Raw genomic sequence first — 141,779 nt, forward strand, 5'->3', positions numbered from 1 at the left:
GGCGTAGAATCGATCTTTCTGAGAAAGGTCCATGTGTATTTTTTATTTTTGGATTACAACTTTCTTTTCTTTTAATTGAAGTATAGTTGATTTACAGTGTTGTGTTAGCTTCAGGTGTACAGCAAAGTGATTCTCTCTCTCTCACACACACACGTTTTTTTTCAGATTCTTCTCCCTTATAGGCTTTTATAAAATACTGAATCATGGTGTGCACCTTTTAAAATTCTTTTTTTACCTTGCTCTTGCATTTCCCAAGTTATTCTTCATAGCACTATTTGATAGCTGTGTATTCTAGTGTATGATAAGAGAAATTTTGTACAAAATTAAAGGTTATTTATTTATAAAACAAGGGAAGAGTTTATGTAGTCTGCCCGCTGATGTCTTGACATGAAATGCCTTACAGTAACTGAACGTAAAGTAAAGGGAATTCTAGTTTTAGAACTCATTCAGAGTGGCTGTAACTTTAAGTGCAAGAAAGTCCTTGCTGTGTTAGTCACTCAGGTGTGTCCGATTCTTTGCAACCCCATGGACTATAACCCACCAGGCTCCTCTATCCACAGAATTCTCCAGGCAAGAATACTGGAGTGGGTAGCCATTCCTTTCTGCAGGGGATCTTCCCGACCCAGGGATTGAACCCAGGTCTCCTGCATTGCAGGCAGATTCTTTACCATCTGAGCCACCAGGAAGCCCTTAGTCTAGTTCAATTTCATTCAAGAGCAACAGAATTTCTGTTCCACTCATCTCCAGATGCTATCCCCAAGAATTCCACTAGGTGGTATGACGGGCCAGATGATAGGTAACAGCCATGGTTCTCAACCTTTCTAGGTATGGGAACCACCTGCCCAACTCCAGCCTCAGAGTTTCTGATTCATTAGGTCTGCAGTGTGGCCCCCAAATTTGCATTTTTACCAAGTTCCCAGGTAATATGAATGTGCTGGAAGGATATCACACGTTGGGAACACGGGATTATAGGAATCAATGTAGACCAATCCTGGGCCCGTTCACCCACAAGTCCATCCAGCTCCTCCTCCTGAGTTTGTGCCAGTTCTAGACCATATGGCAGAGAAGGCAATGGCACCCCACTCCAGTGCTCTTGCCTGGAAAACCCCATGGACGGAGGAGCCTGGAAGGCTGCAGTCCATGGGGTCGCTGAGGGTCGGACACAACTGAGTGACTTCACTTTCACTTTTCACTTTCCTGCATTGGAGAAGGAAATGGCACCGCACTCCAGTGTTCTTGCCTGGAGAATCCCAGGGACGGGGGAGTCTGGTGGGCTGCCATCTCTGGGGTCGTACAGAGTTGGACACGACTGAAGTGACTTAGCAGCAGCAGGCCATATGGGCGCAGAGAAGAGTTAGACACTTCCTGTTGGCAAGACACAGTCTTATGGTGGAGAAAAAAGAAATTGAGAAAACAACGCCTTGTTTTTTCAGCTTAGGTTGGCACAATATTCTTCGTAAGTGTTCTTTGTTTTTCTAATTCCGTCTCAGAGTTCAAGCGGGAATTCCCCGGCAGTCCAGTGGTTAGGACTTGGAGTTTTCACTGCAGTGGCCCATGTTCAATCCCTGGTTGGGGAACTAAGATCCCACAAGCTGAGCAGCGCAGCCAGAAGAAGAGAGCGAGTTCAAGCTTTGTGCCCTTAAGGCTTGAATGATCAACCAGCTCGAGTCACCTCACATGGCTAAATCTGCTGAACTAGCAAAACTCAGGACTGGTTGCTCTCCTGCAAAACCTCATAGACGGAAAATTTCCTCTGTGAACTCAGAGGTCTGAAGTGAAAAAGCACGCCCGACAACCCGTCCCTGACTCCGCATCACCGAGTAACACACAAGGACAGCTGCGTCCTTAGAGTCTGGACTTGGTGCACCTGGTTGCCTTCTGAATTAGTTCCTCATTGTAAATTTCAACACATTCATTTGGGGAAACATTTTTTTGATTTATGATTGCCCACATTTTCCTATAAATACTATTAATCACCTGTTATACATCTTCAATAGGAAAAGTTTAAATTAAAGTCAGTGCTAGGCCTCCCCTGGTGGTCCGGGGGTTAAGACAGCACACTTGCAACGCAGAGGGCCCAGGTTCAATCCCGAGTCGGGGAACTAAGTTCCCATGTGCCATATGGCATGTTCAAAAAAAAAAAAAGACATTCCTATGTATCCTGTACTGATGACAGGTTGATGGCTGGCCCTCTTCTGAAGTACTGGGACTAGACCTACTTTGACAGGCAGTGCACAGTTTGTGACATAGCATGTAAAAAAAAACCCACTCCAGGACTCTTGCTTGGAAAATTCCATGGACGGAGGAGCCTGGTAGGCTATAGTCCAAGGGATCACAAAGAGTCAGACATGACTGGGCAACTTCATCGGATCACTGGATGTTAATTACTGGGATATAAACAGTGATTGTTGAAAGGTTCACTTGACATCAATCCTTTTTATGGACAGAAAATTTCAATGCATGTCTTGGGTTGAATTCTTACTTCTAAATTAGTGATGCCTAGATCACTGAAATTTTATTTGTGACTATAACGCATCTCAATGTTTCCCAAGTTTTTGAAAATGTAAAAAAAAAATAGATGGGTAAAAGAGGAAAATAGAATTCAGAAGAAATACAAATAAGCGCACATAAAAATATCTGGGGGCTTTCCTGACAGCCCAGTGGTTAAGACTTTGCCTCTCAATGCAGCAGGTGTGGGTTTGGGCCCTGGTCGATGAGCTAAGACCCCACATGCCTCGTGGTCAAAAAAAACAGAACATAAACAACAGAAGCAGTATTGTACAAAATTCAATAAAGACTTAAAAAAAATATATATATCTCTCTCCACATGTTAAAGAAATGACGAAATTAAAGCAACCTTGAGATACCTTCTCTGTACCTCCTGAATTGGCCAAAGTTTAAAGTAACTACTCAGCACTGACAATGCTGTGTTGAAACAGGTACACTCAATCTGGCGAGGTGACAACGCCTTTAACCCATGTGGAAAGCATATGACAAACGCGAAGCAAAAACCATAGAACTGTTACTTCCTGGAAACAGAAGAGGGTTCTGGGGAGCCAGAAATACTCTTCTTGACGTGGAGAGTGGTTATACAGCTGTTCCCTCTATAATGATTCAATAAATGGTGTGTTTTATGCCCTCTTCCATGTCTGTAACAACAATAACAAAAAAAGACAAGTTTCCTTTGCTTTTACCAATAAGTCATGTATTAGGAACCTGTTCTAAGGAAATCATGCACAAAGGGATTCTCTGTAGAATTATCTAAAAAGCAAAATTGGAAACGACCCAGTTATCCACCCAAACAGGAATGGTTTAGCAAATTACATGTAAGAAAGGAATATTACAAAGTATTATGATAATTGCAAAGACTCAGAGCACAATTCCGACAGCACAATACAAAATAATGTTTCGTGATTACGTAAATCTACACATATATGCGTAAGATTAAAAGAGTAAAGATCATTATGATAAATGAGTCTGAGCAATTTTCTCCAAAAGTTTCTGTTGGTGGATGAGCTTTGCCACAGAGAAAAGAACACGTCGTTAAAATGCAAAGGAGAGGAACATCACACTGGCAAGGACTCCCCATGTCTAACCACAGAGTGGTCATCAAACGTCCTGCTCTGCTGTACTCAGAGCACTTTGGATGTTTATAGAAGATGGCAGAACCACATACCCTACGTTCACAGCAGTACTGCTCACAACAGCCAAGACATGCGAACAACCCAAATGTCCACTGATGGACGAAAGGATAAAGATGTGGCAGACGCCCACAATGGAATACGACACAGCCATACAAAAGAATGCAGCCATCATTTTAGCCACCACATGGATGGGCCTAGAGATTATCATAGTAAGTGAAGAAGTCAGAGAGAGAAAGACAAGTACCCTCTGATATCACTTATCTGGCAAATGTAAAATACAACACAAAAGAACTTATGTACGAGACAGAAGCACACTCATAAGGAGAACAGACTCATGGCTGCCAGGGGCAGTGGGATGGGAGAAGGATGAATTGGGGGTTTGGGATGAGTAGATGCCAAAACATTATACACAGAGGAGACACAAAACAAGGTCTTGTTGTTGAGCACAGGAAACACTCAACATCCTGTGATAAACTGTAATGGAAGAGAATATGGAAAAATGTACGTATAACTGAATTACTTTTCTGTGCAGCAGAAATTAATACAACACTGTAAACCAACTGCACGTTAATAATAAACGAAAAAGAACACGGCAGAGCAGGAAGCCTGAAGAGGGAGGGCTGTGTGTACCTGCTCTTCCACTTAACCTCAGTGCTCTGACATCTTCAAGTTATCTCCCCTTCATAACACATAGCCCCTGAGATAATGCATGAAATTTATTAAAATATTAACCGTATTGAGCATCACATAAGAACTCAATCTTAAATTGTTGCTGGAGAGCCAAAGCATTCACCTAAATTTTAAAAAATGTACAGATCAAGGGTAAAAGCTAATGGTTTGCCAACTGCAAAAGGTACCACGTGATGAACTGCCAAATGAACTGCACAGCGAAGTACTCAGGAACAAAACACTGAGTCAGGCCCAGTGGGGGGATGCTGGTCAGCAGACTAACCATAGTGGGAGGCCAATGGGACCCTACAGGCTGGCCTGAGGACGGGTGGGAACGGCACAGAGGGCTTCCCCACGAGGACGCGGGAAGATCCAAGCTGCACAGACAGGCAAAGAAAGAGCAAGGACTGTGTGAAGAGATGAGCTGGACTCACACTACACTGACAGACCTGGACACCTCTGGCTGATAACAGGGAGTCACAAGGTTGTTGGACGGAGCTACCCAGGAGGCTCAGTGGTAAAGAATTTGTCTGCCAACATGGAAGACCCAGGTTCGATCCCTGGACTGGGAAGATCCCCTGGGGAAGGAAATGGCAACCCACTCCAGTATTCTTGCCTGGAGAATCCCACGGACAGAGGAGCCTGGTGGTGAAAGGTTGTTGTTCAATCATGCAACGACACCAGGATTCTTGGCCCCTGGAGAAGAATTCAATCCGGGGCCAGAGACGAGGCTTGATCGCTCAGAGCTTTTGTGTAATAAAGTTTTATTAAAGTATAACAGAGATAGAAAAAGCTTCTGACATAGGCATCAGAAGGGGGTAGAAAGAGTACCCGCTTGCTAGTGTTAACAATGAAGTTACATAATCCAAAGACTATCTGGAGGTTGTAAAGACCTCATCAGACCTACTCCCATAATTTACGTTTTAAGATAACACTGTCCTCAGGCAAGATACATCCTTGTAAAGACCAGGTCTACTCCCATAATCAACATTTTAAGATAACAGAAGGTTGAATCCAAAGACTGTCCTCAGGCAGGATACATTATTGTTATATAATCCTAAGGAATGTGGAGAAAGAAAAAAAGTTTGTCCTTTCTTCCTCCTTGAGAATTCCAGACCCCTCTCTCCTTGGGGACCCCTAGACTCCTTATCAACCAGCCTAGGAACCGACTCTCTCAGCGGTGGCGGTGGACGGTGGGGGTGGGGGAGTCCTGCAAGAGCAGTCGGACATGACTTAGCGACTGTACAAGGCTGCTGGACAGAGGAGACACGGGCTCCAAGGAGTGGTGGGGGAAATGCCCCAGCAGCAGAGTCCATGGTGGCTCGGGAGGGGCACACGAGCGGTGAGGGGGCTGGGCAGGGGCCCAGGTCTGGACTGAAGAAACTGAAGTAGGGAGAGAATGGGAAGAGAAGCAAGAAAAGGTAGGAGAAACCCGTCTGTGAATGCTGAGCACCAGGCCTCATTCCCCCCACTTACTACTCCTGGAAGCAACCAGCCACCCTTTCAAGCCTCAACCTCCCACCTGTGAAACACAAGGGCTCCACATGGCCCTGCTGGGGGCTAGGCACGGGGCCATGTATGGTGACGGGCCCAAGCCTCAACCTCCCACCTGTGAAACACAAGGGCCCCGCATGGCCCTGCTGGGGGCTAGGCACGGGGCCATGTATGGTGACGGGCCCAAGCCTCAACCTCCCACCTGTGAAACACAAGGGCCCCGCATGGCCCTGCTGGGGGCTAGGCATAGGGCCATGTACGGGGACGGGCCCTAGGCAGTTACATCAAGTAGAAAGGACAAGCCAACCTGGGGACGCACTGATCCTCAGGTGGGCTCAGAGAGGCCAGAGAGGATTCCCAGGTCCGGACCTGCATCAAGACACCGTCCTCCCCATTTCCATCTATTCACGAAGGTCGCCAAAATCCTTCCCTGCACTTTGCTTTTAAATTTATTTCCACTCTTGGGCCTCGTTCAGAGATCATCACGTTGTTAGACTGACATTCTAGAACGTACAGAAACCGTAGCAGAACAGAGTCGCTTTAGATCATTCGAGGAACAGTTCATTTCAAACACACTTGCTTTTGAAAAGCTTCCTTGGAATTGGCCGGGGCGGGGTGTGGGACAAGCAAGCAGTCTTCATGGCAGAACGCAATTTTTAAGGAAACGCAGCTTTATTTCTTTCAAGTACAAACAGTAACTCAGGCTTGGCGAACCAAATGTTGCCTGGTCAAGGGAACCTACTTTCATGTATGGAGACAAATGATTGCTAGTTAGCACAATCACTCACGGGTGAAGAATGCTTCTGTGACGCACGAAAGTAACTTCTCATCTTACAGAGACATGTTGCTCCGCAGTCATTCTACTATTTGCTTAAGCAATCCCTTCTGCCCCGCCCACCCACCCCAGACAGCGCCAAAACAAACTTCACCTCACTCCGCCGAGATCACAACACACATCAAATAAGTGAAACAAAAGTTCCACGCTGCCATAGGTGCTGGGTTGGTGAGAACAGCCTGTTTCAACCTGAGCATTCTCATCAAGAGAACTAAGTCTAAATGAATGAAATGTGTCTGTTCACAATGTCAGTATATGGACACCAACAGCGGTGAGCTTTTTTCATCTGAATTAATAAATTTCCAGGTTTAAATATGCAAAAACACATTTTTATTTGAGTACATTCATGAAGAGTAGAAGTTAGCTGGGTTTCTTAAGCTGCAATCATTAAGTATGTTCACACTAGTCAAGACTGTAATACAAGTTGTACGCAACAGGGGAGACTGGAAACACATTCAAACAACTTGAGAGCAAAACCCCTTTTTGCACCGAGCGTGGTCATTCAGCCCGATCAGGCTGAAGGAATGGTGCAAAGATAACTGGTAATCCATTTGATGATTTATCCTGAAATCAATTTCCTAGAGTAAGCATAAGGAGCTGCAGATCAGGACACAAAGGTGCCTGGCAGGCATTTCTGTCAAGAGTGCTAACCTGTCCCCTCCGTCAGACACTCTATCTAGGGACTGCAGAATTCTCAAGAGGGTCTTGGTCATCGTAAACATCTTGGCAAGCACCAGCATAAGCAGGCAGGAAGGCTGTGTCCAGGGGATGGACCTGGGGCCTCTCCCCTGTGCCAACAACCCTATGGGTGGAAGGCAAAGGGGAGAGTGCGCCCTGGCCCAGGCTGCCTCCCGGGACAGCAGTCTGACTACACACTTCCCTACAAACACTGGCAAGCGGTTGGGACACCAGGGCCCGGCAGAGGCCCAGACGAGGAGGCGCGGAGAGCTAGGAGCGGAACGGTGGGGAGACCCGTCTCTAGGCACCCCGGAAGCCGGGGCTATGACCACGGCTTCAGGCCGCTGGCTGGGTTTGGCCAAAGTAATGTGTCAAGCCGGGCTCCACTCTCCTCAGCCACTTCTGCTCAGTTGAAACGCCTCACCTGACAGAAACAATTTCTTCATGACTAACGTAATACTGTTTGCAGAAGTTATTTCTTTTCTCCCTAAGATGTTTTACAAATGCAGAGCAGTAAACATTCTCCTGAGAGCAAATACTGGCATGATCATGTAATCCTCACTCATGTTTTCCTGAGCATTTCCAATGGCCAGAACAGAGCAACTTTGAACTATGAAAAAGGAGGTGCACACCTTAAAACCCAACAGCAGTATTCCACTTCTCCCACTTAAAAGCCATTCAAACATGGGCACTTCCTGTGGGACTTGTTCAAAGTCGAGCCCCTCCCCTGGAGGAAGTCTTTCTTCCCACTTCTCCGATGGGTCTAAGAGGTCAGGTGAAACCCAGCCGTGACATCACTTACAGTTTTCAAATAATGGGGCCTGCTGGGGGAACCAGTTTCCTTTGGAATGGGAACCAAGCCTGCTGAGACCTCACACCCCCTCAGCTCTCTCGGGCCCCATCCTCCCCCCAGAGCCCCAGGTTCTTATGTGTCCCTCCACAGACCCGAGCAGAGAGCCACCCCACCTTCCACCACACTAGGGTCACTGGAGAAATCCAAAGCTCGTGAAGAAAGACGGAGTCTATCTGCTCATGACCTGAGAATGTTTCAGAAAAGAGAATACTCCAGAGAAGAGGTAAAGGCAAAGCCCTAGCGTCCGCGCTACGGAAGCAGACGTCGGTGCGCGGGAAAGAGCGCCCAACTCTGTGAGAGGAGCCTGAGTCCCCCGTCCACTGCGCTCACCAACTCCCCACCTCGCTTTACTTTTTTCCAAAGGATGAGTCAGTTTTCCATTTTTATAGAAGCTGCTGTTGTTCAGTAGCTAAGTCGTGTCCACCTCTTTGCCACGCCACGGACTGCAGTACACCAGGTTCCTCTGTCCTCCACTATCTCCCAGAGTTTGCTCAAATTCATGTCCACTGAGTTAGTGAGGCTATCAAACTATCTCTTCAGCCCCCTTTTCCTTTTGCCTTCAATCTTTCTCAACATCAGGGTCTTCTCTTAACGAGTTGCCTCTTTGCATTGGGTGGCCAAAGTATTGGAGCCTCAGCTTCAGCATCAGTCTTTGCAATGAATATTCAGGGTTGATTTCCTTTAGGACTGACGGATCTCCTTGCTATCCAAGGGACTTCAAGAGTCTTCTCCCTCACCACAATTCAAAAGCATCGGTTCTCCGGTGCTCAGCCTTATTTCTGGCCCGACTCTCACATCTGTACGTGACTACTGGAAAACCACAGCTTTGACTCTGGTCCGCAATACTATGTGAAGAGGGGTGAAGGCAGGACTCCAAGCACTGCGCTGCCTTGATGGTAACTTTGGTATTCACCACTGAAGAGTGGAAGGAGACGTGCCATACAAGCTTCAGGGCTGTCATTTCCAAGTTTTCCCCACAGATGACTATGTAACCGCGTGCTCTTTAAAGCAAGTGTATGGATGTTGGAAGGTGAGGTGGGGCTACGGGTGATCATCAGATCTGTCATCTCTGTTCCAAGCTCCAGGTGGATGAAATGAGAAAAGTCATTTCCCCTCACCGTGGCCCAAAGCCTCCTGAGGTTCCTGAGCAATAGAGTCCAGCTTTGAACCTAGTCCCATTTCTTAAAAGCACCAAGCAGCGCTCACCCACAGAAATCAACATGAGATGGATGTGGGGCGTGAAGATCGTGTTCTTTCACCCGATTTCCTCAGAGTCTCGGCATGGATATTACCTAAATGCACCCTTGGAACCAACTCAATTCTCTAAAACCCTGACTTTGCAGCATTCGGAGGTCCGTTGTCAGGCTCTAGGGTGATAGGATTTGGGAGAGCAGCGTCCCCCCTGTACTTTGAATCATTCTCAGCTCTGCCAGCAACCTTTTTCCTACCTGAAAAATGGGTTAATATCAAAATTAACAAGAAGAAGGAATCCCTCATATTCCCAGGCAGAGCCTCCCACTCAGGTTCCAGCTCTTAAATTCATCTTCTAACTATTAATACTTTCCTGTGGGTCTGTGAATGAAACAACCCCCCCCACCCCCGAATCCTCTGTCACACAATGGGGAACTCCTGAATTCTTCCCAACACTTGTTCCCTCGACTTCCTCCCTAACGTTTGTGACAATTACATTAAAACACTGCCCCTGCTGAATCACAGCCATCGTCTAGTCTGCAGGAACGAGAAGGTGGGGAATGGAGCTGGCAGCCTGAAGACTCGCTGCATTACTGGCCCACTGTATTTTACTCCAAACCACTGTCCACATCTTTAAAATTAGGGAATTACAAATACAGTTCTGGATGCCTACCTCCGGCTGAAAAGTCAGAAGACCTGCGCCAATACCGGGCTTATTCCTGCCTGACGCTCAGGGCTCTGAAACTGCCCTGCAGACGCGCGTCCCTCGGTACAGAGCCTTCCTGCCCAGAGCGCTGCGCTCACTCACGCTATCTGCATGGCTCCCCAGGCCTGCACGTCTGCAAACCCTCATCTAGCGCAATTCCTTCCTTTTCAACAGAAAGTTAGCCTGCCTGAGGCTACATGTCAAGATAGAGACAGAGGAGGAAGGAGAGTCAGGGTCAGGGGTCTTTCTCTCTGATCTGGCACCCTGCTTCTTCAGAGAACCCCGACTCCTCTCAGCACTTCTTCCACCAACTGCTTACATTTTTTAAAGTGGACTGTGTTAACATTTTCCACATTCCCTTTTATCCATTCTTTTTTTGCATGTTTGATTTCCTTAGAGATGACAACTTTGTATCAGTGATTTCATTTGCAGATGATCTCCAAATGCCAAGAAACAACGAATTAGCAATCAGACAAAACTGAAGCACCAACTTCTGCACAGCTTGGCAGACACAGGACCAGAGAGAATCCCAGAAATAAAACGACAGCCTAACAACTAGCTATACAGACAGGAAACGGGGCCAAGAACGACACTCCTGGGCTGAGGGTTCCTGGGTAGCACGGCCAGGGTTCGGTCTGCCAGCCTGGCGCCTTCCACTGCACCATGGCACCGCTACGCAGTCATGGCGGTGGCAGGTGACCCGGCGCCAGCCTGTTCCACAGAAACAAAGACTACGGAACTTTGTGCAGCTCAGACATGGCCAATCCTGGCTCTGACAAGAACTAGGGTTTAAAGTGTGTCACAAACCATCAATCTATAGAACTGCATTTGCACTGCAGACACATTCTCTTTAGAACTGGTGTTGGCGGAGAGCATGAACGTCACAGGACTTGGTGGTCTCTACAACACGGGCTATTGTAAACGCTGAGCCCGCGTGAGAAAAGTTGCTGTAACAACATCATAGCACCTTTGCTTCAATTTCAAAAGAGAAAAAGGCAATGGTAAAAAGCTTTAATCACAGACTGTGTTTTTATAGGCAACCAATTAGCAGATTAATGAGCCACTTATATTTCTTTACTCAAAATCAATATTCAAGAAAGATGAACCCCAGATGCAGCCTCTCACACTGACCCACAAACTAAGGACAAATGGACCAGCGGTGCACCCCGCCAGCCTGCTGTGCTGTGTGTCAACAGAACGAGCCCCCGCCCCGAGCCCTGGCCCCCGCAAACAGATACATGATTGTGCACTGCGCGATGATACCATGAGGTGAGAACTTTGGTTCATGCAGTCGGCTACCACAGAGGCTGCACCCCAAACCCGCAGCCCCGGCACCCGAAGTCAGCGGGCGGAGCGGCTCACGGTGTCAGCCGTGCTCCTTCCACAACACCAGGTGGATGCTGTGGTCGGGCATGCTGGTGGCGAAGACCAAGCCCGTGTCGTTGTGCCCATCCAGTCCGTTCAGCCAGGATGCTTCGCCTGCCAGGAAGCTGGAGCCCCTCTTGGATTTCCTGTACTCGGGGAGAGGCCAGCGGCTAATCAGGCTCTCTGTCCGCAAGTCCAGGATATACAGGTAGCGGTTGTCAAACAGCAGGGCAAAGATGTCTCCAAAGCCAAGCAAGGCCAGGTTTGCTATCTCAGGAGTCTTGATGACCCTGCAAGGATGAGAGTTAAGAGACGTGAACCAGGCATGAAGGCCACTGTGCATCTGTTATGCTGCTGTAATCTTTTCTGGAGACATTTAAGACCAATACAGGGAATCTCCTGGTGGTCCAGTGGTGAGGGCTCCGCGATGCCACTGCAGGGGGCGCAGGTTCGATACTCAGTCGGGGAAGTGAGATCCTCCATCCTGTGAGCAGTGCAGTCAAAGAAAAAAACAATACAAAATTCAAGCAAATTTAAAACTAAATGAACTTTCTTATAAAAAGGAAAATATGAAGACATAAAACTCACCCTACTTTGGAAAAAAGGTGTGGGAAAAAACCCTTTGGAAAAAAGGTGTGGGAAAAAAACCCTTCATAATAACATAACACAGGCATATAAGGAAACAAACATTTATAAAAGCATAAAATGCCCATCTAAGCTGGAAAGGATCTTTCAGATTATCTCATTTAATATTTTCATTTCTAAGATGTGAAAACTGAAGTACAGCCAGGGTAAATACTCTGGCTAAGGCTTTACAACTAGCTAGTTACTAGTCAGAAGGAGAGTCTAACATTCCATTCTTACCATTGGGTAAAAACTGCTATACATCATCCCCATCCCTTGCTTCCTGAACCCCTCAGATATCAGAATCTGAGGATGCTCGCGTCCCTTGGATAGAACGGCACAGTACGGCTAGCCCTCCACGGCCGTGGATGCAGAGCACACAGATGTGGAGGGCAGACTGCACTGGCCGAGGGGAACCCCCCAAGCCCAGAAAGAAGGCGGAAAATCAAGTGATTTGGTGCTGCTCTGCTCTGCAGGCAGCAAACACAGGTTCCGCTCAAAACAGTCATAGGCTGAAAATATAAAGTTTCCCAAATAATTCAGAAACGTTTAATAATAATAGATTCGTAGTAAGTTAGAGAAAACTGGGAGAGCAGGGAGGACAGCTTTAACCTTCTCAGGCTGGCAGTTCATAAAACACTGATGACAAAGGCACAAGCGGGGAGAGACCGTGCTGAAGAGGCACACGAATGAGAACAGCAGCTCTCAGTCTCTGCACGCTCAGTAAGGTGACACGCCAGCGTTCTCTTCAGAAGCGCTGGGAAAAGAGCGACAAGACAGAGCTGTGCAAACTGCTGCGCCCGTCCGCCTGAGGCCAGGTGACATCCCGTCTGCTCTACATCTAAACAAGGACACCCGCAACGAGTGTGCGCGCAGACGTTAACCAGAGGAAACGGAGAGAATCACCACAGTCATCACCTTTCGACAGTGAAGGATCCATGAGAGGCCCCGCACGACGGGCTCCAGCAGGGAGGTCGAAGGGAAAGAGCGTACACAGAATCGGACTCCAGTCTGGGACCAGGGAGGGAGGGGACTCAGCATGAAGACAAAGCCCTGTTCCTCACACTCCTCAGGCCCAAACCGGCTTCTCTCTGTGTCCTTGCTTGCTCCTTCACCCAGACACTCAAGACAGGAAACGCGGCAGTCATCCAACTCTAAACCCACAGATCCAACCACCAAGGTCTACTGGTTTTACCTCCTAAATTTTCCTCTGAGTTATTCACTGCGACCTCAACTGCCACAGCTCTGATCTAGGACATCACCGGTTCCTGCACTACCGCCCAGGGTTTTCAGCTGGTCTCCCCACTCTGCTTTTGGACACTGTCAATCATTTAACCTCACACTTAAATTTACACCTATTACCACCTGATTCGAACTTTCAACCCCTTTCCTGGCTCCCACTGTCCTCCCATCTGCCACGCTGGCCTTTCAGTCACGCAGGTGCACCGGGCTCCGGTGGGTCCTGGGCCTTTCAGCAGGCTGCACGCTTGGTCTACCGTGATCCTCACGGCACACTCACACCCCTAGCACTTAGCTAGATGCATCTCCTCACCCTTAACGGCTTGGCCTGACCCTCCTCCTCAAAGAAGCTTTCCTTTACTTCTCAAACTAGGCAGAGTCTCAGAGTACCCCATTCCATGTTGCTCTTCTCCCAACCATTAAAACATCTGCATGTAGTCAGCTGTTTATTGCTTTTTGGAACTTTCTGAAAATTAAAAAAAATTTTCCATCCTCGGTTGAATCTGTGGGTGCAAAACCCATGGCCAACTGTACTTGAATTTCTTACTTTGCAAAGAATCAAGTTCTTTTAAAAGTTCCTGTTTGTATATCCAAACAGCAAAAACTAACAGAACTTTCGTCTGGAATCTGGACTCCACCTGCCATTCTTACAGGAGAAAAGCAGCTGCAGGATTCAATGAAACCTTTATAGACTCCAAGCATGAGAAAGATTACAACACCTATCTTCCACCCTGCCTCAGCACCCCTCTCTTCCAAACTTTAATTCAAACAAAAATATTAGTAAACTACCAAAGACCTGACTTCCCCATGGTGACTAGTCGTCTCTGGGGGGACCTGGCTGTGGAGCCCTCTCAGATACCAAATGCATGGGGGCTCAAGTCCTTTGTGCAGAAAGGTGCAGTATCTGCATATAACCTACACATCCGCCCATGTATTTCAATTCACCTCGAGATTGCTTGTACCTAATACAATGTAAATACTATGAAAATAGTTGCTGATGCGTGGCAAATTCAAAACTTTGCTCTTTGGAACTTTTTGAAAATTAAAAAAATTTTCCATCCTCAGTTGGTTGAATCTGTGGGTGCAAAACCCATGGCCAACTGCACTTGAATTTCTTACTTTGCAAAGAATCAAGTTCTTTCAAAAGTTCCTTCTCTCTGGCTTGCTGCTACCTTGGGCATATGTCTACTGGATGATCCAGCCATGGACGGATGCACGGATGGAGGTGGGGTGGGTGCTGGGCTAGGGGGAGTTGTGGGATGTTCGGCCAGGCCCCTAACCTCTCTCAGCTTCAGTTCCCCAACCTGTAAAATGAAGAGCTTGGACCAATGTTTTCTAGGATCTGTTCCGTCAGGGTGCAATTATCAATTATTTCTAGAAATTATTCTGATAGCTTAGAAATCTAACTGGTTAGGAAAAAAAAAAAAAAGTAGCAGTGTATGTCTGACTCCAGGAAGACAGTGATGAGGCTGTAACTTTACGACCAAAGATGGGCGGTCAGCTGCTGGCCGGCAGGATCAGATCCCATTCGAGTTGACCTCTAAACAGTCACACGTAAAAACAACGAAGATAAAGTGTTCAATTTTTGTCTCCAGGCAGTCCTTTCTGAAGCACACTGAGTGAGTGAGTGAGTGAAGTCGCTCAGTCGTGTCCGACTCTTTGCAACCCCATGTACTACAGCCTATCAGGCTCCTCCGTCCATGGGATTTTCCAGGCAAGAGTGCTGGAGTGGATTGCCATTTCCTTTTCCAGGGGATCTTCCAGACTCAGGAATCAAACTCGGGTCTCCCGCATTGCAGGCAGACGCTTTACCATCTGAGCCACCAGGGAAGCACGATATGGAACACTAATTCTGTGAGCTGTCAATAGGCACGCCTCCAAGCAAGGGCACCATGCCAATGTGTGGGAGTTACAGTAGGTTAAACAAATTAAAACAGGTTTCTTTACGTAGGACTTCTCAGAAGTATTAATAACACAGACTGTCAGGTCCTGAGCTAGATCCCCATTCAGTTCAGTTGCTCAGTTGTGTCCAACTCTTTGGGACCCCATGAACTGCAGCACGCCAGGCCTCCCTGTCCATCATCAACTCCTGGAGCTTGCTCAAACTCATGTCCATTGAGTCAGTGATGCCATCCAACCATCTCATCCTCTGTCATCCCCTTCTCCTCCTGCCTTCAATCTTTCCCAGCAGCAGGGTCTTTTCAAATGAGTCAGCTCTTTCTATCATGTTGCCAAAGTACTGGAGCTTGAGCTTCAGCATCAGTCCTTCCAATGAATATTCAGGACTGATTTCATTTAGGACTGATCCTCATTAGAGGCAATTAATTTAATCTCTACAGGTGAGACAACTGAGGCACAGAGAGGTTAAGAAACTTACAGAACTAGGTCTTAAAGCAAGGTTTATTTATCACCAAAGTCAGTTCTCTTCATCACCACACAGCACTGGCTTCCCCCAGCCTCCAATACGCTACCATACACTGCCGTCTCCAGAGGGGTCTATGCAGTGAATCACAAAACTGTCCACAGGCCTCTACTTCGGTGAAGAGAAAGCCCACAGGCTGTAACATTCTCTAAGTACCTCTGTCTTTCTACTAGTCAAAAGAAGGTCACTTGATTCCTTAATGCACAGTTTCAAATGACCAGGAAGTAGAACTTAAAATATTACAACTAGAGGAAATCTGAAAGATCTTTTCATCCAAACTCTTCCATTTTCCAGAAAAACTGGCAGGAGAATCCAGACATTGTGAAAGGGGAAGTTAACTCAGAGTTAAGAAGTGGGATTGGGCTTGTCTGGTGGTGCAGTGGCAAAGAATCCACCTGCCAATGCAGAAGACTCAAGAGACACGGGTTTGATCCTTGGGTGGGGAAGATCCCTTGGAGGAGGAAATGACAACCCACTTCAGTATTCCTGCCTGGAGAATTCCATGGACAGAGGAGCCTGGTGGGCTACGTACGGTCCATGGGTCTCAAAGAGTCAGATGTGACTGAGCACACAGCACATAAAGGAATTAGAAGCTAGAGTCTCTACGTTCTAACATATACCTCTTTCTAATTTAATTACTGCCTGTAAAATATTTTTGTTTGAGATTTTCAGCACAGATGATGTGAGTAAACATTTCCCCAAAGCAAGTTATTAACTAGTTTATCCAAATACTGTTTTGTCTTTATTAATAAACTGCAACAGACTATTAACAGTAAGGGCCCAAGGAAATATTACCTGAGAATATCATAACTGGCAAAGTCCCACTGGTAGAGGCCCAGTGCCGAACTACAGACAATGTATTTGCCATCAAAATGAAGTCTTGGCTGCAGGCAGATACTTCTATCCTCAGAGACAGACAGCGTCTTTAAGCACTTACAGTTAATTTCTCTCCCAATTGGCCAAATCTACAGATAAAAGAAAGTTAGGAAAGATGATAGATCGCATCACCAGAGAAAAACCCGTTTTTAAACAATGTGGCTTGTGTCTGCTTAAGTCAGAAACAAAGTGAAGTGAACTGGAGACACCACAGGCTTCACAGCTGAGGCAGGGGCTCAAATTCTTATTTGGCACCTATGTGTTGTGTAATCTTGTGTAAAATATCCAACCTCTTCTGAACCCAAGTTCCTGCAATGAAGACAGTGCCTACCATATGGAACATTTTAGAAGATGAAATAAAAATATATGCCAGAGTGCTCTGCAAACTTTTTGCAAATTGCTTTTATTATTATACAAATAGATGTTTATGTTTTCATACTTCATATCTAAGAATGGAGGAGGGCAGGAGATACATGTCTTAAGAAAATGGTAAGAATGCACTGAAGATATATTTCTGTGGATTTTTCCCCCTTCATTTATAAATCAGAGTTAGAAACTGCCTAGAGCACAAAGAAAATGAATTAATTCTCTTTCCAATGGGTTTAAGAGGGCTTAGACTAAAGACATTCCTGCCTCCCTTGAAATATTTCCCTGTACCACACTCTTTCATGAAGCAAATTAATCGAGGGAAAAAAACCTCACCTTGATCTCGTATTTGTCTGCACTTAAGAGGATGTAGTCTCCAGGGCTGTGCAAGAGAGACTTGACTTTGCACTTCTGCAAGACCACCTAGAAATAATACATATCCATGTTATAGAAAGACGCTTTTAGTACTATATACATCCCTTTTAAGTGAAATATGAAAAAGAGCTTCAAATGATATGGTATGTGGGTAATCTATAACTCTATGTTAACTATAACTCAAGTTAACCTTTACTAAGAGTTTTATTATAACTAGATTCTCTAGGCTACCAGCAGGATCCAAAAGTGTCTAATATTGGCAGCATTTACTCTTAGCTTTGGTCTGGAAGCAGACATTAGGACTGATTTTTAAAATCAGAAAATGTGACGTCATAAAATGATAAGGAATAGGAAATTAAAAAATCCATACACATAATAGGTACAAATGACCTGTTTTCGTAAGTACGTGCGTCATAAAGAGAAAAGACATTCTACTTGCGACCAGAATCTGTCTTATGCTGACTCTGCAACCTTGGGCAGGACCATCTAAATTCTTCATCTCTGTTTCCTCATCTTTAAAAACAGAGGTTGGGGGCACCTATTATCTCAGATAATCGCACTGAAAATGAAATAGAACAATGAAAATGAATGTAATAGAAGCTAAAATCCCATGAGCACTTGGGATAATCTGTAAACACCAGGTTCTGGTTATTTTAGCATTAAATCAGCATAAAGTGAGAAGGGAGGCCAGGCTCACTCACTCAGAAGCCTGGGCTGCAGATACAAATGAAATTTGCGGGGAGCTGTCCCATCACCTCATTTAATGTTCACAAGAACACTCAGCAGAGGATGAAACTCAGGCCCTGAAGGGAACAGTCACTTGTCTAGACATTACAGTCAGGTCCTAGCTCCAAATCCACTGTTTTTTAACTAACACTAAATTGTCTTATGTGACTTTTCTATTTAAAACTGAATGTGCCCAGTACAGATGTGTCTTTCCAGTTTTTGTCTTAACTGTGGTAAAACACACAGAACATAAAATGCAGAATCGTAACCATTTTCCAGTGTGCAGTTCAGCGGTGTTACTGGTCTTCTCACACAGTCGCCCGCCCCACCCAATCTAAAAGCCACTGGTCACCTTTCTCCTTTGTCCCCGTAAGCTCAGCTGGCTTTGCCTCAAAGACACAGCCTCCGCATGTGTCCTTCTCTGTCCGTGGTGCCATCCAAGTCCAAGCCAGGGGTCTCTTTTGCTTTTGCTGCAAAAGCCTAACTGGCCACCGAGCACCCGCTTGTGCCCCATTTGTGCCCCACTCGAATTCGTTCTTTCACCCAGCAGTTATTTTCTTAAAACATGAATCACACCAGACTCTTGCTCAGAACTCCTCGATGGCTTGCTACTACACTTAGAATCATACAGAATCCTTAATAAGGTCTGGTAAAGCACACCGGACGGCTCCCGCTCCCACACCTCCCCCAACTGCAGCTCGGCTCCGCTGGTCTTCCAGGGCATCAGGTTATCAAAAGTTCTGGGTTCTTTCCCACCGCAGGGCCTGTGCACACACCGCGCCCTCTGAAACACTCCTCTACTCTGTACACAGCTACCTCCAATTTATTCTTCATATTTGGCCCCTTTTCTAAAAGCTTTCCCTCAATCAAACTGAATCAGACAACCTCTTAGACTTTCTCAGAGACCACCACACTCCTCCATAAGCACGTAATGCAATTTGAGATTATGTATTTATTTGTGAAATTACTGATTAATAACTATTTCCCCTACTAGACTAACACTCGTGTTAGGCCTGGGTCTACTTTGCTCACTCATATATACTCAGCCCCTCACAGAACAGCACGGTAGGCTCAAGAAGTGTTTCTCCATGGCATTTCCATTAACATGGCTTTTGATATTCACAGCAATTCTTTTCTCTAAAACTAGAAAATATCACAATATTCTTTGAAAGATGCTGTAAATTTTTGTTTCACTTCTTGCAAGATTTTCTCTTAGCATAATGTCCTTGAGGTCCATCCATGTTATCATAAATCGTAAGATTTCATTTTTTTATGGCTGAATAATATTTCAATATACATATACATCCATCCATCAATGAACAACTCTGGTTGTTTCTGTATCTTGACTATTACAGATAATACTGCAATGAACATGCGGATGCATGCATCTTTCTGAGTTTTCCAATTTCTTTGGATAGATACCCAGAAGGGGAATTGCTGGATCATGTGGAAGTTCTATTTCTCATTTTTTGAGGAACCTCCAAACTGTTTTTCACAGTAGCCGCACCAATCTACATTCCCCAAAAGTGAATAAAGTTCCTTTTTTCTCCACAACCTCACCAACAATGTGCTATTTCTTGTCTTTTTGGTAATAGCCATTCCAACTGGTATGAGGTGATGTCTCATTTTGGTTCCGATTCACATTTGCATTATCCTGATGATTATGTTGAACATCTTTTCATTTACTTGTTAGTCGCTGTTTTCATTTATCTATACCTCTTCTTTGGGAAAATGTCTGTTCAGATCTTCTGCCCATTTTTTAATTAGACTGTTTGGTTTTTTGCTCTTAAGTTGTATGATTTATCTATTCTGGATATTAGCCCACGACCTATGATTTGTAAATATTTTCTCCCATTCAGTAGACTGCCTCTTAATTTTGTTGATGGCTTCCTTTGCTGTGCAGCTTTTTAGTATAATGCAATCCCACTTTATTCTTGCTTTTGTTGCCAGATTCAAAAAATCACTGCCAAAACCTATGTCAAGATGTTCACTATGTTTTCTAGTTTTATGATTTCAGGTGTGTTAAGTCTTTAATCAATTTTGAGTTAATTTTTATGTACGGTTTAAGACAGTGGTTCAGTTTCATTCTTTTGATGTGGCTGTTCAGTTTTCCCAGCAAAATTCATGGAAGAGACTGTCCATTCTCCATCATATATTCTTGGCTCCTGTGTCGTAAATGAATTGACCATGGACACAAGGGTTTACTTCTGGGCCCTCAATTCGGTCCCACTGACCTAAGCGTCTGTGCTGCTAACATCACGTTGCTTTAATTACTGTGTCTTTGTCACAGAGTTTGAGAGCATGATGCCTGCAGCTTTGTGCCCTTTCAAGGGTTTTTTTTTTTTCATGGTTCCATATGAATTTTAGGATTATTTGTCTTATTTCCTTGAAACATACCATTGGAATTTTGATGCAGACTGCACTGAATCTATAGGTTGCTTTGGAAAGTATGGACATTTGACTGTTCAAATCTGTGAGCATGAAACAACTCTCCATTTATTTGTCTACTTCAATTTCCTTCATTAATGTCTCACAGTTTTCAATACACAGGTCTTTCTGTTATACACTGACTAAATTTATTCCCAGGGCATTTCATTCTTTTTGACGCAACTGTACATGGGACTGTTTTTTCTTTACTTCTTTTTCTGATAGTTCTTTATCAGTGTACAGAAATGCAACAGATCTTGTATATAGATTTTATATCTTGCAATTTTACATGTTTTAGTTCTAACAGATTTCTGATGCTGTCACCAAAATATTATCATCCATTCGCAAATCCTGAGAGTTTTACCTCTTCCTTTCCAACATGGATGCCTTTTTTTCTTCTGCTTTGGCTACAACTTCCAATTATACGTTGAATAAAAGTGGCTAGAGACCAGCACAATGGTGTTTTAAAGAGACTGCACATTTCCCTCTGTTCCACTTCCAGCAAGAGCTTTCTTTTTCAAAATGAAAACTGCTTTTCTGATTTAAAAAGAAACGTGCTTATCCTAAAGGGAAAAAAGTACTCACAACTTCACAAGAAATAATCACCTTCAACACTTCGGTGCAAAAGCACATTCAGAAACTATCATCATACTCTAGGTAGCTTTTGCTATAACCTGTTTTACTCACTCCCTCTATCCACCTAGTATGTTGTGAGCATCCTCCCATGTCCATAGCCATTCATTCACTAATTTACTGAGCGTCTTTCACATGCTGGTCACTGCTGTACACCATCATGCCTTGGGGCTGCATCTATTCCATCTTATGACTCATCTACACTTATGAGTCACTGTCTACCGTCCTCCAACCCGCCCCCAGCTTCCCCACCCTCGGCAAGAGTGATGTCAGCATCAGAAGTCTTCTCACCTTGGTGACCCACTCTGTGTGCCCGGTGAGTGTGTTCAGGCACGTCCCAGCAGATAAAGCCCACACTTTGACAGTGAAGTCTGCAGAGCCACTCACCAAGATGTCCAGTTCGTCGTTGTAGTCGACACTGAACACTAGTGCACACAACACACACAGTTAAACACGCCTCTGCCTGAGGGTCTTGTATGACAGAGTTCAATTACACTTATTCTTCCCAGTGCCCAAGTGTGTGGTTTCTTAACCAGAACTACTGTAAGAAGGGTGCTTTCTCAACTAGCAATTTTTTGCTAAAAAAAATACCCATCGCAAAATTCTTAGTATTATAGCTTATTATCCTAAGGATGGAAAGTCCCTGGAATATACAATCTCTCATATTTGTACTAGCTTCAGAGTCAGAGACAAACAAGTGTAGGAGATACAGGCATTTCTTCTCAGGACTGAGAAGAAAAACAGGTGGACCTACTGAGATTTGTACTATTTACTGTAAGATAAAATGTCAAGCGTACTCATACTCAAGAAAAGCCAGGGTAATGAGAAACACAAAGCGAAGATCTTAAGTTCAGACTGAGCCATTCTCTCAACTGTCTGACTTCTTCAGACCTATATCCCTGGCACCTAAACAGTGCCTGAGTATAACAAGTACTTGTGTTCAAATGCCCGTCAAGCTCTGAAGGGACACCAGGGGCACAGAGATGAAGACACTGCTCTTTTCTTTAAGGAACTCTGACTAAGTGAGGGATAGAGAAGGAAGTCCAAAAAAAAAGTAAATGTTTACCTCTTGCTAGGGAAACACCAAGGAGAATGACTAACTCTGCCCAGGGGGATCAGGGAGGACTTCAGGGAAGAGGCGATATTGGAGGTGGGCCCTGAAGGATGAGCAGAGTTTATCAAGAAAAGAAAGAGAATACTGCAGGTAGAGGGAGCAGCAAAGGCGCGGAGTTAGGAAAAGCCACAGCAATGTCTTGGGAACAGTAAGGAGGAAATTTTTTAGAACAGGGCTCTCTAAGCTAACCAGGTGTAAACTCACCTGGAACAGGTGCAATCCTTGACAATGTGGAATACTGCACTCAGTTTGCTACGTAAGCTCCATATTAAATCATGTATCTTCAAATATTAATTACCACAAACAAGTGGTAGCAGACTGAAGAAAAATGTACAGGATGACAAACAAAATGGGGGGGGGGGGGGGCAGATTCGGTGGGGTTTATTGTTGTTGTTTTTTTGCCATAAAACAGCTAAATTTAAAGAATTACCATGCAAGGAATTCAGGACCTAAGGGTGAATAAGACAGGTGGGATCCCTGCCCTTCCAGCGCTGACAGGCTGGTGGGGAACCAGTTACCAGACTCACTTGGATGACAGGTGTTACACAGGTTACTGGAAGCCTACAGCAGAGAGACTCAACCTGTTCAGGGTGTCCAGGAAGGCGCTCATAAATGATGCTCAAGAGCACAGACTGTGACTCTCAGAGGCTAATGCAGTGGGTAATGGGGGCGGGGGAGGAGAAGGGAACTAGACCACGTGATTGCTGCACAAAGCTCCAGGATACGACTCGGCAGAGGAGATGCTCTGGTCACAAGGTTTCATTCAGGTGGCCAGTTTACAGACTAAGGCTGCTGCAACCTCATCAGGAAACACGCGGGGACCTCCTTTTCATCTGGTCTCTCAGCAGTCAGATTATCATCAACCAAGCTCCAACTGGATGTAATCTGTGTAGTCACTACTAAGGATTTCCAGTCCTAACTCTACAAATAAAGTGGACTGAATTTACATTTACTCAATTTGGAGGTATGGAATTTGATCAAAACAAAGGGGGCCGACTGTGCAAACAGGAAATAAATGAAACAGGAGAAAAGAACTGCCTCTCCTCGCCTAAGGGTACAAAGGCATTGCGAGTTAAAAAACGGGCCAAGGAAAAGCAAAGCTCGAGGTAAAATTGTAAGAATAACCTGAGTAAGGGATTAACTGTACTGACTGAAGAAGAAGTAGGGGGAATGACAGATTACATTAAAAAACAAAAACAAAAGAGGGACCACATTCTTGGCCCCTGGCCTTAAGCAACGAAGTTAGAGTAACTGGAAAGCCTTGAAGAAAGGCGACCCACCCGCCCCCGTGTGCCCCCGGAAGTGCTGGGTCCTGGCTCCGGAGCTCCACTCCCAGCAGGCCACAGTGTTGTCAAAGGAGCCTGTCACAAGCTTCTGCTCATCAAACTTCACCGCAGCACAAGTGTGGGTCTGGATGCCATAAACACACTGCCCTGTGCTCACATCCCACAGCTTTGCAGACAAGTCGTCTGACCCTTCAAGAGAAAAACAGGGAGGTTAATAAGAAGACAAACACTAAAGAAGTAACATCAGTCCCCAGAATCGCATCCTTAAAGGAGAACTTTAACCTCCTCCAGCACTCCCACGTTATAGCTAGGGAAAACCAAAGCAGAGAGAGAGGAACACAGCCTGTTCTGCATCTCCAAAACAGTGCTAGCAGCCCTGGGACGGACTCCAAGCCTTAGTCCTTTTCCCCAAACGCTCGAGGTTATAGAGCTGTGTTAAGACTGGCGCACCCCTCGGTGCGTCCCTTGTAAATTTCCCTACATCTCTGGCTATCATGAGCTCTCTGACTTAAGCTTAAAATGATGGGTATTACCTGTCACTGCATGTACACACTTGCCTGCCTGTCCATTATCCAACAACTCTGAACAAACAAACAACGCTGAAATAGTAAAGCTGTAGGCTGGAACATGTCCATTCTAAGGCAAGTCAAAGACAAGGCCCGATCACGGGTTAACTTCTATAAAGGCTAACTGCTAATTTCTTGAGCCATCCTGAAATGTGTGAAGGAGCTTCAAAGAAAACAAGACATAAACTATTCCCAGACGCTCATAACAATTCAGCAAAGAGCCTGTAAAGTCTCTTAAGATTATGCAAGATAAAACACAGGTTTCACTTCTGCCTCTGATGAAAACTGTGTAACAATTCACAACATTACTGCTTAGTAACCAAGTCATGCCTGACTCTTTGTGGCCCAATGGACTGTAGCCCACCAGGCTCCTCTGTCCATGGCATTTCCCAGGCAAGAATACTGGAGTGGGTTGCCATTTCCTCCTCCGGGGGACGTTCCAGACCCAGGGATTGAACCCATGTCTCCTGCGCTGCAGACAGATTCTTTACCACTGAGCCACTGGGGAAATCACATTTAAAATCGTAATGATTACTTCATGTTTCACAATTTACCTTTATAAAAATATTAAGAATTGACAAAGAGAAAGTCATTTTGAAGATACATAAATGTAATTGATGTAATAAGGACATGGTATCTTGGAAAAGCACCAACTGATCAGTTTTCAAAAAACTTAAATGACTAAATAAAGCCATGTACAATTCCACCTTTAAGGACTGATCAAGAGCCACTGTTTCAGCCAATGGAAAAATATCTATCAGTTATGAAAGAGCAGAAATTTCACCCTGGGAAATCCCTATGAGAGCATACTGAAATGAAGCCTCTATTTGTTGTCATTTTACTAATTAGGGATTCAGTTTCCTTTCTATAAAATGAAAGGTGAGACTTGGCTGGTGGCTCTCAATGGCATATGAGGCATCAGAATCCACTGGAGAGCTTTTATCAAGACATACAGGCTAGGCCTTATCTTCAGAGATTCTAACTCAGAACATCTGAGGCAGGAGCCAATAATCATGGAACTTGCCAGGCGAACTTATTAGCAACCACTGAGGACCAATGATCTAAGAAGACTATCCGACAGAAAGATAAGACAAGCCACATACACAATGTAAATTGTTCTAATATTTACTTTAAAGAGTACAAAAAAGGGGAAATAATTTAATTTTTAACTCAGTATGCCAAAAAAACACATTATCAACTAATGTAATAAATATAGAAATTTATTAATGAAATAGTTTATATTCTAAATCTTCAAAATCCAGCAAGTACTTCCTGTTTCACATCTCAGTTGAGCTAGCCGTATCTCAGGTGCTCGTGATGGACAGCACAGGTCCAGATAACCTTTAAGGTCCTCTCAGATTTTTGGCAGAGTCAACATTCTGTGATTGTATTTCTAGGAAGCTAAAGCAGGAAAAGAAAACATGTTTGGTCCTAACTGAGCTTGGTTCTGATTTACCGCCAGTGTTTCACAGGGTCGCCTTCATTCATTCAACCCATATTTAGAGAACTTTTATGTCAGGCAGGGATCCTGCTCTTATGGTGCTTGGTCTTCCAAGGAAGACAGAAAGGCTAAACAAGCAGTAACAACTCTAAAGTGGTGGGCAGTACAAAAGCCCACAGCAGATACGAGGAGCGGATGAAAGGAGAAAGCGCCCCAGGTGAAGTTCTGCTGGGCTTACGGCTGTGCTCCTCAACATCAAGGTGCTCCACAGACACGCCCTAGGAGAAGGCACGCCTGGCTCCACACTGTATCGACCCTAATGGGTGTTCACATATATTTGTTCACTCTGATTTGCTGTGAAGCCAGGCCTTGGTATAGGACTGTGTGAAGAAGGAGTTTCATGGGTTAAAAAATACCCAAACTTGGGACTTCCCTGGTCCAGTGGTTAAGACTCCGAGCTGCCAATGCCAGCGGCACGGGTTCAATCACTGGTCAGGGAACCAAGACCTCGCACGCCACATGGCTCCACCAAAAATAAATCAATAAGAATAAATACAAAATTAAAAAAAAAGTTTCAATATTAACAAGTTGAAATCTAAAGGATGAATACAGTGATCAGCACTCTCTCCCCAATCAAAAAAATAAAACATCAACAGTCTATGCCAGAGCTCAGCCAAACTTTTTCTATAAAAGACTGGACAGTAAATAGATTAGTCTTCTTGAGCCACAGTCTCTGGGGCAATTGCTCCACTCGGCTGGGTCTGGCCCCTGTGGTTTGTGGTTTACCAATCCCTGGAATGTAACTATTTAAGTACCTATTAAATACCTCTATTTATTATATAAATATATGTGAACACGCATTAGGATCGATTCATAAAGAACTCCTTGAACCCATTCTACTAAAAACTATCCAGGAATTACTGACAATGCTTGTCAGAATGCGCTGCCTCAAACAGGGGCGCTGACTGCAGCTCAGTGTGACTGGGAAGCAGTGGGAAAGTAATGTTTTTCATTGCATGAAAGGGGAAAAAAAGCCCTCTCAATTCAGAAAACAGGGTGAAAACAATCTTTGACGTAAAAATTACAGACATGGGTAACGTAACAAAGGTAAGCAGAAAAATGAGCTGCAACGCAAATAGAGTAAGGTATCTTATCAAGCGAAGTTTAAATATTTACTGGCAGAATCAGATCTCAGCTCTCCAACCACCCGTCATTTGACTCTGTTAACCAACTGAATAAACATTTACTAGTGCCTCTTTAAGACAGGCACCTTTCATTCTCCTTTTTAAAACCCTATTAGCCTTCTGTCTCTTTGCCTCTCCCCTTTCTCTGGGTACACACTTAAAGGATCCACCCTACACTCTGTGCATTCTTTTTCCTCTCTCCTTTTAAAATTTTACTTGCAGCCACAGCTATGATGTGACTAACTCCTAAATCATTCTCTCTAGCCCTGAGCACTCTCGAAAGCTCTCACCCTGCATTTCCAAGTATTACGGGAATCTCCACTTACACATCCAATTAGATTCAGTTCATCCCACATGGAACTCCATCTATCCTCTTGAATTTATCCTCAGTTTCTAGTCTTTTACTAGTACTATCTTCGCATTTATACATGCAGCTAGAAGACTTCAGTCATTTTTGAAATATCCCTATTCCTTGCCACATACCCAATTCACTGCCAAATCCTGTCATTTCTATTTCAATAGCTGCTCTTCCATTCAACTGCTACTTTCAAAAATCTCTACCCTTAGTATCCTGTATTTAAACTCATCGGAACTGCAATGGACTAGTAATTTAATTCGGAAGCTCGAGATCTGTCTGTTAAAAGTTATCAGAAGAATTAATATCTTCTGGGGGAACACTTTAGCAACGGCAGGGTGGCTTCACTGTCGCATCGAGGACATTACTGGCCTCCACTCGGCAGAGCCCAGGGACGCTGGACACACTGCAGCGTCTGCAGCGCACAAAGAGAGTCAGCCTGTGCTCTGCAGGGCATCCCGAAGGTCCTGCCGGACATTCCTAAGTGTAAGGCTTACTCTTAGTTACCTGAGCCCAATTTTTGCTGTTGTACAAAGCCCACAAGCAGGTTAACCGTGTGCTTAATTTTCTATGAGTGTAACCATCAGATAAACTGAGGAAAGATGTTCTTTCCTGGGGACTCTGCTAAGGGCTGTTCAGCATGTGAAAAGATCAAGTCATGGATGGTATCTGTGACACAAATACAACCTTCTCCATTCACAGCTGCCATGCTCACGACGACAGCACACAGAGGTGCAGACACCTGGTTACCACCTTCCAGAACAGCCACGGTGGGGCCTGTGTTCAACGCTACTGTAAATTACAGTTCTCTTACTTCTCCTCTGGGTCAGACTTTGGCTATTATATTGATTTCCAAAATGTGTATGTATAGATAAGTTGCTTCCATGACTTTTAATTCATGATAGGGGGATATTGTAAAATCTTGTAAAAAGAGGACCCAAGTCTGACAGAAACAAGAAACACTAGTTTCTTTGAAGTGAAGGCTCTGAACCAGACTTTCTGCTCACAAATCATTCAGAGTTCACAGGAAACTGTCCAAATACATGTTCACAGCATTCCAGCCCAAACCTAGTTCTTCAGATCATATTCTAAGAGTCTTAAGAGTCCCCGTTTATGTTCTAAGACTTCGGTATTTCCTCCTCCATGCTTGGACCTCTCCAGGCCTTTAGAATGCTTCTCTTCCTGTTGGGAAACCCTGACTGCATCTCACATCTCCAAAATGTGTACATTCTTCAAGACCCAACATAAACACTACTCTACTTTCTCAAATGAAGAAACCATTCCTTCTTTTGAAAAACTACATAACTTTATTTTCCTCATACAATTCAACTACATCATTTTTGGGGTTGGTCTCTCTTTTAATTAAGATATAACTGACAGACAACAATGTACTAATTCTAGGTGTATAATGTAACAATTTGACATCTGTATATAATCTGAAATATTCACCACAACAAAACTAGTTAAATACAGCATCTGATCACACCTCCTTTATAGCTCTTGTTTTTCTCGTTTGCCTGCAAGTCAGAGGTCACAATATAGCCATTTATAGGTTGAATATGATCTAACCACAATATTTTTAAAATTAGAATAATACTTAGAAAATTAATACTTTTTAAAAAATGAGGCTATTTCACAAAAACCTAGGCTTGGGGCTTCTCCTGAAAAGTCAGACCTGACAATTCTGAGTCTGAATTCCACACAGGAATTATCTACTGCAGCAGAGCAGCAACTCCCCGTGGCAGCGTTTTCTATTAGCCACAGTTCACACACAGACTTTTGCTCAATCAGGTTACCTTCCTGACCACAGCGTGTACATTCTTTGAGGAAAGAACAATTCTAATTCTGCTCGCATGCTTACGCTGCCTGTCACACAGTAGGCATTTTAGAAATAAATATCTACGAACAGCACAAAGCACAATACATTCCTTTCTTCCCATTTCAGAGATGAGCAGAATTTCTGAAAGTCTGAACAGACATACAATCTCATACAATCACACAATCTGTACTGTGCTAATGTTAGCATTATTAACCCTTTTGGTAATCCTGTTCCACTGCTTGCTTAAGGGCTGATCTGAGTCACTAAGTTTACTGCCAAATTCAGAATTTCCCAATTCAACAACGGTGAAAAGACAAGCTCTTAAGTGACAAGGTGATACAAACACATTTAATTCTATTAACAAATATTTCTTGCTAGTAACAGTCTCAGGAATGCTGCTTCAAACAAATGCTTTGAATCATTTTCAACAGCACACTTTTCCATAAGCAAAGCCCGTGAATTTAATCATACTAAAAATAAGACAGCATATAGACTCACCCGGAGAATAATCTTAAAATGTGGGGTTGTGTCCACAGTCATTTGTAGATATTAACTGCCCAGGTAATTAGGGAGTTCAGTGAACGTATTCCATTCACTTCTGGGCCAAGTAACTAAGGTTTTATTGCATTTCAAAAGTGAACTTTAACAAGACATTAAAAAAAAAAAAGCTGGAGCTAGTTCTGAAAATGAGTCAACTGCCAGTATTGATCCAAGTGTGAGTAAGTGCCAAATTGAAAGGCAATATGGCATCTTAAAAAAAAAAAAACCTGCCAGTGATTATGAGGCAAAAAGAATATTGAAAAGTCATCACCACAGGTGGCAAAGTATACCAAGGTATAGAAGAACAGATGATATTGTTCCAATAATCAGGCTTTTAATAGGACAGGGAAAATAACATGAGCATGAAGTAATCTCAGGATGACAAAACCATGAAATATCTTAAATGTTTATTTTATAAAACTGACAAAGTGTTGAGCATTTCAGAGAATGTCACCACATAAGAAAATGGACATCCTCAATGAATAAAGAAATTCAATTTTAAAACAGTCTTCAGAAATCGTTTCTCTCTTAACTACTGAAAATATTAAACTGAGTATGGTAGGCCTCTTAGGGAGAGGCAGGTTTACCCTAGACTTTGCTGCGGGCATAGCATCAATTCAGTACGTCTGCAAAGGGCACTAAGAGGACCTATGAAATCACTCACACTTCTGGATCTGGTGATTCTGCTCTGAGGCTTCTGCCTCAAATGAATAATCCAAAGGGAAAAAATAACGCAGACAAAACTATCCATAAGAACAGAAACAACCTGAGTACGCACGAGTATGGAAATGGCTAAGTGATGACACATTTACACAAAGAAACAGCACATGACAGCCGTGTGGTGTGGCTAACACTCCAGTGTCTGTCAGAAATCACTCTGGAGGAAGCACACGAACATCCCTGTGCTGTGGTGCTGCGCTCAGCTGCTGAGTTGGTTCTGATTCTTTGTGATCCCACAGACAGCAGCCCGTCAGGCTCCTCTGTCCATGGGATTTTCCAGGCCGGAATACTGGAGTGGGTTGCCACTTCCCACTGCGGGGAATCTTCCTGACCCAGGGATCAATTTGTGTCTCCTGCACTGGCAGGCGGCTTCTTTACCACTGCACCACTGGGAAGCCCAGTACTGTATATCATATATGATGGGAGTGAATAGCACTGTGATCACTGACAAGGTGATCTGGAACCTCGAGCCATTCTAAACTCTGCTTAGTCACTGCATACGACAGCTATCAACATGTACTGCCTGACGCACGGGCACTAACTATATCATCATATGCAGAAACACACGCCCATTATAATTGGAAGATGCACATAATTCTAACTTTAATCATTACATTTATAATAAAAAGTTACTTAACTACTTGTTGTTCTTGTTGTTTAGTCGCTAAGTCGTGTCTGACTCTTTCACGACCCAACGGACCATAGTCCGCCAGGCTCCTCTGTTCATGGGATTTCCCAGGCAAGAATACTGAAGTGGGTGCCATTTCCTTATCCAGGGGATCTTCTCGACTCAGATATCAAACCCACATCTCCTGCACTGGCAGGCGAACTCTACCACTGAGCAACCAGGGAAGCCCTGCTTGCTGAGTTTTAAAATATCCAACTATTTTCATTCCCATGCCCAAACTCTTCTAAATTCTTCTCAGAACCACAGGATCTTAGAGCAAGAGAAATAGTTTCTTTTGTATATTTTAAATACAAGGAAACAAACACAGAGAGGTTTCATAATTCTTTCAAAATGAATTATTTGCTAGGACCACACAGCAATTTTTATACAGCTTTTTTTCCCCCAAAATTACTGTTAATAAGAAAAAAAAAAATAAATTTTTAACCAACATGAAGGACCGTATATGGAAAAAAAGCATAGAAAAACGTAGTCAGAGCTTTCAGACTCATATCACATTTATAAGAATGTCTGGAGCTTTCTTCTCATAAAATTTTATAAAAATAATTGTCTTCTCAGAGTGCAAAAGGATAAAGGGGTGGTGGTGGGGCGAGGAGGAACCAGTCAGGGATGGAGCATCTATCTATGCCATCATAGATATCTCAGATAATTAACGACTGCCGTTCTCAAGCCTGAGGAGTATTTTGTTCTGTCTGTAAGATTACACTCCACGAAACACCAAAAATTAAAAAGAAAAAAAAAATAGTCAGGCTCTCTTACCTGTACACAGAAGTCCATCTTTGTAGTAAAGTGCATACACTCTGGCACTGTGTCCAATTAAAGATGAGGTCTCAAAGGCTTCATGGTCCTCCAGTTGCTTCATTCTCAGAATAGCCTTCAAATAAACCTTCTTCCAGTGCAAAGCGTCCTGAACAGAATCATCTATCTGCCAGCCCAGACTTTTACAGGCGGTCTGCCACACCTCCGTGCAGGCACTTATCACCTTATTCCACTGTTTAGAGACGAGGCAGCATGTGAGTAGCGTCTGAGGGTCGAGCCATTTTAACAAATAAAAACTGAGCTCCAGGGGAAGGAGTTTGAGGAAGTCCCGCTTGAGCAGAGTCTCCAGGTTATTGGAGAGGTGTCTGAGCTGGACTGCCCCACTCAGACTAATCAGGTGATCCAGAGTTTCATTTTTCTGCAAGTCCGTCAGAGAAAGAAATGTAACAGAAATGTTATCAAGCCATGTCTCAAAGTCCTTTCTCTCCATAAGGTTATGGAAAAATTTACCTGTGGCACATCAAAATATTGTATTAGTTCTGCTCAAAAAGACGGTTCAAGCAAGACTGCTAACAAATGAAGTATTAAAAATTAGTGCAAAAAACTGTTACAACTTTAGAGCTTAGTTACATTACAACTTTACAGTTAATACATTGTATTTATCGGAAATAATTTCCATGGCACAGAAGAAAACATTTGAGAAAACATACTTTAACAAATCATGACCTCCAAGACATAACTCAGTGAAAGTACTTCTGGTGTGTGCCTCAATCCTCCTGAAGTCTAGCACGAGCTACGCATCTTCACAGTAGAAGATTTACAAAGTATCCATTCTTTGTGAAACAGTGTATTCTGTATAATAGAACCCCATCAAAATCAGCATGACACCATTTTCTTAAATACACTCTATTTGGGCACGAAAATCACAAAAATAAGCACAAGGATGTGACCCCCAGAAAGTCAGTCTCTAGGCCAGTAACTTGAGACATCAGTTACCAGGCTAGGTATAACCTGACCTGTTATAGGAATCACAGAACTGACTACTAGCTTTTGCAATAGATGCTTAGGCAAAAAGGTTTGGGGAAGAAAAATAAGCAGATGCAATAAGTTATATGGCTCAGGTGTTCTGGTTCTTCCACTTCCTTTATGGCATTGCCTGTTAGAACATGAATTACCAAAAGCCTTATCTGGCCTTACATGGTCTGTTTTAATAAGGTTAATATGAGCTGGTGACATCTCTTAACCTCATGTGTCCCCAAGAGCCATGAGGGTCCTGGAGGTGTGCACAAATAAGACAAATTAGTCATCTTGATGCTTACAAGACACACAAAGAAAGGTACCATTTCCTTCACTTAGCACATGAGGAAGCTGCAGGTCAGAGAAGGTAAGTGATTTGCCTACAGCCAACAGTGCTATTAAAATAGCAACAGAACAGACCGAAAGCCAGTGCTCTCAAGATCAGGACTCTTCCAGACACACCAAGTTGTCTCTTATGAAGCCAGCTACCATCAGGAGAATCACAACCTGGTGATAAGATCTGGGAACACTGAGTCCATCAGATTATACCATCTCCCCCTTTAAAGCTAACTGGAACCCCCCCTCCCCCCCAAAAATAAAAGTATCCATCAATCCACATTATGTCAAGTGTCTACCCACTCTTAACAATGGGGACTAAACTAATGGGAAGAGAAGAAAAAGTAAAGCAAATCTGTGAAAACCATCTTTCCCAAGATCAGCCATGTTGATAGATACTAGTGCTGGGCAGTAAGTACATGGGGTTTTTTTAAAATTAGATTTTCATGTGTTGGAACATTTCAATGATTAAAAAAAAAACAAACTTTCCTTGTAATCTGACCAGTTTCCCATCATACTGTCATACTAATTTAAAAACCTAATGTCCAAATTAACATGAAAGAGGAAAATAAATTCATTTATCAGTTCAGTGACTTAGTTGTGTCGGACTCTTTGCAACCCCATGGACAGAAGCACACCAGGCTTCCCTGTCCATCACCAACTCCCGGAGCTTGCTCGATCTCATGTCCATTGAGTTGATGAAGCCATCCAACCATCTCATCCTCTGTCGTCCCCTTCTCCTCCTGCTTTCAATCTTTCCCAGCATCAGGGTCTTTTCCAGTGAGTCAGTTCTTCACTTCAGGTGGCCAAAGGACTGGAGCTTCAGCTTCAGCATCAGTCCTTCCAATGAATATTCAGTACTGATGTCCTTTAGGATTGACTGGCTGGAACTCCCTGCAGTCCAAGAGACTCTTAAGAGCCTTTTCCAACACCACAGTTCAAAAGTATGAATTCTTCAGCGCTCAGTTTTCTTTATGGTCCAACTCTCACATCCATACATGACTACTGGAAAAACCAAAGCTTTGACTAGATGGACCTTTGTCAGCAAAGTAACGTCTCTGCTTTTTAACATGCTGTTTAGGTTTGTCGTAGCTTTTCTTCCAAGGAGCAAGTGTCTTTTAATTTCATGGCTGCAGTCACTATCTCCAGTGATTTTGGAGCCCGAGAAAATAACATCACTGTTTCCATTGCTTCCCCATCCATTTGCCATGAAGTGATGGGACGAGATGCCATGATCATTTACCAGGTTTACACAAATAGTCAGATCTCACTGTCCAACTTCATTAATATTAAGGTATGTAAAGATCATTTTCATTAATTTCCCAACATCAAATGTGGCAGGAACATTTGTTATCAGACAAAAAGCAGTTAAAGCAAACAAACCACTTCTAATCACATCATCTGGTGTCTAATGTTATCAAATAGTGAATGGACTTATTTTAATAAGTCTCAGGGTCCACGGACAGGGGAGCCCGGTGGGCTGCCGTCTATGGGGTCGCACAGAGTCGGACACGACTGAAGCGACTTAGCAGCAGCAGCAGCAGGGTTTGGGCTAGGAAGGATTCATTAATTTAAGGATTTACTTGGCTGCCAAAAACTATTGAGTTCATGGCAAGTTATATGAACTTAACACAAGATAACAGTGTCCTGGGAATTTCTTGGTTGCCCAATGGTTAGGACTCTGCATGTTCACTGCCAGAGGGCCTGGGTTTGATCCCTGGTCAGGGAACTAAGGTCCCACAAGTTGCTTGGCACAGCAAAAAAAAAGCCACCAACAAGATTAACAAGCTTCCTTTTTCTGAATCCTAACCACCTTTTATCTGTAATATTTCTGTTAAAGTTTTACTTTAAAAAAATCATTCACAGCAAGACAAGAAAAAAGTTTCTGTGGACAGTCACAAAATGTTGCCAACAGCTAATTAATCCTGGCCAATTAAAAATATAACCAAAACACGTGCCCAGGAATCATGTTTTACCGTGAAGAAGTGGGGGGAGGGGCTTCTTCTATCACATCTGCCCGGCCGCACACATCAAGTGTGCCACATACACATCTTAGGAATACTGACATTTGTGTACAATGAACTGTTACTTAAATGGACACAAGGCAAATTTATAATACCCATGAAAACAGTATCATTACCAATAACTAAGAGACATTGTAGAGCACACCCAATCAATGAACCCATGACACCACAGAGATTATGGGATGAGTTTGCCATTGAGCACCTTTAAAAACCCAAGCATTTCTGAGATTTACACATTCTCCTAACAAGAATTTTTCTTCCAACTCTTAAAGACTGCCCTTTAAGCTACTGAACCCTTTATGGGAAGGTCTTATCCAGTTCTTCATCTCTCACTCTCATGAAAAAGGCATCTTTTAAAAATAAAGTAGGACCCATTAGCTTTGCAGAATGCACTATTTTTTTTCTTTTTAAATCAGCTTTTGTTTCTCTAAAAAATGAACTGACTCTGGAGAGAACTTTCTTAAGGTCATAGGTCTAAACTGAACTCTTAGAGAGCCTCTAGGAATATCACGTACTGGCAGCACAAGGCCCCACAGGGAATACTTCAGGAAGTGAGATTTCAATTCAACTGAAGGAGGAGTTTTTAAAACATCAGAGTTTTCCAATAATGGAACAGCTGCCTCCAGGGTGGTGAGCTTCCCATTACTGGGAATAGTCAAGGACAGCTAACTATAGAGGCGGATTGAGGTAAAGGAAAATGCTTTGAAGTCAATCAAATCTTCCGCAGATTCAGCCACTTCCTATGTGATTATGGACATACTCAACTAACTTCTGAGCTTCAGTTCTGTCATCTGTAAAATGGAAGCCAGCTCATCTTGGGCACTGCATGAATCACAAACAGTAGGGACAAGCTTAGAACACAGCCCAGTAGGGTAACTCAAATGGCACTTTTTGTTAGTTTTATCACTATGAGTACCTGGCAGGAAAGCTCCAGTAACATCCCCTTCAACCCCAGCACATTACCAGTTTCTCTTTTTGGTCTGTTCCCCCATCCCCCACCCCCATTTTTCTTAAAATGGATTAAAATATACAGGAAAAAAAGAAAAACCTTAAGTGCTCAAACTTACTGGGAATTTAATTTTATAATTAAGGGCAGTTACTGACATGAGGCTGATTTCCCAGGAGAGGCATTCTCTTTCCACCCTCTCCACACTCCATGGTGTCCCATCCTTCCCCCACAAACCCCAACTTCAGACTAAACATAAAACGTGCCCTTTGGCCCTCAGTATTAACAATCACAAAGCGCCGAAACAGATGGATGTGAAAAGATTCCTAAACTGGGAGACAGGAGACGTGGGTTTAGTCTCTGGTTCTGCTATTAAGTCCCTACGTTCCCTCAGGTAACTCTCATCTTCGCACTGGTTTGAAACACCAGAGTACTACTCATAGATGTTACCTCATGTGATTTTCATGACCTCGTGGAAGGTATGAGAACTGCCCTTAATAAATGAAGAAATTTACGGCCCCCAAAGTGGAGTGACTTTCCCTGGGTCTCACAGGAAGGAGCAGGCATATCTTGCCCAGCCCCAACCCTTCTCAAAGTAGCAAAACAAAACTTATACTTCCAGGTCTTACTAAAGATAGAACACTCCTGACTGAACATGATGAATGCAGTTTACCTCTCCTCTCTCAGGACCTGGCCTAATCAAGAGAGAAAACAAGACATTTGCTATCTTTGGGAGGGAGGCTTCATCCTCCCTCTCTTTTCTTATCAAGCACAACCAGGGTTAAAGAGAACAGAGGCTCTGAGCTTATCTAAATAAACTTACATATACATAAAATATCTTTTGAATACTCAAGAAGCTGGTTAATACTGGTTGTTTCCAGAGAATACTGGAGGGTTGAGGAATAGGAGTGAAGGTCTCTTTATGAATTTAAGACCATATGAATATCTGATCTGTTTATATACACCTTCAGTTTTAAGATGAATTTTTTAAAGCTTTGAAGGAATACAAATAGGGTTTCTAAAACAGGGCTTTGCAACCCCACTTGTTGCTGGGTGACCCTGGGCGAATCACTTCACCTATCTCAACCCAACTTCCTCACTGGTAAAAGGTAACCACTAACAGCATTATCTCCAAGTGTTTTTACAAGGAATAAACGGGCTAATGCACATAAAACGTTTAGCATAGTATCCGCACAGTGGAAGCCTACAAGAATGCTGGTTACCACCATTATTTAACATTAACCTTGCTATCTTTATTGCAAGCAGCTCTCCACATACACACCTGTTTCCATGGCATACCCACAATTATGGCGCAGTCCCGCACATTAGTACAGCGTTTTGTACTTCATAAACCGCCTCTCCACACTGCTTCATCCTTCAAACTCATTGACAGCCCTGGGACATCATGGTTAACTCATTTCGCAGCTAAGGAAACTGAGGCTCCAGGAGGCAATCACTCAATTCTCCCATCTCTAAATCAACTCCAGATCCCTTCAACCCGTTCGCCGCTCCCAGGTCCCCTACTCCCGGAGCCGTGTTCCGCGCGGCACTGACCTGAGCGAGCGCCCCGGGGCCCGGGACCTCGCGCCGGGCTCACACCAACTAGGCGCGCTCGGGCCGCCAGAGCCTCGCAGCGGCCGGGTCCGCTCCGCAGCCATGGCGCCTGCAGCGAGAGAAAGGCAAACAGCCCGAGGCGCGGCGGGTCAGCAGAGGCGCGGGCGCCAAACAACCCCCTCCGCGACCCGGCCCCGCCTAGTACACAGACCTGGACCTGCGGCCGCCGCTCCGGGTCCGCAGCCTCACAGGGGAGCGGCTTCCGGTGCTGCCTGCGTCATCTCCGCGCGTCCCTCCACCCGCGGCGCCCAGCGGACGCGGCTGCACTTCCGGCCCCGCCTTGAAGCGGAAGTGTGAGGGCAGAGGATCGTAGAGGGAAACGGAGCACGCGCCGGACGCCTTAGACCTGTGGCACCGGGCCCGAAGTTTACTTCCAGGCGTTATAAACAAATTGTCCAGTGAAGTTATGTCCGTCACCCAATCTGATCTTGCACCGACTGTGCGACACTTTTTCTCATGCTCGCTTTACGAGGAGAGGGGGAACGTAAGAGACGCGTCCAAAGAACAACTACTCATATGACAGACAGTCGTACGTGCAGTTAGTGGTAGAGCAGAGCGAAGGCTCCATGCGTCCGGAGTACATCTAGGGCACTGAACACGTGGGAAATAAAAAGTTGATTCTTTGTGGTGGTGGAAACTAAGTATGGAATTCAGAAAGTCAGGTCTTAAGAGAGTTGGTTTGGTTTGGTAGACAACAGGAACACAGAACTTCTAAGGCAGCGGGTGACTGATGATAATATTACAGGAAAATTTAGGAAGACATGAGTTGACATGTCAGCTTGGATGAGCTTTATGAAAGAGAAGGCAGTGCTAAGGTAATCAAGAAAACCAGGCACTTCTATTTGCAGCAAATGATCTCAACCCTAATACCCTAAGAGTTTGCTGAATCAAACTGAAAATTCTAGACGGAGCTGGCCCAGAGATAATATTGTATGAACCTCTCATGGACAATGTAACCAAACTGTCTCAGTTTAAGTCCAGAGGATATCCTGGAGCAAAATTTACGGCTCATTAAAAAATGAAAATTGCAAAATGGAATTTGTATTTAATGAAATCCAAGACCCATGTAATCATTCAATTTTGTATAAGTAAAAAAAATTCTCATTTGAATTTTTTTAGGATATATATTCCCCACTTTGTAAAAAATCTCCAAGAATCCACGATTGTTGAGAAAACAGCCAGCTTTAAAATGGCAATGAATTTTTTAAAAAATGCAATGAATTATTCCTAGGCAAATAACTACAAAAACTGCTATGAATGGCAGGCAGGAAGATCAACATGCAAAAAGAGAAACATGAAACATAGCCTGGCATAGGAACAGAAGGTTCAGTGCAACTGTTTGTGACAGGAACATAAAAATATGCTGGATGTTGTTTCTTTCTTTAATACACTTGCTGATCAAATGGTATTTGGAGTAATTTCTACACATAGTGACAATAGAAATATTGCAAACATCAAATGCTTAGTTTTTCCAGTTTAGGCTAAAATGGATTACAGGTTGTTTTCTATTTTGAGATAAAGTTGCCTGAGAGAGGTAGATGGATGACATAACTGATTTAAGAACAATCTTACATGGCCTACACTAGGAATTCAAAATCCTTCCTGATGAGACATGTATCAAACTACACCATAAGTTTCTTTGGGTAGAAGAAATGCACCCACCAGGGATGACAAGGACCCACTGATGAAGAAAGGTACCCACCAGGGATGACAAGGATCCACTGATGAAGAAATACACCCCCAGGGGTGACAAGGATCCACTGATGAAGAAATGCACCCTCAGTGGTGACAAGGATCCACTGATGAAGAAATGCATCCCCAGGGGTGACAAGGATCCACTGATGAAGAAATGCACCCTCAGGGGTGACAAGGATCCACTGATGAAGAAATGCATCCCCCAGGGGTGATGAGGACCCACTGATGAAGAAAGGTACCCCCAGGGATGACAAGGACCCACTGATGAAGAAATGCATCCCCCAGGGGTGACGAGGACCCACTGATGAAGAAAGGCACCCCCAGGGATGACAAGGACCCACTGATGAAGAAAGGTACCCACCAGGGATGACAAGGATCCACTGATGAAGAAATACACCCCCAGGGGTGACAAGGATCCACTGATGAAGAAATGCACCCTCAGGGGTGACAAGGATCCACTGATGAAGAAATGCATCCCCAGGGGTGACAAGGATCCACTGATGAAGAAATGCACCCTCAGGGGTGACAAGGATCCACTGATGAAGAAATGCATCCCCCAGGGGTGATGAGGACCCACTGATGAAGAAAGGTACCCCCAGGGATGACAAGGACCCACTGATGAAGAAATGCATCCCCCAGGGGTGACGAGGACCCACCGATGAAGAAAGGCACCCCCAGGGATGACAAGGACCCACCGATGAAGAAAGGCATCCCCAGGGATGACAGGGATCCACTGATGAAGAAAGGTACCCCCAGGGGTGACAGGGACCCACCGATGAAGAAATGCACCCCCAGGGGTGACAAGGACCCACCGATGAAGAAATGCACCCCCAGGGGTGACAAGGACCCACCGATGAAGAAATGCACCCCCAGGGGTGACAAGGACCCACCGATGAAGAAATGCACCCCCAGGGGTGACAAGGACCCACCGATGAAGAAATGCACCCCCAGGGGTGACAAGGACCCACTGATGAAGAAATGCACCCCCAGGGGTGACAAGGACCCACTGATGAAGAAATGCACCCCCAGGGGTGACAAGGACCCACTGATGTTTAACACATCTCCTGCACGCGCATGTACCAGGGAGCAGAAACTACTCTGTTTAGTGTCTTGAGATACATTCCCTGTGTGATGATGCTATGGAGATGTATGTGTGAACTGTTCTTTCAACTCCCACACATACTTCACCAGGAACTCCATATAAAAACAAGGGGTCAGCTTCAAGAGGCACACAAGGTTGGAGGCATTTGAAGAGGTTTGCTTTCTATTCTTTGTTCTGGATTCACTGTAGCTGTAACATGATCAGCGCTTGCTCTCCTATAGAGCTAGATAGAAGGTATTCTGGGACAAAAGCTCAGGTTGATTGATAAGAAACCTTATCCTGAAAGTCTCAGGCACGAGGTACTGTACTTCAACTGCCGTTAGACTGAGTGATCCTGAGATACATTTGGACACACTTTGGCATCTGGGCTCAATAATTTCCGAAGCCCCCAAATTGTTCACAGACAACATGCAGGTAAGTTTCTTATAATCTCTGTAGCATTTTATATCTACTAGAATAAGCTTTTGAGTAGGCTGAAGTTTCTTCTTTGTGTAAATCATCAGATGAACTGAAAAAAAATGGAAAGGAGTTCAGATTATAATTGTGGCAATTTGTTTTGCTTCGTTGTTTTTTTCTTATTAAAAAGACATAGGGAAGTAAAAGATGGACTTCGGGAGTTTCTAGTGGTTAAGAGTGAGCTTTGAAACTGACAGGTCTGAGTTCATATCATGGCCCTATCTCACCCTCTTCTTACTCGCTGAATGATCTTGAGCAAATGCCTTAACCACATGGATGCTCAGTTTAAGTCTGAAGATAACCTATCTGAAAGGGATATTAGCAAGACTGAAAGAGTTAAGGCATGTAAAGTGTGTAGCACAGGGCCTGGCTCACAGCCAGTGCTCAGTAAGATGTTAAGTGTCACTATGGGAGTCTTTATTGATTGAAGCTCTGATGAACAGAGACTAAATTCTTCTAATGTCTCTGGCTCTGTTATATTGCAATACTATATTGTATATGTTCTTCCAGATGGAAAGTTTCCATCTCCTTTAATGAGATGGAATAAGCTTGGCATCAGGTATGTCCTAGATCTCGGAAAAGGTTCTGCGCAGATAGCAGGAATCTGCCCATATTGAAAAAGACATTAGGGGACACTGTCAAAACAGATAATGTCAGAATTCAGTATTCAATTGAAAACTCTTACTAGAAGAATGTAAATGGCTGAACATAGCCATTGGCAGTGGTCAACAAAAGCCGCTACTCCACTGTCAAATAGCCTGGACCTTTGGAATCAGAGAAGAAACTGACCCAAGCACACTGGTTCTGGAATACACTGGTCGTGTATTTCCCGAAAGTTTTTAGCCTAATGACACCAACTGTTACTTGATATTCACGTGTCTACGTCTGATTCCTGTTTCCCCAGTGTCTAACACAGGTGCCTTGAGTATAGTGAGTAGGGTTTCATCCAAGCAAGAAAACAGCCAGCATTTTGTTCCGTTTCCACTTTGTGCTAAATACGGGTATGAGTAGTACTGGAGAAGACAGAGGCATGATGTCCAGGGGACCAAGATCTAGTGAGAGAGGTAACAGAAACGCTAGTAATAAACACTTAAAATAGTGTACTGTTACGTACTTTCAGGTGTACACACAGTGTTCCGGGAGTGTACACACAGAAATGGGGATGGAGCTTGAACGAATGAATGTGTTCTTCCATTTAGGTGACTTTCTGCAGACTTCGGACTCACCAGTGGTGTTTCATCCTGTTTAATGTTATTCTGTTTCATGCCTTGCTTTTTGGGGCTGATTTTGTGGAAGAATATTTTCTGCATGCTTTGCCTTATGTAGATATGAAAATTCTTGAAATTAAGTATAAGGCAAGAAAATTGAACATGGAGCCCTTGAGAAGCAATCTTCCCAAATACTATATCCTGAGCCAGTCAGAGGTGTGTAAAGGAAAGAGTGTATTTTTGCTCTCTCTTATATTCAGTAGCCCAGAAAATGGAACAAGGCGGGATCTCATCAGGAAAACCTGGGGTAACGTGACCAGTGTCGGAGGGCACCCCATTCTCACACTATTTGCTTTGGGAATGCCTGTTTTGGTAACCACTCAGCAAGAGATAGACAAAGAGCCCCAAAAGAATAATGACATAATTGGAGGCATCCTCTTGGACAGTGCTGAGAACCAGACTCTGAAGATTATTGCCATGACGCAGTGGGCTGTGGCTTTCTGCCCAAATGCCCTGTTTGTCCTGAAGGTTGATGAAGAGATGTTTGTCAATATACCAAGCTTGGTGGACTATCTTCTCAATCTGAAAGAACACGTTGAAGATATCTATGTTGGAAGAGTTATCCATCAGGATACGCCCAACAGAGACCCTAATAGCCAAGAATTTGTCCCTTTCAGTCAGTACCCAGAAAAATACTACCCAGATTACTGCAGCAGGGAGGCCTTTGTTATGTCCCAAGATGCGGCTCGGATGATGTATGTAGTTTTCAAAGAAGTACCCATTATAGCACCTGCTGATGTGTTCATAGGAATTTGTGCTAAGTCCATTGGCCTTATACCCATCCACAGTTCAAGGTTTTCTGGGAAAAGGCACATCAGATACAACAGATGTTGCTATAAGTTCATTTTCACATCCTCAGAAACCACAGATGCTGAAATGCCCCGGGCATGGAAGGAAATTAACAGTGGAAAAGAATGTACGCTGCTTGAAACCTATTATGGGCTTGTTTCCCGCAAACTTCTGACGTATCTTGACAGCTTTAAACGCTTTCACATGGGTACCATAAAAAATAATGCCATGTCTTATGAAGATTAGGATTTCTTTTTCTTCAAAGTGTGTTTTTTTAAAACTACCTCCAACTGTGTTACAGAAAATGTCCCTCCTTCCTTGTGTTTTTATGTAGTTTCTCTGGATCTTTAATTGTACTCAGCAAGGTGCAAAGTGTTTTATTGATCTGATGTACTACACTGAATTGAGATCTCATTTTAAGAAATTTAAATTGGTGTAACGTGATTCTCTTCAAAATAAAACCTTCTGTCTAGAAAAGAGAGGACATAAAATTGAATTGTAACTCAGAAGTCTTGTTTCATTTTTATAATTAATGGGTTTCTAAAAATCACATTCTATGGAACTGTCATGACTCCAGTGATCACAGCAGTGACTGACCTTTTAGAATGCTCAGTATTAAAGAGAAATAATAAATAAGGAATTTAACAAAATGTTCATCTTGTCTGCAAGCAGGAAACATTTTTCGTAATCTGGATGGTGGGATCACATTTAAAAGTTTTAGCTACCTAGTATTTATTAACTTGGAGAAGGAAATGGCAACCCACTCCAGTATTCTTGCCTGGAGAACCCTGTGGACAGAGGAGCCTGGGGTCACACACAGGTGGACACGACTGAAGCGACTTAGCACGCATGCATGCATTGGAGAAGGAAATGGCAACCCACTCCAGTGTTCTTGTCTGGAGAATCCCAGGGACGGGGGAGCCTGGTGGGCTGCCGTCTCTGGGATCACAGAGAGTCAGACACAACTGAAGTGACTTAGCAGCAGCAGCAGCATATACTAACTATTTCACTACCATAAAGACTTGGCTGTCTTGGTTAAACAATTTCCATCAAGTCCTAATTAGGCAGTGTTCTACAAATGGGATGCAACAAATACACATCTCATGTTATGTAGACACTCTATTGGGCTTCCCTGTGTGGTTCAGTGGTACAGGACCTGCCTGCCAATGCAGGAGACGGGGGTTTGATCCTGGGTTGGGAAGAATCCCTGAAGAAGGAAATAGCAACCCACTCCAGTATTGCTGCCTTGGAAATCCCATGGACAGAGGAGCCTGGCAGTCCACAGGGCTGCCAAGAGTTGGACATGACTTAGCGACTAAACAACAACCATGTACTCTGTTAGTTTCCTAGAGGTGCTAACAGAATGCAACAAACTAGGTGGCTTAAAACAGCAGGAATTTCGTGGTATTAGCAGCAGGAAAATGGCCAGTATGGGAGCGTGGACAAACGGAACTAAGGGACACCAGAGATGGTGGAAGACAGATAACTAATCTGGGACAAGAAAATTCCAGTCACTTGAGAATCATTTTGTAACAGAGCAGGGCTGGTTTATCTATGTCACCATGGCTTGAAAGAAACCTATTTCTACATTCTGAACCATCACACTCCGATAACATATTCACATAAAAACCTCTGGACTGGTGACTGCTTTGCCATTTAGAGAGCAGAACACTATAAAACAGGTGGGAACATTTTTTGTCAATGAAAAACAAGTGCATCCTTTGTTAATCAGCGAGACAGTATCCTGGTTTAGGCAAAGGGAGCCTTCCACTCTGACCCTGGTTATTAGGAGTCAGTTTCCCTCTCTTTGATCAATTCAATATTGACCTGAACCTCATAAATTAAAGGTCTCAACAACGAGGACCACCAATAACTAAGATGATAGTTTGGGGACCTTTCCAGTTTAGCATGTTATCACTCCCTCCCGCCCAAAACCACAACGGAGTAAAATGCATTGATAAACAGCAAAAAGGGCATCAAGGAACACTAGAAACATCTTCAAAAGATGTATTTTTTATTTTTCAAAGGAATAATAGTAACAAAAAATCAAGAGATCTTATTAAAAGAATTTATTCTTAGTATAGGGAACATAATTTTAAGATTGCATATTACTTGTTTTTCAAAGAACATTAAATATCCAAGACTTTGAAAGTAGAATCAGTAGGGAGAAAAGGAACCCTCTCTCCCCCAAAAAAAAACCCGAAAAAAGGTGAGGGGGCAGGGATGAAAAGAATTCAGAAGCAATTTGGTTCCATTTTAGTTAAAGTGAATTTTAAAATAAGACAGAGAGTAAGTCCATGAAATTTCTTTGGGAGGAGAACAAAACTTCCATCTTCTTGCAGAGACTAAGGCAGTAAAAGGAATCTGAGAAACATCTGGTTCAATTATGACTAAGTCTGCCTGCTTTCCTGGTTTTACATTGAGTTTCAACGCGGAAAGACAACAAATGTGGGTGATAAAGTTACATTAGACACTCCATGATAGTTCTGGGGGGCGGGAGCAGCTCTGTTTTGAAGAATACAGATGGAGTCAAATGCCTTAGGAGAAATTTTGGTCAATAAAGGGTCTAGGCTCTGGAAGAAGTCATTCTGCTCCTTCCACTGCTGTTGTGGAAATAGGTTTCACGTAGTACGGACCTTCACTCAGGTAAGTTCTGAGCCTCAAGTAATTTGGGTTCCCAAAGATTTCTGCAATTGTCTTGGAATTGGCAAGTGCTTTCACCAGTTCATACTTAGCATCCTTTGAAGCTTTGTCATGCTCCACGGACCGATCCATCACATACTCTACAAAACCTGGACTGTTAAACATAAGCTTCTGAGCCCAGGGTTGGTTTGCAATGGCCTGAAATGGAAGGGGGAAAAGAACACAATTCCTCTGAGCCTTAAGAAGTTAGGTGTGTTAATGGAATGGCACAAACCTTAGAAAAAAATCTGGTAACACAAACATTAAAAATGTTACTTTTTACCTAAGTAAATTCCTCCTAAAACTCTAACTTAAGAAAATACTCAAAATATTTTTTAAAGTTTTGTATACAAACATGCTCATTACAGTGTGAAAGGTACACTATAAATCCCTTATAGTGGGAAGATGGGTTAGTAAATTATGGTATCTAGCAATAAAAAATTAAAAATTAAGTATATATTAAGAATAATGTTTATAAAGATAGGTAAATCTGTTATATGAAAAAAATAGATCCAAATTACACACATGGCATAATTACAACGATGGAAAAATTAAAGACTAGAGAAGAAAAGACTACCCTAAAGAAACTCATTCACGTGCATAAGAGTGTATTTTTGAGAATGTTCATTGTAGCATCATTTGTGATAGATGCTATCTAAATCTTCATTTACTGGAGAATGACACATTGCGGTTACACAATGAAATGCTGATGACTTTCCAACTGCCTCTTTTAGTACAGACAAATCTTAAAAACAATGCTAAAGAGAAAAAGCAAGTTGCAGAATGATATGAAGAGCATGATAGCATTTGTAAAGTTCAAGAATATTTGAAATACTGTATTTTAAGGATATATGCATAAGCAGTAAAAGTATGAAATCACACACACACTTGTAAACCCTGAACTCATGACAGTGCAAACACTGAGAACGAGAGGCAGCGGAAGTGAGTCAGGCCGCGGCAGCAAGGTGTGACCGTGCGTCTCAACGTATCCCCAATACACAGACAGACTCTAACACCAACGCTGACACCAGCACTGAGACAAAGCACACCAAACAGGTGTGCTGTGTGCTTTAAAAACCTGCTACTTCTCAATCTTTTCCAAATTTAAAAGTAAAGAATAAGCAATTTTTATAATTAAAAATGTTTTTTAAAACCTCACTACTATATTTTAACAAGGAGCAATCAAGTTTACAGCCTGTCTCTTCCCTTCAAAAGGTGCTCCGCAGCCCATCAGCATCAGCATCAGCTGGGAACTTGTTAGAAACTGAGGATCTCAGGCTGTGTCCCAGAGCCGCTGGCTGAGACTCTGCATCACAACAAACCTTTCAGTGTGAGAATCATCAGCCTCTTCAACAATATTTGAGGATAGGGGGGTTTGAAATAAAAACAGCTGCCCCAACCAGTAAATCAAAAATTATTTCTACAACTATGGCTGAATAAGTGAAGCATAAGGTAGAAGACTAGGGGAAAATAAAGCAATAAAGAGACTGGGCTTCCCAGGTGGCTCCATCAATGAAGGAGATGTGGGTTAGATCCCTGGGTGGGGAAGATCCCCTAGAAAAAGAAGTGGCAACCCGCTTCAGTTTTCTGGCCTGGAGAATCCCATGGACAGAGGGGCCTGGCGAGTTACAATCCACGGGGTCACAAAAGAGCCAAACGCGACTTAGGGACTAAAACAAGAATACCAGTGCAAGAGCCAAAGTGCCCATCACAGTGGCTACTAACAAGAGTGAAACAGTCTAAAAACGGCATTCTTGAAGCTGGCAGGTATTCTGTGTTCTTCAAGACGCAGACTGTCTCACATCCTAGAGGACGCCTTCCCTGTCTGGCCGCCACCTCTCCTATTCCTTCCCTCTCCAGGCCAAGCATGCTACCTGAGATGCCATTGATAAGATTACTAAAGGGCGTATTACCACATTTCCACCAGCCCAGGGAACCACAGTAAGTGCTGAAGCTACAAAGTTAAATCAGATATGGTTCCTATTTTTCAATAAACTCTGTTAACAGGTCAACAAATAAACATTTTCAACAAGTGTAATAAATAAAACACAGAGGCATAACCCTCACCACAACTATTACAATTAACTATGTATTTACTGCCCAGGTCCCTCCACAGACAGGGAGCTACACGAAAGGAAGGCCTTGTCTATTTTGTTCACTGTTACATTCCCAGAACCTAACACAGAAGCTCAATAAATATTTGCTGAATAAATTAGGAAATGCAAAGTAGGAAAGTCAGCACTGCTGAAGTCAACCTTATGAGTTTGGGCAAAGCTTGCTGAAAAGATATCTGAGCTAGCCCTTGGAAGAATAAATAGAAGTTAACAAGCAGAGTCAGGGAAGAGTGCTGCCTGCAGAGAATGTGGAGAAGGCGATGGCGCCCACCCCAGCACTCCTGCCTGGAAAACCCGTGGACGGAGGAGCCTGCTGGGCTGCAGTCCATGGGGTCGCTAAGGGTCGGACACGACTGAGTGACTTCACTTTCACTTTTTACTTCATGCATTGGAGAAGGAAATGGCAACCCACTCCAGTGTTCTTGCCTGGAGAATCCCAGGGACGGGGGAGCCTGGTGGGCTGCCGTCTCTGGGGTCGCACAGAGTCGGACACGACTGAAGCGACTTAGCAGCAGCAGCAGCAGAGAACACATGAAGGTCCAGAGATATGATGGGAGCAGTCTCTTTGTCACCAGAGCATCCAGGACCAAAAGGGAATGGCAGGAAATTAGGCTGTGGGAAGACCAGGGCTAGGACAGTAAGGGCTTGCTTGATGGCAGGTAAGGAATCTGGAGTTAATTCTGTGATCCCTGAGCACCCCCAAACATTTGCCACAGCACCTAATAGCTTTCACCGAAACCATCTGTTCACACATTTGTCTCCCTCATTAGTCTGCGCTAACAGCAGGGGGCAGAAACTTATGGGCTTACTGTAAGTACTCAAGTGTTGAAGGAGCAGAGTCCCAGAAGGGCCTCTGGAAAAGAAGAGGCTGCCTACCGTAAACACTTTTAAGGCAGCACAGTGTAGTTCAGGAAAGGGTTGATTACTGATGCCACGGAAGAGCTCCAGTGGGTCCCGAGATAAAGAAGAAAACCAGGACTCTGTCATCCTCAGGAGGTCGTCAGTCTGCTGCTCAGGCTACATGAAACAAAAGGAAAATCTCAAGACATTAGGAAGTGAGGAAACCTGGGTTCAGATCACACCCTGCCATTAACCAGCTGTGTGGTCTCCGCCAAGTCTGGAGCACTCTTCCCCAAACACAGCCCTGACTTCCCCAGATTTGTTTTGGCTTGCTTTTTAATTTTGTTTTGATGGGGTTGATTAAGCAATCTCTAGGGTCCTCTCCAGCTCTAATACTCTATGATTCCACTTTAACTTAAAAAATGTCACTAGTCATATAATGAAGGATATCTTCTTTCAGTAAGAGTGAGAAAGATGGCATTTATTTGGTCGAAATTTAGAGTAAGTTAACTAGTATTATACAGATTCATTCTCCCCCAAATATTCCACTGTCCTTTGTTAATTTCCCAAACCACTTACTGGTAAGTAAAAAAGAGATGACAACGCATCCAAACATCTAATCTTGAGCTCTGTTGAGGCATTCTTTGCTTGATATCCTATTTTCATGAGCAAGCGTTCAAAGCGAGTTCCTGTGAAGAAAAACAAGATACTTTTTATTGTGGTAAAATACATGTAACGTAAAATTTATCACTTTATCCATTTTTAAAAGGATACATTCACATTGTTGTGCAACCATTATCCCACCCACCTCTAGAGCTTTATTATCACCTCAAACTGCACTCATTAAATAACAACTTCCCTTTCCCCGCTGCCCCATGTCCCCTGGTAACCACTATTCCACTTTCTGTCTCTGTGATCTGACTATTCCAGGTACGCTGTGTAAGTGGAATCACACAGAATTTGTCTTTTGTGCTGGCTTATTTCACTCAGCACTGTATCTTCAAGGTTCCCCGTGCTGCAGTAGGTGTCAGAACTGCATTCCTCTTAAAGACTGAATGACTCTCCTTTGGATGTGTATGCACCACGTCTGTTTATTTGCTCATTCATCAGTGCCTTGTTTCTACCCTTTGTGGTTACTGTGAGCAATGCTATTAATGAGCACAGGTGTATCTATTTAAGTCCCTGCTCTCAATTCTTTTGGGTGTATATACCTAGAAGTGGCATCGCTGGGTCATATGGTAATTCCAGGTTTAGTTTTCTGAGGAACCACCATAGTTTCCACAGCAGCTGCACCATTCTATATTCCCACCAGATGTGCACACGCTTCCCATTTTTCACATCCTTGGTATTTTGTCAATACTCATTTTGTTTAAAAAAACAACAATACAATAGCCATCCTAATGGGTGTTAAGTGAACAATGAGATCTCATAATGCAATAAAAGTACAGAGATCTGGGATCAATGGACCTGGATTTGAGTAGCAGCTGCCCCACAATCTGAATGATCTGAAAAACTTTTCTCAACTTCTCTGAGTTTCAGCTACTTTATCTGTAAAATGAGAGTGACAGCAGTGTGTTCTCTGCACTATTGTAGCAGGATTGTATGTTACAGGTACAAGCACCTAGAAAAGGACATATAACATGGATACTAGCTATGAAACACAACAGCACATGTACTAATAATTTTTAACATCTATTTCACAAGGGCTTTAACAGTGTTGTGCATCTTTTGTGTGTGTGGAATTCACAGTACCTGCAAGACACCCAGGGATGTGCCAAGAAAGTATCACTCTTGGCATAAAATCTTGTAACATATTTTTGTTTACCTTCCTTGACATATAAATATTAAACAAACGTGTCTTTTCATTAAATATGAACAACCCTGAGAAATATTAACAGCTGTTATGCTGTTTTTATATATGAGGAAAATGAAGCCGCGAACAGTGAAGTGAGTACGAGAAGCTGAAAAAGCTACGTCAATGTTAGAACTGGGACATAAAGCCAAGTCTTTCTGACTCCAGACTACAGTCTCTGTACCATGAATACTACTTAAGAAGATGTAGAAGGGAAACAGTATTTGATCCAGCCAAGCTAAAAAAAAAATTCAGTAATAATTATGAGACTTTTTAGGGGTTAGTCGCAGGTCATGGTAAGAAGACTGTCCTATAAAAGCAGCTTCTACAACGAACTTAAGCATAGCAGCAAATAATTCTTATTTTTAAAAAAAGAGCGCCTTAAAGAAAACCAAAACAAGTCATACCAACCTGTTTTCTGTAAAACTTGTTTTCCTTCAACATTGGATCCCAGAATTCCAATCGTGTCCACTGCTACACCAATCATGGTGGGGTCTTGACTTTCTGTCATTTCAAAGACCTTTTCCATAAAGATAGGATAACGCTCACAGATCTGTTGAGGACTATCCATTATGGCCAGGTTTCCAAAGAACTTCACAAACCCTGAAGATATTTAGAAGAATGTATTTTAATAGAGAAAGAAGACAACACAGATTGTGGGCCCCACATTTTCTCAGGACAGTAACAACCTTCAGGCCAGAAAGCGGAGAAAGGTTATGGTGCTGTGCTGCCCAGAAATCAGACAGGCCACGAGAAGATACTGAAGGATCTGTGGGGTCCTGACGGAACAGAGACCCAGGGTGTCAGCTGATCTGAGTCTGAACACTGAAGCACTGTCATCGGAAAAAAAGGAGAAGAGAGAACGAGGACCCGTGGAATCAGAGGAAGGCAAGTCTGGAGTCATTTTCAGGAAGAAAATTTTAAACAGAGATGTTCATCAATGAAATAAGCAAGGCTCTCTAAAATAAACCTTCAATTTCTGAACGTGCTCAAGAAAAAGTAACCAACCATGTCCTACAATAGAATGACTAGAACAATTCTATATTAAAGACTTCAACTCAAGCTTTGACAAATCTGTGAAACATACTCTAAATGTCAATCTGGTAGTTTTATTTATGACTCTTTTGGCTGAGGGTCAAGGGAAACATCCTAATGCTCTAAATAGCAACATTTCTAGAAAATCAGAATCAGCAGCATGTGGCTCCCAGAGCAATAAATTCCACTTCATTAAGGGCCCGTGGGCATCATTTAGAGGAAACTGGCTCTAAAGAAAACAATTCTTGGCTTCCCCTGTCAAAGATTAATTCTGAATCAAAACACAGGCTGTCATTTCCACAAGTATTTCTTACCTGGCAAATAGAAGCTAGAGAAAGGGTCTGCATCTGCCCCAACAATTATGTTAGAAATCTGATCAATGACTCCTTCTTGAGCAAGGTACTGTCGTCCATGATGAGTACAGGCCAGCGATGTCACCATTTCTATACAGGTGGCTCTGAAATGCCAAGGTTTTGCATGTGACTGACAGTTTATAAACTGTTTTCATACAGGTTATTTAATTCTTCCCACCAAACGTGAAAGGTCAATGATCCTGGATCTCCTTTTCAGATGAGGACAGAAGGATGAGAAAATTGTAACTTGTCCAGAATCACAATCGTACTGTTTTGCCAAGACAGTTATGACTCAAACCGAGCTCTTCTGATTCAAGGCCCACAGCTGCTGCTTGTTTCCATTATGACACAACCCTCCTCAAAGAGTTTCTAAACCTGTATTTTACTTTGAAATGTCAAACATGACTTTTTTTTAACACAATTACCTCTACCACATATTTAAAAAATAATTCTTTGGTATCATTTAAAGCCTAACCATGAACGAATTTCCTCAATTAACTAAAACAAGTATTTTTATAGCTGATCCTAAGGTATATTAACTGACTACTTGCAAGTTTTTTTCCTATGTCACTAACTCTGATACTAAGTTAAAGAAACTTAACAAAATAATTTCCTTATTGTGAAAGCTCTGAAACAATGTAACTCCAATGCTTTGAGACAGGGTTAACTGAGGACTGGCTTATACATGTGAGTTTAACAAATTCAGTCACGTTTAAAGAACAGAGGACAATCAGAAAATCATTTAAGAAAAGGAAAACAAAGTCTTGTGTACACAAAGGTAACTATAGTACTCTTATAATAGCAAAATATTTGAAACAAACCAAGTGTTTAAGAGTGAGGAGGTACTGGTAAACTGTGGACTATCCAAGGCAACACTTGGCAGATATCAAAGGGGACTCAGGGAGGAGTAGGGAGCTGGGAATAGAGACTGGAATTAACATTTCTCAATATAGAGCCTGTATCAGCCATTGTACTGGTCTCTATGGTTAATTCACTTAATCCTCATTTTCAGAGTTGTCATTGACATTTAATGTTGTAAATGACAACATTTACAGAGTTGTCATCAAGTTCAGTTCAGTTCACTCAGTCGTGTCCGACTCTTTGCGACCCCATGGACTGCAGCACGCCAGGCCTTCCTGTCCATCACCAACTCCTGGAGTCTACCCAAACTCATGTCCATTGAGTCAGTGATGCCATCCAACCATCTCATCCTCTGTCGTCCCCTTCTCCTCCTGCCCTCAATCTTTCCCAGCATCAGTCTTTTCAAATGGGTCAGCTCTTCGCATGAGGCAGCCAAGGTATTGAGTTTCAGCTTCAACATCAGTCCTTCCAATGAACACTCAGGACTGATCTCCTTTAGGATGGACTGGTTGGATCTCCTTGCAGTCCAAGGGACTCTCAAGAGTCTTCTCCAACACCACAGTTCAAAAGCATCAATTCTTCGGTAATCAGCTTTCTTTATAGTCCAACTCTCACATCCATACATGACCACTGGAAAAACCATAGCCTTGACTACTAGACAAACCTTTGTTGACAAAGTAATATCTCTGCTTTTTAATATGCTGTCTAGGTTGTTTATAACTTTTCTTCCAAGGAGTAAGCGTCTTTTAATTTCATGGCTGCAGTCACCATCTGCAGTGATTCTGGAACCCAAACAAAGATTCAGCCACTGTTTCCACTGTTTCCCCATTTATTTGCCATGAAGTGATGGGACCAGATGCCATGATCTTCGTTTTCTGAATGTTGAGCTTTAAGCCAGCTTTTTCACTCTCCTCTTTCACTTTCATCAAGAGGCTCTTTAGTTCTTCTTCACTTTCTGCCATGAGGGTAGTGTCATCTGCATATCTGAGGTTATTGATATTTCTCCCGGCAATCTCGATTCCAGCTTGTGCTTCCTCCAGCCCAGCATTTCTCATGATGCAGTCTGAATATAAGTTAAATAAGCAGGGTGACAATATACAGCCTTGACGTACTCCTTTTCCTATTTGGAACCAATCTGTTGTTCCATGTCCAGTTTTAACTGTTGCTTCCTGACCTGCATACAGGTTTCTCAAGAGTCAGGTCAGGTGGTCTGGTATTCCCATCTCTTTCAGAATTTTTCACAGTTTATTGTGATCCACACAGTCAAAGGCTTTGGCATAGTCAATAAGGCAGAAATAGATATTTTTCTGCAACTCTCTTGCTTTTTCGATGATCCATCAGATGTTGGCAATTTGATCTCTGGTTCCTCTTCCTTTTTTGAAACCAGCTTGTTCTTTGCAAGGAATGATGCTAAGGCTGAAGCTCCAGTACTTTGGCCACCTCATGCAAAGAGTTGACTCAATGGAAAAGACTCTGATGCTGGGAGGGATTGGGGGCAGGAGGAGAAGGGGACAAAAGAGGATGAGATGGCTGGATGGCATCACCGACTTGATGGATGTTGAGTTTGAGTGAACTCCGGGAGTTGGTGGTGGACAGGGAGGCCTGGCGTGCTGCAATTCATGGGGTCGCAAAGAGTCGGACATGACTGAGCGACTGAACTGAACATCTGGAAGTTCATAGTTCACGTATTGCTGAAGCCTGGCTTGGAGAATTTTTGGGCATTACTTTGCTAGCGTGTGAGATGAGTGCAATTGTGCGGTAGTTTGAGCATTCTTTGGCATTGCCTTTCTTTGGGATTGGAATGAAAACTGACCTTTTCCAGTCCTGTGGCCACTGCTGAGTTTTCCAAATTTGCTGGCATACATGTTGTTGTCATCAAGGAGATGAGGAAAACTCAGGTCCAGAAAGGTTACAATAATCTAAGGTCGAACAGCTACTAAGTAGTAGAGATGCATGCAAACCAAGTCTCTCCCTCATTTTTAAGAGTCCCAAGTTTTATTCTGTCATGCTGTAGTGCTATTACTTAACAATATCAAAACATATGCGTGTCGGGAATTCTCTGTTAGTCCAGTAGTTACGAGTCAGCACTTTCACAGCCTAGGGCCTGGGTTCAATCCCTGGTCAGGTAACTGAGATTCCACGAGCTGCACAGCATGGCCAAAAGAGGCAAACAAACAAAGAAAATATATAGACATGCACATGGAGTCCCTGGTGGCCCAGACAGTAAAGAATCTACCTGCAATGCAAAAAATCTGGGTTCGATCCCTGGGTCGGGAAGATCCCTGGAGAAAGATGTGGCTACCCACTCCAATATTCTTGTCTGGAGAATTCAATGGACAGAGAAGCCTAGTGGACTATAGTCCATGGGGTTACCAAGAATCAGACACAACTGAGTGACTTTCACTTTACTTTCCCTGGTGGTACGGTGGTTAAGAATTCACCCATCAATGCAGGAGACTCAGGTTCAGTCCCTGGATCGGGAAGATCCCATGGAGAAGGAAATGGCAACCCACGCCAGTGTTCTTGCCTGGGAAATTCCATGGACAGAGGAGCCTGGAAGGCTATAGTCCATGGGGTCACAAAAGAGTGGGACACAACTTAGTGACTGAACCACCATATATGCGTGCATGCTCGTGCACACACACACACACACACACACCCATGTGCATGCTAACATGTTAAGCAATACAAAATGACAGTTGCCATGTGGTTGGCACCTTCTAAAGCGCACACAGGCCTAAGGACAGGGAACAGTCATTCAAAAGGAGCTAAACTGTCATGAACGGCTTTGCTAAGTTCCAGTATGTTGTGATTGCGTAAGGTCAGCCGTGTTCTAAACGCCCCTCCTTCAGGACATACATCAGTCAGGAGACTGCAACCTGAGCATAGGATCCAGGCAGGGGAGGTCATGCTAAGTCCTGAGGTTGTCTCCTGGCCCTCCAGAAGAGGACATTCTGCTTTAAGAACTTCCTCCATCAACATACCTGACCAGCACATCCTCACCAGTCAGTTCTCGGAGGAGCTGGGTTACCAACCCACTGGTGGTACAGCAGTTCAGAGACTCTGGTGACACAGAAGAGATCTCCACAATCAGCTGAGAGAAAGAACAGAAAAGGCAGAAAGGTGAAAAGAGCACCAAACTTGTTTGTTAGATGGCATTTAAGTTAAATGCAGGGCTAGGAAGTATATTATACACTGGCACAAATTACATCTATACTTAATACAACTGAATTTTTAAAAATCCGTAATTTGTCTCCACAAGTAGGACAACTTTGTTGAACTCATAAGAAATTACTCTGGCACAGAAACACTCCATATACCTGGGCATATCTTGACTTTTTCAAAAAGAAACCATTAATTGGGACAAAAGCCCCTGTCGGCAACAACAAACAGATTGTAAAAATCATTCATTCGTTCATGTATTCTATCCGTCAGTAATTCCCTTACTCATTCAATAAGCATGTTCTGAGCGCTCAGCGAGAGATCTAGGACACCAAGGGTTTTAAGCAGAGGAACGACAGAATCGGATTTCGACTTTTAAAAGGTCATTCTGACTATACGTGGCAACAGACTAGCAGTGACAAAACAAACCGGCAGACCTGTTTGGGTGAAAATCCAGTGCTCCAGGTGACAGACACTGAGAGCTTAAGACCGGGGCTGTGGCAGCTACACCAACGAAGAGAAGTGCATGGGTTTGACTAAAACTGACGCAGTGTGATGACTGAATGGATATGTGGTATGGAGGAGATGGCCTCAGAGAATGAGCTGGAGGTCCAACATCCAGCTGTGTGGACTGTGAGACAGGGTCGATTTGTTGCTGCTGTGTCTCTGAGGTGAATGGACAGAATCAGGGCTTTGTTTTGAACATGGGCACAGCCTAGCTTGCCTTCACAAACCCCAACAATTAAAAGTTCAATAGAGGTTAAGGACTCAGGACACCAAGAAGAAATGGCTATATAAAAAGAAGGAAAACTAAGATTCTTACCTGTTAAGACATGCAAAGACTGTTCTGAAGAGGGAGTTAGACTATAGAAGGTTCATTTTGAATACACAGTCTACTAACTGAATGGTCTTGGGTAAATGACTCCATTAATAGCGAGATTAATGATAATGAAGTATAGAGTTTACTGTGAGAATTGAAGACAATATAGATGAGAGGATTTAGCACACTGCTCAGTGCAAAGCTTCTTCTTATTACCACTAGTACACTAATTTTTTCAAAGTGTAATTTCAAAGGTATCTCCTCTATCACATCAATAGTACTTAGTGAAAGTGAAAGATGCTCAGTCGTGTTCGACTCTTTGTGACCCATGGACTATACAGTCCATGGAATTCTCCAGGCCAGAATACTGGAGTGGGTAGCCTTTCCCTTCTCCAGGGGATCTTCCCAACCCAGGGATAGAACCCAGGTCTCCAACATTGCAGGCGATGTAAATATTTTTTATGTGACTGTCTCACACACTAGGCTGGGAGTTCACCTCTACATTGCTAGCGCCCAGTATAGGACCTAACACAGACTATAGACTCAATAAATACATATCAAATGAGCCACCTTGCCTTTTTATGTCAGCCCTACCACATTCTGAACTACAGGCACCAGAGAGTGTGCTTTTAGTCTTACCTCATACACTCTATACCGAACAATGTCATTTGTTTTCATGACACTTTTCAAATCATCCAGCAGATTACTTTCAAATAAAGCCTCCAATCCAGCTTGGGTCAGTGATATTCTTGACAGGGATTTAATGGCCTTATAAGGAAAGAAAATATCTCTTAAGTAGTCAAAATGCCAAACTGTATTTTCTACTTCCTAAGATTGAAGTGAAAATTAGTGTATGGAATGCACCTTATCCAAGGAGCATTCACTACATTTTACGTATAATTACTTATCATTGGAAAAGATACACTGTATTTTCAATAGAAAATAGAAACAGTTTCTTGTCAAGCAACCCAAATAACTTATGTAAGCTCTCTGATGGATAATTTAGACATGTGTATTCTAGAAATAAAAGGGGTTTACTAGCTTTTTTTTTTTTTTGACAACCATTTATTTATTTGATCCCATCGATACGAGGTTGCAAATTCAGTTACACAAATCATTAATTCTAAACCTTCACCTCTCAATCCAGAAGGCCTTTCTGTTTTTTAGGACATCGTCACTGCATGTAGCTGACTCACCGTTTTAGCTACTGACAGATTCTCTCCACCAATACAATAAACAATTTGTTTCAGTAATTCAGCATTATTTAGAATCTCAGTAACAGCATCAGAATTTTCAACAATCCTTCCAACCTGAAAGGAAAAAAACAATCAGAAATACTCTTCCAAGGCTGGGCAACATGGAAACACATGACAGTCAAATTTCCTTAGTGTACAGTTATTTTAGGAGTTACTGACTATAGCCATGAGTCATTAAAAATTCCAAATGACTCAGATTCATTAAAGTCAAACACACAGATGGCACAGTCACATCTTTGAAAGAAAAAAGCAAAACAGGCGAGTTGAGGTTTGAGACGCCTCAGTGAGTGAACACAGTACAAATCCGAGTTCTGTCGGCTTTCAGTGGTTAATCGAGAGAGCAGATTAAATAACTTCTTTGAGCCTAACTTTTTGTCTGTCAAATAGGAATGCAACACTTAGCTGCAGGATCATAATAAGGATTAAATGAAACTTAAATAGGTAAAGCCAGAGTGTCTGCAAGGAAATGGTTAATGGGTAACTTGATACCTTCCCCTTTTCCTGAATAAATACTTTAGAGGAAAAAAGAACAAACAGTAACTGAACATCTCTTGGATAACTAACTGCTCAGCTTCTGTCCCTTCACGATAATCCTCAGCAGCAGCTCTTCACCCAAACGGCAGCAAGTTTGGTTACTAGGCTGGTAAGAGTTACTGTCAGTTTGTTGGAATAGTGACCTTTATAATAGTACTTCATTCATGCCACTGTAGTAAGACTTACCATGGCAATCTTTTTTTTAAGACTTGGGGCTCCTTGGAGGAGAGAAACAGGCTTTATTTAATAGCTTTTGTATCAGGCATTTTACCATATACTAACATCTTATGGTAAAACGTCTGACAAAAGCAACTCCATATTTGACGAAAAACTGATTCAGATGGTGCTTACTGGAACCTCTTCAGCTTGCATTCCCCATTTATAATCAGCTACACACACTAGACTAGACAATTCTTACAGACAGAGAGAGCATGCATTTTCTTCACCTCTCTGCCTCTGGCACCCAGCACAGAGCCTGGCCCAGGGCAGATGGTCACTAAATGTTGATTCCATTACGTGCTAGTGAAATATTCATACCTGGGACAGAGTGAGGATTTTTACAGAATCATTAGGGTGAGTCAGTCCTCTCTGCAGGTCAACCCTGAGGTTCCGGGCCACATGAACGGGCTCCAAAGCTTGCAGCAATCTCTCCAGAATGGATACACACAAAGTAGTCTGTTCCCTAAAGGAGACACCATAGATCTCATCAGTTCCTGTCCTACCAGGTAGGAAGTAACAACCTCATGCTAAAGGAAATCAGTCCTGAATATTCATTGGAAGGACTGATGCTGAAGCTCCAATCCTTTGGCCACCTGATGTGAAGACCTGACTCACTGGAAAACACCCTGATGCTGGGAAAGATTGCAGGTAGGAGAAGGGGATGACAGAGGATGAGATAGTTGGATGGAATTACCGACTCAATAGACATGAGTTTGAGCAAGCTGCGGGAGTTGGTGATGGACAGGGAAGCCTGGTGTGCTGCAGTCCATGGGGTCGCAAAGAGTCGGACACGACTGAGCGACTGAACTGAACAACCTTAATATCTGACACCACGCTTAATAAGGCTCTCCTCCGCACAGAGACAAGACCACTTCTACTAATTTATTCAACATTTACTAAGTATCTATTATGTACTATGTTTGTGCTAGGGATATATCAGATCAGATCAGATCAGTCGCTCAGTCGTGTCCGACTCTTTGCGACCCCATGAATCACAGCACGCCAGGCCTCCCTGTCCCTCACCAGTGAACTCCCGGAGTTCACTGAGACTCACATCCATCAAGTCAGTGATGCCATCCAGCCATCTCATCCTCTATCGTCCCCTTCTCCTCTTGCCCCCAATCCCTCCCAGCATCAGAGTCTTTTCCAATGAGTCAACCCTTTGCATGAGGTGGCCAAAGTACTGGAGTTTCAGCTTTAGCATCATTCCCTCCAAAGAAATCCCAGGGCTGATCTCCTTCAGAATGGACTGGTTGGATCTCCTTGCAGTCCAAGGGACTCTCAAGAGTCTTCTCCAACACCACAGTTCAAAAGCATCAATTCTTTGGCGCTCAGCCTTCTTCACAGTCCAACTCTCACATCCATACATGACCACAGGAAAAACCATAGCCTTGACTAGACGGACCTTTGTTGGCAAAGTAATGTCTCTGCTTTTGAATATGCTATCTAAGTTGGTCATAACTTTCCTTCCAAGGAGGAAGCGTCTTTTAATTTCATGGCTGCAGTCACCATCTGCAGTGATTTTGGAGCCCAGAAAAATAAAGTCTGATACTGTTTCCACTGTTTCCCCATCTATTTCCCATGAAGTGATGGGACCGGATGCCATTATCTTCGTTTTCTGAATGTTGAGCTTTAAGCCAACTTTTTCACTCTCTACTTTCACTTTCATCAAGAGGCTTTTTAGTTCCTCTTCACTTTCTGCCATAAGGGATATATATATACTCTCTAAGGCTAAGATATATTCTCTGATCTCAAGGAGATCATTTAATGGAAGACACAGAAAAATAGGCAACTATAATCCAGGTAGATAAAGGCTAAAGGTTAGGGCTGGAAGCTGAGGGAGCTCAGCAAAGAAGATGGGGTTCAGGGAAGACCTCCCAGAGGGTAACACCTAAATGAAACTTAAGAAAACATGGGAGTTATCTAAGAGAAGTGTTCCAGGCAAAGGGGGTGTGAGCACAAAGGAACACACAAAGGAATGAGACAGTGTTATGCATTCAAGGAACCACAGGTCACTTGGTATGATGGGGTGGGAGAGAAGTGGGGAGAAGGATGAATGACAAAAAGTGAAACAGGAAAGATGCACAGAAGCTGGGCTCTGATAGGTCTTTCACGTGCTGCTATGGAATTTAGCCTTTTCCTAGAAAGCAACGGAAAGCCATTAAGTGGTTTTAAGGCAGAGAAGGAACACAATGAGATCTGACTTGTAGAAATCACTGCATCAGTTTTAGAGAAAAACTTTCAGTTAGAAGTTATTTGATGGTGAGAGGTGATAAAGGAGCAAAAACGAGGAAGTAACAGTGAGAAAGGAGAAGAGGGAAAAGATTCAAGAGCTATTAAGGAGGCAAATTAAGCAGAACTTGATGACCACCAGATGCAGATAGAGGTGTTTCACGAGTAATTTCCTTGTCTCTTAATAGGCCGTACAAATAAATGGGCACTCATATACTATTAACAGGAGTATACAGTTAAACTGTGCCTGTGTAAAAGGGAATTAAGCAATATAGTAATACACGGCTCCACAGATGGCACAGAATCTGCCTGCCAATGCATGGGACACAAGAGACACGGGTTCAGTCCCCGGGTTGGGAAGATCCCCTGGAGAAGGAAAAGGCGACCTGCTCCAATTTTTTTGCCTGGAAAATTCCACGGACAGGGGAGCCTAGAGGGCTAGAGTCCTTGGGGTCGCAAAGAGTCAGACATGACTGAGCACAGCAACACACAGCAATTCAAAGCAAATGAACATATCCTTTCAACTTGGTGACTGCACTTTGCACAATCAAGCCCAAGAGAGTAGGTAATTTTTTTATTCTCAAGATAAGTCAAAACGTATGTCCACACAAAAACCGTACACCAATGTTCATAGACCCTGCTTGCCAGGGGCTGGAGGAGGGATATGAGGGGGAAATAGAGTGATTGCCAATGGCTACAGGTTTCTATGATTAAGCCTCTGACTGTGTGGATCACATAAGAATGGAAAATTCTTAGAGAGATGGGACTACCAGAGCACCTTACCTGTGGTCAGTTAGAACCGGACATGGAACAACCGACTCGTTCAAAACTGGGAAAGGAGTATGACAAGGCTGTATACTGTCACTCTGCTTATTTAACTTATATGCAGAGTTCAGTTCAGTTGCTCAGTTGTGTCTGACTCTTTGGGACCCCATGGACTGCAGCACACTAGGCTTCCCTGTCCATCACCAACTCCCGGAGCTTTCTCAAACTCATGTCCATTGAGTCCGTGATGTCATCCAACCACCTCATCCTCTGTTGTCCCCTTTTCCTCATGCCTTCAATCTTTCCCAGCATCAGGATCTTTTTCGATGAGTCAGTTCTTTGCATAAGGTGGCCAAAGTATTAGAGTTTCAGCTTCAGCATCAGTTCTTCCAATGAATATTCAGGACTGATTTCCTTTAGGACAGACTGGTTGGATCTGCTTGCAGTCCAAGGGACTCTCAAGAGTCTTCTCCAACACCACAGTTCAAAAGCATCAATTCTTCGGTGCTCAGGTTTCTTTGTAGTCCAACTCTCACATCCATACATGACCACTGGAAAAACCATGGCCTTGACTAGATGGACCTTTGTTGGCAAAGTAATGTCTCTGCTTTTGAATATGCTATCTAGGTTGGTCATAACTTTCCTTCCAAGGAGTAAGCATCTTTTAATTTCATGGCTACAGTCACCATCTGCAGTGATTTTGGAGCCCCCAAAAATAGTCTGTCACTATTTGCATTGTTTCCCCATTATTTGCCATGAAGTGATGGGACCGGATGCCATGATCTTAGTTTTCTGAATGCTGAGCTTTAAGTCAGCTTTTTCACTCTCCTCTCTCACTTTCATCAATAGGCTCTTTAGTTCCTCTTTGCTTTCTGCCATAAGGGTGGTGTCATCTGCATATTAAGGTTATTGATATTTCTCCCAGCAATCTTGATTCCAGCTTATGCTTCTTCCAGCCCAGCGTTTCTCATGATGTACTCTGCATATAAGTTAAAAAAGCAGGGTGACAATATACAGCCTTGACGTACTCCTTTTCCTATTTGGAACCAGTCTGTTGTTCCATGTCCAGTTTTAACTGTTGCTTCCTGACCTGCATATAGATTTCTCAGGAGGCAGGTCAGGTGGTCTGGTATTCCCATCTCTTGAAGAATTTTCCACAGTTTGTTTTGATCCACACAGTCAAAGGCTTTGGCATAGTCAATAAGGCAGAAGTAGATGTTTTTCTGGAACTCTCTTGCTTTTTCAATGATCCAGCAGATGTTTGCAATTTGATCTCTGGTTCCTCTGTCTTTTCTAAATGCAGCTTGAACATCTGGAAGTTCATGGTTCATGTACTGTTGAAGCCTGGCTTAGAGAATTTTGAGCATTACTTTGATAGAGTATGAGATGAGTACATGCAGAGTATATCATGAGGAATGCCTGGCTGGATGAAGCACCAGCTGGAATCAAGATTGATGGGAGAAATATCAATAATCTCAGATATACAGATGACACTACCCTTATGGCAGAAAGTGAAAAGGAACTAAAAAACCTGTTGATGAAAATGAAAGAGGAGAGTGAAAAGGTTGGCTTAAAACTCAACATTAAAAAAACTAAGATCATGGCATCCGGTCCCATCACTTCCTGGCAAATAGAGGGGGAACAATGGAAACAGTGACAGACTTTATTTTCTTGGGCTCCAAAATCACTGCAGATGGTGACTGCAGCCATGAAATTAAAAGACGCTTGCTCCTTGGAAGAAAAGCTATGACAAACCTAGACAGCATATTAAAAATCAGAGACATTAGTTTGCCGACAAAAGTCGATCTGATCAAAGCTATGGTTTTTCTAGCAGTCATGTATGAATGTGAGAGTTGGACTATAAAAAAAGCTGAACACGGAAGAACTGATGCTTTTGATGTGTGGTGTTGGAGAATACTCTTGAGAGTTCCGTGGACTGCAAGGAGATCCAACCAGTCCATCCTAAAGGAAATGAGTCCTAAATATTCATTGGAAGGACTGATGCTGAAGCTGCACTCTTTTGGCTATCTGATATGAAGAACTGACTCACTGGAAAAGACCCTGTTAATGGGAAAGATTGAAAGTGGGAGAAGGGGACAACAGAGGATGAGATGGTTGGATGGCATCACCAACTCAATGGACATGAGTCTGAGCAAGCCCCGGGAGTTGGTGATGGACAGGGAAGCCTAGTGTGCTGCAGTCCATGGGTCAGACATGACTGAGCAACTGAACTGAACTGAGAAAAGATCCTGAAGCAATATATAGCCCAGAGAAACAGAAAAATATCTAGAGATTGCCAAGTCAATATACAGAGAATTATTCCCACCAGTTGCACTTGGTATCTACTACCCAATTTCCAGTGACACTGTTTTCTACAGTACTGTTCCTTCCAGCAAACTACCTTCCCCGAAGACCTTATTCTTCAAACTCCACTTCATTTCAGTCCCATTTGCATTCCTGGTGTTAACTTACAGTGTGACCAGTGAAAGTCTCTTCATCTATGATATAAAGTGGCTGGACTAGTTGGGCTGTCTAAAATTTATGCATCTTTTATTTGGCACATATCATATTATGTGCTGCACCCTAGGAGGGATGCAGAGATGAACAAAATATGGGCCCTGTCGTCAAAGAATTTACAAACTAGAATGAAACACATATGGAATTACAACATAAGGCAAAAATATCAAGTATCCTTAAGAGAAATAATCATAATGTCCTTAAGGAGATCTGAGGTCTGTCACTATAACTGGAGTGACCAAGAAAGACTTTTTGGAGGGGAAGGCACTTCATCTGGGCCCTAAAAGATGGACAGATTTGGAGAGAAGGAAAGAAGGTATTTCCGTTAGTACGACTGGCATAAACAAAGTTAGAAAAGTGCCAAGTCATGCTTAAGGAAACGTAATTAGCGCCACACGGTAGCTGCAGCAGGTGAAATATGTGTAGAGTGGAGAAAAGTGATGAGGCTGGAAAAGCAGGGTGAAAATAAACTGTAGGGGTCCAGATGCAAGACTGACAAGTCCTACTTTTACACCAAAGGCACTGGGAAACCATGGAAAAGCTGGGAGTCAAACAACCTGAGAAGTTCACCGTGGTTGCAACATTGGAAGAACACACCAGAGAAGTAAACTCAGGGATACTGAGAAACCAAACTAAGGCAACAGGTCTAGCAAGAGGGAGAACACGAGGGCCTGAAATAAAACGGACATATAAGAGGGATTTAATAAGCAGGTCTAAATAATGTTGACTAACAGAATTAATGGAAGCATAACACAAATGAAAAAGAGAGACCTCTTAGAAGGTCAGAGCCAAAAAAGTCCTCTGAAATCATCCAGTCTTGACTCAGTGATTCATTCTTTTTTCAAGAAAGAAGGTCACTTTTAAATTTCTGGATCACAAACATTTTAAGTCTTTTAGGTTATCAGATGATCAAATACAAAGCATTTAAAAATCAAATACTACAGATGTACATAAAATTAAAAGTAAAATGCCTTCCTACCACGCTAAGTTCCATTTCCATATTAATAGCTTCTGATGTACCTTTCAGATATTTCTAATGTTACACTGGCCAGTGTTCATGTGGGTGTGAGAGGGTTGTAATTCTTTTTTAAAAATTACATATAATGGATTTATAAACTCCAACAATTTTTTCATTCAGCAATATATATTAGGGATCTATGTCCATGTATATAGAGAGATAGATGTATCTACTCAATTTTTCTAACAGCTGCATACTGTTCCATGTCATATGTCATAATTTAAGAATCTCCTTTTAATAAATATTCAGGTTGTTCCTAGTTGTTTGCTTTTTGCTGTCAACTTCTGTTGTGAATAAACCTGTAGATACAGTACATTTTGTGTGTGAGTATACCTGCACGTTAATTTCTGTAACAAGAATTACTGGATCAAGGGTACGTGAATTTAAAATATCGACAGAGCCTACCAAGCCGCCAGGATAGGACCTCTGCTAAAGAGGAGAGAAAAAGTCAAGGACTTGGATACGCGTTGGAGGAGCCCTCCCTATAGATAGGCACCCTGCCTTTCGCCTCCTATTTCAAGGATGAAGGCAGCGAGTCCAAACGACGGTCAGGGGCACACCTCAGAGCCTGGACTTGAACCCCGTCTCTTGCCTCTCAGCGCTGGATCCTTCCTCTCTGAAATTTCATCTATTTTCAGCCTTCACTGAGACTGGGAAAAGCCTCCCCCGTCACCACCCCCCATCCCCGGCTCCATACTTAGGGGTGTCATTCTCCCCCGCTCAAGCTGCAGGGTCCTCTCACCGATGGTTCTCGTTGAGGAGGGAGAAGAGCGGACCAAGGCGCAGTTCCGCCGCTTGTTCGCGGAGCTCGCTGAGCGGCACCGACTGCAGCAGCGACTGTAGAGCGCGCAGCTCCTCCAGCGGCGCCTCCAGCCGCGAAACCTCCCTCAGCAGCGCCAGCGCCTGGGCCGCCATGATGCCCCCTCCCGCCAGGGTTCTCCAGTCAGCCCGCCCCGCTCCTGGTTCGCGGGGCGCTTCTTCGAGCCTCGCGAGATCTGCCGGGCGCAGCCTCCCTTCCCTTGAGTTTTGGCTGAGCCCAAATCGCCCCGGCCGCACCAATAGCATTGCTCAGCTGCCGGGCCGCGCGCGTTCGGGAGCTGCCAAGCCTCGCGATACCGGGGCTCACTGGGGTCGCTGCTAGTTACGGGGTGGCAGCTGTGCGTCATCATGCGTGCCACTCAGTGGGCCCGAGTGTCTGGTCTGGTTGCTTCTGTCGCACTGAGAGCGAAGGCTGGGTCAGTGTGCGGCAAGCGGAGTGGTGAGAATGAGAACGAACCAAAGGTTAAACGGCCTTGTCATCGGCCCCCTGGCTCTAAAACCAGGCTGTGGTGGAGGCTTAGGCCGCCAGGGCGGAGCGGAGGCGGTGAACATCCTGCTTCCCGGCCAAACACGTATTAAGAGGAGGCGAAGGGTCAGGCCTCTGGAAGATGAAAATTCTCGAGAAGCTGTAAGAAGGCGTGAGTAACACCGACGTGGGGCCGTGCACACCCTTACGCAAAACGAGAAGGCCGTCGGGGCCAGCATGGAGAGTTTTTCGCGCGTCTGCTCCTAGGTGCTGTGCATTCCCAAGGATGTAAACATCGAGAAGATGGAAACTTCAGTTAATCTTTTGGGTCTAGGATTGGGGGCGGGGTGGGGGGCGGCGATCGCTAAAGGCTGTCTGCAGCCAGGCCAAATAGGTTTACTTGCAACTGTGGAAACCACTGGCAAGGACAACCCAGATGAGTTTTCATGCGAGCAAAGGGTGGTTTGAGTTTAGAAATTACTATAGACTGCGAAATTCGAGTTTGATGGAAGATCCGTTAAATACCCAGTCACCACCCACGTATTCCAAGCAACTCTAGAAACTGATCCGAGCTAGAGGCTTTAACCTCAATAGGTCTTCACCATCAAGGAAATGAGCCTGCTTTGGAAGTGCTTGCCTTCGTGTACTTTTGGGGGAAAAGACAGAAATCCGGGAAACTTAGAGGACGCCAAGGACAGGATTTCCCTTACATTTCGTGCCAGTGCCGCAGGTGACAAAGACCCCAAATTCCACTTGTTTTATGAAAAAAGATATGCTTTCTTGTTTTTCTGGCCATCACTAATCTTATCGTTAACAGCTACCCTCATTTTGGATTGGCTCCATAATTGTTTTATTCTTTGAGCCTGGAATTGTTTAACTCCCCCAAATCTTGCCTTCAGAGTACGCTAGTAGTGTTCCCAATCACCCAGACTCATTATTCCTTGCTCATCCCAACGTTGTTACTATGTTTCTCTGTCTGGAACGCACTAGCTATCTTTAGCCTTTGGATCAGAGTGTAATTGAAGCATTCATGGGGTACACCAAGCATATGTTTGACCATTTTGCCCATGGTATTGGGAAAAAAAAACAAAAAACCTTTGCTCACTTTAAAAGAAACGTGGCAACAATTCAGCATTGCTGGCACTTTGGTAATAAAAGAGGTGATGGATGATAAACCAGATGCTCTTGATAAAGCTTGGTGGAAGCTTTGCTATGTATGCATGTTTCCCTGGAGCTAAAGAAGAAGCTGAAAAAAAATTCGTAGTCTGCAAATTGGATGGGCTTTAAATTCATCAATATGAAACTTAAGTCTCAAGCTTTGGCAGTAACAGAGAGTCTGTATCTTGAGATGATAGATACACGTCTGTACCTTGAGAGGAAGAAGGCAAATCTTTGGAACCAAAGATAAAGATGAACCTAAGGAAACAATGCTGTCCTACACCAGGTGTCAGACTGCATCCGTGCTGCGATTGATATGGATTCTTTCCTGGATCGAGGTTTGGCCTTTAAAAAAGAGACTTCAATAAATTGTATACCTATAGAAGAGGTGCTGAAGAACTTTCAAAATAAAGTAGAGTTGCTGAAGAAAGAGAAGGAAGATACAGACAGTATTGCGGATGAAAGAGACGGGTACAGACTCTGACTCTGAAGAGTCTGAGTTCACCTCTGAATCCAGTAAGGAGGAGGAAAGAAAGAGAGAAGGCAAGATGCCTCCAGAAGAGCCTGTGATCTCAGGCAGGGGCACTGAGGCTCTTACTAGATCTGAACGATCTGCCAAGTTCATAAATGCAGAATTGGACGTTTGGAATCTGACCTTGGAATTGACTCTGAAGAGAGTAGAGGTGCCTGAGTTGCAGAAAGAAGAGAATCCAGAGGTGGTTTCTTCCAGATAGCAGTTCATCCCTTGCCATCCTTTGCCCCAGCATCACCTTCATCATGACCATCCTTGTCATCACCAGCCACACATCCGTATCATTTAGTCATTCAACAAATATTTATTGAACATAATCTGTGCAGGAACCTGTGCTAAATTCTGGGACATCATCTCAGGATCTAAGGTAAAATGGTCATTAACAGTGACCTTTCCTATTAATATAACGGATTTAAAAGATCACAGTCTTGATTTATGTTAGTGGACTTTGAATATAAAGGGTTTTTTTAAGGACCACTCAGCCTCATTTTTTATAATCCTGTTTCTTTCATACATGCTAAGTTCTTCAATCACAACTGGAGATTTTCTGAGTTAACCTTGTTTGGTAGTGGCATGAGAAGGCTCTTGAAATGCTGACGTGGTCTTACATTTTATAAAACACTCTTACATTTGTCTTCTGTTAATCTTCACTTTAGATCTATGAAAGAGGTATTAGCTCTTTCTTTACCAAAAAAAAAGCCCCCAAAGCTCAGAGAGGTTAAGTAATTTGCCTGAGTCTACACAGCCATCATAAATGATAGAACTAGGGCTACAGCTGGCTTTGTCAGGCACTTTGCTAGAAAGTGCTGTCAGGCCTTTTAAGATAATAGCCCCAAGGAATAAGGAGGCGGGTAAACAGGCAGTTAAACACAGAAGCTGGGGACTGGCAGCGTGCCCGACAGTTTGGGAACCAGGTAGGTTTTGTTTTGTCTGCCCAGTTCAAAACAATTCCTAATTGGTGTTCAGCATTCCCCTCCCCACCTGCTTTGTTTAGGGTACTATTTACATAGAATACAATTTACCAATTTAAGTGTACAATTTGTTGAATTTTTTAATGTTTGTGTAATCACCACTACAGTCAAGATGAAAAGTAGCTTTCCTCGGCTTAAAAATTTACTTAGGGTCTTACCAGCAGTGTGGTCATTTAAAAATTAAGAAGTTTCACATTAAGAAGCTGGATTAAAAACTTGGAAACCCGGACAGCAGTGGACTCTGCGTCCCCAAAGGGTAACAGTCATGAGCTTCCTGCTTTTGAGTTTGTTTTAGCAGCTGACGTTGAATGCTGCCTCGGAAGTGTGGACAGAGTGCCTTAGGGGAAGTGGGACCCTGGGATTAACCTTGGTAAAGGCTGCACTGATCAGCTGGCCTTGAAAGATGGGTGGGTTTACAGGGAGAGCGGTCAGCAGCAGGAGTGTTTGTTTTAAACCAGGGAGGATTAAAATGCTGTTGGGGGACATGAAGTCAGCCACATGTGGGCTTCATTTATTTGGGTTTGTTTTTATTTTTTTTTTTGGTGGGATGGGCCTCAGTGGAAGAGTTCTGTGTATTTGTGTTTGTGGGCTATGGTTTCTGAAGGTTTTATATATCTAAGAAGCTTTAATCTGTACACCTCAGGGAATTTTATGGTTTTTGGTATATGTGAGAATGGGGAGGGAAAATTAGTATTTTTTTTTTTTTTGCAGGGGTTGGAGGTTTGCACAGGCTGTTTGGGTTATATGTTTCTAGAGAGTTGCCCAGTGAAAAATGAGTCGCTCTTTCCCCGCCCCCTCCACCCTCTCCTTCCAGCCAGCCTGGCTGGGACCTGGCCGGGCAGTGGGGCAGGCAGCAGGTGGTAAGAGGAGAGGGGCTCAGGCCCTTGGAGCCCATCCGTCCGCCAGCGACTTTCCCTCAGGCTGCAGTTCCCATAGCCTGTGCTGGCTCAGTCACCAGCGACGCCATGGACAGGCTGGGCTCACGGTGCCCTCTGCCAGGCTCCACTCGGCCCTCTATCTTTATATGCCTCTTGGTGAGTGTCCCACAGTATGATGCTGTGAATCCTCTCGCCTCTAAACCTCCAGCCTGGGGACTGAGGGAAGAAGGGGCATTTGTGTTGTATACTCCTGGGGTTTTGAGCTGGGGGCAGGCAGGTAGGGGGTGGATGGTGAAATCCCTGGGGGCACCACCCAGTGTCCTGGAGATTGTGGTGTGATTCTGAAGCTTACCAGCACCCCTTTCTGCCCTGCCTTTGAGGAGGAGTGACTGGGCTGTACTGCCCGGGAGGGTGGGGTGGTGAGGGGTGTTTGCTGGTGCGTTCTCATCTAAAGGTCCCATGCTAGTTTCTTTTCCTCTTCCCAGTGCAGTTACCGCGTCATTTTTCTGGGGGCTTTGCTGTCTCATCTCTGAAGTATCTTAACACGTGAAGGTTGGCAGTGGCTGCAGAGAGTCTGTTGGTGGTGCTGGTGGTAGCTGCCTTTTGGGGCAGGGCCAGGTGATGGAAAGGAGAACTGTTGAAGCCCCGGGGTCTAGCCCAGCTCCACTGCTCACCTTTCTGGTGATTTCTTCCCCTCTCTGGCCCTTAATTAACTGGCACACGTCAGTGATGCTTAATATTTTGGGGGACTATAGATTTTCTTTGGGGGGGGTGTGTGAAAATTCTGGATTTGCACCCAAGGAAAGTGTATAGATAAACACAATGTTAATTTCAGAGTATTTACAAATTCCTTAAAACTAGGTATGTTATAAATTTAGAAATACTATGGGGTTTCTGAGGCCCCTTCTGCCTTAGCACAGATTGTAAAGTCAACTGTGAACTCTTCAGGACTTCCCCAATGGTCCATTGGTTAGGACTCCACTTCTACTGCAGGGGAGTTGGGTGTGATCCCTGATTGGGGAACTAAGGTCCCGAATGCCTCGGGGTGTGACCATAAAACTAAAACAAAACCATAACCTCTTAAAGGTTAGGCAGATACTCCAGTACCAAAAAAAAAAAAAGGAAAAAGGCAGAATGAAGTAATTGAAAGGATACATAAAATATTTTGAAACAGTGTAAACTTAGAAAAGATGTAAATATGAAAATGTTATAAACTTACAGTAATAAATATGTTTCTATTAGGAAATATGTTGATATATGTATTTTGCATTCATGTAATATCACTTTCTAATGTACTGTAGTCCACCTTTGATTCCAAACTGACCTTTCATATCTTCTGATTCTTTGTTGAGATGGTCCGCAAACACTTCTCAAGTCCATACGTCTTATCAGGGCTTGTGAAGTGCTGAGGATACAGAAATGAATGAGCTCACATCCAATGAGGGAGACATATGTAAACCACTGTATTTCAGTGTGATCGATGGTACAGTAGAAAGATGTTCAGCAGCAATTCTGGCCTCTACCAATGGCATTTCCTCCCCAGTCATGACATCAAAATTGTCCCTAGATGTGACCAGATGTCCCCTGGGGCAGGGGCAAAATTGCCTCAAGCTGAGAGCCACTAGATTAAGTGAAGCTGAAATAACCCCGCTGTGTCACTTCCTAGTGATGCTCCTTGCAGTTCAGAGAGCCCAGAATGGGAGGCAGGAGTTTAGATTTAAGTCTTGGTTCAGTCACAGAACTGCCTCAGTTACCTTATCTGTTAAATGAAGGCTTGTCTTAGGTAATACCCAAGTGCCCAGACTACCTCTGAGTGTCTCTTTCACTGTGAGTTCACACAAAAGTTTCAATGCATTTTAGGTGAGTTTGTATTTAATCCTGTGAGCTCTGTGTTCCACTGATACCTGCTGGCTGAAATGCCCTAGATCTCCCCTAGGAATGGCTTTTTAGGTTGGGGGACAGACCATTGCTCCTTTTGTTTAGAGTCCGTGCTGAAAGCCACCTTACAGTCGTGTATCTGACCCCTTAGAGTGTTCTAGTATGTCCGATTCACTGCCAAAAGCTCTGTGGATGACCTAAAAGCCCTACTTACAAGACTGTTTAGTCTCCATCTCAGCATCTTGCTGGTGTGCGCATTCACCAGTCTGCAGGTTATTTCTTGAGAAGCTGCTGTGTACCGTGAACTGTCCTGGGGACACAGTGATGAGCAAAGTGTGGTTCCTTTCTTTATTGGACTAGTGGTCAAAAACTGGTTTTCCTATCTTGTTTGAGCCCATGGCAACTCTGAGGTAGGCAGCACAAATGTTGTAACCTCCAATTTCTAGGTAACCCTTATAGAAGAGAGAGGAAGTAACTTGTTGAGCTGCAGAGAGCTGTACTAACACTAGGTTTTAAATCCTGCTGTTTAGTGCCTTTGTGTTTTTATATCCTATATAATCTAATTGAGTTGTCATTAACAACTTCCTTGAAAACCCTGGTTGTTTTTTCTTGTGTGGTCACTGGTTTAGTTCCGAGGACTAGTATGTTGGACTGGAGGTGTTGGGGGAGGTCGTGGGAGGGAATGAGAAGCCCACCCCAGACTGAAGCTAAAGACATAAAAACGCCACTCAGGCCCTGCCAAGAAGTAGGAGGCAGGCAGGGCCAGGCGATAACGTAGGAGTGGGAGGACAGAGGTTTGTTTGAGCGAGACATGAGCCCGGGCTGGCAGGCGGGAGAAGCGTGTTCTTGTCCAGTCTTGCCTGATTCACGGTGGGGCTCCTTGCAAGTTGCCTCCATCCCTATTAATGACTCTTTTGTATCCCCCAAGCAAAGAACCCTGGAAGATGTCCTCCAATTCTTTTAATTTCCTCTTATTTTAGATGTTTTATCATTAAAGTAGCAAGAAAAATTGTATCTTGACTGTCTTTTCCTCTCCTGTTATCACTGTCATTTTCTTAGCTCAGGATCTTAATATTTTCCTGCAACATTGTACTGGCCTTTGAATCACTCTGATCACTCCCATCCTCCTTCCCATTACACTACTCAGCCTGCTCATGTTATTGCTCTTCTACTTAAAAAACCTCCAAAAGCACCCTCACTTGAGTACAAACCCCACACTCCTTAGCCTGACCCTTTATAACTCTAGCCAGACCCCTTTTCCTCCCAGTTCCATGCCCACTGACTAAGACCCATGCAGTCTGGATAATTCATCTGTCCCCAAATACCTCTTGAGTTTGTACATACTAACCGTATCTTCTTTTTCAGTCCTACCTCCTATTTCAGCTCCAAGTTGGATGGTCCCTTCTCTTCAAAGCCTCTCCTGCCCCCAAGAGGCGGAGCCTTCCTTTTGGGCCTCCCCCGCCACCGGTTGTCTGTCAGAGTAGCACAGGCCCCATTGCTGTAAAATTAGGCTTCCTTTTCCACTGGACTCTCCACAGTACCTGGCATGTACACAGTTGGATGGCGGTGACATTAACTCCCTAACAGTTACATCTGGAGAAGGCAATGGCACCCCACTCCAGTACTCTTGCCTGGAAAATCCCATGGATGGAGGAGCCTGGTGGGCTGCAGTCCATGGGGTCGTGAAGAGTCGGACATGACTGAGCGACTTCCCTTTCCCTTTTCACTTTCCTGCATTGGAGAAAGAAATGGCAACCCACTCCAGTGTTCTTGCCTGGAGAATCCCAGGGACGGGGAGCCTGGTGGGCTTCCGTCTGTGGGGTCGCACAGAGTCGGAGACGACTGAAGCGACTTAGCAGCAGCAGCAGCAACAGTTACATCAACAGATACAGGAGTTTATTGTCAGTCATAATCTCCACAGGATGACAGCAGTTCCGTGGATGCCAGTTGGTATTACCTGTAGTAGCAGTTTTTTGCAATGGGAATGGATTTCAAGTTATCCAGGCTTCACTCCTATTCTTGGCTTCACCAACTAAAAGCTGTGTGATTTGTGTATGTGTGTGGCCATGCTGCATGGCTTTTTTGGTCTCACAGGGTCTTAGTTCCCCAACCAGGGATCAAACCTGGGCCCTGGAAGTGAAAGCGCAGAATCCTGACCACTGGATCACCAGGGGATTCCCAAAGCTGTGTGACTTTGAGCAAGTGTCTTAATTTTTAAGCCTTTTTTTTTTTTTAAACCATTTGAAAAATGCAGAGGAAAATAATCTAGGCATGAAAACATTAAGCACTAAAGCTCAATGCAGATCCTAGGAATTATTTTGTGGGTGGGAAATGGGGATAAAATCACATTGCCCCGCGCTGGTTCCAGTCTGCCCGAGATTGCCGGTGGTGAGCTGGCCACGCCTCTGCTGATCTGTGCTTTTCTTTTCCTGCTGTGCAGATCCTGACAGCCTCTCTCCTGACATACCCCGTGCTCAGGACCCTCAGCCTGCAGTTCCTTTCCGTTCTCACTGGCAGCTATGTGTCCGGCACGTACTCCATTGTTTTTGTCAACTGTCCCAACGAGCAGATCGCCAGAGATGTTGCCAGGTACGGGGAAGGGGCTTACGTACTGCCCCAGGGGGCTCAGGAGCCACCAGGAGGCTCCAGAGGGGCCACTTCGGGACTCTGCTTTTGCTTTTGACAACCCCATCTGTCCAGGGCTGAACTGCACAGCTGTCTAATTGGGGCGACTGGAGAGGCACGCGTGAATGGCCCTTGGATGGATCGTGCTTCTGGGCCTGAAAATGTTGAGTGCTGCCTGGGGGCAGATAAGGGACCTGAGACCCAGAGTGCGAGGTGCCTTGCTCAGATGGAAGCCTGCAGGTTGGGCATTTAACAGTTCTAATTCCTGACCCAGCTGTCTTTATTTTTGGAGATAGTTTTTGCTCAGTCCCAGAGATGTGGACCGAGACAGCAGGAGGAGGAGACCAATTCCAGGTGTTTGGCGAATTACTGAAAGCAGTGGTGGAGAGAGTATGGGTACAGAGTTGAAATCTTGGCTCGGTCTCTTGCTGACTGTGTGACCTCAGGCAGGTTGCTCCTCTTCTCTAAACCTTAGTTTTTGAATTATCATTGTTGAGAGGATTAAATGATACGATATCTGTTCAGTCCTTACTCCAGGAACTCAAATGTAACAGATGCTCAGTAAGGGTTGTATCTGATTTCCACCCCCTCCCCCTCACCCCGTTTGCTTTTTGGCTGCACTGTGCAGCCTGCGGCATATTGGTTCCCGGAATGGGGGTTGAGCCCAGAGCCACGGCAGTGAGAGTCGAGTCCTGACCACTGAGCTACTGGGGAAGTTGCCCCTCCTTTATAACTGCAGCTCTGAAGAGGGTTAGTGGGGCTGAGGGGCAAAACCTTGACTCCTGGCTCCTTTTGCTCGCAGTTCTGCACTCGTGAAGTTTGGTGGTAGTTACAGTGTTCTGTGTGATGAGTCTGGTCTTTGGGGGCACACCGCTTCCAAACTGATGGTCACAGGTTAACTTTGGATTTGATTACATCTTTCCTGCCCCTAACCAGAATGTCTGTTTTTTCCCTTATTAACGTTGCTTTTGGAGAACAGCTCTTGTCTGAATGAGCATGTGATTACTCCAGAAATAGGACCTCAGCTTTTAGCAGCTAGGAATTAAAATCCCTTCTGTGCTTCTGGTATACCCAGGGCCTGTGCTGAACTCACTGGACCCCTGGACCAGCCACTCTGGGTCCTGTCAGGAGCAACTTCAGGTGACATCTGCGAGGTGTTGGGTATTGGGAAGAAAAGGGCTCTAAGGCGTGGATTCTAAATAGCGGAAAGGCCATTTGAGGGGAATGGATTGGTTTCAGCTTGGAGAGAGGTCTCTGCTGTCTTGCATCCAGGGTTGCTGATGAAAAGCAGCAATGGATCTCACTCCTCTGTAGGGGATGTGTTTTCTCTCTGCTAGTTTTTAGGAGTGTATCTTAATGTTCAGTTGTTTACTTTTTAAATATACTCTCTCTACTCTCTATTCGTTCTGCGTCCTTTTCCTGGAACTTCTGTTAGATAGATAGATGTTGAATTTGTTTTCTGTGACTGACTTTATAGTTTTCTTTAGACTGAATTCTATAGTTTCCTTTTCAAGATTTCGAATTGTTTTTAGTAACCAAGTGCTCTTGTTTTGTAATTGTCTGATCTTGTTTTATAGATGCAATAATCTTGTCTTATCTTTCTGCAGATAGTAATTATACTTCAATTTTTTGCAGCTTTATTGAGATATATTGTCATATAACATTGTGTAGGTTTAAGATATACAACATGATGATTTTATATTTGTATATATTGCGAAATGATTATGACAATAAGGTTAGTTAAAACAGCTATCACGTGGTTACTTTTTTTGGTGTGATAAGAACTCTTAAGATCTACTCTTAGCAATTTTCAAGTATACATAATTGTACTTATTTTAAAATCTTGGTTTTGATTGTTTTATTGATTTGTCTTTCTCAAGTAAATTCTTCTTCATTGTTGAATTTGTTTCTCGTGGTGTTTGACTTTCTGCAGATGCTTTCCTCTCTCATCTTCCTGGTGATGCTGACGGGGAAGTGCAGGAGCAGCTGCAGGAGTCGCCCGTGGGCAGCACTAGGCAGGCGGACATTCTGCAGTCTGAATCAGTTCCTAAGAATAATTTATCACCTCAAGAAGTATTTTTAGAAGGGTCACCCTGTATGTTTCAAACTTTGACTATGTTAATGAAAAATTATAATTTTATAATCTTCAAAATTATCCTGCTGGAGGCCAACTAAACCAGATCACTACCAGTTTTTAAAAGACCCGAAGGCTCTTGAACAAGGCAGTCCCCTCTCGCGTTCCCATGCATCTAAGTGCTGCCTGTGTTCTTCAGGGCTCCCATGCCTGTCTCAGCGCTGCCTGTACTCTTCAGGGCTCCCGTGCATGTCTCAGCACTGCCTGTACTCTTCAGGGCTCCCATGCATGTCTCAGCGCTGCCTGTACTCTTCAGGGCTCCCATGCATGTCTCAGCGCTGCCTGTGTTCTTCAGGGCTCCCATGCATGTCTCGGCACTGCCTGTGTTCTTCAAGGCTCCCATGCCTGTCTTGGCGCTGCTTGTACTCTTCAGGGCTCCCATGCCTGTCTCGGTGCTGCCTGTGTTCTTCAGGGCTCCCATGCATGTCTCAGTGCTGCCTGTACTCTTCAGGGCTCCCATGCATGTCTCGGCGCTGCCTGTGTTCTTCAGGGCTCCCATGCATGTCTCGGCACTGCCTATATTCTTCAGGGCTTCCATGCATGTCTCAGCGCTGCCTGTACTCTTCAGGGCTCCCATGTATGTCTCAGCGCTGCCTGTACTCTTCAGGGCTCCCATGCCTGTCTCAGCGCTGCCTGTGTTCTTCAGGGCTTCCTTAGCTGCCGGCGCATACAGTGTCCTTGCTGTGCTCCGGCGTGGCTACGTCAGAAATGTTCTCTGCTGTCTCTGGCACGGGGTGTAAAAGGAAGATTGCAGGGTGTGTGTGTGTAGCCCACCAGCTGGACTGGAAGTCCCAAGTGGAGTCTCCCTTCAGCTGTTCTGTTCACTGATGATCCAACTGGAGTAGAAGAGAGGCAAATAGATTTCGTTTCCAGGGTTTATAGGAGAGAGTAATAGGTGTGTGGTAGGGAGGGCCCCACAGATGTTAGCTGGCAGGTAGCTCGGCTCTGCCCACAGAACTGGTGCTGGGACCAGGCCTTTCGGCTCCAGTCTGGGGCTCGCTCTTCTCAGTGTTCTTTAGAGGTGCCTCTTGGGTCTGGTTCAGTTCCATTCTGGCTCCTGGTAATGTTCTTAGAGCTCTTCGGTGACAGACACCCTCTAAACTGGAAACGTCTCTAGCTGGGGCCAGGGCGGAAACCTGAGTGCTGGACTAGGAGAGCTGGACGCTGTGTCCTCTTTGCCGACAGCACCACAGATGACCTTAGACACGTCTTCCTTCGCTGGGCCTTGGTCTCTTACATAGGGAAAGGGGATTAGATCAGACCAGGGTCACAGGCACGGGTGTCGACAGGCAGGCTGCTTCAGCCTGCGTGAAGTGGGCTGGGGTGTCATGAAGAAGAATGGCAGTAGTTAGCAAGCCTTGTGTGCCCCAGGTGTGGGAGGAGGGAGAGTGGAAACTGACTGACCCGAGGAGCTCCCGCCATGCCTGGAGGTAGCAGCCCCTGCTCAGCTCTGGCTGAAAGTGACCTTGTAGGACTACGGGTCCAAAATGTTCTAAGATTCATTTTTTGGTGAGAAGCTAGATAATGTGTATTTTTGAATGTAAAGTACCCTAATAGTAAATATTGGTAACAAAGTCAAGATTTTTTTTTAATGCCATGAGAGCCAAACCATGTGTTTGGTCCATGAGCCTCTAGTCTGCGATCTTTGCAGTTTCTGAAGACCCTCGAAGGCCTGCCTTCCGCTTTACTCAGACGAGCACGGGGGCTTGAGCTCCCACTCTGTGACTCACCGCTGGACTTCAGTGTGTGTTTTACCCATCAGCTTGTACATTTGTTTTCTCTCTCTCGTGTTTTTTTTTTCTTTTTCGCCATAGGAGCATTTTGAATAACATAGTCCTCCAGAACGTTACAGTCTTTTTCCCAAGTACAAGTTGCTGTGATTAGTCACCAAGGAGTTCACACTGCCAAAGAGATTGGAGGCCCGTGAAGCAATGGATTATTTTTTTTTCTAAAGGTTTAACTCATTCCTTGTGTTTGCATGTCACTTTCAGAACTAGTGCAATGTGATTTCTCAGCAGATGACTTGATTGAGTGAGCAAGACTTGTAGCAGTTGCTTAAACAAATTTGGGCCGTGTGCCTCTCCTTAGAGTCAGGGATTTATTTACCACCTGGAACTTTCCAAGGGCATGAGGGTGGTGATAATACCACATTAATGTGGAGCCTTAAATAGAACACTGTTCAGCCGGGAACTTGGGAGGAGAGAAAGTAGGTCAGTTCTCTTGGCAGCGGTCAAAGAAAGGAGGGATCAGGGCTCAGGCCTCAGACTCGTTGTATTTGGCAGTGGCCACACACTTCAGAGAACTGAGACGGGCCTCCGTGGCTGATGGCACACCCGAGGCGGGTTTGTCTGGCCTGCCTGATCCCCAGGGCTTAGGGTTTGAGCCTTGGGGACACTTCCCTGCATGGGCGACGCAGTGGTGCTTGTCTCTGTGACACTGCACACTGGTTCAGGCACATTGTACCGTGTTCATCAGGGCCCTGCACAGGAATCAGACTCTCAGAGCAAGAATTCCAGTCTGTGGTCTGTCAAAAAAAAATCCCCAGTGCTTAGAGGTCTGCAAAGGTGGAGATGGTGCTCTTAGGACTGTGGTAGGAAGCATCACAAAAATGAAAAGTGTAAAGAGCCTGTGTTTGCCAGTCGCAGGACAGGATGCCCTTTTTTTGCTTTTTTTTTTGCTTTTCCTTCGAGTTGTATCAGTTCCACATGGTCATCAGACACCTCTGATCTGTAGATATCATGTGAGAGCCTAGCACATATCCAAGAGAGAAGAGGAAAAGAAGTTGACATGATAAAAGGAGTATTTGGTGGTGAAAAGGGTTGGAACCCATCGACTGAATCATTCCTGGTTGTATAGCAGGAGAGTCAAGTTGAGTGAGGTGGTCGTGCCTGTCTTGGATAGGTGCTCAAATACTGATCTCTGGAATGAAAGGAGCTTGCATAAGGTCACACAGCCATCCTGCTGCAGGGCTGGATTGGAATCCAGGTCTTTCTGTTCTCCTTCCAGGGCTAACAGATTCCCATTCCCCAAGCCGACTGGGCCTGTCCTTGAAACAGCCTTTGCATAGCTGCTTCCCTGCTTCTCCCCCTCAGGGAAGGACTTATAAACAGTTCTGTCTGCAGAGGGTCTGTGCATGGCAGTTATGGAATGTACTGGTTTGACTTGGGAGGGGCACTCTAAATGGTTATCTGTTTAGACTTAGGTTTCTTGGGAAACTCCCAGGAACTCCTGTATCCTCTCCCATCTCTTCAGATGCTGGACACTTGCCCCAGTAACCGGCATGCTCTCTCTTTGCTTTAGGGCTATCCTGGATAAGAAGCTGGCTGCCTCTGTGAACATCCTGCCTAAGGCCTCCTCACTGTGAGTTCTGCTCTGGCCAGTGGAGGGGTGTGAGAGTGCTCTGTCAGGTCCTGCCTGGCGGAAATTCGGGCACTGAACTAATGGGAAACTGTAAAAGAACAACGCAAAGGCATTTACTTAATCAGTACTTCACTGTCGGTCTGTATTCAAAGGAAATCAACCAGTGGGTTTATGCCATTCAGCCAAAGCAAAAACAGGCTATGTTTAGAGAAGGCAGAAAAAAAATCTACAGTCTAGGAACAGTGAGTCTTGTTTCCTCATTCTTTGTTTAAATCAGTCAATCAATTAGCTTGCTGTTAGCAAAGAAGTCAGACTGGGTAAGCCAGTCTGAGTAAGCCAGCTAAGGATATCAGAGATTATAATTCCTATTGCTTTTGGATTCTCTGAAAAACTTTGAGTTTGGCATGTGTGACAGGCTGTTTCTTTGTATTGTCTGCCTTTCATTTGATCGGCTCTTTTACTTAAGCCAGGCCCACACCATTTCCCTCATCAAAATGCATCACCATGGGTGGGGGGTAGGAAACAGGTTCAGGAGGGAGGGAGGGGACATGAAACCATTTACATCGATGTTTGGCAGAAACCAACACAATACTGTAAAGCACTTATCTTCAAATTAAAAGTAAATAAAATGATAAAAAACGATATTTCAGCGTCCTAGTACTACCCGTGCAGGATTTGTCTTGTGCCTTAACTCTCTCTGGTCAGCCTGCTTCTCGCCTCCTTCCTGCCCTGATGAGAGAGGGAGAGGTGCCTGTTCTACAGGTGAGGACAGAGAAGCGCTGGAGCATGAGAGCTGCCCCTGCCCAGCAGTGACACGCCGCGTGCGCCCGTCACCTGTCGCCGTGGCTCCCAAGTCTGGCTGTACTTTAGATGCCTGAGCTCCATTCTGGATCTGTTTAGTCTCCCTGAGATGGGGCTTGAGTCTCTGAATTTTTAAGAGGTCGTATTAAGTGATTCACATAAAGCCAGTCTGGGAGCTAGTGCTGGGAAGCTAGACTGGAACTTCAGCCTGCCACTGTCCTCATGCTCGTCCTTCCTCGTGACTCACGCTCTCACCACAGCTCTGTGGGGTGAGGTCAGGGGCCGGAGCCTTCTTAGACCCGCCCTGGGTCAGCACAGATATTCTCAGGCCAGTTTCTCTCCCTCCCATGATGCTGTTCTGCTCTTTTTCTGAACATTGTCACTGACTCTGTTTTGAACTTTGAGACCTGCTCTGTATTTTATGAAGCTTGCTTCTTCCCTGAATAAGTCCTGTGCTTTCCCATTGATCGCTCGGTGGGCGCTCAGCTTCGAGAGCCAGTGATACAAGTAGCACCAGCCCAGAGGATGGGGAGGTGCACAGAAGCCAGCAGTGTGGGGTGAGCACTGAATGAGCTGGAAACGCCCACTTTGGAGGGGAACATACAGGAGTTTCTGCAGGGCTGTCACGTGGAAGTTGGGGAAGACAATTGGGTGGCAGATGTCGGCTGCTGCTAAGTCGCTTCAGTCATGTCCGACTCTGTGCAACCCCATAGACAGCAGCCCACCAGGCTCCCCCATCCCTGGAATTCTCCAGGCAAGAGTACTGGAGTGGGGTGCCATTGCCTTCTCCGGGCAAATGTGGGCACACCATGAGAAAAACCATCTCATGTGAAAACCGTTAAGGTAGATGGGCTTCCTCAAGAGACATGAGCCTCTTACTTCCAGAAAAGTTGAGTCAGGAGCTGGAGGCATGCATTAGAATGTTTAGACTAGATGGCCTGTAGGGCCTTGGCCAACTCCAGGCTTTTTCATATGAGCTTGGAAAGATTTTAAAGTTTCCACTTTAGCAAGTCAGCAAATTGGGCCAGGTTTATTTCACTGGGCTCATCTTGTAAGTGGACTTCCCTGGTAATTCAGCTGGTAAAGAATTCACCTGCAATGCAGAAGACCCTGGTTTGATTCCTGGATTGGGAAGATTCCCCTGGAGGCGGGCATGGCAACCCACTCCAGTGTTCTTGCCTGGAGAATGCCCATGGACAGAGGAGGCTGTGGGCTACAGTCCATGGGGTCGCAAAGAGTCAGACACAACTGAGTGACTAAGCACAGCACATATTATAAGCTTGATACTTGTTTTTTTGTTCTTTTCTCCAGATACTATTGGAATGGAGAAATAGAAGAAGCCACTGAGGTCCTGTTGGTGAGTGAAGCTGGAGGGATGGGGCCTTAATTGGGAAAGAGTGAGAGCAAAGTTCCAATTAAATATTAGCAAAGATAACTGACTGAGGTTCTTGCCCCACACAAGATGCCCTATGCCCATTTGTCAGTGACTGGGCTGGGGGCCTGGAGGAGTGCTGTTTCCTAAAAAGCCAGAGGAATGGAGGGCTGTGGAGCTGGAGCTGAGATCCTAAACCAGTGTTTTTTTTTTTTCTTTTACAGTTAATAAAGACAAAGACTTCCAAGATCCATATGCTTTCCAGCTACATCAGGTAGTAGCGCCATCTCCCCCTAGCCAGGGGCCTGCTGGCTACTAAGTGAATGAGCTTGTGAAGTAGGTGACCTTGAGCCTGGTCACCAGCCTCCCATGTGACCTTGGCTATGACCCTGTCCCATAGACTCTATTTATAAAATGAGTTGTTGTTCTTTTTTAAATTAGTTTATTTTTAAAAATATTTACTTGTCTGCACCAGGTCTTCCCTGATATTAGGGCTTCCCTGATAGCTCAGTTAGTAAAGAAGCCGCCTGTAATGCAGTTCAATTCTGGTCAGGAAGATCTGCTGGAGAAGGGATAGGCCACCCACTCCAGTATTCTTGGGCTTCCCTGGTGGCTCAGCTGGTAAAGAATCCGCCTGCAATATGGGAGACCTGGGTTTGATCCCTGGGTTGGGAAGATCCCCTGCAGAAGGGAAAGGCTACCCACTCCAGTATTCTGGCCTGGAGAAGTCCATGGACTGTGTAGTCCATGGGGTCACAAAGAGTCAGACAAGACTGAGCACCTTTGATCCACTTCACCAGGTCTTCATTGCAGCACGCGGAATCTTCAGTTGACGTCTGTGAGATCTAGTTCCCTGACCAGGGATGGAAACCAGGCCCCTGCATTCGAAGTGCAGAGTCTTAGCCACTGGACCACCAGGGAGGTTCCTGTAAAATGAATTATTACTTTCAAACCAGTGGTTCTAAAAATTTTGGTCTCAGGATCCCTTTACACTTTTAAAAATTACTGAGGACCCAAAAGAGCTTCACTTATGTTGGTTCTCTCAAAGTTTACTGGATTAGAAGTTAAAGCTGAGAAATGTTTAAGATATATAGTTTTAGTTCACTGAAAATAACAGTAATAGAATAACAACATATGAACGGAAGTAAATGCAGGCGCACCTTGGAGACATTGCAGGTGTGGTTCCAGACCACCTCAGTGAAGCGAGTGATGTCACTTCCTGATTTCCCAGGGTGTGTGAAAGTTACACGTTTACCCTACATTGCAGTATAAGTGTGTAACAATACCATTGTGTCTAAAGAAAACAAAGTACGTACCTTAATTTAAAAATACAAAACAAAAAACAGTTATAGTAACATCAAAGATCACCCCTGTCAGATCACCATAAGAAATAGAATTATCATGAAAAAGTTTGGAATTTTGCAAGAATTAGCAAAACGTGACACAGAAGCATACAGTGAGCAAAGCTGGTGTCACTAGACTTGTCCAGTGTGGGGTTACCACACACCGTCAGTTTGTAAAACACGCAGTATCTGCAGTGAAGTGTAGTGCAGTGAAACAGTATGCTGGCAATGCCTTCTTATGGGAAGTAACCATATTTTCCAAAAGTAAAGAAAGTGCGAAGAATGGCATCTTTCTACATTTTTGCAAAATCTGGCTTAATAAGAGAACTGGATCTCCTCAAAAGCATCTCTTAAGTTCTGAGACACTTTCAAGTTATGAAAGTGATATATTCAAATTTTCAAAACTTCTGATTTTTGCTTAAAAACATGAATTTTTTCTTAGTGTTCATGGGGTCGCAGAGTTGGGCAGGACTGAGCGACTGAACTGAACACTGCACAGCACTATGCAGCGTGTGGTCTGCTATGCAGCAGAGGGGCGCAGTTGTACGTATGGTCTTCTCTTCCATGTTCTTTCCCATCATGGTTTATCACCAGATACTGGATGGAGCTCCCTGTGCCGCACAGCAGGGCCTTGTGGTTTGCCCACCCTGCAGATAACACTTTACATCTGCTAATCCCAGACTCCCAACCCTTCCCTCCCCTACCCCTAAAACATGAATTTTTTTTAAGTGAATTTTTTGATTGGCAATAAACGATGTAAATTGTCTTCATCTGAGTGATGGCCAAATATTTGTTCATATTTGAGAAAATGTGTACCTAATACTCAAACCTGAGTCACCTTAATTTGTGAAATTGACAGACAAATGATGGTTACTCAAGCTGGAAAGTAAAAATGGTGTACTGTGGGAAGAAGGTCTGGTTTAGCTTGTGACTCAGATCAGGCAAGTTTAAGAGCACTGAGCTCAGGTGTGACAGCAGAAGCACTGTATGTGTAGTTCCCAGTTTGTCACACAGAATAGTACAAAGACACGCTCAAGAGCCAAACTTTAATAAAAATAGGAATTTTTGCCACATTATCAGAAATGTTCTTAGGTGAATTTGACTTTAAAAAAAATGCATGAAAAAGTAAAAAAATGCATGTATATATGCGACGGTGAAGAATATCGTGACGGCCAGTAGAGTGTGGGGCTGCTGTCCTGATGCATGCTAAGGTGTGACCAGTTTTACCCATCATTGCTTTTGCACCATCAGTGCAAATGTCAACATAGTGAAAAGATAAATAACAATATTGTTGTGAAAATAGTTTTGGCCCCTTGGACCTCCTGAAAGAGGCTTGAAAGTTCCCCAGGGGTCAGAGGACCACTGGTCTGGGTCTCCATGAAATAAATTAGGAAAATTCATTCTTCTCAGGCACTGGATAAAATTACGCGACCTGCTCCTACTGTTCAAGCAACTGCGTGCACATGTTGTGATTTAGTAAGCAGCCTCTCATGAGAGCTTTTCAGTGCCTGAAGTCAGGAGAGCAGAGGACTGTTGCCCCAGCTCAACAGGTGGGACTGAGGCCGTGTCTTTTGCTTTGTCAGTTTGCAAAGTGAAGAGAGCACGTGTGCTCAGGACTAGGTGAGAGAGACGAGGAGAAGGGAGAGACTGCTGTGGGTTTGGATGGTCAAGGAAGATCCCTGGGGAGAGGTCATTGGTTGCAATGAGCCTTGAGGAGTAGAGAGGCTTTCGATTTAGCAGCAGGAGTAGAAGGGGAACAGAGAGGTGCAGGGGCAGGCGCGGTAAAGAGTGAAGGGTAGTGATAAATAAAGACAGCAGCTGACTGTTGCCAGATGCTCACAGTGCCTGTCGGTGTGGCTGCTAAGTGCCGTGTATACCTCGCTCATTTAATCCCCAGCAATCCAGTACTATTTTCACCCTCCTCTTGTGGGTGCTTCAGCGAAATGAAGAGATACGTCCGTGCTTACATGGCTAGTAAGTGGCAGACTTAGAATTTGAACCCATGTCTGTGAGACTCTAATGCCATCTGGCCTAATTTTACTTGGTGACAGATGGGTCAGAGGCTTAGGAATGGTGGGCTGTGGGGCCGGACAGGTGGGCTGCAGGCCGACTGTGGAGGGGCTCAAGGGAGGCTGGCCAGTTGGGTTTTATGGCACAGGCTTATATGCCACTCACGGGACTCTGCTTTCTTTCCAAAGGTTGGTGCATCCTTTTGAAATCCCAGAGCTCTTCAGTCTTCCCATGGACCAAGGAGATGTGCACTATTTAAAGTGGCTGGAGGAGGGCATGGAGGAGGAGTGAGTGGGGGCTTTCATGCCTCCTGCTGGGTGCCCCTAAGAGCCATCATTATCTGTTCTCCAGCTGAAGGGCGGCTTCTGTCTCGCATCTCTGGATTCCATGCATTTCTCAGCACAGAGGAGCTAAGTAACTTGTGGAGGGTGAAGGTCCAAGACCCCTGAGGCTAGAAGAGGATGCTGTGCCAGTCAGGCCAAGCAAGGACCCGGTGGCACTTGTCTCTGAGTGCCTCATGCATAAAGGTGGCCAGGAGTGGCAAGGTCACAGTGAGGGTGCGGCTGGTCTTCCCTGTTCATTGAGCCTAAACTGAGTACCACGTATGTTATCACTCTCCTGCTTCTGGTGAGGAATCACCTGGCGGCCTGTCACCCAGGAGTGTGTGGGGTGAAGGTCACCTTCTAGGGGAGCTGGAAGCACTCTATCCACAGGATGAATCGCTAATGGTGGAATGTCAGGGACAAGCAGGATTATTTCCTCTAGCTGAAGGTGGTGGTTGTTATTCCCGAGTCCTGAGGAAGTGGGCCTGGGAAAGGGCTTCATGAATGCAGGTAGGACTGGGAGGGGAGGGCTTAGACACAGCCCCAAGGATTGAGAGTTGGTCTTGACTCTTTCCTAGCCCGAAGGTGACAGACCTCAGAAAGCTAGGGTCCCTTGCTCAACAGAGACATGGGTTCTGAGCCTACCACACTGACCTTCTGATGTGAGCATGGAAGCCGAGCATCCTAAAGTGGGAAGAACCCGCGGGAGCTGCCAGACCAGAACCCCAGGGGTTCACAGGAGGGACCCTGAGGTCTGCTCATACTTCAGCCAGCACACCCATGCTTTTATTATTAATTTTTATGTATTGAGCTAAGTTTTTGCTGTTACAAGTTTGTAAACCAGTAGCCTAAGCCAGTCTTATAGATTTTGTAATGTTCAAGACCCCTGAGGCTGGAAGAGGATGCGGGGCCAGTCAGGCCAAGCAAGGACCCAGTGGCATCTGTAAAGCCAGTTTTATAGATGACTGAAGGGAATTGAACTGGCCTGAGGCCCAGAAAAGGGGCCGCTTGTGTTACAGAGGGGAGAGCCAAGGCTGCTCATTCCGTCGGCTGCTCCGTCGTCAGCCCCCGGGGGTGAGAAGAGAGCCTGACCTAGGCCCCCTCCCGGCTCTGCCACAGGGTGACCCCCCTCTCAGGGCCCTTCAGAGCCTTGCCCCAGCTCACTTTGCCACCGCCACCTCCACCTCTCCTCTCCTGCCTGGCACCCGTGGGTGCCAGGCTGGTGCCCTGTGTTGGGGGCGTCGCCTCTGCCCGAGCACCCTCTGCGCCAGTGCTGGAGAAGTGTGGCTGCTCCTCTGCGGGCCTGGTGTCCAGTTGGAGGGAGTCGCCCCTGCCCTGGGGTCCTGTTCCCTCTGCGCATCTGGGTCCGTCTCCTCCTGGATTGTGCGTTGCACCAGGTGAGGGGCATGCGCACGGCGACTTGGTCTCCTGCACATGGTTTGGTATATATTTCCCAAATTGATGTTTCCAGGATTTGAATAACTAAAGCTTTCTCTACTTTCCACAGTTACTTTCTCATTTACCAGGCTGGCAAAATCCAATTATTTTTTCCTTGAACTTTCTTAAAGTGGGATTAATTCCCAAGGAGATTTTCCTGTCTCTGACTATCATTGGTTCATTTTCTGTGCCGAGTGTGCTTTGAAAACTGTTTCTTGGCCTGCCTTTGCCTCAGTGTCACAGCTGACTATAGGAAATAGAGAACACCAGCTCTCTCTGCAGGTACTGTCCTAGGTCTTAACATTTATCCTTGTAACCCAGCTTACCCTCATTTTGCAGTTGAAACCTGAGATTGGAGAGTAGAGACGCTTAAAATAAGTGGCAAAATGGGCTCTGAAACCAAGTGTCTGACTCTAAACCTGATGCTCTTACGGTCTCTTTTATTTTTTTTTTTAAATTTTATTTTTAAACTTTACATAATTGTATTAGTTTTGCCAAATATCAAAATGAATCCATCACAGGTATACATGTGCTCCCCATCCTGTACCCTCCTCCCTCCTCCCTCCCCATACCATCCCTCTGGGTCGTCCCAGTGCACTAGCCCCATGCATCAAGTATCGTGTATCAAACCTGGAATGGCATCTCGTTTCATACATGATATTTTACATGTTTCAATGCCATTTAAAGAGGCTGGCTATATCTCTTTGTAGGCCAGAGAACCTGCTATAGCCGTCTCTAAGGAAGAGCTGTTCATTCCTAAAACATCTGCCTTAACAGTGTGGTGGGTTGGTATGTTGTGTGGTTTCCTTCTCCCCACAGATCTGGAGGCCAGTGATGTCGTCTTCATTCTGTAGATGAGGGAACAGCCTGAGAGGCTTGCCCAGCTCTACCACACTGCCCTCGATGTGCTGTGGGGGCGGGGGCTAGACTTGAGGGTTTCCACCCGGGAATTCCTTCCTAGCACTTCTCAGGAAACACGATTTATGACTCCAGAACCCTGGGAGAATCAGTTGAGGGAACGAGAAGAAGTAGTAAAGTATCCGTGAATACTGAAGCTTAAAAGCATAAAGCTGTTACTGGTTTGAAGGAACCCATCTCCGTCAGATAAAAACTAGAGCAAGAAACGGTTGCTTATAGAGTTGAGTGTACAGTTACCTAGCCAGAACAGGAGTATAGAAGAGGAGTGGTTTCCATCTCGTTTTGCCTGGGATTGTCTAGCCCTGTCCACTGCAAACCCTGAGCTACTCCTGCAAATAAGATAAATGTGTACACGTAGTATGCTTTATACAAATCCTGTGAGTGGTGTTCTAAGAAATAAGCTTTGGAAGCAAAATAAATTCTTAATTTGGCAATTCTGATACTCGTCTGTACTCTTAACCTTGTTAGGCTATTTGAATGTTAACATTTGAATACTATCCAGTACGTTCTCTGGTGTTTTCCAAGGTTTAAATATTCCCTAGAGACTGAAGTTCTTTGTAAACACTATTAAGTTTAATAATCCTATTTGTTAAACAGATTTTTTTTTCAGATTTCTGTAATAAGAGGAAAAGTATGAAGAATGTTTGACATATTTTAAGAGTAAGTTATGATTTAGGGAATTTGTGAGAATTCTAATTTCTTGCTCCAAAATGCTAAAGGCACACAGAAGTGTGTTGCGAGTTTGTAAGCACTCACATAAACCACGCAGAAACGGGCACCCTCCAGCCTGGGGCGAACCCGTGACCTCAGAGGGGTCTCCAGGGCCCTTCATGTGCAGCCTGGGCGAGAGCCCGAGTCTCTGGGTGCCTGGGGCCGCCCACCTGTCCCTCCACTCCACTGATCTCCGAGACTCAGCCCCCCGCCCTGGCCTCAAGCGCGGGTTGTTCCCAGGGCAGTCAAAGGCCGCAGGAGGGGCAGGAAAGAGTGGGAGCTACAGTTAACAAGGGTGTCCCTGGCAGGTCAGACCGTAAAGAACTGGCCAGCAGTTTTTAAGGTCAGCCATTAACACTCAGGGTTTAACAGGCTACAGTAACTTTGGAAATAGAGTTCAGTTAGGCCCATGGCCTTCACCTGCCTGTAGCTTTTTCCTATCCCCCGCTTTTTCTCTCTCCAAACTACCCGACTTACAGAAGTTTATGTAAGGTGGCAATCTGTAGTGTTTATGAGGTTGTCCCCTCAGCATCTAGGGGGCTGAACACCAGCAGGGATTCTCCCAGGCAGGTGAAGCGGTGGGTGGGGGGTGCGGGAAGGGGACTGAAGCAAAGGAGCCCGACGGGGCGGGGCCAGGAGCACACTTCAGATTCCTGCAATCGTGTGCTTAGTGAAGCTTTACAACGCCTGTACCAAAGCATCCTCACGGGGTCACATTCGAGGTTCAGGCCCCAGCTTTTATCTCCGTGGCTCTCAGCTGATGTTTCCTGCCCCCATGGGCAGGGTCCTCAGAGCAGAAAAAAGGTTCTCTGTCCTGGTGGTAAAGGTAAGAACACTGCTAAGAGAATGTGGTGGCAGGTGCCGGAGCGGCAGGGTGACTGGGGAGGGGATAGGGTCCCACCATTCCCCGTCACCTTCCTGATACTTCACTAAAGCAATGACAGGTCGTTTTTCAGAGGGAGCCTTTAAAATGTAAATCAGACACATTAATTATAATTTTAATATAACAAATGTTATTAAAAGCAGCAATTCAAAACCATAAATCTTTCTGAAGGTGCACAGGGTTATAAGGTCAGTTGGCAGTAATGCAGCTATCGCCAGGTGGGAATGAAAGGCTGGGGCGTGGAGTCAGGGTGGCCTTTTGCCAGGCCTCACGCTGACCTCCCAGTGGGGAAGACCCTGTGTCCCTCCTCCCCGTCTTCCGGGCCAGAGCTTCTGGAGCTTGGGGAGAGGCGGCACAGGGGCACCAACAGGCCGTGTTCGTCCCGCACCTTCTCAGAAGCCTGGGAGCAGAGCTGGGAGGTTGCTGTGCTCTGGGGCCAGGCAGGAAGCCAGGGACTGGTTCTCAGTCCCACCCCATGGCTGAGCGGGGGCTGGCTTCTCAGCGTCCCTTCCACCCGGCCCCCGTCAGGGAGCGTCAGTAGCACCAGCAGTGGGGCTGAGACGGGGGCAAGCTGGGCCCAACCAGCCATCCCTGCCTGGACCAGGCTGGGAAGCAGAGGAAGTGGGGGCTGCACCGCAGGTGAAGGCCCGCTTGAAAGGCACTGCTGGGGCCAGGATCTGAAGCAAGGGGCATCTGAGCGCTCTCAGCGACCCCCACCCCAAAGCCCACAGATGGGGGGTGGCCTAATAATGGAAAGACCAGCTCCAGGCTTGCAGCTGCCCCCTTCGCCTTGCTGCTGGCAGCCTCCAAAACCCAGCCAAGCCGGAGGCCACGGCAGCAGTTGGCAAGGCTGGCCCCCATCTGGCACACCCCTCGCCCCAGTCAAGGCACTTCTTTCCAATCAAGTGAGTCAGTTTCTAATGCCTCCGGAAGCAGCAAAAATGAGGGGTCTCCTTCCCCTCCCATTTTTGATCTCCCTCCAGATGGGTCTGAGTTTTAATGTCGGTTCTAAGAACTCTACTCCCACTGACAAAAGGCTTCCCTTTTTTTGAGGGGATGTAATGACTCAGGCCCTTAAAAAAAAAAAAAGTCCCAACCTGCCCCCAAAAGTGATTGTCAGTTTCAGAGCTGGGCAGGGGGTACGGAAGAAGGTGTGAGTCCCCCTGCTTCCCTCTCGGGCCCAGGCTGGTTCACCGGCCCGAGCTGGACGTTCACATTTCGTTGCAGCACGTGGCGCCCATAAGAGGGCCCAGGAAAAGCCAAGGGCAGGAGCCAGGCTGGCACCCAAAGGGATGTGTGGCTATGTGTGTGGTGTGTGTACCCCTGGAGGCTGGGACCATGTGTGTGCCTGGAGGTGAGAGCGCACACACAGATGGAAGCGCGTGCATGTGTGCGCGTGCGTGTGTGTGCACGTGCCCTCGGGCTGTGTGGCGTAGGAGGCAGTCCGAGATGTAGCAAGCAGGACACGGCTACCTCTCCTCATGCCTTCCGCCTGCAAGGCCAGGCCCCGCTCCACGGCAACAGAGAGGGAACGTGACCCGAGAAGGGAAAACGGGGTTCTCGGAAGCCGACACCCCCTGCCTTCTGAAGCAGAGACCCAGCCTCCTCCTCCTCCTTGGATCCTGAGAGTCGCAGGGTCTCTGCCCTGCAGGCTTCCCAGAGGCGTTCTCCCACCCTCACCACCTCCTCCCTGGGACAGGAGGAGGGGTGGGAACGTGAGAGAGGAGCTCCACAAGGCCTCTTCTTACCCACCTTCACCCCGTCTTTCTCAAAGACTTCCGTCCTCCTCGTGTGGTCCCCGGGATGGGTCAGGTGTGAAGGATGTCCAGGGGAGGGCTGGGTGTGCAAATGCACACACCCAAAAGGGGAAAGGGAGGGGGACACACGGGGGAGCCAGGAGGGATGCTAACTTGGAGGGACAGGTGAACAGCTGGAGGGAGCATGTGGAGACAGCCGGCGGGACCGCAGAGACACGGGCGAAGGGGCGGTGAGCCTGAGGGCCCAGAGCAGACGGGGCAGCAGAGGCACAGGCGGGCAGGCAGAGCTCAGCCGGGCCCTCAACTCTGTCTTGTCCCTCCCTCCTGCAGCCTGGGGAGGACCGGGGAGCCTGTGGCTTCCACCGCCTCTCCTTTGGTTTCCAGGGCTCCGGGCCTCCTTGGGGGGCTGGTCAGTAAGGGGTGGTCCCTTCCCACTCCACCAGGTACTGCACCTTGCCCTCTGGTGTGACCCTCCGAGCCAGCACCTGGTACTTCTCCCCACAAGCTAGCCGCCCCGCCGCGCCAAAATAGTTGGTGATGGACGACTTGAGGTGGGACAAGGACGAGTCGTCCTCACTGATGCTCTCAAACGTGTGGCTGTCGACGCCCTCGTCTGGCCGCTCGGGGCCTAAGGCCCCCTCTGCGCTGCTGTCCGAGGCGCAGCGTCCGCCCGGCTCGGCTGCCCGGCGCTTGGCCCGCAGTGGCACGTACGCTTTGGCTGCCAGCTTCCTCTTGCGGCTGCCCACCGTCCGTCTGCGTGGGGAGGGGGCGAGGCGGGGAGGATGGAAATGAGATGGGATCACCCCCACCAGTCCCTGTCCCTGAGCTCCACCGGCCCCAGGCCCCAGGTGGCTCACTGAATCCTCATGGCAGCCCTGAGGAGACCCCAGAGGGGGAAAGTGCCAGCCGGGAGTGGCAGAGCCGGGACCCAACCCTAGCTGCGTCCATCTCCAGAGCCTCGCTCTTTTATACTGAGCTCAGCGCTGCCTGAGTCCAAGAAACAAACGTGTCTCCACTCCCCCCACCCCCACAGGGCAGAGGGGAGAGAAACTAAAGAAGAGTACACATTCACAGGCACTTAGAGACCCAGATCCAAAGCACCAGTAAGAACCTAAGAAGCGAGAAGGACATGAAACCACGGAGGCGGCAGCAGAGAATGACACCCAGAGGTGTTTGGAGACGACGGACTTCAACGGGCATGCTTTTAATTCCCCTCTTGCAAGGGTCACGAGTGCCCTGAACACCGTTAAAGGAGCCTCGGTTGAGAGCGGGTCCGTGCGCTTTGCAGCACCCCCCTGCCCTTTGCTGCTGAGGACCTGCTGTGGTGAAGCACGTGGTACCCTTCGTGAGGCTCCTGGGGACTCCTGTCCCCTCTCCCAGTCCTCACACTTTGCAGGAGAACATTTCCCCTCTCTGTCAGGCTCTGCTCCTTAAAGAAAGACCCCCAGCAGGCAGACACGGTTCAGACAGCCAAGAACCACGGCCAGGGACCTCACAGGCAGAGGCACAGATGTCACAGAATCCTGGCACATGACGGTCAGAGCCCGAGAACGGCAGAACCCGGATCTGAGACTGCCCAGCAAGAGGTGCCACACACACGGCAGCGGGTGAAGAGGAGTGGGAAAAAGCAGCGGGTCTCAGACCCCGACGCCCACACGGACAGAAGGCCAGGTCCCGACACAGGAGCGCAGGGTGAGGCCCTCGTCACAGGTGGGGGTAGGGGCGCCGGGGCGCTCACCTGGAGTCGTAGGAGAGGCTGGTGGAAGCAGAGCCAGAGGTGCTGGCGGCATCGGTGGAGTCCACGTCCGAGAAGAAGGTCTGGCCTGAGCTGGCGCTGAGGGGGAGGAGGGGTGAGCCTACGGCCAGCCCTCAGTGCCCCAGGGCTTTCCTGGGCATCTCTGGCCCCTCTGCCTGGCACCCTTCCTCTCAGCCGAGCCCCTTCGCCCCGAGCTGCCCGACACCACAGCGGCAGGTGCGCCTCCTCCCCCATCCACTGGCTGCCCACCAAGCCTTCAAAGCCCCGGAGGCCACAGAGGCCTTCCCTGACCACCTCCCCGGTCGGCGACACAGCACTGTGACAACGAGAGACGATAAAGAGGGTTCTGAGTCTCCTAACAGCCAAGCAGCAGCCACGGAGGAGGCTCAGGGAGGTTAGAGAACTTTGCCAAAGTCACACAGCTGGCAGCTGGCAAGTAGGGGCTGGGGCCCAGGCCTCATTGACCGAAGTCCTTGCCCCCTCCTTCGTGCCTACAGGAGAGCCCGAGATAACCTTCAATAGTCAGGAGAATAAAACTGCTGGATGCGGCCCCACCCATAGGGGCACCGAGGACGAGGTGCCGTGGGGCAGAGGGAGCATCCGCCAGGGCCCGGGGAGGGTCAGGGGCGGCTCCGCAGAGGACCGTGAATGTGGGGTGACCACAGCAAGTCTGGTGCCAGGTGTGAAGCAGTGGGGAGAGGGGGGCAGGAGGTGTAGGGAGGGCTGGGCTCTGGGGGCTATCCCCGGGAGCCCCACAGGCCTCCGGGGGTGGGGGCGAGGTGTGAGGCTGAAAGCCCTGATGCAGAAAGACCCTTCCGGCAGCCTTCTGCAGTGCAGAGCCTTTAACTCAGCGACCCCAGGAGAGTGTCTCCATCCTCCAAGGCTCTGTGTTTCGCCCCCTGCAGGGCTGGGGGAACAGGGGGCATCTGTCTCCCTGCTCAGTTCTATTCCCGTCTCCAGCCAGAGCAGCCCTCTCTGCCGGGCCCCTCACTGTTACCTTTTTAAACTCTGGATCTCGTCCAGTGTGAAGTCAAATATGCTGGCCAGGTGGTGATTGGTGCTCCAGGCGGAGGTGAAGTCGCTCTGTGGACACACGGGGCGGGGTCAGCCGGGAGCAACACGCCCCGCCCCCAGCACACTTCTCCCCGCAGCCACGCCTGTCACTTCCTCTCTCTTCCGGTCCTGCCCGGGGAGGCGGGGCACGCCGGTGCCAGTCCTGACTGTCTCTAGGTGACTGCCCGACCGGCCCATCTGTGGGCTTCGGTTCCCTCCACTCAGAGGTGGGTAAGGACCCCTACCGAGCTTGACTCCCAGAGGTGTCAGCATGGCAGAAGGGAATGAGGATTCTGAAAGTCACTCAGGCGTGTCCGACTCTCTGTGACCCCACGGACTACACGTTCCGTGGAATTCTCCAGGCCAGAATACTGGTGTGGGTAGCCTTTCCCTTCTCCAGGGGATCTTTCCCAGCCCAGGGATCAAACCCAGGTCTCCCACATGGCAGGCGGATTCTTTACCAGCTGAGCCACCAGGGAAGCCCGAGGATCGTGAAAGCGCCTTATAAACGGCCCGGGGAGATGTGAGGCACTGCTCATATTACTGCCCACAGCGAGGGCCCCGGCTTGGATGCAAGAGAGCTCCAGAGCCCTGGTTCCGGGCCGGGCTCTGCCACCGCCTGGGGTGTGACCTCAGCAGAGTCACTGCTCTCTGGGGCCTCAGTTTCCCCACCTGGACAGCGGGGCAAGGCTGCGACCCACCCTGGCCCAGCCCCGCTCTGGGTTCTCAGGAGAACTTGGGGAGACAAAGGAGGAGCACCTCCTTGTGTAACCAGCTGTCAGAGGAACCGGTTTTCTCCTTTCAGGGACGTGGGTGAGTCCCTGGGTCTGGGAGACCCGGTTTTCTGTGCCAGGATCCCTAGTGGGTGTGGCCCCTACGTGTGAAAGTGGAGAGTGAGAAAACGAGCAACTAACACTGGGGATAGCGTCTTCCAGCAAAAACTTTGATCTTTTTCTTCTATAAACTCGCCTTTTCTGCTGCTGGAATTCATGAGGCAACAAACTGTGGAGACAGAAAAAGGAGACAGTAGCCCGGTCAGAGCCCGAAGGCCCAGGGGATGGGTGGGGTCAGCGTGGGGACAGGCTGTCCTTCCGGGGGAGCCCTGGGGAACTGGGGGCTGCAGGCTGGGAGGTGGAGGCGGGTATGGTGGCACCGCTCCTCACCCAGGCGTCCAGGAGCTCTGCCCGCCACCCCCCAATGCCCGGGAAGCAGGGCTGGTCTCAGCCAGGAGCGCTGCTGCTGCTAAGTCACTGCAGTCGTGTCCGACTCTCGGTGACTTCATGGACCACAGCCCGCCAGGCTCCTCTATCCATGAGGATTCTCTAGGCAAGAATACTGGAGTAGGTTGCCATGCCCTCCTCCAGGGGATCTTTCCCGATCCGGGAATCAAACCCACATCTCTTCTGTCCCCGTGTTGGCAGGCAGGTTCTTTCCCACCAGCGCCACCTGGGAAGAAGCCAGGAGCGCTAGGGACCCCTCCCCCACTCTCACTGCCCCTCGCCTCGCTGGCTTGGCCCTAAGCCAGCAAGACTGGTTCCCGGCTTCCCCTCCGAGCAAGGCCAGCGAGAGGCTGTGGTGGAGGCAGTGGGGCCTGGGTCAGGCCCCGGCCTAGCCACGGACTGGCCCCCGAGGGCGCCTCCGGCTGGGACTAACTGGCCGGAGTCCTGCCCTCGCTCCCTCCGATGTCACCGCACAGCCCGTCGGAGGGGGCTGGCGCTGGAGCGGGGCGCAGAGAGCCCAAGGCCGGCCGCGGCCCCGCCCTGGGGTCCCGGGCACTGACCTGGGCTTGCTCTTCCCTCTCCTCCGCAGCTCGGAGGCGGCGCCGTGCTCGGGGGGCGCCAGGCCCTTGTCGGGCAGCAGCTTCCCGGGCGGGTTGGGTGGGACACGGATGCGCAGGCGGAAGATGCACTTCTTCTTCTTGATCTCCTTGCCGCAGAGGAACCTGGGGGTGGGCAGGGAGAGGAGAAAGCTCTGGAGCCTGTCCGTCCATCCTCCTGGGGAGGAGAGCCAAGTGTTAAAAACCTCCCTCTCTGCCTTCCCGGACCCAGCGCTAAAATCCAGAGCGGCCCGTGGAGACACTGAGTCCGCAAGGCCTGCGGGATCGGGGGCTCAGGTGGCTCCTCCCTGTCCTTCCTCATCTCGGGCGTCGCGCTCCTCTCCCCTTCTCTGCCTCAACCAGCCCCCGAGAGCTCGGCCTGCAGGACAGCCTCACCCCGCCCCCAGGGGACCCTTATGGTGGCAACACAGGGTTCCACAGCCCTGGAATCCGGAGAGCTCCTGCAGGCAGTGCCCTCACCCTTCTGTGACGGGCTGAGCTGCGTGGGGGCCTCAGAGGGGCCTCGCTGCAGTTTACCCCCAGGAGACTGCCCATGGAGAAGGCAAGAGGCCCCTTGTGCTCAGGTGTAGGTAGGGCTGTGTCCAGGCCCCAGAGTCGAAGAAGATGGAAGACAGAGTGGATAACCCTCTCTAGAGAGGCCTGGGGAGGTCTCACAGCAGTCAGGGACCGTGTCTTATTCGCTGTGGCCTCAGCACCTACACAGGGCTGACACAGTTCAACAGACAGTCGCTGATGGAGCAAATGGACAAAAGGGACTGAAGAGCGTCTGGGGTGAGGAGTGCGAGAAAAGCACTGGGGAGGGAAGCAAAGGGTTCAGAGTGGGTGGCACTCAGGAAATCACGCACAGGGCCCGTGGCAGAAGGTGTGGGCAGGATCTGATCATACCGGGCCCAGACTGCCAAGCTCAGGAGCTTGGGCACTCCCTGTGGTGGGGACATGTGTGTCCCAAGAGGAACTCAATAGTCCAGGTGGGAAGACACAGGCTGGGGACAGTTAGGAGGCTGCAGCCCACCCGAGACGATGAACCAAGGCCTCAGGGCCTGGCCCAGAACCCCAGATGGCTAGAGCAGGGGGGCAGCCCCCTATGGAGCTGAACCCAGCAGGAAAAAGGGTCAGGCTGCTGGAGTGCTCAGGGGAGGCATCCCAAAGATGAGTGCTCCCTGGACCTTGAAGGATGGGTGATGCAGTCACAGAGAAGCAGGGGGAGACCCAGATGGGAGCACAGCTGGTACGAGGGTAATGCGGCAGGAGGACACTTGAAATACCGCCTATCAGTTCCCACCCCCCACCCCCAACCCCACGCAGCACTCCGTCCTTCCCTGTACGCACCGGCTCTTGTAACTATTCAGTGCATTGAGGAGATGTGGGCCTCGGTCCGTCACAGGGGTGCTGGTGAGCTACAGGGGAGCAGGACAGTCAGACCCGGCACCTGGCCTCCGAGAAGTCCTCAGTCCCCGTCCCCTCCCTTCCCCTCAAGCTCTGGATGCTCTGAGTCCTCCAGGTGAGGACCACCGACTTGTTCCATGATCTCAGACAAGTCTTTTCACCTCTCTGACCTCACACCCCCATCTGTAAACGAGGAGAATAACTCCTGTCGTAAATGTACCAAGAGCTTTAAAAATGTCCCTGCCCTTGACCCAATAATGGTGCTTCATGGATCCTATCGTACAGACACGACACACCAACAAAGTTTTATATACAAAAACGTTCACTGCAGCATGTTCCTAACGATGGGCAAATATGAAAAATGTGGGGAAAAAACTATGTGCCCAGCAGGACGGAGACAAGTAAATAAACTATGGAGGGAACCAATGCAGCCGTGGGAAATGTTGACAAAAACTCCTGTGATATGGAAAAGTATTTATGATATAATGCACGCTGAAAAACGTGACTTAAATTTGTATATGAGTCTGTTTTATATACAGGCTTCTTTATGTCTTAGATTCTACGCATAAGTGGCGTGTTTGTCTTTCTCTGCCTGACTTCGCTTAGTACGATGTTCTCTGGATCCGTCCATGCTGCACTGCACACGGGAATATTTCCATTCTTGACATTTGCACATCTTCTTACACCAACCATCCGCTGGTGGGCACTCGGGTTGTCCCTCTGCCTTGGCCATTGTGAACAGCGCTGCTATGACCACTGGGGCACACGTATCTTTTAAACTTAGCGTTTTCATGTTTTCTGAATATATGCCCAGGACTGGGATTGCTGGATCATATGGTGGCTCTGTTTTTAGTTTTTAAAGGAACTTCCACACTGGTTTTCATAGTGGCTGCACCAATTTACCTTCCCACAAACTTATGGTTGGGCTTCCTAGGTGGCACTATTGATAAAGAAACCTCCTGCCAACGCAGGAGGCATAAGAGTTCGATCCCTGGTTGGGAATATCCCTTGGAGGAGGGCCTGGCAGCCCACTCCAGTCTCCTTGCCTGGAGAACCCCCTGCCATGAAGAATCCCTTCTTCATGGACAGAGAAGTCTGGTGGGCTACAGTCCATAGGGTTGCAAAGAGTCAGACACAACTGCAGGACTTAGCATGCATGCACACAAACTCACAGTTACCAAAGAGGAAAGGATGGGGGAGGGATAAATTAGGGACATTGGATTAACAGATACATATTACTATATATAAAACAGATAAGCAACAAGGATTTACTGTGCAGCACAGGGAACTATATTCAATACCTTGTAACAACCTAAAATGGAAAATAATCCGGAAATACATACATAAATTATAACAATCACTTTGCTGTCTATACCTGAAACTAATACAATATTTTAAATCAACTCTACTTCAATAAAAAACTGCAAATACCGTATAACCTCATGTAAAAAAAACAGACACAGAAGAAAGAACTGAACGATGTGTGCCTGTGCGCATTACTAATAGATGTCTCTGAGGGGCGTGATGCAGGCATATGGTTTTAAGTATACGTTCTTATACTTTTTGGTACTTTGAGAATTTTCTACCAGGCACATGTAGGACTTTTTTATGTATATAGATCAGAAAAAAAACTTGTTAAAAAAATATCAGCTCTACCTATCTTTTAGGGCTTGACATTAATAATATGTATGTCATTAATAAATTATCAAACTGTAAATGAAGATGTTATTACACGAGGAACTTCTGCCAAGAATAAAGATTACTTTAAAAATCCCCGTTTCATGAAAGGATTTGGGCAGTCAGTGAAGACGCCTCCCTCTGGATATGGTGGAGGGGGTCTGAGGGTGTCACAGAAGGCGGCATGGCCCTGCCAGGGAAGTGGTTGGGGAGGCCCTGGCTCAGCTCCAAAGCTGTGCAGTCACCAGCAAGCGGCTCTCCACCTCTGAAATCCTGGAAGTCTCTGGTCTGTTACTGCACTTGGTGACTCCCAGCTCACGGGACCCCTGATGAATACCCCTGAGAATTCAGAGTACTCAGAGTACTCTGAATATGCTGCTATTCAGAGTACGGCCAGCAGGGGGCAGGCCCACTTCACTTTCCATCCTAGCCAGGCAATTTGGAGTGGGTCACTGCAGAGAGGCCTTCTCCAGCCAGACTTGACCCCCAGCTCCCTACAGATGAGTCGGTGAGGCCCTAAGCCACCTACTACCAAAGCCTGGGTCAGGAAGCCCCTTGCAGGGCCCAGGCTCAGAAGCCTGGACCCAGGGATACAGCAGTTCAAAGACTGGACCTTGGTACCTGCTCAGCAGCCCTCACAGTTCTCACAGCACAGCAGTTCTCGAAAAGCTGTGCTCAGAGACCCAGACTCTGGTTCTGCACTGTGTGACCCTGGGCACAGCCTTCACCCCTCTGGACTCAGGGCACCCCACTGTGGAGAGGATTCCCGCCATCCTCATCATGGCCCACGGCTGTGCATACCTTCCCAAGCTGCAGGAGCTCCCAGTGATGGTTAACGAAGGCCAGAATCTCCTCAAAGTCGAAGTACTTCTTCTTGCTCTGCACGCCCAGGTTGTAGAGGGCCAGGTGAACCACATCGACCCTGGGCAAGGGTGCACGGAGGTGGGGCCGGCGTGAGGCGGCAGCCTGAGCAGCCAGGGTCGCAACGCCCTGGACCCAGGCTGAAGGGCGGGGGCAAGGCTGGGACCTGGGGGCTGGAGGCAGAACTGTTCCCAGAGGGACGCAGAGGGGAGACACTGAGAGGGGCCAGGAGGGGCCTGGGCCAAGCCCCACCCTCTCACCATCGCAGGGGCAGCCTCTCAATGTACTCTGGGCCCTGGTTGCACACGGAGCAGAAGAACAGGTAGAACCTGTGGGGGTGAAAAGGGGCCCAGTGGTAGGAGGGGCTCTGCCATCCCACCCTAGTCCTGCACCCTCGCCCCCAACCTACTGTTCACGGTCAGCACTGTCTTCATCTCCTCCGAGGAGGGGACAAAGATGGGACAGAACAGGGACCAAGAACTGTTTCCCCACCCCTTCCAACCGCTACCTCAAACCCTTTCCCAAACAGCATTGCCCTGGACTGTGGCTGAGCTCAGAGGGAGCCACACACGGCTGGGCTGCAGGGGCCACCTCTTCCCCTCTGCCTGAGAGAGAGACAGAGACAGATACACACACGTGCACACGTGCACGCACGCACACCTACTTTAGTCGCAAACCTCATGAGGCACCAACCAAGACACGCACAGTATCTGGTTTGACACACATACACCTTCCACTAGCTTAGCCCCCTTGTTAGAGGCCAGATCAAGTCATCCATCCCCGCTGTGGCTCCTCCAACAATCCTGGGCAGGGGTAGGGCAGGCCTGTGTCTCTCCCACTTCCCAGACCCTTGAAGAGACTGGGGCTTGGGGAAGGCAGGGCTTTGTCTAAGGTCCCCCGCAAGTCAGTGGAGACTAGGGATGTGGTTCAGCTGGTCCCTCTACGGGGAAGACCTCCCAACCCTGAGCAGCCTCCGTAGACAGGAGGCTACGCTGTCCCAGAGCCCAGGGTTCTGAGGTCTGGCAGGCAATCTGAAGGAGTTGCTGTAGCCTCTGCCCCCATCCCCCGCCACAACCCCGAGGCTGAGTCGGACCAGACAAGCACCTACCGGTCACCGAACATCATGGGCTCATTGAGACACTGGGTGCAGGCCTCGTGGAACCACTGCCTGCAGCGGTAACACTGCAGCATCCGCAGGTACCATCTGGAGAGCCAGAGGAGCCAGGGTCAGCCAGGCCCGCACTCCCAGCCAGGAATCGGCCTCAGCAACCTTCCCCAACACAAACTTGCCCTCCAGCGGGGGAAAGGGAAGAGAACTCACAGTTACCAAGCCCTGGGCTGTGCCAGGGGAGGCCTGAGCAGCAGGACATAACATGGTATCATTTGCTCTACCCAGTTGGTCAAACACGGGCCTCTGTTCCCATTTTACAGATAGCTTGTTCAAGGTTGCTCAGGAGGCAAGGGGTGGAGAGTGACTCAGATCCTAGCCTCCTGACTCCAGAGCCCATGCTCTTTGTTACCCACTGGAGCCCTCTTCTCGGGTCTGTGCCCCACACGTTGCTTCCCAAGCACCACTGATGGGGAAAGGTTTGCCCAGGGCATTTCATGGGAAAATAAAGGCTCCTGTGAGCCCCTCACCTGAGGCTGTATCCATCCTGTTAAAACCATTCAACAACTACTCACTGAATAAGAATGAAAACCAAAAAAGGTATTTTCTTAACTAACACACTTGACAGGTGTGGTCCATGGACCACCTGCGTCAGAATCACCTGGAGTCTAGGTTAAAATGCAGAAGATTCCTGGACCTGTTCCAGGTCTACTCAGTCTTGGGGCAGCCCCAGGGAGATGCATATTTGACAATCGCCCGAGCAACTCTGCCCTGTAAGCATTGAGAACCACCACCTCAGTGCTGCAAAGGTCTCTATAAGTATGTCTCCACCTGTAATCCCAAAGGCCACAACACCCACAGAAGGTGATGGGCCAAGGTTATTAATCTCGATGAAGCACTTCATGTGATTTGCCCAAATCACCCAGCTAGGTTGTAAGCACGGCCTTCAGACCCCCAGGGCTTGTCAGCAGAACTGGGGGCTGAGACTCAGGACTTCAGGGCGCCCTGTGGGCTGTTCCCTGCGAGCAGAGGTTCCATCTCTCACTCCTGTGGTTCTTCCCACAAGGTTGGTGCAGTCAACCCAAGGGAACCGGCTCAATCGCCCACAGCTACACGCAGGCCCAGGCCACAAGGAAGAATCAAAGAAAGGCTCCTGTTCTATAGTCAGGGTGAGAACACCCTCCAAAGTTCCTCACACATGCCCAGCCCTGCTTGCACACCTCCAGGGAAAAGGACCTTCATCTCTCACCAGCAACCTGTTTCACTGCTTCTGATGATGGAAAGGTTTATCCAAACGTCCATGCACCAACAGGAAGAGCTCACATTTATTAAGTGCTTGCCAAGTGCCAGGCACTGTGTGAGCCTTTACATGAATGATCTAAATCACGCTCTACTCACAACCCCCAAGCCACGGGACAGCTGTCATGAGAATGGAGCTCAGGGACAGCATAGCTGTAAGGGGCTGGGAGAACGTGGACACTCGGGACCAGGCTGTTAACCGCTGTGCGACACTTCCTTCTCTTCCATGGAGCCCCAAGAAAACCTCCACCCCCAGCGCCCCCCCTCCCCCTAGTGCTAGCCTCTGGCTCTCCAGAGCCTGTGGGAGGCTGCGGGCTCCTCTCTGGGGGTCCGGCTACCCCAGCCAGCCTCGCCCCTGCCTCCCTGGAGCCCCGCCCACCAGGGAGACCACGCCCGTCGGGGAGGCCCCGCCCCGCCCCGCCGCCTTACTCTCCAGGACCGCCGCAGTAGCAGTAGCACTGCTGCTGGTTGGTGCGGTGGGGGGAGTCCCACTCGAGCTCCTCGGGCTGGTAGGACAGCACCATCTTCACGGCCTGCAGCGTCCTGGCGATGGCGCCCTTCTTCAGCGCGCCGCCTTTCTGCGGGGAGATGAGGGCCCGAGTCACCCCCCGGGGGTCCCGGTTGGGCCACACGTGGATCCCCATCAAAGCTATCAAGGTTGATGCCGGACCAGGTGGGACAAGCGTTTCCAATGTAGTCAGAAACGCACGGAGCCTTTTCTCATCGATCTCAGATCCAGCCTCTCTCTATCCCCAGGGATCTGCATTTTCAGTAGTATTAACAGGAATAAGCACAATAAAAGTCACCAGAGCCAATATGTATCGACAGTGGGCACTTACATGGGTTTTTCTGTTATTAGCAAAGCGCTATTTGTTGGGGGCCTCCTACACCTGACACCAAACCTGCATCCATTTAGCAGCGGACGAAACAGGCTCAGGGAGGCTAAGGAACCGGGCCAAGGGCACACAGCCGGTAAGTGGCAGCCGCTGTCGGCCTCCAAAGCCAGGCGCTAGGACCAGGAGTCAGGCCTGAGTCCAGAGAGTCTCTGGGCTTCCAGACTGGACGGGTGCGGGGAGGGGGGGCAAGGTGGGAAGAATGGAGGGCTCACCCGCACAGCCAGCGCGAAGATGCAGCGTCGGCAGAACCAAGGTGTGAGCAGGGGCCGGTCGGCACTGCCCGCTATGGGGATGTGGCACTGCTGGTGGTAACCTAGGAGCGGGGCAAAGGAGGGCGGTGAGTGCCCACGAGGGAGCAGCGGCCCCAGGCTGGGGAGGGCGGCAGCGAGTGCTGGGAGCCGTGTGCCTGCCAGCTGCCAGGGTACTTACTGGCTGGCACAGCAGCCAAGCTGGGGTCCAAGCAGGCCACCCAAAGCTGGCATGGGCCCCGTGCGGGAAGCACACAGGGTCTGACTTCAGCCTCTGTGCTCCATCTCTGCTACCCATCCTCTCCACCTGCAAAGCGCCTAACTTCCCTCACTTTCCAGAAGCCCCAGCTCTCCCCCAGGATCACCTCCCTGGGCCCCCATTCCCAGAGACTGGCCGCCTTGTCACTCTGCCCCACCAAGAGAAAGAGGAAGCCAGCTGAGGCCCCGAGGATCGGATGTGGAGTGAGTCCCGAGCCAGTGGGGGCCGGGGACCCCCAGGTCTGGTCACACTTACCCAGGCCGCACTTCCCACAGATGAGGATCTCGTTCAGGGGCCCTGATGTCTTCCCCAGGCAGATGTTGCACTTGGGCTCCTCCCCTGGAACACCAGCTGGAAGAAAGGCACCCTGCGTGGTCAGCTTGGGTTCATGGGAATGACCCACGGTCTTAAAACCAGGCGCCGCGCCTCTGGGTCTGAGTGTTGGGCTCCAGAGGCCGACTCACTGAGCCTCTCCAACCATGCTGAGCTGCCTGTGACCAGCACCCCATTCTAAAGATGGGGAAAACTGAGGCTCAGAGCGGTTAAGTCCCTTGCTCAGCTAGAAAGCAGAAGGGGGATTCAAATCCACCACTGTTTGACATCAACTTGTTTGATTTTTGTTTTGTTTTGGCCACACCTCAAGGCATGCAGGATCTTAGTTCCCCAGCCAGGGATTGAACCCACACCCCCTGCATTGAAAGCCCAGAGTGTTAACCACTGGACCACTAAAGTGAAGTCGCTCAGTCGTGTACGACTCTTTGCGACCCCATGGACTGTAGCCTATCAGACTCCTCCGTCCATGGGATTTTCCAGGCAAGAGTGCTGGAGTGGATTGCCATTTCCTTCTCCAGGGGATCTTCCTAACTCAGGAATCGAACCCAGGTTTCCTGCATTGCAGGCAGACGCTTTACTGTCTGAGGCACCAGGGGATGCTCCTAACTAGACCACTAGGGAAGTCCCAAATAATTTTTCTTTTTTTTAGTATTTATTTATTTGGATATGCAGGGTCTTAGTTGCAGCATGTAGGATTTTTTAATACTCATTGTGGCAAAGGTTCTCTTTTAGTTGAGGCATGTCAGATCTAGTTCCCCGACCAGGGATTGAACCTGGGCCCCCTGCATTGGGAGCACAGAGTCTTAGCCACCGGACCGCCAGGGAAGTCCCCCAAATCATTTGTTCTTTTGACAATACCATTCTGCCTCTCCTGCTTAATTTAACTTGACTTGTTAAAGTTTTTATGTTAAATAACTTTTAAACATTTTTTATTATTGCATAATAATAAAGTTATAACGAAACTCCATGTTCTTATCAACAGTCACGAATTCACAGCCAGTCTTGTTTTGACTATATTCCCACCCACTACCCCTCCTGTTTTGTTGTGAATCAAGCCCCAAATACCCAATCATTTCCATAAATATTTCAGTAGGCATCTCTGAAAGATTATACTCTCCTAAAGAAAAAAAAAAAACTAGTACCTTTATGGAACCCAAATATTAAAAATAATTTCTTAGTATCATCAACAAATTCAGCGTTCACATTTCAAACTGTCTCAATGGTCCATAACAATTTTAAGTTTGTTCAATTGCTGTTGAAGAATAAACATGTGTTTGTGTGTGAAGGGTTTGAATGAATAAAGTATGTTTTCATGTGTGTTTCAGTCTCATTTCCCTCAGCAGATGGAAAGTTCCGTAAGGACACAAAAGGTATCTGTTCATCTATGTCCCCAGGACCTCACGTGGGTGTGGCACATCACATGTGTTCATGACCTGTTTGTTGAATAAATGGTCTCTTGCCTCTTATTCCTGAATATGATCCCAGGAAAATATAGCAGTTACTTAAAAAATGAAAAGTTTGAATCTTAGGAATTCATGTAAACTCGCATTCATATGATTAGAAAAGGAAATAACAGGTTGGCTTATTATAGTAACTGTGTTACTCTCCATTCCTTTACTACTTATTAGATACTAAATGACCTTTTGCCAGTTGACAGCAGTTATATTTCTTAAGAGCATCAAGAGCACCGTGGTCTCAGCAAGTCTCCACTGGCTTAATGAAGCCGTGGGTCGGCACCTACAGCAAGCTCAGCCTTGTGCTCTCACCGGGTGGACGCAGAGGGCCCGACCTCCGTGAGGAGCAGTGATCTGGGGTCCACGCAGCTCCTCCGCTGAGCACTGCCGCACCTTCTTGGTGCCCGGCACACTCACGGTTTGCTAAGGTGAACTGTCTTTCCTCATCAGCTGGCTCCTTCTGCTTTCGATAAGCAGGCAGCCCAGGAGAGGAGCCCCTCATTGCTTTGGATCTTGAAACAGTACATTTAGGGTGAGAAGGGCCTGGAGAAGCATCAGTCTGCATTAGCCACAACATCTTGGAGAAAAAGGCACCCTGGAAACTCTTCTAACTGGCTGGGTCCTGTGGTCTTTGCTTGGCAAGCTCCTGAAATCATCTCTCAAGGTAAGAGATTCTTCAGAAACTGACTCCCTGTAACTCCACACCACTGGTGGTGCTGTAGTTGCTAAGTCGTGTCCGACTCTGAGACCCCATGGGCTGCAGCCTGCCAGGCTCCTCTGTCCATGGGATTTCCCAGGCAAGAATACTGGAGCAGGTTGCCGTTCCCTTCTCCAGGGGATCGTCCTGACCTAGGGATCAAACTCGTATGGCCTGTGTCTCCTGCATTGCAGATGGATTCCTTACTGCTGAGCCATCGGGGAAGCCTGGTCCAAGGCGGGCTCCAAACCCTGTCTCTTCCTCACATACCACCATGTCAGTCCTCCTGTTAGAGCATAAATGGTAAAAAGGTCTGTTCTCACACGGTAACTCATTGGGAGTGGCTGCCTGGTGCTCCGTGTTGAAAATGAGTGCTCTGATTGATCAGTGACGTCTGTCACGCACGTGGCAGGGGAGAACGGTGGCAAGAATGCCCCCAGTTCGTCATCTCTGTAAGACAGTGTCAGCCGTCTGAGGGCAGGGATGATACCCAACCCAGCTCCCTTTCAGCCCTGGAAACGGGCCCAGCTCCATCCCGCTACGTCATCATCACGCTGCCTGCTCCAGGCTTGGTGGGTCTCTCCCCCATGGAGAGAGCTGCCTCCTCGTTTTTTAACATGCTGATAGAGGACACTGTGCTTACACCGAAAGGTTTCAATTCCGATTGCCTGGGCCCCTTCTGTTCCTAGCCCCAGAGGGACCCAGAGCTTTGGGCAGCCGGGAAATACACACAGGCCTGGGACACAACCCTGCTCCCACCCCTCCTCAAGCTGCCTTCTCCATCTGCCTGCCTCCCTCGTGAGGGATGAATGCTCAAGAGGATGACAGGTGTCATAAATGAGTTCTCGTGTAAACGTACAACTGGTAATCTCCAAGGACACGGCCAGATGCCGGAAGTTACGAGACAGAAGGAGAGCAGGAAGAAAATGGAGGCAGAAGAGGAGAGTGGGGCAGGGGTGAGGAGTCACAGCAATACTCACCATGCTGTATGTCCTTCCATAAGACCCAGTATTTGGAATTATCTTCAAAAGTTACGAGGCAGCTCTGCTTAGAACTGCTGACCTGGAGCAGAGAAAGGGAGGAGCAGGGTGAGACGGTAGCTGGGGAAAAGCCACTTGAACATGGTCTTCCTCTCCCATCTCTGCCCCCACAGGGCAGAGAGATCAGACTCCCTCCTTGTGCTCCAAGAATCCGCCTGCAATGCAGGAGACCTGGGTTCGATCCCTGGGTTGGGAAGAGCCCCTGAAGGAGGGCATGGCAACCCACTCCAGTATTCTGGCCTAGAGAATTCCACGGACTGGAATAGTCCATGGGGTCACAAAGAGTCACTCTGTGCTCCAAAAAGTAGAGCCAGGCCAGAAGGAGAACGGCGGTCCTGAAGGCTGTGCACGCCCACTCCCTGGAATTGGGCAGCGAGGGGCTAGGTGACGGCAACTTGGTGGGAATACCGAGGCCAGATGATCTCTCCAACCTGATTTTGTTTTGTTTTGTAGGCTCACAGAGCACTTGTCTAAAGATGTCCTTAGGTGCCCTAAGGATGGCACCTGCTTTTGCAGGCTCCACCTCCTTCCCCTTTCAGCTTTGGAGCAGGAGGGCACAGCAGGAATCTGCCAGCAATCTCCCATCCTCCACCCCTGGTCTGAGGCTGGCACCAGGAATGAGCAGAGAGATGCTGAGCCTGGGGAACTGGGGCCAGGGAGGAAGGGTTTACCCTCTTGATCTTTCCGAGATAATACAGTCCATCTGTCCACCGGCACAGCACATACTGGCCCTCCGTCAGCTTGGACATCAGGTCTTTGAAGTTGTTCTTGGCTTTTGCCAGGGCCCCCTTGTTAGGGAGGTGGCTGGTGGCACCATAGGAGTCCCGAGTCCCTGGGTCCAGAGCTCGATTCTCCATCAGCTTCCACTGACACTGGAAGAGAAAGGAACAGGGTTTTTACTCCTTACTTCAGGAGACAGGGGAGAGAGGAAAGCAGCTACCATTTATGTAACCTGTGCTGTGCCAGATGCTTTTATCATCTCGCTGGATTCTCGTGACAACCTGTGAGGTTGTCACTGTTATTCCCATTTTACAGGTCAGGAAACTGAAGTCTGGCAAGGGGAAGCGGCTCTGGGTTCAGAGGCAGAGCCATGGTCCTTAACCAGGTGAGCCGATTAGCTACTCTGCACTTGCTCCACCCCTACCACGCAACCTTGTACAGAGAACGGCTCTTTCAGCCAACCACAGAGCAAAATCCCCCTGCCCAGGTGTGTATGAGGCAGATCTGAACCATACCCCGTGGCTTTGGAGCCAGAGGTTTTATCCCTAAAGCAAACACACCCTGTGTTTTCTGAGTGGAGGGCCTTCTCCAGCACAGCAGTGGGGGGGTTTTCAGACCCCTGCTCCCTCCCGAGAGCTGGCTGGAGAAAACTCACCTAGAAAGGAAAACTCCTGGTGGCTTATGAACTGGTATAGACTTGGCCATCTGGGTCTTCTGTAATCTCCTTTTCTGTTCTCAGTTATGGGATGATTTAATGGAAACCAATTCTGGGACATTTAAACTCACTTATGCTTTTACTCAGATGCAAATTGGCTCCAAGCAGTGAAGTCATCGCCATGCCAGCCTCTCTACATCTGTCTCTCACCGTCCTGTGAAACCCACTGCTCCTGCTGCTCTCCCACTTCCTGCTAGCGGTACTGCTCTGGTCCCCAGAACACCCCAGCATCTTTGACTTCTCCAACCGATGAGGTGCCTGCCACAAGCAGCCAACTTCAAGCACAGTGATTTTTGGCTTCCTCTTGTCCATCTCCCTGGCCTGGTCTGAGTTCAGGCCTCATCTTGCCTGGGCCATTCATTCAATAACTGTTTCATGCTCACTCAGCTGCTGGGCACCTGGGATGCAGAATGGTACCACCTAGGCACAGCCCTAAACAGGCCACTCCCTGTCTTCCTGCCTCCCCACCAGACTCCTCACCAGGGCCAACAATTCCCATCTTCTTCTCCCAGAAACCTTCTGTGGTTCCCCAAAGCCTTCAGTGGCATTCAAAGTCCCCCACCCCAAGGCCCCCTCCTCCTCAATCTGGGCTCACCTGGCTCCAGGCGGCTCCACACTCTCCACTAAGCACAGCCCCCTCTGCTCCCTGCACCCACTATTCCAGTCCCCTCCTTCTCTGCCCAGGCGCTGGGCACCTGGTGTTATGATTACCTGTAGATTACAGGGAGACAGTCGTGTGTTTTTCCGTGTGAGTGCGTGTGTGCTCCTGTGAGACGGTGTTTGATGTCTACAGCTTTGTGGCAGTGAGTATAGGAAACAGAGCACATGTGTGTGCATGTCAAGGGCCCCGGGGCACGCAGGGCATTGCTGGGGTCTTCGCTCTCCAGATGGTGGCGCGGCCGCATCCTCTTCCCTCCACCCGCCCCCCCACCCCCCAATTCGTCCCTCCTCTCCAGGGCACAGCGCACAGGCGCTGGGCAGGGTGTGCGGTCCAAATCTCTGCCTTCTCCCTGCCACCTGGCTGCCGAGCGCTGCAAGGTCCTGCCCCGCCGGGCCTGGCCCGGGCCCGCGGCAGGTTCACAAACTGACACTTCCTCCCCCGCCGCGCCGTTGGGAGCAGGCCCAGTCGCCGCACCCCCCTCCCTGACCGGGCGGGGGCCCTCGGGTGGCTGGCCCCCCCTCCACCCTCGCCTCCATCCTCCCGGAGCGGGCCCCCGTGGGCTGTGATTGGCTGATTCAAACCCATCTGCAAAGAAATGCCTGTTTGCGGGTTCCCGTCGGCGTCCAGTTCAAATCCGCGGCACCCGGAGCGCGGGGCCGGGCGGGGGCAGGAAGCGAGGATGATTCATGCGCCGGGGCCTCTCCCAGGGCGGCCGTTGGCTTTTTAAAAAGGGTGTTCGGGAGGGGAAAACGCTTGCAGAAGGACCCCCCTTCGGGTTCAAGCGCTCTGATCTTCAATCGCTCCGACGCCAGGCCTCCCCCCATCCCCATCCTGCTGCAGCCTGACTTCGGACGTGAGCAAAATCCCAAGCGGCCCCGTCGGTCTCCAGGCCCGTCCCCCCACCGAACAGGAAAAGTAAAGATTTGGGGCACGGGAAGAGCGACCTGTCACACACGACCCCCCCCAAAGGCTCGGGAACCCGGGCGGGGCTCCCGCCGCCCCACAGACACCGTTCACCCCTCTCCACCACCCCGCGCCCCCCCAGGCGTGCATCTCCCCAGGACTCCAAACCCCCCTCCCGGCCCCGAGGCGTTTGACCCGCCAAAGTCCAGGGAAACTTCCAAAAGAGGGATGACTGCAGGGAGAGGCGAGAGTGGCGAGGAGTCCCCGGCCGGGGCCGGCCGCGGCCGGCCGCCTGCAGCGCTGAACTTACCGCGAGGCTGCGTGTCCGCCGGTCCCACTTGGAGTCTGGCCACCAGGCGCATCGGCGGCGGAGGCGGCTGCGCTCGGCCCGCGGCTGCCCGGCCGAGTGTCCGCCCGTGGGGCCGGGGTCGGGGTCTCGGCGGGGGCGGGGCGGGGCGGGGGCGCCGGGGGGAGGAGGGGGGCCGGAGGAGGAGGAGGGAGGGGCCCGGGCGCTCAGGAAGGGGCCCCCCGGGCGCGGGGCGCCATCTTTTTCGCGTTTTCCCGCGAATTATTGACGTCCCGCTTATGTAATTAGCGGGGGCCGCGCCGGCCTCGCCATTGGAGCCCGCGGTCGCGGGGCCCCGCCGCACCGCCCGCCCGCCGGCTCGCCCGCTCCCGCCCCCGGGCCGCCCCCGCGCCGCGCCCCGGCCCCCGCCCCCGCCCCCGCGGGCGCGCATCCTCCGCCACCGCGCGCCCGGCGCAGACACGCGGCGCGGGCGCACACGGACGCGGGGCCCCGGCACGGCCCCTCGGCGGAGGCGCGCGCGCGGCGCCCGGGGCCGGCACACACTTGTTGAGGAAACCCAGCTCTGCGCGCCGGGCGCAGACGTCAGCCGGCGGGGACACACAGCGGGGAGGTGCGGAGGCGCAGGGACGCGCTCCCCGGACAGACCTGGAACAGCCCAAACGGGATTAGCACAACAGAAACACACAGACGTCCGGCGCTTGCAGCGGAGACGGCCTGCGTACAGACACAGCGCACGGCACAAACGCAAGCTGACCACACACGATCTACACGACACAGCACACATTAGAGAGTCTCGACACAGATACGCAAGAGTGTACACAGCGTAGACACACCGCAAAACAGACATATAAAGCAGACAGGCACAGAGTCACAGCACAGTAACACACACCAGCAACAGATTGCACACAAACGCGAAGCGGAGAAACACAACACAGAGATACAACTGGAACCCCCCCCCACACACACACACACACACACAACATTTAAATGAGTGGCACACGGCGAAAGAGCATACAGAGTCATAGGAATAGCGGGTTGAGGCTGGGGGCATGGCTCCAGTCATTATCGGCCCTGGCCCTGGGGAGGATGGGCAGAAATGTCCGCATCCGGACTCACTCTCTGGGGAGGACCTCGGGGTACGGTCTCTCTGGCTGACCGGGTCTACCCCTGTTATGCATAAGGCACTCACGTCATAGGCCAGCTCCACGGGGCGTGGGACCCTGAGCAAAGCATTTCAACTCAAACTTCAGTCTCCTCATCTAGAGTTGTTGGGAAGGTTGGGGTTAATGTATGCAAACCCCTCAGCAGCCAGTGAGTGTGCAATAAGTGACGATTGTAACTTTGTCAAGAAATCATGTACTCACTGAGTGCCCCCCCTCCTCCCGCAGGAGTGAGACTAGAACTGGGGGCAGCGGGACTCACGATCTCAAGGGGGAGTCAGGGGTTGGCCCAGGCAGCAACAGCACGGATGTGAACAGGAGGGGCATGCTGCGTGGAGCTGGCCGTGGAATCGGAGGAGTCCTGGCTTCAAGTCCAGCTCTGTCTCTGAGCCAAAGGGAGATGCTGGGTGAACTAGTGCCCTGGTAAACCACCTTCCCTATCTGTTCAAAGAGGGTAAATGACTACCCTGTCCCACAGGACCACTGCAGAGATGAGGCCAAAACAGCACAATAAAAAGCTGTGCTTTTGTAAATGAAAAAGTAGTGGGCAAAATGCAAAGTTGTTTAAACATGACAAAAGGAGAAATAATAAATGCCACTAGAAAGGTATAGTTTCACCTGTGATTCAGAGGCAAATCCAGCTTTGAGTTGAGAAGAGAGGAGAAGGATTGCGGAAAAGGTGGCATTCAGATGGAATGTGGAGATAGGAGGGAGGCATTCCAGGCTGGGGGCGTGGTGTGTGCTGGAGGCCTGGGACTGATCGAGTTGGGTGTCCTTCAGGTTGGAGTTCAGGGCAAGCCTGGAGGAGGAGGAGCTGAGTGTCCTGGGCTGAGTTTGGTTTTCAGCCCACAGGCGAATCAGGGCCACTGAGCAAGGCCCTGTGGCATATTCTAGAGTTGTGCATATTCTAGAGAGAGCCACAGGCAGTTTAGAACAGAGAAGGACCATGAACAGTCTGCTTTGGGAGGATCTGGCAGAAGTAGGTTGAAAGTATGGACAAACGAAAGAAACAGAAATAATCACTTTAAAAAAATGGGTTAAGGGTATCAACAGGCAATTCACAGAAGAGGAAACCTAGGTGGCCAAAAATATGAAAAGATGTTCAGCTTCACTGGTCATGGGAGAGATGCAAATGCTAAGAGCTGGGAGACACCATTTCGCATTCACCAAACTGGCAAGCAGTCTCTCAGTGGGGGCAAAGGGATGAAGGGAGTAAGGATGTGGCACCCTGGGAACCCTGTACCATCTTGATGGAGAAGCGAAAGGATACAGCTTCTCTGGAGAAGAAGTTTGGCAAATTCTATTAAAGTTGAAGATGCTCTTATCTACCGTTCAGTGACTTCCCTCCCCTCACTCAGCGTGTAGTTGTAAAAACTGAGGAATTGATGAATTGTCCATCAACAGATAGATAGACTGTGACCTATTTGTGCAATGGAATAATCTACGGGAGGGAAAAGAAACTCAGGCTATTGCCTCAACATAGGTACAGTCTAGAAAAGTGGTAGAGTAGTGTGATACAAAAAGGTTTTTTTTAATTGAAAACTATGCTGCATATGTATTTTTAGGGATATAGTCAGATAGTAAACGTTAAAACATGCATAGGAAATCAAAGATACTAAATTTAGAACAGCAGTTACCCCTGGGTAGGGAGGGATGGGAATGAGATCAGAGAGAGGAACACAGAGGATTTAATCTGTACTGTTCTATTTTTCAGAAAAAAAAAAAAAATCTGAAGCATGTATGGCAAGGTGTCAAGACTTGGCAAAGTTGGGTGACTTGTCTGTAGTTCTTTGCATTGATCCTTCTTCTCAGGTCTAAAACTTTTTTCCTCTATTTTCTGTATGTTGGAAATATTTGGTAATTTTAAAGGTGGGATGTGCAGAGAGATTACAGCAAAGAAGGTTTGGTCTCAGCACTGACCTGTCGCATGTGCTGGGCCCTCAGAGCTCACAGAGTCCTGACATGTCTGGTCCCACAGTTTGTTGACGCAGGCATGGCAGGCGTTGGATCTGTCCACTGGCGAGGGGACAGAGGCTTGGAGAGATGGGGTGACTTCCGCAAGGCCACACACAGGAGGGAGGAGTCCTCTAACCGTCAGCTGTGTCTCAGGGGAGACCGGCAAAGGCCGAAGAATGTCAGGAAGAGGTCTCCCACCTTGCAAAAATCAATCTTCTTCCAACTGCTGGCCATTTCTGTTTTTGCTTTCAATTAAGGAACCTCAGAAAATATAAAAAAGCCCAAGGGAGAAAATGAAAGTGACGTGTGCTTTTCACTGTCTTATTTTTTTAATTTATTTATCGTTTTTGGCTATGTTGAGCCTTTGTTGCGACGTGTGGGCTTCTGTAGTTGAGGCACCCAGGCTTAGTTGCCCGGAGGCATGTGGGGTCTTGGTGTCCGGACCAGGGATTGAACCCCCGTCCCCTGCATTGGTAGGTGGATTCTTTACCGCTGGACCACCAGTCAGGTCCCTGCACTGTCTTACATTTTAATTCAGCTTTATTGAGGTATATATCACAGACTCAACAGACATGAGTTAGAGCAAGCTCCGGGAGATGGTGAAGGACAGGAAAGCCTGGCGTGCTGCAGTCCATGGGGTCGCGAAGAGTCGGACATGCCTGAACAACAACAACAAATAATTCACATAAAATAAATTCACCTACTTTAAATGTGCAACAGTCTCTTCATTCTAGAGGACATGATTGGTTTGGAAATATTTGAGTACTAGCCCACTTAGCGTGTATGGCAGTGCTCTTACAAAGAAGAAAAATGCTTTTCATGAATTCGAATAATTATGATTCTAATAAAAGTTTTGGAAATAATTAAGATACAGGTGTTTCCATCGTTGAGAGTGAGTGGCCAGCGGGGCGGGCCTGTGTTTTATTGCCTGAATTTAGGGGTCAGTTTATAATGGCCTCGGCAGGGAGGTGCTGAGAGCTTTCAAATTATGATAGAAAGGATGATTGTTAACATAATTTAAATTCTTTTTTTTTTTAAGAAAGAAATAGTTGACAGGGTTAGACTGTGGCCTGTGGAAGTGCTTGTGGCCTTGGTTGGCTGCCAGGCCATAAACAGCTTTACCTGTGGCTTTTGTGGGGGAAATGAGAGACATCAAGTGTCTGTCCTCTCCATGAGCCCAGGAGCGCCTCCGCTGGGATGCAGGAGATCCTGGTGGCCCCACCCCGTGCCTCCCAAGCTTGCAGTGGAACCAGGGGTGGGTCCCTTCTCTTCTCTGGATTGATCTCCCTGTCTGTTAAAGAACAGCTTTATTCACATTTGCAACATTCAGCAGCCCATGAGGCACAAGCATGCCAAGTATTCCTAGGGGCAGAGGGAGATGTGCCACAGATATGGATAAATCCCAGTCTTTGGCTTTCAGAAGCCCAGATCCAGCCATAGGGTTGGTGGACAGACACATCAACAGGTCACTGTGGCTTTGCTTTGTCTTGGTTGGTGGTGTTCGATCGCTCAGTCAGGTCCGACTCTGCGACCCCATGGACTGCAGCACACCAGGCTTCCCTGTCCTTCACCAGGCCTCCCAGAGTTTGCTCAAACTCATGTCTACTGAGTTGATGATGCCATCCAACCATCTCATCCTCAGTCAACGCCTTCTCCTCATGGCTTCAATCTTTCCCAGCATCAGGGTTTTTTCCAATGAGTTGGCTCTTCTCATCAGATGGTCAAAGTATTGGAGCTTTATTATCAGTCTTTCCAATGAATGTATCTAACCAACCAACACTCAGTATTGTCAGAAATTTTATTTTTTTCCAATAAAAACTTTGTACTTTTACTTCTCATTATGTTTTCATTTTTATTTCTATAAAAATACTGTTAAAATGAATTTTTTCATATAAAAATTATTAAAAAAAAAAAAGAACAAAATGGGCTCTTGACAAGGAGTGGTCAGTCCTGAGTAAATACCAATGAGCTCTAAGGTGCCTCTGACTACAAAAGTATTTGATTTTATGAACTTAATCTAAGCTTTGTTTCTCCCTCACCCTGAGTAAGTCACTTCTCCAGTCTCTGCTTTAGATTTTCTCACTGGTCAGAACATAATATTTAGAATAAACGAAGAGTTTCTACTCATTCTCTGCAAATGATCTTATATAAAGATCTGATCCATGAAACACCACACTGATTATTTAAGAGTTGTTTGGTCTTCTCTTTTTCACGAATTGGCTTAGTCACTAAGTTTTGTCCAATCCTTTGCAATCCCATGGACTGTAGCCCACCAGACTCCTGTGTCCATGAGACTTCCCAGGCAAGAATACTGAAGTGGGTTGCCATTTCCTTCTCCGTTTTTATGAATTAGGTCCATCTATTACTCCCACCGACAGAGGAGCCTGGAACACTATTGCCCATAGGCTCGAGTCAGACTCGAGTACATTACATTCAAGCAGAACTTCTGATTGGTATGATACAAGAATGTGATTATAAAAGACAGGATTAAATAGATAAGTACATGGAATTCTAGTCCACAGCTAGGGTGCTTGTTCTTTTGTTAATCTACGCCATTGTACAGCAGATACTTCTGTGGGGGGAGTAAAGATATCTTTCAAATTATCAAACATTAAAATACAGATAAGCATTTATTAGTGAATTCCAATAATTACAAGGCCTCTTTTCTGGAATCAAGCAATCCATGAATCTGTCAACTTGGTGGCTGAGCACCCAGCTCCACGAAGAGCAGATGGGAAACAGACAGGACCTGGTCCCCGGGAGTCAAACCCCTTGCTGGGCATTTCATGAAGGAGACAAAATATAACCACCTGAGTAGTATAGACATTTAGATAATATTAATTCTTCCAGGACATAAACACAGGAGGACTTTCCATATATTCGCGTCTTTCAGTATATTCGCTCATCAGTATTTCGTAGTTTTCCATGTACCAGTATTTTACCTCTCTGGTAAAGTTTGATTTTAAATAGTTTATTCTTTTTGATGCCATAATTGGGATTGTTTCCTTGATTTCCTGTTTGGATAGTTTATTGTTAATGTATAGGAATAAAACTGATTTTTTTGTGTGTTGAAAAAAACAATTGTAACTATATATGCAGACGGATAGGGCTTCCCTGGTAACTCAGCAGGTAAAGAATCTGCCTGTAATACAGGAAATCCCGATTGGATTCCTGGGTCAGGAAGCTCGCCTGGAGAAGGGATAGGCTACCCACTCCAGTATTCTTGGGCTTCCCTGGTGGCTCAGACAGTAAAGAATCCACCTGCAATGCAGTAGACCTGGGTTCAATCCCTGGGTTGGGAAGATCCCCTGCAGGAGGGCATGGCAACCCACTCCAGTATTCTTGCCTGGAGAGTCCCATGGGCAGAGGAGCCCGGCAGACTGCAGTCCATGGGGTCCCAAAGAATCAGACACGGCTAAGCACAGCGCATGCAGATGGATGTTAACTAGACTTACTGTGGCGAACGTTTCACAATATATACAAATACCAAGTCATTATGTTATACTCATGAAACTAATACAATTTTATGTCAACTACATCTCAATTTCTAAAAAAAACCACTTCCTTTTGTGAACACAAGTGTAACAAATGTAATAAACTGTTCTCCCCCCACCTTTATTCACTTTGTAATTTATAACAATGTTTTCTAGAAACATTTTGGGAATCTTTCTATATCAGTGTGTAGATATCTACATCATTAACAAAAAGCAAAAAGGAACTAAAACTATTGCAATGTATTTCACTGTATATATTGTTACATTTGTCTGATTATATTCCACTGTATGGATTATTACAGTTTAACTAGTCTCCATTTCATAGACATTTGGGTGATATTTAAATAATTGTCTAAAACAAAATAACTCCTTAAATATTAGTCTTGTGAAGGGGTAAATTTCACCTTGATGTTATTATTTTAGTAACTTTGTGGTTTCTAAATTAATGGTTTACAATTTAAAATGATTTTTTCCACAACACAGGACTTTTCAAGTCATGTTCCCAACTCCTCATGTTCAGATGGGCAGATTGGTATGGGGAGAGAAGGTGAGGCTTGCTCAAGGTCATCCAGGAGAAGACTTGTTTAAGGTCAAGTGGTAAATCAGTCAATGAGCCATAATTTGATCAAAGTTTCTGCCTCCCTGCTGAAGAGATTTATGTCTTGTTGCTTTTGTCAGATTTCCAGCGGTCCTCTCGAGTTTTCCTACTGCCAAAATTTATTTTTAAACCCTTCTGGTTGAGTGTTCTGTGATATGCGACATTCTTGCGAATTTTTGAGGGTGTCCCTGCCTGGGTGGGGGCATGTGTAGGTGACAATCAGCTTGGAGAGGCCGTGTGTCTATTATGGTCTAAAGGGCACCTTTGTTCTTTTGCTGTCCTCACAAGAAACTCTCATTCACTCTGTGATCTGTTCTGCTCCCCAATCTTTGGGCCTAAGCGGGGACCACCTGGATCTGTGTTTTATAGCTGCCCCTTTCAAGATTACAGTTCAAGATCCCATATACCTCCTGCCATGGACAGGAAACACCTGGGCCAGAGCCGCGTGGATGCAGACCAATTTGTGTGGGAGACGCCCTGAGTAAGGAGCCTGTGAGCCAAGAGCTGTTCATTTCACTTTAATTTTTAAAGAAACCTGATTTTTTAAAGTGTATTTTTTTTTTTGGCTGTACTGGGTCTTTGATGCTGTGCGGGCTGCTCTCTAGCTGCCATGCTCAGGCTTCTCACTGCGGTGCCCTCTCTCGTTGGGGAGCACAGGCTTCAATCGTCGTGGGCTCAGTAGGTGTGGCTCCCAGGCTCCAGAGCACAGACTCCATAGGTGCGGTGCACGGGCTTAGTTGCTCCGCAGCATATGGGATCTTCCCGGATCAGGGATCGAACCCGTGTCTTCTGCAATGGCAGGTGGATTCTTTACCACTGAGCCACCAGGGAAACCCAAGAGCTCTTCATTTCAGACGTGGTTCAGACCACTGCGGTCTGGATCCCACCTGTGACGGTTCAAAAGGCCCAGAGTGTGTTTTGGGGGCCAGGGTGGGGAGCAGCTAGAGAAAGGGGGGAGGGAATCCAGAGCAGAGGGCATCCAGGAAAGAGGCCCTAGGACCTAAGTTGGTGCAGATGGCAGGCACAGGTTGTTTGAACAGGCAGCTGAAATAGAGATGCCGAGGCAGCCAGACATAAAGTGGCCCGGTGGCGGGGATGGGGGGCGGCAGGGGGACAGGAGTGGGAGACGCAGGGACGGGTCTCTGCAGCAAGGGGCTCTGTGTGGCTGAAGGGGAAGCAGAGAGAACACAGACTCAAGCCAGGAGGCACCTGTGCACAAACCCTTCACCACCGACTCAGCTTTGGCAAGGAACCCTTGGTAAGCCCGAGGAGCCGTGTCCTCTTCTGCACCCAGGAGACGACCCGATGCCACCCTGAGTGTCTCTCACTCCAACTGCTGGTCCTGTCTGCAGTCATCCTTCTCTGACAGTCCCAGGAGGTACCAACCTGGGATGACCCTTCCAGGGGGGTTAATTCTGGCACACAAGTGATCAAACTCAAGTCTAGGTGCGGCTGTAAAGGGATTTTGTAGGTGCAGTTAACATCGAAAGTCAGGGAAGGCACTGCCCTGGCAATCCAGTGCTTAAGGCTTCCCCTTCCAATGCAGCGGGTGTGGGTTCACTCCCTGATCAGGGAACAAAGATCCCACATGCTTCATGGCTAAAAACCCAAAACAGAAACAACAGAAGCAATATTGTAACAAATTCCACAAAGACTTTACAAAGTGTTCATACATAAAAGGAGAAGGCAATGGCAACCCACTCCAGTACTCTTGCCTGGAAAATCCCATGGTCGGGGGAGCCTGGTGGGCTACATACAGTCCATGGGGTCACACAGAGTTGGACACCACTGACGCGACTTAGCAGCAGCAGCATACATTAAAAAAAAAGTCAGTGAAGATGACCCTAACAGTGTGTTGGGGGGCCTCGTTCTAATCGTTTGGAGGTCTGAAGAGCAAATACTGAGGTTTCCCGCAGAAAAAATGCTGTGTCAAGACCACAGCATCAACTCTTGTCTGCATTTGAGTCTATCCACCTGCCTTATGGATTCTAGACTTGGCAGTCCCACTATCCCATGAGCCAGTTTCTTAAAACTAAGGTATTTCTTTTTAAAACTGTATATACATATTTATTTTATATCTATCATTGTATCTATCTGTGCTCCCCTGGTGGCTCGGTGGTAAATAACCCGCCTGCCAATGCAGTAGATGTGGTTTTGATCCCTGAGTTGGGAAGATTCCCCTGGAGGAGGGCATGGCAACCCACTCCAGTGTTCTTGCCTGGAAAATCCCATGGACAGAGGAGCCTGGCAGGTCCATGGGGTCACGTAAGAGTTGGACACAACTTAGCAACTAAAGAACAACAACAAGATGTATCTCTCAATCATCCATCTATGAATCTATCTTTGTATCTATATATGTATGTATCTATATGGGCTTCCCTGGTAGCTCAGCTGGTAAAGAATCTACCTGCGATGCAAGAGACCCCAGTTTGATTCCTCGGTCAGGAAGATCTGCTGGAGAGGAAATAGGCTACCCACTCCAGTATTCTTGAGCTTTCCTCGTGGCTCAGATGGTAAGAAAATCTGCCTGCAATGCAGGAGACCTGGGTTCAATCCCCGGGTTGGGAAGATCCCCTGGAGGAGGGCGTGGCAACCCACTCCAGTATTCTTGCCTGGACAATCCCCATGGACAGAGGAGCCTGGTGGGCTGCAGTCCATGAGGTCACAAAGAGTCAGATATGACTGAACGACTAAGCACAGCACAGCATGTATCTATATATATATATATATATATGCATCTATGCATCAATAGCTATTTATCCCCATCAGTTCTGTTTTTCTGGAGAATCCTGACTGATGAACCCTCTTTCAGAGCCTTGAGAACAGAGATCAGGCCCTTCCCAGCCCATGTCCTAAGCATCTCCTGGCACATACTCAGGTCCCCTTATTCCCCTCTCTCCTGCCCTTCTGTGTATTCCAGCCCATTGCTCCTTCAGCATTTCATACCCATGGGTTTTCCCTTAGCCTCTTTCTTTACACTCTTGACCCTTAACAGGCTGCTGCTGCTGCGTCACTTCAGTCGTGTCCGACTCTGCGACCCCATAGACGGCAGCCTACCAGGCTCCCCCATCCCTGGAATTCTCCAGGCAAGAACACTGGAGTGGGTTGCCATTTCCTTCTCTGCTTAGCAGGCTAGAAGGACCCAGATGGGAATGGAATCCCATGGAAGAGCAAGCTTGGTGTCAGCTTGAAGGGCTGAGAGGTCTCAGTCACAGGAAGTCAGCCAAGGGAATACTGCAGACAGTCTGATCCAGGGTCCTTACTGAGGGTGATTTTGACCTCCAGGCGTCATTTCACCACTCACTCAAGAGTCAGTCCCAGGAGCGAATGTCTGGTTGGCGGAGGTTGTGTCTTTCACGCCCACTGTGCAGGCGGGAGGTGCTGGGGAGGCACTGGGCTTCGCTAGGCTTCTATGGCGATGGTGCAGCGGGAGGTGGGTGCTACTTTTCTTCTGGCCTCACAATGGGGCAATTCCCTCAGAGGAGAGAAATCAGGTTCGAAAACAAGGGCAGATACTGGACAGATAAGTGGCAGCTAAACCTCTTAGAGCCGTCGTTCAACCTAAGCTGATAACTGTTGGATGGTGTTGCTTGGAAAGGGCAGGGAGAAGTGGACAGAATGTAGGTTCTGAATGTGGCTGTGCTGTGCTTAGTCACCCAGTGCCCAGTCACTCCTCGGTCCATGGGGATTCTCCAGGCCAAAATACTGGAGTGAGTTGCCATGCCCTCCTCCAGGGGATCTTCCCAACCAGGGATCGAACCCAGCGTCTGAGCTTCCAAGGAAGCCTGAATGCGTGTGACCCAAGGTCAAGTTCTACCGCATACTATTACTGTGACTCTGGGCAGGTTACCTAACCTCTACAAGTCCTCCTCTGAAAAAAATGGGAATAATAAGAGTACCTACAGCTCACAAAATTACACGTGAAAACACGTTCTAAATGACCGAGCGTTTTGAGCTCCAGAGGGCCCTGGGGATGGAGTAATTGTGCCTGAGGCACCTTCTGATCCTGGGGCCCTGCTCAAGTCTGGGTACCCAAAAAATACCCCCAGTGCTTGTTAAGTGAATGGATAAAGTGATCAAGGGATTAACATCATCTTCTGACCTGAGTCTCAGCTTTGCAGAAAAAACCAGGCAGATGCTGTTGGACTCCAATGTGGGTTGTGTGAGCTGAGCTGCATTTTATTTTTTTAACAACCTTTTGACGTTTTCATTTTAATATGTGAAACCTGGCTACTTGTCTCAGGGAGAGTTTATGGAAAAAAAGCTTCCAGCTGGCTTTAGGATGGCCCATAAAAATGTACTGAAAACTTTGACCAGTTAGAAATTAGGAGCTGTTGGATGATAGAGCTCAGTGACGCCATAAACCCTGGTGAGGCCCACAGTATTTCAATAATTAGCTCTCTGGGCAAGAGGATGCGTTCTTCATTCCTTTCTGGTTCCTAGTCAAAGGATGGGGCCCAGAATCAGCTAAAGAGAAACCACAGCTTTCAAATAACCGACAAACACATCTTTAAACACAGACAGCTTGTGATTCAAACGGTTTCAAAGGCCATGGGGGAGGGAGGGTTTTGAAGAGATTTAACTGTAACAAGTTGATCAGAATAGGCACACCTCTCCTTCCCTGCCAGCTTTCCAAATCCTCCCCCTCCTTCAGTTCAAGTCTGACCTCCTCCAGGAAGCCCTCCTTGATAACCCCAGCCTATTATGGATTCGTTCATCCATATGCTGCCTGGACTTAAAACCCTGCAGAAGTTCCTCTGAGCCTCGGGGCCAAGTTCCCTCTCCTTAGCTTGGCATGCAAGGCCTTTTGTGATTTGGCCTCTTCCCGCCGCCGTGGTCTTGTCTCATATCCTTCCTACCCTTGTCTGGGCTGCGCCAGACCGCCTTCCCCTCTGTCTCCTCCCAGCCTCCCTTTGGGCCTCTCAGAGCCTTGGATTGTACCCTCACTTTGGCTGGGATGTTCCTTCTTCTTCTTTATGTGGCTGGATGGTATTTATTCCCCAAACTCAGCCCAGGCCTCTCCTCCGGAGGATGGGGTGGTGGAGGGTTTGAGTTCCCCAGCCTCGCTTAGTGGGTCTCTGGGGGATCCCAGAGAACATGTCGCATTTACCTGGATGATCCACCGACTTGCCTCCGCCCTCTCCTCTGTCCCCGGCGTCTTCCTCGCCTCAGCGTCTCTCCAGCCAGCAGCAGAGCTATCCTGGGGAAGTGCTCCTCTTTAAGCCAGGCCCTTCACACCTGACAAGCACCACTGTGGCTGACAGCACCTGACTCAGGACTAACCCCAGCGACTCAGAAGAGCATCTGCCAAGTTCATGATCTTGAACTCGCCGCCCCACTGCCTTCGCCAAAAGTTGAGTTGGAAAGAACACTACTCATCCTTTTATCTGGATTGGTGATGTTGAACAGCTGTACAACCGCCCTCGGGTGCCCCCCAGGCTTCCAGCTTCCCAGGAGAGGCCCCTGTACCTCGACGCCTGTCAGACTGTCTGAGCCTGCGCCCCGCACGCGCTCAGATCCCAGAAGCCCGGCCCGAGAGCCCCCACTGTAAACCGGTTACCGACTGCTTCCGACACGCACTGCAGGGACACAACTCAAAACACCCCAAACCTAGGCTGCAAGCTCCTGAAGACTTGTAAGCCAGGCAGGGACGTTGCAAACAAAAGGGCCTTCAGGGAACCATGGGGGCTCATTGGAAAACTACTCAGCTTGAGCCAGTTCTTATCCTCAGGGAATGTGGGCCCCGGGTAGTCAAATCCTTTTTTTTTCTTTCCAATCTGGCTTTTTAGGTGAAATTTCCTAACCATTTAAAGTTGACAACGAATCCAAATCATTTAAATATACTTCTCAAGCCAAACTAGAGCTTACCTGAGGACTGCGGGCAGCTAGTGGCATGCCAGTTTGTTCTAAATGTTTCCTATAAAGGCTGCAGGGGGATTAAACTGGAGGGTGGAGAGGGGCCGCCTCGCCCTGTGCTGTGATCTCTGCTCCGAGCCGCTCTGGGACCCGGGCCAGCACGGAGTGGGCAGAGGAAACAGCGCCCGGGGCCTGCGCTGTAGGAGCAGAAGGGACGCCGTTTGGGAACGTCGCTCCTGAGGGTCCATGGTGTGCTTTGCATGCCCGCACCCCAGGAGAAGGCCTCTCTGGTCTCAGGGCCCCAGGAAGGTCTTCCTTCGCGGTAGCCCCTGAGTCATGGGTATCTCACAAACACTGAACCTCGTGGATTCGGTTTTGGCCGCTGGAAAGCTCAGGACAATTTGGGGTCTGTCCCCCGTCACGCAGAGGACCCCGTGTGCCCCCTTCGGTCTGCCTGGCTCACTCCTGGATTCCTCAGACCTTCCCAGCTTCTGTTTCCATTTGCTCCTTGTCACATGACCACGCCTCTAAAATTTTATTCCCTTGTATATCAAGAAGTTATATTAAGTGTTTTCTGGAATAAGGCATGCTATAAATACAGAAGCCCTTACAGAAGAGTAGGTGCTCAATGAGAAAAAAAAAGAGCTTGCTGAATTGATAACTACTTGAATGATTCATCTACGGTCCCACCCAGGCCCGGCTCGGAGCAGGTGTTCAGGAAAGGCGGGGCAGGACAGTAGAGAGGAAAGCGACCGTTTAGAGATGGTGAGACAGGAGCCCCGTCATTTCCTAGCGACTAGGGTCTCGGCCAAGTTCTTTAAGCTCTCTCAGCCTCAGTTTCCTTGTCTGAAAAAAGGGGATAATCTCAGCACCCACGTTCTGGGAGTCATTAGGAGACCTGATTGAGGCTTTATATATAAAGTGCCTGGTACATAATAGACACACTAAATGGCAGTTGTGATGATTAATTATAAACCCCCTCATGTATCTGTGTCTTTATTTAATAGTCTAATTAAAATGTGTGCAGCACGGGTGGGGTACTCTCGCCCTGCTCAAGTCTGCTAGACTCTGAAAAAGAAGCCACAAGTATCCACTGGGGAAATAAAATGGAGTTTCCGAGAAACCCTCCATTTCCTCAACTCTCTGTCCCAGCTCTCTGCTGACCAGGGTACCCTGGTTTCAGCGGTGACACACTAGCTTCCTGTCCAGGTCAGCAGCTGCCCCATCACCTCTTCCTAGAATGCTCGGCCCCTGGCCTGCCTTCCCCATCACTCAACTCCCCAGCCCTACTCCTGCACATCCTTTCTTTTGAAAGCCTTGGGCAGTTTTCTCCAAGCCTTCCAGCTCTTGTTTGGCTCTGACTAGCCCGTCTCCCAGGGGTCACTTACAGAAGAAAATTCATCATCGACAATCACTTGTTCTCATTGCTTGACGGGTGCACCCTCCCTTGGGAAAGTCTGTGTCCCCCAGCGTCCAGGAGGAGCGCTTAGAGAACTGCGTGTAGCGCCGTGTGTTGTGGGGGGTGCTCCCCAGAGGGCGAGACAGAACAGAATTCTCTAATATGGGTATAGGGATGGCAGCCCATCTCACTTCCAGTGGTGAATGTCAGGTCTCCCTAACCACTAAATGTGTATTCAGAGGGGGTGCCATAGTGTAGGCAGCGTTCCCAAAGTGTGTCCTAGACCAAGGGCATCGGCATTAACTGGGAACATGTGACAAATGTAAATTCTCTGGCCCCACTCCAGAAATACTGAGCTGAAAAAAAAAAAAAAAATGTGGGTGGACCAGCACTCCTTTCCCCTTTTTTGGCCCAGCTAAATGGCTTGTGGGATCGCAGGTCCCCAAGCAGGGATCGAACTTCAGCTCTGGTAGTGAAAGCATGGAGTCCTAACCTCTGGACTGCCAGGGAAGTCCCCCAGCACTCTGTTTTAACAAGCCCTCAACCTGGCCTAGATGCGTGGCAGCTTGCTGACCTCTGGAGTGGAGGGAAGGATGGAGCCTGGATTCCAGTTCTGAGCCTCAGTTGTCTCCTCTGTAAATAGAGACCATGCCTAAAGCAGGGGCCATCTGTCAGGGAGATGAGATTGGCCTGGGACTCGTGGCCACACAAAGTTGGTGCTCAGCCATCCCTCACCCAGTCATTCATTAAACCAAGCCCTGAGGGTCAAGGATGAGCTGACATTGAATCAATGCCAGACCCCTAGAGTCCTGACTCTATCAAGGATGGGAAGGGAGACCTGCTTAGAAAGTTTGGGGGCACCCTACATGACCACTTCATGATTTTTATTTTATTTCCTTTTTAAAAATTGAAGTATATTTGATTTAAAATGTTGTGTTAAGTACTGCTGTGCAGCAAAGTAACTCAGTTATATGTCTGCAAAGTGACTCACTCATATACATATAAAGTGACTCATATATATATATATGTATAAATATGAAATATGAAAAATAAGATGAAAGAAAAATCTGGATATTCTTTTCCATTAGGGTTTATCACAGGATATTGAATAGAGTTCCCTGTGCTCTACCGTGGAACTTTTAATTGAAATATTTCTATTAATTTTCTGGGCTTCCCTGACGGTAAACAATCAACCTGCCAATGCCGGAGACTCGGGTTCGATCCCCGGGGCGGGAAGATCCCTTAGAGAAGGAAATGACAACCCACTCCAGTATTCTTGGGACTCCCATGGACCAAGGAGCCTGGCGGGCTACAGTTCGTGGGGTTGACTCAGTTATTCAACGTTACTTTCCTACAACAAAGCAACCCAGCGCTTTGGTTCCAGCGGCCCCTGGGGCCACTGGCCCTTTCTCTCCAGCCATCCCCCGGTCCCTGGTGGGGCTGTGGAGGGAAGAGACGGAGCATCAAGGACACCCCTCCCACCTCCCCCGCTGGCCTTGGCAGCGCTCTCGCTCTCGTGGAAGGCAGCCGCGGGAGGCCCTCTTATCAGGCGCTGAGGCCCTGGCTGCCTGCAGAAGGCCTGGTGAGGTCCAGGAAAAGGCGCCTGGGAGAGCCGAACCGCGCGTTTGGAATGCGCCAGCCGCTCAATGCATTCCATATGGGTGCGGGTGCGGGCGGGGCCGGACCTTGGCAGTCAGCTGCCCCCGCAGTAGGCCCTTGCCAGCCCCGCCCTGCGGGGAGGCACGTTTATTTGTGCTCATTTACTGCCTGTCTCCCCTCCGCCCTGCGCTGGGATGTGGAGCCCTGATCACAGAGCCTAGCCCGGTGCCAGGAACACAGACGTTGGGAGGATTTGATGAGTGAACACCTAATAAACAGCTTCGTGGTAGAAGGCTTGAGGGATTCTTCCTCTTACGTAAACCCAGCACACAATCCCTCAGCACGCTCAGCTTCAGCTAACATTCCGGGGACTCTTCTGTGTGCCTGGACTTTCCATGTGTCATCCCAGCTGCCCCTCATAACCCGGCTGGTGGGGACTGTGCCACCCGGCTTTGCCCATGAGGATGGTGGAGCTCAGAGCTGGTGATGGGACTTGCCCGAGGTCTCACAACCAGCAAGGAGCTGGTCGGGATCTGCAAGCCAGTGAAAGAATTACAGTTCCAGGGCCCTTTCTGTCCAAACTCCAAAGGGAACGAAACTCCTTTGAAGATTTAAGGTGCTCTGACCTCCTGGGCTTTGTCCTCAGTCAGGTCCTAAGACCCCTGCAGGAAGGAACTAACACCTTAAGAAAACAAGACACGGAAACCTCCAGCAACCTTAAAAATTTTTTTTGTTTCAACTTTATTTATTGATGTATAAATAACAGACTTGTTAGAGGTTTTGAGCTTTCAGATTTAAGGTTGCCTTAAAGAGGAGTCTGCGGTTTTCGTGTTGCATTTATGTAACAGCTTTAGAGGCACCATTGCTTGATTAACAGGCTCTTTGGGTAAAACCCTGGAAGCTCTCCAGTCAAAATCAGGAATTTGATAGTGAATGAAACCCAATACCATTATTCAACATTGATCTGAAAGTTTTAGCCACTGCAGTAAGACGTGAAGCAAGCACTTAGCAAAAAGATTACCACTTCTTAAGGACTCTGAAATTGGAGTAAATATCTTATTTTACCGAAAACTCATAGCACCTTAACAAGATAGTTATTTTATATATTAGCATTATTTCCGTTTTTTTCCTTGTAAAGGAACTGAAGTAAGATAATCAGAAACTTTCTTATATTTATCCACCAAATGACCCTTGTGGCTATAGAGTGTTACTGCCATTGTAAAGGAGACAAATTATGCTGATTTAAAGAGGGTCTTTGTCCATCTTGAAAACCAAGAAAATTCACTGAAAAAGCTACTAGAATAAATAAGAGAATTCAGCAAGATGATTGGATATAAAAGACAGCCACTGTCCTGTATATCTATACCATCTACATACCAACATTACCAATTGGAAAACATAATTTTAAAAAAATGTCAGTCATAATACATCAATAACTAACCTTAACAAGAAATGTGAAAAGCTGAGAAGACAACAGCAAATCTTCTCTGAGAAACAAAATAAATTAAAAAATAAATGGGGCTCCATGGCTACTGTGGTCTTGGATGGGAAAACTGGATGTTGTAAAGATGTCAACTTTTCTCAGGGTAATTTGCAAGTTTCATGAGACTCCCATAAAAATCTCTGAAATATTTTTTATTGTGTTTGTTCCAACTGGAAGAATAAGAATTTTAACATGTTGAAGAATACGAGTAATAAAAAAGGGTTACTCTGATGCATGAAGGAAACTGGCACCCATCACGTCACATTATAAAATACACTCTGAAGCTGTAGTAATCAAAACAGCAAGGCAAGGGTATAAGGAATGGATAAGGCATCAGAATCCATTATCAATGTATCTGGTAATGCATCAGAACAAAAACGGCCCAGAAACAGTCCTTATCATTTATGGGCTTCAGTGTATAATAAAGGTGGTGCCCAAATCACCAGGTAAAGGAGGGATGATTCGGCCTGAAGGCTAAGACAGTCGGCCAGCCATCTGGAAATTAAGAATTACATCAGCGTCTCACCTCTCACTTAATATCAAATAAATTACTGATGGAGGAAAGAATTTAAATATGAGTCCATAAACCTTAAACGAAAATCTAAATGAACATTTTTCAACTTAATTATTTTTAACCTTGTGTTTGGAAATAATTTAAGACTCCCATAGGGACTTTCCTGATGACTCAGTGGTTAAGACTCTGCACTCCCAGGGTAAGGAGTGAAGGTTCCATTTCTGCTCTGGGAACTAAGATCCCATATGCTGCATGGTGTGGCCAAAAAAAAAAAAATTAAGCTTCACATAATGTTGCAAAAATAGTACAGAATTCCTGTGCACGTCATCACATGGTTCCCCCTAATCATAACCTCTGACGTAACTATAGTACACTTTCAAAACAAAGGGACTGAAGGCAGTGTGACACTGTTAACCAACTATGTGCCTTATTTGGATGGGATCATTTTAAACAATAAGAAATATAACTCTATTCAAAAAATTAAAATCTTTAGTGTATTAAAAATCATGAAAGAAATCAGAAAACCAAATAGCAAAGTGAGAAAAATACAATAAGTATGACAGTTATTACCATGTTTGTGATAATAAAAAAATACTAACATGTATATAGAAATTTGGAAACAGGGCACGTGTAGACAATTCACATGAAGTGTAGATAGTTACTGACCGTATGAATCAGGTTTATCCTCCCCAGATACAAAGACAATTGAAAATGCCATTTTGCATCTAGTATATTAACACATACAGCAACACTTGGATGAGATATATATACCTCAATACAATATAGTACTTGGGAAAATTTAAATTAATATATCATTTCTGGAAAACAATTTTCAGTGTGTAAAAAGAGCCCCCAAAAATAAAGTCTGCCGCTGTTTCCCCATCTATTTGCCATTAAGTGAGGAACTAAAAAGCCTCTTGATGAAAGTGAAAGTAGAGAGTGAAAAAGTTGGCTTAAAGCTCAGCATTCAGAAAACTAAGATCATGGCATCTGGTCCCATCACTTCATGGGAAATAGATGGGGAAATAGAGGAAACAGTGTCAGACTTTATTTTGGGGGACTCCAAAATCACTGCAGATGGTGACTGCAGCCATGAAATTAAAAGCAGCTTACTCTTTGGAAGGAAAGTTATGACCAACCTAGATAGCATATTGAAAAGCAGAGACATTACTTTGCCAAAAAAGGTCCATCTAGTCAAGGCTATGGTTTTTCCAGTGGTCATGTATGGATGTGAGAGTTGGACTGTGAAGAAGGCTGAGCACCGAAGAATTAATGCTTTTGAACTGTGGTGTTGGAGAAGACTCTTGAGAGTCCCTTGGACTGCAAGGAGATCCAACCAGTCCATTCTAAAGGAGATCAGTCCTGGGTGTTCTTTGGAAGGACTGATGCTAAAGCTGAAACTCCAATACATTGGCCACCTCATGGGAAGAGTTGACTCATTGGAAAAGACTCTGATGTTGGGAGGGATTGGGGGCAGGAGGAGAAGTGGAAGACAGAGGATGAGATGGCTGGATGGCATCACTGACTCGATGGACATGAGTTTGAGTGAACTCCGGGAGTTGGTGATGGACAGGGAGGCCTGGCGTGCTGCGATTCATGGGGCCACAAAAAGTCGGACACGACTGAGCGACTGAACTGAACTGAACTGAACTGATGGGACTGGATGCCATGATCTTCGTTTTCTGAATGCTGAGCTTTAAGCCAACTTTTTCAGTCTCCTCTTTCACTTTCATCAAGAGGCTTTTTAGTTCCTCTTCACTTTCTGCCATAAGGGTGGTGTCATCTGCATATCTGAGGTTATTGATATTTCTCCCGGCAATCTTGATTCCAGCTTGTGCTACTTCCAGCCCAGTGTTTCTCATGATGTACTCTGCATATAAGTTAAATAAGCAGGGTGACAATGTACAGCCTTGACATACTCCTTTTCCTATTTGAAACTAGTCTGTTGTTCCATGTCCAGTTCTAACTGTTGCTTCCTGACCTGCATACAGATTTCTCAAGAGGCAGGTAGGGGATGGCTAAATTTCTTCTGTCCCCTCCATATAATGGAACACAACACTGTCATGATAATAATTTTTCATAGATCTTTAATGGTATGGAAAAATGTTAATAATAATAATAATATGAAATGGAAAATGAAAGATAAAGATTGGTATACACATATAATACCAATTTGAAGATTGTGTATGTGTGTGTGTGTGTATTTGGTATATATTTATCTATCTGTATCTGGCAAGAAATGCACCACTAAGTGAATAGTATTTATTTCTGAGCAGTGAGACACTTTTCTCTATTTCTCTCTTCCATTTAAAAATAGTGAGCAAAAAAAAAAAAAAGAATAAAAATAATGAGCAGCTATCACTTTTATATTATTATTTTAAATGGCTTTATTGAGGTATGACTTACTTCTCATAAAATGCACCCTATCTTTATATAATTTTAAATGATCATGTATTTTGTCCATTTAAAAACAAATTTATGTTTAGAGAACAGAACATTATTTAAAACTGAAAACAAGTCTTCTAGACTGTAGCTGTATCAGTTAGGGTTCCACCAAAGAAACAGAAAAAATATATATAAATGCCACTGAGTTGCACATTTAAGTGGGTGAGCTGTACGCTATGTGAGTTATATCTTAATTATACCTTCCTAGGACTGTTACCCAAAACTTCCTAGCTCTGCCCCTCACCAGCCGTGGCTTTGAAGACACCTCACCTCCCTCCGCCTCGGTCTCTTCCTCTGTTGAATGGGGATGATGAGAACAGTGACCTCACGAGCTGTGGGGTCTTTTGACACGAGGACTCTGAGCCCTGGGGAAATACTACCAGTAGCAAGTGTTTACCCAGGAGGGCTCCTGGGTGCCTGACCCAGGGCTGGGCACTTGCGCCCAGGACCTCACCGTGCCCTCTAACTCCCCGGGTTGCCAATGGCGCAGTGGAGGAGGGGGAGGAAGGCCCCAACAGATGGGCAGCAACGGAGCCCAGCTGGCCTGGGGGCCGGGCCTGAGTTCTAACCAGAAGGCCGCCCCGGGTTTCGAGCCGTGCTCCTTTCCCTGTGTGCTGGTCCTCTCAGGATCGGCTGTGTCAGGAGAGGTCAGCTGCACACCCTGGAGCAAGGCTTCATCCGCCTTCCTCCCTTCTTCCCTCCCTCTCCTTTTCGTTGGCTTAAAATACTTTCCAAGGTAGAAAATGCTCCAGAGAAAGGCCCCCTGAGAGGGGTGACTGCCCGCCTCCCTGGGCAGGTCTGGCCTTGGGGAGGAACACTCAGACTTGCCCTGCCCGCTCCCAGCCTGGAGAGCCTCTGAGCCCGGCCTCATGACAGACAACATGAGAGGAAGACAGTCTTCATTTGCCAGAGATGCCGCTAGGCCAGCTTCTGTGCTCTGAGAGGCCCCCGCGCCAGGGAGTCGGCTTCTCCTGAGACCCCCGTTGGCGGGGAGAGGGCAGACCTGGGGCTGGCCCCCACCCAGCAAGCCTTGGAGCCAGCTGTGCAGAGGCAGTGAGTACAGCTGCTAAAAATAGAAGTCACGTCTAGCAGGGACATGGGCTGGCCCAGAGGCAGGGCTCAGCCCAGGCAGGTGGGAGTGGGGGGGGCGTGGCCGGGACTCTTGCCCACCACCAAGGTCCCCAGTCTGCAGTGTGTGTGTGTGTGTGGGCGGTGATTCCCTTACCCAGCGTAGGGCCCCATCCCCAGCTGCAACAGCGGGGTAGGGCCTGCCCCTCACCAGGGCAATGAGAAGAGCCTTCTAGGGATGCTCAGTAGACGTATCACGTGAGCGGCACGTATAATTTCTCAATATCCACACTAAACAAAGACCAGGACAAATTAATTTTAATAAATTTTATTTAATCTAATATAATGAAATGTTGATTGTTTCAACGTGTCATCAACATAAAAAATATTAAGGAGATCAATGAAATCCTCTTCATCATACCAAGCCTTCGAAATGTGGTGTGTATTTTAGACTCGTGGCTCGTCTCAGTTTGGAGTTGTCAATGTCAAGTGCCATATTAGTTTCCAATTAACACCTAATACTTTGAAACAGCACAAAGTCATTATCTTACAGTGCCAGAGGTTAGAAAGGTTTGGAAATGAGTCTCATGGGACGAAAGTTAAGATGTCATCAAGTGCTGTATTTCTTCCTGAGACTCCAGGGAAGAATTGGTTCCTTGTCTTCTCCAGACTGCCTTTCATCCATCCACCCAACCATTCATCCATCCACCCACCCATCCATCCACCCATTCACCATCCACCCATTCACCATCCACCCACCCATTCACCCATCCATCCATCCACCCACCCATCTATCCACCCACCCATCCATCCATCTACCCATCCATCTACCCATCCATCTACCCACCCATCCATCCATCTATCCACCCACCCATCCACCCACCCATTCACCCATCCATCCATCCATCCACCCACCCATCCATCCACCCATTCATCCATCCATCCATCCACCCACACATCCATCCATCCATCTGTCCACCCACCCATCCACCCACCCATCCATCCACCCATTCACCCATCCATCTATCCATCCACCCACCCATCCATCCATCCACCCACCCACCCATCCATTTATCCACCTATCTGCCGGGAGCCGGCATATTGCATATTGAGTGCATATTGCATATTGAGTGCAGCACTTTCCACAGCATCATCTTTTAGGATCTGGAATAGCTCAACTGGAATTCTATCACTGCCGGGAGCCAGTGTGAGGAACTCCGCCCATGACAAAGGTCATGAGGGAGGAGGCTCGGCATACGCAAAGGCGGGATCGAGCCTCAGGAGTCCCCCATCTATCTATCCACCCATCCGTCCATCCATCCATCCATCCTCCCATCCATCCATCCACCCATCCATCCATCCAGCCAGCCAGCCAACTATCCACCCTCCCACATACCCACCCATCCATCCATCCATCCATCCATCCACCCTCCCATCCATCCATCTACCCATCCATCCATCCATCTACCCATCCATCCATCCATTTATCCACCCATCCACCCACCCATTCATCAATCTATCCACCCACCCATCCATCCATCCATCTACCCATCCATCCACCCATCTACCCATCCATCCATCCATTTATCCACCCATCCACCCACCCATTCATCAATCTATCCACCCACCCATCCATCCATCCATCTACCCATCCATCCACCCATCCACCCATCCATCCATCCACCCATCCACCCACCCATCCATCCATCCATCCATCCATCCATCCATCCATCCACCCTCCAATTCATCCACCCACCCTCCCATCCATCCGTCCACCCTCCCATCCATCCACCCATCCATCCATCCACCCACCCATCCATCCATCTACCCATCCATCTATCCACCCATCCACCCATCCACCCACCCACCCATCAACCTATCCACCCACCCATCCATCCATCCACCCACCCATCTATCCATCCATCCATCCACCCACCCATCCACCCATTCACCATCCACCCACCCATTCACCCATCCATCCATCTATCCACCCACCCACCCATCCATCCATCCATCCATCCACCCTCCCATCCATCCATCTACCCATCCATCCATCCATCAACCCATCCATCCATCCATCCATCCATCCACTCACCCATCCAGCCAGCTATCCACCCACCCACCCATCCATCTACCCTCCCACCCACCCATCCACCCACCCATCCATCCATCTACCCATCCATCTATCCACCCATCCACCCATCCACCCACCCACCCATCAACCTATCAACCCACCCATCCATCCATCCACTCACCCATCTATCCATCCATCCATCCACCCACCCATCCATCCATCCACCCACCCATCCATCCACCCACTCATCCATCCATCCATCCACCCACTCACCCAACCATCCATCCATCCATCCATCCACCCACCCATCTATCCATCTATCCACCCACCCATCCATCCACTCACTCATCCATCCATCCATCCACCCACTCACCCATCCATCCATCCATCCATCCATCCACCCATCCACCCATCCACCCATCCATCTATCCCTTTCTCCATCTTCAAAGTGCATAATCCAAACTCTGATTCTGTTGTCACATCTTCTTTCTCTTTGCTTTAGTTGTCTCTTTGCCTTCTCTGACTCTAAACCTCTCAACTCTCTCTTATGAGGACCCTTGGGATGATACTGAGTCCGCTCAAAAATCCAGGATGACCTCCCCTATCTCAAGATCCTTAATCACACCTGCAAAGTCCCTTTTGCCATGTAAAGTAGTGTGCTCACAGATCCGAGGATTAGAATGTGGGCACCTGTGGAGGGCGTTATTCCGCCAGCCACACACACTTTACAGCCACATGTGCCAGTGGCTGCCGGACTGGACAGCACAGATCTAGGGAAGATGGGGGGAAATCTAGTTGGATCTCTTAGCTTCACACTCCATTTTAGCCACTGACTCCTGGTGGGATCTCAAGCAGTCTCCTCCTGCCCCTGGTTGCCTATACTTGCCTTGTATGTAAAATGGGGTTGATAACAAGCCATGCTTGGAAAATGCCACAAGCTGGGAGGGACACAGGAGCTTATTCAGCTGTAGAGGCGTGGGAGCAGTCCAGTTAACAGGCTGTTGAGGGTTGTTGCCCTGCGGTGGGAGAATTGAATACTAGGAGGGTCCTCAGAGGCCATTGGGTTCAGCTGTCTCATTTTGCAGATGGGAAAACTGAGGCCCAGAGTGGAGAGGAGGCTTGCCAGAGCGCCCCATGAGTTGGCAGCTGAGCCAGGGAGGGGATCCAGTGGGACACTGTTCCCTGCCCACCCCCTGAGTTTCCTCAACTATAAAATGCAAATAATAATGACATGTTTTCAGGCTTTGTGGAGGTGAAAAGAACTCTCAGGTGTGAATATGCTCAAGAAGCAGCTAGAGGGTTGGGTAAAGGAAGGTCACATGACACCTGGGCACAGGTGATTATGGCCTCCCTCCAGGGCAGGGCTGGCTGCTCCCTCTACCTACCCGGCCTGCAAGGCTCTGGGCACCTTGGAGGGTGTCAGTCCTGTTTATCCGTCCTGGTTCTCACTTCTAGAAGCCAGCCTCCGACAGGCAGGAGGCAGGCTTTCTGCTGGCTGACTAGGGCCCACAGCCCTCTCCCGAAAAGTGACCTCCTGTGGGCATGGCCCTCCCTAAGCTCTGTTCCTCCTTGGGGGGAGGTGGGGGGTGGTGCTGTGCTCTGGTTGGGGCAGGGGGCCAGGTGAGCACTCTCGCAGGCCTGGATGGAGGAGCTCCACTCCCCTTTTGGCTGAGCAGCCTTTGCACGTTCCTGGCCTCCCTGTGTCCGATTGCATAGAGGGTGGGAGGGGACAGAGATGCCCACAGCCCCGCGAGCCTAGGATTCTGGGGCTTCCTTCACTGTCTTCACAGAAGCCGAAAGACAATCTATTCCTGACTCCAACTCCCAGCTGCACAGGTGAGCAGGGCTGGTGGGATGGCAGGGGCCCCGGGGAGAGGCAGGGTGAAGCAGGAACGCAGGGGGGCCTCCATCTGCGTCCAGCTCTCTCCTCCCACCAGCCTTCCGGCTCCAACCTGAACCAAGGCCGGGGGCAGCGGGCAGCGGGCAGGGGGTAGGGCTGTCCTGCGGAGCCGCAAAGAGGCCTCTGTGTCAGGAGGAGTGGGTGTCGGCATCAGTGGGGAGGTCTGAAAAAGCCTGACTAATGAATAGAATGCTAGATTGCTAATTTACAAAAATAGATATGCACCAAGCAACAAAGGTTTACTGCGTAGCACAGGGAACTATGGTCAATATCTTGTAATGACCCATAATGGAAAATAATTCAAAAATAATATATGCGTATATGCACAACTGAATCACACAAAATCAGAGTTCTGCTTTTTGAAATTTAGTCATGTTTATCTTTTTGCCAATTTTTCTAACTGTCCTATGGAAATCTAATAACAATGTATGAGCCACAAAATTTTAAATGTATTTGTGTAGACTATAAGATTAATATAAATTACTATAATTATAAATGTATTATATTTAAATTATCAGAGAAAGTTAATATGTCTCACTATGATTATATATATATTTTTTTCTTTCCCCTTATATTTCTTCTGATTTTTGCTTTATGTATCTTTGTTTCTTTGTTGTTAGGTATCTAGTGGTTTATGATGTCTATCTTCTTTGTGAATTGTACCTTTTATCATTAAGAATATTCATCTTTGTTTCATTTAAAAATAAAGAAAGGAAAAGAAAACACCTGACTGCAGCTGAGAACGGGTCTCTCCAGGTCTTAACAACCCATCTCGCTGTTTAGCGAAGTTCCACGCTGGAGGGAGTAGCGGGTGGGCATGCCCGCCCCCCTGGGGTGCTGGAGACCCGGGACTTTGCAGAAACAGCCCCCGAGGGGCAAGGGCGCCTGGTCGGCGGATCTGTTCACTGTCGTCTCAGTGCCAGCTCGGCTCTGCGTCTTGGGACCCAGAGTGAAGACACCGTGGTTCCCGCCCTCTTACAGTCCGAGCGTCATTTTCTGGGCGGGGTCACCCAGGCCCCACGAGGGGAAGGGGCTGGCCCCAGCTCCGTCAGTGATCCGGAGGCAGCCAGGGCTAGTGGGAGGAGAGCTATACGGCCTTGACTTCTCGGGCCCGCGGTTCAGGACCCTGACGATGGCTGTAGCAGGCATGCTAGGTACTCCTCACCCTCGGAGCTCCATCCAAGTTCCTCCTATGTGTTGGTCTGCTTCATCCCCACCACACCCACATGAGGTAGGAATTTCGTATCTCCTTTTTACCCCTGGGGGAATGGGGGCACAGAGAAGTTAAATGACTTGCCCAAGGACACGCAGCTACTAAGTGACAGAACCAGGACTTGAACTGGACTGCCGGACTCCAACACCTGCTCCTGACCGAATGCACGCAGGTGTGAGGCTGGGGGTGCGGTCTGAAGTGACCTGCATGCCCTGACCCGTGCATGGGCATGCTTCTCCTGTGCCAGGGGAAGAGGACCTCCGTCGCTCTCTTTGTCCCAGAATCCCACATGGTCAGCCTTGCATCTTTCCCAACCACTCATCCACTGTGCGGATGGGAACGTGAGCTCAGAGGCAGCAAGTGACTGGCCCAAGGTCCCACAGCCAGAGCATGGAGTCCCCGGCTGGCGGGACACCGGGCACTCGATAGTCTAGGGGCTTGGGAGTGTCCTCAGGCCCCCACCCCGGCCCCAGGAGATGTCCACAGGGCAGGCAACCCTCCAGGGGGCACAGCAGCAGCAGAGAAGAGCTCTTCTCACTCAGCCCAGTCTCAGACGCCTGTGTCCCACGTGGATGCCCCTCCAGTGCTGGTCCTGGGCTTCCTGCACCAATGGGGCCGTGCTTGTGAGGGACAGAAACCAGCTGTCCCATAAAGAGACTCTGCAGTATTGACATCACCACGTTAGGGGTGCAGCAGGGGTGTGTGTGGCAGAAGATGCCGGGGCTGGGCGGCTCTGCCTCTAGGCACCTGCTGCCCCAAGGGAGTCTCTCTTCTCTGAGCACCTTCTTTTCATTTGCACAAAGGTAGCCGGGGCCCTACTGCCAAAAGAATGGATCCGGCTGCCCAGAAGTTGGCAGGAGGGAGAGAGCAATGGACAGGGAGGGATGATGGCTCAGCTGACCTCTTCCCACCAGAGAGGAATCACAGGCCACCGCAGCTGAGCCCCTGACCCACTGGGTGACCTTCCTCCCGGCCTTACCAAGATCAGCTGGGGCGGCGATGATGACTTTAGCACCTGACACCCCAGGTTTTCTAAGGAGGAAAATGCCTTGAAGTGGGTAGGGCTTGAGGAAAGGACCAGAAAAGGGAGAGCTGGCATCACCCAGACGACTGTGACACCCCGGCCCCTCTGGAATGGTCCCCTACCTCTGTGCCACCTAACTGTGCTTTGGTTAAAATGAACTCTCAGGTCCCAGACGCCGAGGCAGCAAAGGAGATCCAGCTACTGGCCCGCCAGTGGCCCCCCCACTTCGTCCTTCATCCCCGTGGCCTGTGTCAATCCCACCCAAAGGGGTCCCGCCAGGCTGAGCACTCCAGGCAGGGGCATCTCCCCTGGAGGAGAAGGGCTGACAGTCGGTCCAGAAGGGACATCACATCCATTTGACCTTCTCCTGCTCCCAAGGCACTGGAGAGGACCCCGCCATCCGGTAAAACCTCTGACGGTCACGGATAAAACAGAGGTCTGCCTGTTAGCTGTGTGACCTTGGGGAAGTGGCCTGACCTCTCTCAGCTTGTATCTTTATCTATAAAGTGGGGAAAACATGCCTTCCTCCCAGGTCAGTCACCAACTTAAGGGTGGTGCTCACGAGTGAAGCAAGTGCAGTGGGCGCTCAGTAAACGGGAGTTCTCATCATTTCATGGTTGTTTAAAAATGGACCTGCAGCCTGTGCAGAATTAAAAGCCATCTCATCTTTCTGTACTGTTTCCACAATATTACGCTGATGACATCAGGGGATTACGGGTCTGAATCTGGCATTTCGGTCTAAGTCCTGGCTTCCGGCCCTGGTGTGACCTTGGGTGAGTGATTTTTTACCCCTCAGAGCCTGGGTTTCCTCCTCTATAAAAGAGGACGATCATAATCCCACCTCCTCGTGGGGTTTTTTATGCAAGTTTCATGAAATGATGCCTGTGAGCGCTCAGCTTGGTGTCTGTCAGTTGGCCAGGCACTCCATCACTGTCTGGGATTCTTGTTTCTGTTATTACTAGACTGGGACCCCACAGGATACAAAGTGAGTGGTTTCCTGGACCCTGGCACCCTCAGAGCAACCCTGTGAGGCTAGGATTTTCACCTTCATGCCGAAGAGGAAACCAAGGCTCAGCAGGTCTCTGGTCTGGAGGTCCGTAGGGAGCAGGGGCCATGAGGGGTGGTGCAGGGCCTGTCTGCTCTCCTGGGGTACAGCTGCGGGAAGGCAGAGGACGTCTCTCTCCTGCTGCCCGGGCGGGCCCAGCATCCCACCCTCTGGCTCCTGCACACACCATCTCCTCCAGACCCAGAGGGCAGATCCTCTCCTGAGACTTCCCGGGGCGGGCAGAGAAGGGTCCAGGAGCCCCACAGTCACGTGGCCTCGAGTGACCTCCTCTTCTCGGGGCCTTGGTTTCTCCATCTGAGTGTGACTCACACCGGAAGAGTGAACCCTGACCCCACCACTGACCCGGACGGGGCTTGAACACATCACTTCCCTCTTCTTAGCTTCCGTGTCTTTGCCTACAAACAGGAGCCAACGGATGGGTGTGATAAGGGGGTGTTAAGTGAAAAAACGAGAGTAAAGCTGTAATTAGTATGATTTAAACGGATTTTTTTTTTAAGTCTCTCTCTGTGTGTGTCTGTGTATGTACTGTTTCAAAATGACAAAGAACATTTACTAAAATGTTCCCAGTAGCTCTCTCAGGACACTGGGCCCACGACTGGTTTTTTTTTTTTTTTTTTTTACTTCCTTTTGTACATCACTTTTGTAGTTATCCAGTGTTTCTACCAGAGGATATGTCTCTTCCCATTAGAAATGGACAATTAAAGGCAGACCTAATAGCTGCCCCTATGGCTCAGGGTGGTCCGAGATGCCCTGCAGACCCCACTGAGCTGGCCTATGAGTGCCCAGTGAGAGTGAAGTTCCTGCGGTTGTGCCCACATGCCCCTCCTCACGGGCACCGTTGGGGTGACAGGGTGGTTCCCACAGGCTGGCCCTCAGGCTGGGAGCAGAGAGACCCATCTCCTCCCAAAGCCCCCCATGAAGATGTGACCTCATCTTGGCTGAAGACACAAAAGGAACGGAAATTCCTCGTTAGTCTAGAAGGAGAGCAATTAGAAGCCAGAGACCGGCTCCTAACTCCACTGCCTCCCTTGCTCCCACTTGACCTTAGGGAGGGCACCTGGTCTCCCTGCCTCAGGTTCCCAGTTTCTAAAAGGATATTCAGCTCTGCCTGCCTCATAGGGGTTTATGAGGAGCCAGCGAAAGAGTGGATTTGCCTGCGTCTTGCCTCCCTGCCCCTGAACCACCTGTAAGTGGTGGGGCCTCGGGGCACGGCGCATGTAACACAGGGCTCTGGTGGAAGATAAATGAGTGAAGGCTTAAAATCACCATCTCACCCTGCTGCCAACTGCCTGAAGGCCCACACACAGGTGATTGGAGGCCCTCCCACCCTGATAATGCCAGGCAGTTGGGACCACCTAGGATGCCTTCTACACTCCAGCCCATCCTACATTCTTGCCTCTTCCTCTTTGGTTCTGCCTTCCACACGTTACCTGAAGGCAAGACAGCATCCCATCTCTGGGCGTTTACTCTTCCCCACACCCCTATCCTCTGCATCTCCAAATATTTAAAGGCTGAGTTTACACGCCACCTCTTCCAGGGAGCCCTCCCTGCTTCAACCAATGGGTCTGGACTTCCCATGCTTTCTCCGAGCTTCTCTTATGTATCACTTTCATTGATCTTATGGATCTGTTTTGCCACTGAGCTAAGAGTTCCGTGAAGACAGAGTGCACCGCTTATCTTTCCCCGCCCACCAGGGTCCAGCACCGTAGGTCTCAATCACGCTCGGACGAAAGAATGGCTGCGGCTCACACTGTCAGAAGAGAGCGTGTCTCCTCCCATCAGACACAGGTGGTGAAAGGCACAGCGGGGCAGCTGTCTCTAGAAGTGCTCGTCCCACAGAGCCCTTATTAGCTCAGCGAGCAGGCATGGTTATTCCTTTGTCAGGACACCAGCTTTGAGACAAGTGTCCCCATCACTCGTCTCTGGTTTCCACACGCGTCAAGGAAGCAAGTCAGCCTCATGACAGGTTGTCAGCACTGGGGACGAGAAAAAGAAGTCCTGACGTGTTGGTAGCCTGTCGTGTTTGGCGAGATGCCACTACCCTGGAGCTCTGGCATTGTATTTCAGCCTCGTGAAAGCCCTGTGGGCGGGGCGGGGCCAGGCAGGGCCCTTCTCCGTTTGTAAGTGAACAGGCTGAGGCAAGATGGGATACCGGGTCTGTCCTGGGGGCTGGGCTCTTGGTTTTCTGATACACTGAGCCCACTGGGCCGTGCTGCCCCCTCACCTCCCAGGGAGGGCCAGCCTC

General features: G+C 47.4%; 5 protein-coding genes across 15 annotated transcripts; 2 read left to right on the forward strand and 3 right to left on the reverse strand.

Moving 5' to 3' along the window:
• Positions 1-6,457: 6,457 nt before the first annotated feature.
• On the reverse strand, positions 6,458-37,764 carry FBXW2 (F-box and WD repeat domain containing 2). 4 transcript variants are annotated; one of them, XM_070795390.1, is made up of 8 exons: positions 37,681-37,764; positions 37,470-37,578; positions 31,593-32,010; positions 23,518-23,712; positions 21,415-21,548; positions 17,299-17,385; positions 16,516-16,685; positions 6,458-11,725 (listed from the first exon to the last, which is right to left on the reverse strand). In XM_070795390.1, exons 3-8 carry the CDS (start codon positions 31,693-31,695, stop codon positions 11,437-11,439), a joined length of 978 nt encoding a protein of 325 aa, XP_070651491.1. In that variant the 5' UTR covers positions 31,696-32,010; positions 37,470-37,578; positions 37,681-37,764; the 3' UTR covers positions 6,458-11,436. The 4 variants fall into 4 exon arrangements, with proteins under 4 accessions (XP_070651491.1, XP_070651489.1, XP_070651488.1 ...); XM_070795388.1 differs by having other exon boundaries at positions 31,593-32,102; XM_070795387.1 differs by lacking the exons at positions 37,470-37,578; positions 37,681-37,764 and adding an exon at positions 37,198-37,459 and having other exon boundaries at positions 31,593-32,102.
• Positions 37,765-37,835: 71 nt separating this feature from the next.
• Positions 37,836-43,685, forward strand: B3GALT9 (beta-1,3-galactosyltransferase 9). Its single transcript, XM_019966835.2, has 2 exons — positions 37,836-40,740; positions 41,982-43,685. The coding sequence occupies exons 1-2, from the start codon at positions 40,735-40,737 to the stop codon at positions 43,083-43,085; spliced, it is 1,110 nt and encodes a 369-aa protein (XP_019822394.2). The 5' UTR covers positions 37,836-40,734; the 3' UTR covers positions 43,086-43,685.
• A 1,151-nt stretch (positions 43,686-44,836) lies between these two features.
• PSMD5 (proteasome 26S subunit, non-ATPase 5) lies at positions 44,837-66,084 on the reverse strand. The gene is made up of 10 exons (XM_019966838.2): positions 65,842-66,084; positions 58,886-59,030; positions 57,755-57,868; positions 57,198-57,326; positions 55,561-55,670; positions 51,677-51,819; positions 50,739-50,930; positions 49,055-49,164; positions 48,512-48,652; positions 44,837-45,680 (listed from the first exon to the last, which is right to left on the reverse strand). The coding sequence occupies exons 1-10, from the start codon at positions 66,012-66,014 to the stop codon at positions 45,423-45,425; spliced, it is 1,515 nt and encodes a 504-aa protein (XP_019822397.1). The 5' UTR covers positions 66,015-66,084; the 3' UTR covers positions 44,837-45,422.
• A 95-nt stretch (positions 66,085-66,179) lies between these two features.
• LOC109563407 (protein CutA homolog) lies at positions 66,180-88,564 on the forward strand. Of its 7 annotated transcripts, none has more exons than XM_070795393.1 (7): positions 66,180-68,441; positions 69,757-70,079; positions 74,242-74,390; positions 79,861-79,920; positions 82,033-82,078; positions 82,318-82,367; positions 83,879-88,564. In XM_070795393.1, the coding sequence occupies exons 2-7, from the start codon at positions 70,011-70,013 to the stop codon at positions 83,922-83,924; spliced, it is 420 nt and encodes a 139-aa protein (XP_070651494.1). In that variant the 5' UTR covers positions 66,180-68,441; positions 69,757-70,010; the 3' UTR covers positions 83,925-88,564. The 7 variants fall into 7 exon arrangements, 3 of the variants coding, with proteins under 3 accessions (XP_070651494.1, XP_019822400.2, XP_070651493.1); XM_019966841.2 differs by having other exon boundaries at positions 84,847-88,564; XM_070795392.1 differs by having other exon boundaries at positions 85,635-88,564.
• A 1,248-nt stretch (positions 88,565-89,812) lies between these two features.
• Positions 89,813-111,612, reverse strand: PHF19 (PHD finger protein 19). 2 transcript variants are annotated; one of them, XM_070795391.1, is made up of 15 exons: positions 110,689-111,612; positions 108,051-108,251; positions 107,320-107,401; positions 104,111-104,206; positions 103,561-103,661; positions 102,882-103,030; positions 101,154-101,249; positions 100,306-100,374; positions 99,986-100,106; positions 97,451-97,518; positions 96,065-96,226; positions 95,199-95,286; positions 94,229-94,314; positions 93,214-93,309; positions 89,813-92,228 (listed from the first exon to the last, which is right to left on the reverse strand). In XM_070795391.1, the coding sequence occupies exons 2-15, from the start codon at positions 108,234-108,236 to the stop codon at positions 91,886-91,888; spliced, it is 1,743 nt and encodes a 580-aa protein (XP_070651492.1). In that variant the 5' UTR covers positions 108,237-108,251; positions 110,689-111,612; the 3' UTR covers positions 89,813-91,885. The 2 variants fall into 2 exon arrangements, with proteins under 2 accessions (XP_070651492.1, XP_019822395.2); XM_019966836.2 differs by lacking the exon at positions 110,689-111,612 and adding an exon at positions 108,755-109,372.
• Positions 111,613-141,779: the final 30,167 nt, after the last annotated feature.

The sequence above is a fragment of the Bos indicus genome, chromosome 8 (genome assembly GCF_029378745.1).
Source record: "Bos indicus isolate NIAB-ARS_2022 breed Sahiwal x Tharparkar chromosome 8, NIAB-ARS_B.indTharparkar_mat_pri_1.0, whole genome shotgun sequence".
Classification (NCBI taxonomy): Eukaryota; Metazoa; Chordata; class Mammalia; order Artiodactyla; family Bovidae; genus Bos; species Bos indicus.

Bases quoted from the DNA above. Each gene is read 5' to 3' on its own strand.
- FBXW2 (XM_070795387.1), bottom strand. The intron at 16,686-17,298 runs GTGAGGTTTTTT...TTTTATCTGTAG, and splicing joins CAGACAAATACGAGATCAAG to ATTTGGCCAATTGGGAGAGA. The intron at 11,726-16,515 runs GTAATATTTCCT...TCATCCTTGCAG, and splicing joins GCCAGTTATGATATTCTCAG to GGTCATCAAGACTCCTGAGA.
- PSMD5 (XM_019966838.2), bottom strand. From the start codon at position 66,014: ATGGCGGCCCAGGCGCTGGCGCTGCTGAGGGAGGTTTCGCGGCTGGAG. The intron at 55,671-57,197 runs GTAAGACTAAAA...TCTTTCTCTCAG, and splicing joins TTCGGTATAGAGTGTATGAG to CTGATTGTGGAGATCTCTTC. The intron at 50,931-51,676 runs GTAAGAAATACT...AAATATCTTCAG, and splicing joins CTCTAGCTTCTATTTGCCAG to GGTTTGTGAAGTTCTTTGGA.
- LOC109563407 (XM_070795392.1), top strand. From the start codon at position 70,011: ATGGACAGGCTGGGCTCACGGTGCCCTCTGCCAGGCTCCACTCGGCCC. The intron at 74,391-79,860 runs GTACGGGGAAGG...TCTTTGCTTTAG, and splicing joins ATCGCCAGAGATGTTGCCAG to GGCTATCCTGGATAAGAAGC. The intron at 79,921-82,032 runs GTGAGTTCTGCT...TCTTTTCTCCAG, and splicing joins CTGCCTAAGGCCTCCTCACT to ATACTATTGGAATGGAGAAA.
- PHF19 (XM_070795391.1), bottom strand. From the start codon at position 108,236: ATGGAGAATCGAGCTCTGGACCCAGGGACTCGGGACTCCTATGGTGCC. The intron at 97,519-99,985 runs GTATGCACAGCC...GCTCCCCTGTAG, and splicing joins AGCTCCTGCAGCTTGGGAAG to CTCACCAGCACCCCTGTGAC. The intron at 95,287-96,064 runs GTCAGTGCCCGG...CTGTCTCCACAG, and splicing joins AGAGGGAAGAGCAAGCCCAG to TTTGTTGCCTCATGAATTCC.